The 144,179-nt window shown below is 43.5% G+C and overlaps 1 protein-coding gene across 1 annotated transcript; it reads right to left on the reverse strand.

Moving 5' to 3' along the window:
- Positions 1-6,853: 6,853 nt before the first annotated feature.
- Positions 6,854-47,678, reverse strand: ASIP (agouti signaling protein). Its single transcript, XM_074969764.1, has 4 exons — positions 47,586-47,678; positions 23,595-23,749; positions 12,136-12,197; positions 6,854-7,034 (listed from the first exon to the last, which is right to left on the reverse strand). Exons 2-4 carry the CDS (start codon positions 23,746-23,748, stop codon positions 6,858-6,860), a joined length of 393 nt encoding a protein of 130 aa, XP_074825865.1. The 5' UTR covers position 23,749; positions 47,586-47,678; the 3' UTR covers positions 6,854-6,857.
- Between the last annotated feature and the right edge of the window lie 96,501 nt (positions 47,679-144,179).

The raw sequence follows: 144,179 nt of genomic DNA on the forward strand, positions 1-144,179 counted from the left end.
AAGCTAGCTCAGGTTTCCCTACACATGCTGCACTCACACTCCTGATTGCAAAGTAGACATAATGGGGACCAGCCCAGACAGGGAATGAACATCCTCCACTGCCACGCACCTTAAGCGGTTGTTTACACCAGTGCAAAGTGAATACAGTATGGCTGACTAGTGATTTTGGGGTCCTATTCTACCTGCCTCATGAAAACTTGTCTCCTGAGGTTGGCAATATTATAGAATGTAAAGTGGATGTCAAATGCTACGAAGTCAGAAGGGTGGCACTTTGCGCACACTTTGCACTGGTTTAAATGATAACACAAAGTGGTCGGCGGTGGTGCATCGGGCACCTGGTGTCTAACTGGTTCTGTATAAACCAATCTGGCAATATATCTGCCTAGATTGATGAGAGGTGACACAAATTTGTCGCCTCCCAGTTTCCCCAGCCAAAGAATTAGCAGCAACATAGAACAGAAAAGTGGAGACTTTTTCAAAGCTGTGCAGCATGGGAGAGCGTACCAAAGGGAAGAGGAAAATGCTGGAAAGAAAAGCTCAGTCATCTCCCAAATTCATATTCTCTGGAGCAGTGGTTCTCAACCATGGGTACGCATATCCCTGAGGGTACACAGAGGTCTTCAAGGGGGCACATCAACTCATCTAGATATGTGTCTAGTTTTACAGAAGGTTACATAAAAATCACTCTCGAAGTCAGTAGAAACTAAAATTTCATACAGACAAAATGAGACAGTCAGCAATTTTTCAGTAACAGTGTGCTGTGACACGTTTTTATTTTTATGTCTGATTTTGTAAGCAAGTAGCTTTTAAGTGAGGTGAAACTTGGGGTATGCAAGACAAATCAGACTCCAGAAAGGGGTACAATAGTCTGGAAAGATTGAGAACCATTTCTCTGGAGTATACAAGCATTGTTCCTCATATTTTGCTTAGCTTCTGTATCAGCTTCAAACTTGGCTACTTTGCGCTCAATACCCTCTTCCAAATTGCATGTCTTAACAATCCACCTAAAACGGTGTCCTGGAGTAACTGCCCCCCCACCTTGAAAATATTCCATATGTGGTTCCCCACTAGTTTTCCATTGAGCCCTCTCATTGAACTCTTCCCCAATACTGGCCAAAACCCCTTTGAAAATCCATACTTCACTTCTTCTACTTGGCATGGCAGAGATCTTGAAAGACCTCCAGAAGAATTTTCAAACACAACTTCTCTGCCTGACCCCTGCGGTGGAGAAAAGATTCTCAGCAGGTGTAAATCAAAGGAGATAGGCTGATTTACAGCTCTAACTCTCTGTCAGTCCACAAACATTATAATCGACGTGTCTTTTCAAAACATCCCACTCCAGTCCCTTCATTTTACGAGTGAGGCTCCTCCACCCCAGAGAAAGTGGCATTAATTTCCCTCCTCCCTGTTTAAAAAAAAACTCTTCAGATGGAACATGGGAAGTAATTGCTAGGTATGTGTTTTATTGGTTTCCATACTCTATAAATGTTCATTCAATGTGAGCAGTTGCTGAAAGAGTAACGTAATTAAGGCTGATGACAATTTCATAGTATTGATTGTAAGTTCATTTGTGCCATTAATAAAAACAAACAAGCCACTATTTATTTTGTCTTAATGACTGTAAATACTTTGTTATAAAGTATGCATAGACACACACACACAAACAACTATGCATGAGATGAGCCTTTACCTTCCCACTAATCACAAATAAGCAGCTATAGATTACAAAGTTAGAATTCCATGTTTGGGTTTTGCTAGAGGCGGTAAAATTTTTCAACTGAAAACTTTTCCTGTTAGAAAATGTGGTTTAATTTACATTGAAAATACGAATGTAGACAAAAATGTTTGATTTTTCCAGCGTTTAAAAAAGAAAAATTTGTTTCATTCCAATTTGAAATATCATTTCAGTTTTTGGAAACTCAAAAAATTTCATTTTCTGTTTTTGGGTTTTGAATTTTTGTCTCCCTTTCCCTTTTTTTCACTCTCCCCGTCCACTGGGAAAATGGGATGAAAGGTAAAAGAGTGTGTGAAAGTAAGGGGTACCCATTTTTAATACTTATTTACTGTTTGCCAATTTTAAAAAGATAGAAAACCGTAAGTATGTGAAAATGAGTAAAGCCACTTTTTATGCTTTAACTGTTTTCTAATGTTTTTTTATAGGAAAAACTGCAGGCTTTCTGATTAGCTTTAGGTTCTGGGGAGATCATAAATCAGCAATCAGAGTTTGTAAGGTGAAACCTCAGCCTCCTTGTTGAAGCCCTGGATGTTTTACACTTTCCCTGTTTTCCATCCTTTCATACCAGTGTATTTTATATTGCACCCATCATTCTTCAGGCAATCAGCCATCATCCTTCAGCCACAGGGCCACATTGACTCCCTTCAGAGCCATTAATGTGCATCCTTAATTAGCCTGAAGGGTCACAGTGGAGAGATATAAGGCCCTCTTTCCACCTCTACTCCCATATTGCTCCACCCCCAATGTGGAATGTCCTTTGAGTACATTGTAGCTGTATATGTAGGGTTACCAGATAGCACCTGTGAAAAAATGGGACAGGGAGTGGGGGGTAATAGGCACCTGTATAAGAAAAAGTCCCCCAAAACGGGACTGTCCCTTTAAAAATGGAACTCCTGGTCACCCTATGTATATGGGTGTGGGCTGCTAGAAGTCTCTCCGACCCTTTCTTAATTTTCCAGCGCTTCTTGGTTTCGTTTTGGGACACATCCCTTTATGGCACCATTCAGCTCCTTTTTTAAAAAAGTTTTTCTTTAAACCATTTTATTTAATGTACCCTTTGGGAATCATTAAAAATAAGTGAATACATTTCATGCCATTCCTCATTTTTAGAGGAAAATATGCATTATTTTCCAGTTAGTTTCTAACCCTGGCCTTTGTGGAAATCTACATTGAAGAGTATTCAAATGTAAATTAAAGCTATAATACCTATCAAAGGGCGCATGCATGTGCATTTCTTTATCAAACTGGTGTCTATGCTGTGCTATGAAGATACAAGCTGGTACGCCGTGACATCCCATTTGCACCCTGCTGCAGTGCAATGGAAGTCCTGGAGTGTGGCTTGGCTAACTACTCCTTGAAAGCATGGTAAGCCAAGCTGCACTGCAGGACTTCCACTACACTCGAGCAGTGTCCACACAAGATGTTACTGTGTGGCAAGGTGGTGTGCTGTACATTCACATCCTGGCGTGCTGCACTGTGTAGATATGGCTTCAGTAATGGTTCTGGGTGAGGGCTCTGTCAGGTTCTCATTGTATCTGAGCACTGCACTCAAGAAAAGCATTTTCTTTGCACTCCACATTCCAAAATGTCATCTGACCATTACTGTGGTTGTAAATGGCCACTTAGGACATTTTCTTCTGGTCTCTGGGAATACCATTTAGGGACATTATAGGTCAGATTCTACCAACCTTATGCTGAGTGGATCTATGGCAGAGTAAGGTACTCCTCAACCCGAGTAAGGGTGTCAGGATTTGGCCCTAAGTGCCTGCATCTAGTTTTTTTTCTGGACTCCTTTTTTTCCATGCCCAAATTGTGTATAGACGCCTGAATCTGTACATCTGATTAAAGGAAACAACTATGAACATTTTAATAGACTCCAAACCTTGCAAGATTTATGGCAGCCAGTACGAGAAGGAATGCACATTGGGGGTTGGTCTGTCTCTGTTTAACCTAGGCTTTTCTCTCTTTTAACTTTATGGAGAGACTGATTGACAGACTAATCATCTGCTTTCTGTCAACATCTGTCCTGTGGCTTGAGCTCTGGGTTTTTAAGTTCGGGTGTGGGGAGGGAGGCAAAAATTTATGAGCAAATGTTGCCAGGATGGCTTCAGTAGATAGAGAATGAGCAGATGTAGGCATAAGACCCTCTCCATTCTGCTGTCATATGCTTGGGGAAAGCAGGCACGGCAGGTAGGCGAGGGTGAGGAATGCTGGAGGGACCTGCATACAGATATAGCAAGCCAACAGACTGCTTAGACAAGCACTTCGCGGGGGAAAGCCCTGGTAGTGTTAGTTGGGCCAGTGGTACCAGTGGTCCATTGATGACTGTCAGTGTTTGTGAGAGGAGGGAAAGAGCTGCAGAAGAGAGACAAAGATGTGGAGGACATAGAGTCTGCAGTCAGAGAAGAGAGGGGGTGGACATAGAGAGCTGGGGTGGGGTGAAGACCACCCTCAACATTAAAACCAGTTTCCAGCCCTGCTCCCACTCCCCCTACCATGACTTCCCAGGTCTATTCTTGATAATATGGGGGAGGATGATCCCCCACTGACAGCATTATGCTGCTGAGCATCACCAGAAAAGACATGAAGACTAGGAAGATCTCTAAGATCAAAAGCTAAACCGGAGTTCCCCATATACTGAACTACTGCTGGTAAGTAAGACCCCAGGAGTCTGGGCGCCCTGGAACTGGCTGTGCTGGTACTGAGTGGGAGGATAGGACCAAAACCATGTTATATCCCAGATTTACTCCAGACTCCCTGGTCTTTACTCCATGTGTGGGGAAGTGGCTAACCCTAGAGCCTGCACTTACAACATGGTATCCTGGTTCTAATATAACATGTGGTGCTCTCCCCACAGGAAACCACTTGGTGCTGTGGTAAGCAGACTGTGAAGAGCTACAAAGGGATCTCACAAAACTAGATGACTGGGCAACAAAATGGCAGATGAAATTCAATGTTGATAAATGCAAAGTAATGCACATTGGAAAACGTAATCCCAACTATACGTATAAAATGATGGGGTCTAAATTAACTGTTACCACTCAAGTGGAGTCATTGTGGATACTTCTCTGAAAACATCCACTCAGTATGCAGTGGCCATCAAAAAAGCAAACAGAATGTTGGGAATGATTAAGAAAGGGATAGATAATAAAACAGAAAATATATTGCCTCTATATAAATCCATGGTACACCCACGTCTTGAATACTAAATGCAGATGTGGACGCCCCATCTCAAAAAAGATATATTGGAATTGGAAAAGGTTCAGAAAAGGGCAACAAAAATGATTAGGGATATGGAACGTTTCCGTATGAGGAGAGATTAATAAGATTGGGATTTTTCTGCTTGGAAAAGAGATGACAGGCTGGATATGATAGAGGGCTATAAAGTCATGACTGGTGTGAAGAAAGTAAATAAGGAAGTGTTATTTACTCTTTATAACACAAAAACTAGTCACCCAATGAAATTAGTAGGCAGCAGGTTTAAAACAAACAAAAGGAAGTATTTCTTCATGGAATGCACAGTGGAACTCTTTGCCAGTGGATGTTGTGAAGGCCAAGACTATAACAGGGTTCAAAAAAGAACTAGATAAGTTCATGGGGGATAGGTCCATCAATGGCTATTAGCCAGGATGGGCAGGGATGGTGGTCCTAGCTTCTGTTTGGCAGAAGCTGGGAATGGGCGACAGGGGATAGATCACTTGATGATGACCTGTTCTGCTCATTCCCCCTGGGGCACCTGACATTGGCCACTGTCAGAAGACAGGATACTGGGCTAGATGGACCTTTGTATGGCCGTTCTTATGTTCTGAACACTAGGTCCTGTTGTGTTAACCAAACTTGTTTTAATGCGGCCAGTTTCATACTGTAGATGGACACGGACAATTTAGGGCATTCAGCCCGAGTCCTCCTCATAGAAACTTACAGCCTGTGGTGAGATGTCACATTTCTGAAATAAACAAATCTTCCTTGAACTGGAACCTGCTCCCCTTCACAGGGACTGCAGGTTTGTATAATTTTTGGTGGTGCCCAGAATGGGTCCAAGTCCTGCCCCCCCCACCTGCCTAAGGCTCTGGGAGGGAGTTTGGGTGCGGGGGGTGGGCTCTGGGCTGGGGCAGGGGGTTGGGGTGCAGGAGGGGGGGTGCAGGGGTGCAAGCTTTGGGAGGGAGTTTGGGTGCAGAAGGGCTGAGGGGTTGGGCTCTGGGAGGGAGTTTGGGTGCAGGGTCTGGGCTGGGGCAGGGAGTTGGGGTGCAGGTGGGGGTTTGAGGTGCAGGTTCTGGGAGGGAGTTTGGGTGCAGGAGGGGTGAGGGGTTGGGCTCTGAGGGGGAGTTTGGGTGCAGAGTCTGGACTGGGGCAGGGGGTTGGGGTATGGGAGAGGGTGAGGGGTGCAGCGCTTACCTTGGGTGGCTCCCGAAAGTGACCCACACACCCCTCTGGTAGCGACTCCTAGGCAGGGGCCAGAGGGGTCTCCATGCACCGCTGCCCGCAGACACCACCCCCACAGCTCCCATTGGCCGCAGTTGGCAGAGTCGGTGCATGGGGGGGTGGGGGGGCAGCATGCGGAGACACCACCCCCCCTCCTGGGGTTGCAGGGACATGTCGGCCACTTTCGGAAGTGGAGCAGGTGGGCAGGAAGCTGCCTTAGCCTCATTGCGCTGCTGGTGGTGGTGGCAGGGGCCCCGGGCCCTTTTAAATTGCCTGAGGGCAGCATGTGGGGCTGGGGGGGACACGCCATGGGAGGTGTGTGGGGGTGGCAGGCGGGGCCAGGGGAGAGACTCAGCCCCGACCTTTGGTGGAGCCGGGCCCCCGGGCCCTCATATTGGTGGAGCATGGGCACCTCGGGCCCATACAACTCACTGCCCCTACCCCTTCAGTTCTGTTTTAACTACTCTGTCAGCCCATCAGCTTCCATCCCCCCTCCCTCACACTCTCTGTAATGATTGACTTGTGGATCATAGTGTTTGCTCCATAAGGTAAGCATTCATGCAGGTCTGGGGAACACAAAGCCAGCCAGAAAGCTTCAAAGACTCTATACTTCGCTTGCAATACACACGAGAAAAACAGGTTGAAACAAACTCTGGAGCAGTTAATGACAGAGTTCCAGCACTACCTTCCTGGTGTGGGTTTAGCAGTTTGGGTTTCCTAATCGGCAGTAGCAGACAGTCTGAAAAAGCCGGCAGTGGCAGAAGGTGCAGAAGTCACAGCATGGGGGAGAGGGTGGCTTGCAGTTTTTCCAAGTAGCCACACAATTAGGTGGGTGTGTGGGCCTGGGCTTGCGGGATTTTCTTGTCTCGGTCTTTCTCTGCAAGACAGAAATGAAAACTTTTATTAACTCTACAGCAATCCCAGATCATGAATAAAGCATCAATACAGGACTTGACCAAGAGAAATGTTGGTTTGAGATCAGGAGCAAATACCTAATAATGTGGCCAATATTGGACATTAGAATAGCCTCTCAGAAGAATTAGTGGAAGCCCCAAGCTCAATATCCTGAGTCATTTAAAACAGCACTGGACAGGGCCCTGGAGAATACACTTCTATCCTGCATTGGCAAAGTGATGGACCAGATGATCTGAGGGTCGCTCATAATACTTTGCCCATCTATGTCTTTTTATGTGAAGATCTCAGAACATGTTTCAAAGCTCACAACACCTCTGCAGAGTTGATATCAGCCCTGTTTTATAAACAAGGAAACTGAGTCACAGAGAGGTGAAGTGAAACCTGGGAATGGAACTCAGGTTTCCTGGCCCCCACACCGGTGCTTTAAACACAAGTCTAACAGCCCCTTAAGAGAGTTTGTCAATTTTTAGGGCCATATTTTTAGAGCCTTCTAAAATTATTCCATAATAGCAGGGTAAAAAAACAGCCACCACCCTGCATGTAGGCATGTGCAAACTGCTAGTCAAGTATGCACCCAATTCCTGCATGGAAACCCCTATTTGCAAGAACAAATGCCAAGTTTTTAGGTGAGCAAACAAAATCTCTTGCAAATCTTCTAGCCCAGTGGTTCTCAAACTAGGGGCACCGCTTGTTCAGGGAAAGCCCCTGGCGGGCCGGGCCGATTTGTTTACCTGCCACATCTGTGGGTTCGGCTGATCGTGGCTCCCACTGGCCGCGGTTCACCGCTCCAGGCCAATGGGGGCTGCGGGAAGGGTGGCCAGCACATCCCTCAGCCCACGCCACTTCCTGCAGCCCCCATTGACCTGGAGCGGTGAACGGCGGCCAGTGGGAGCCGCGATCAGCCGAATCTGCGGATGTGGCAGGTAAACAAACTGGCCCGGCCCGGCCTGCCAGGGGCTTTTCCTGAACAAGCGGCACCCCTAGTTTGAGAACCACTGTTCTGGCCCACTTGTGGAGATATTTTGCAAATGCAGCTCCTTTTGTCTATGAGTCATTACAAGCAGAATCTTTCTGTCCCAGCATGCAAAAGGGGGTGGCACCTGGGACCCCAAAGCTCCAGGTACATAACGAGTGGGATTTCCATTATTAACCTCAATTTTTTTCAGAGGGCTAAGACTGAGGGTAAAATTTTCAAAAGTGCCTAAGTTATTTAGGAGCTTAAATCCTATTGACTCTGGGCAAGGCCGTCCCTAGGGGGATGCGGGGCCCAGGACATAAGCACCGAGTTTCTATTCTGCCAGGAGGGTGCTCCCCCCTGGCTCCACCTAGGCCCCACCTCACTCCACCCCTTCCCTCAAGGTCCAACCCCCACCCTGCTTCTTCGCACCCCTGCTCCACACCTGCCCCCACCCCGCCTCTTCTCCGCCCCTGCCCCGCCTCTTCCCCACCCAGTTCCGCCCCCTCCCCCAAGCGTGCTGCGCCCTCGCTCCTCTCCCCTCCCCCCCAGCGCCTCCTGACGCCACAAAACATCTGATCTGCGGCAGGCGGTAGGTGCTGAGAGAGATGGGGAGGCGCTGATTGGCAGGGCCCGTCCGTGGGCAGGAAGTGCTGGGGGGATAGAGGGGGAGGACTGGTAGGGGGGCTCCTCTTCGCCTTCCCCTGCCCGCCTGCCTACCGCTCGCCTCCCTGTTCACCTCCTCACCCTGCTCACCCACCCACCTCACCTCCCTGCCCACCTCCTCACGATTTTATTGAAGCACAGGGCCCCTGAAGCATGGGGCCTGGGGCGGTCTCCCCGATTCACTGTACCCAAGGGATGGCTCTGACTTTGGGAGGCAAATGGAGCTGCATACGAAAATGGAACCCCCAAAATTGTGATTTTTAGGAGGAAAAAGACTTAACTGACAGAGTTAAACCACAAGAATTCTGAGGAGAAGTTTCAATGGGGAGGGACCAGGCAGGCCACTACCCACAAAAACAGAAGGAAAAGCAAATACCCTAGTTTCATTCTGGCTGAGGGCCCCTATGCCATGAAAAGCAATCATGCTTGTTAAAGAGGCCTGTCCTTTCTCTACCCTCCTCCTGGCTTCCACTGAGATGTAGGTATCCAGCAATTTCCAACATTTAAGCCTTGACATTTACGAGCAAGGAACCTCTAGCCAAGCAGCAAGTCAATCAGCGTTAATCAGCTGCGATGAGAAAACCACGGGCTAATCTTTTCAACCACGTATGAGCTGCCTGAGGCACTGCTCCCTTGGCATTCTCGCACTTGCTTTTTTCACTCCAGGTGGTGAGTGTATGTACACGCGCATGTGCGAGAGCATGTGTGCAATGAATAAACAGAATTTATCTGAGAACGACACCTCTAGAATAGTTCCATAAATATCTAAACCAGCCCTTGGTTAAACAACCTCGCTGTCTGAAAGAGTACATCCCTATGTATTTTATGGATTAGGAGTTGTATATTGAAACCAGGCTATTTTTATCTACATTCTTGTTTGCTAGTTGAAATGAACAAGTTTTGATGTCCTAAACTTTCCTGAATGCTTTGTGAAACCTTATGTTGTGGGGCAGAGCTTAATTTCTAATCACCTGTCATTTGGGCAGGCTGCCTTAATTGGCAACAGAGCTGTAGTCTCAACATTAGCTTTAACCTGTGAGTGGTTTGAGCCAGTGCTTAATGGGCTTGCCACATCAGTTTTGAAAGTAAAAAAATTCCTTGAGCCCTAAGTGAAAGATCAATTCCCTTGAATGGTTAGCAGTATAGGGGCTATCATACACAGCTGAGCATTTCTGATTCCTTCCAGAGGAGAGCCAATGGTTCACTAGCCTGCTTATTGTTAATATCCTAAGAGCTAACATCCTCTCCCATGCCTCAAAATTTATAAAAGTGCGCATTTTTCATGAAAAATAATCCTTTGTAAGGGTCTGATCTTGAGAGATGCTGAGCACATGCCCCGGACTAAGTGGCAGTGGCTCAGCTTGTCTCAGGATATGGCTCTAATTCTGAATGTGAATTTTATACCTCGCTGAAAACCTTTGGGCACGTCAGTGCATGCACAGAACTAAGTTCACACATGCTAACTGGCTGTTGGCAGAGATAGGCCAAGGAGGAGCTATTCTGATCTGGATTAGGGTTAGGTTATGGTTCACAGTTGGTGAGTTTATCAGAGTTAGGGTTTAGTTTAGGATCTGAGGTAGGGCTGTCAATTAATCACAGTTAACTCACGTGATTAACGCAAAAAAATTAATCGCGATTTAAAAAATTAATCGCGATTAATCACACTGTTAGACAATAGAATACCAATTGAAATGTATTACATATTTTTGGATGTATTTCTACATTTTCAAATATACTGATTTCTATTACAACACAGAATACAAAGTATACAGTGCTCACTTTATATGATTTTTTATTTCAAATATTTGCACTGTAAAATGATAAACAAAAGAAATAGTATTTTTCAATTCACTCATACAAGTACTGTAGTGCACTCTCTTTATTGTGAAGGTGTAACTTACAAATGTAGATTTTTTTGGTTACATAATTGCACTCAAAAACAAAGCAATGTAAAACTTTAGAGCCTACAAGACCACTTAGTCCTACTTCTTGTTCAGCCAATTGCTAAGACAAACAAGTTTGTTTACATGTACGGGAGATACTGCTGCTTGCTTCTTATTTACAATGTCACATGAAAGTGAAAGAGGCGTTTGCATGGAACATTTGTAGCCAGCATTGGAAGGTATTTACGTGTCAGATATGCCAAACATTCGTGTGCCCATTCATGCTTTGGCCACCATTCCAGAGGACATGCTTCCATGCTGATGATGCTCGTTAAAAAAAAATGAATTAATTAAATTTGTGACTGAACTCCTTGGGGGAGACTTGTATGTCCCCTGTTTAGTTTTACCTGCATTCTGCCACATATTTCATGTTATAGCAGTCTCGGATGATGACCCAGCACATGTTCGTTTTAAGAACACGTTCACAGCTGATCTGACAAAACGCAAAGAAGGTACCAATGTGAGATTTCTAAAGATAGCTACAGTACTCCGCCCAAAGTTTAAGAATCTGAAGTACCTTCCAAAATGTGAAAGAGATGAGGTGTGGAGCATGCTATGGCAGCCGGGGGCCCCTGGGCCCTTTTAAATCACCTGGACCCCTGGGCAATTGCCCCCCTTGCCCTCGTTGTCAGGCCTGGGTGTGTCTGCCAGTTTTTAAAGACAAATGCTCAAGGAATTGTGTAGAAAAAGGAAGTTTGATTCCTGGTCCAGAAATAAAATAAATAAATAAGGCTAACTGCTAAATTTACATAGGTTTTGTAAAAGTTTTGGTTAAAAAAATCTACATGCATGCTTCTTCAGATTGGTGCTTTAACAATACCAGTATTATACAGTAATATGCTGCAATGTATAATTCCATAAAATGGGGTTAGAAAACCCTTCAGACTGGCTCAGGAAAACATAATCTAGTTTAAGATTCATATGACTCCACAAAAGGCCATATGGTTGGCTCAACCAGCGTTTGTTAAAAGCTCCCGCGAACAGGCTTTCTGCCTTTTGACTTGTGATGATTGGTCTGGTAAGCTGCTTTTTTCTTTTCTCTGCCTTTTTTCTTTTATATATATATCTATATATCTATATCTTTTTAAGCTTTCTTGGACATCTCGGAAAGGGAGCTGCAGAACAACCATGCATACATACATGCCACATACATGTAACTAACTATACGTTTACATTTTCTCTCTCTGTTAATATTTTGTAGCTTTTGTGCCATGATTTAATTTCTCTAGACTTGTGCTAACTGCACAATATTTTCCTCTAAAAACGCTGAAAAGTTATGAATTAATATATTAACACCTCTCCTTTATTCTGTGTTAAGTCTTTTTGCATTTATTTAATTTACTTAGAATTGTACTAGTGGTTTTGTACAATTATTGAATTGACTTTATTTAGTACTGGCAGAAGCCCTGGAAATCTGTCAAAAACATACAATGAGGAAAGGTATAGAGTTATTACTTCTGCCATAATAACCTTACAGTGTTAAGAGAATAGTCACGCACCTTGGATTCTTTCTTCTTCTCTGCCTCTTTCCTGCTTACTTTCCGGGATGTTTTGGTTAATTCTTCAAAGAGAAAATAAAACATAGCATGGAGTTAACTGTGTATTTACTGTGAGGCATATGTAATTGTTTAATTTAGATATACAACACTGTTTTTGTGCCGATGTCTTTACTGATAAGAAATAAAGTAGCGTCACTAACTTATCTTCTTGGAGCACAGGTTTTGTAAATTCAGGAAGTCCTTCTGAAGGAGCCATTCTTATATAAACATAGTGGGTCAGAGGCCATGTCTATACAACAAACTTTGATCGATGCAAGTTATATCAGCATACGATGCCAATTAGTATATCACATGTGTGCATGCATATCTGGCCGCTTATGTCAGCGCAGCATGTACTAACCCGGAGTGTTTGTCAATTAATAGTGCGGTGCACCATAGCTATATATCCCAGTATGCAACTCGCCATCATTTAGTGCACTGTCTTTTGGGAAATTTTTTCAGTGCATGGTGGGACAGAAACTAGGCATACAAGGCTGATTAAGAGCTAGGGGTCAAATTCCCATCATGCACTTTCTCCATCCCATAATGCCATCCATAGCCCATAATTTTTGCACCTTTTTAAAAAGCCCCACAAACCTGCATGGCATTTTTGCTGGCAACCATTTCTGACTGAAACTTGGATCCCACACAGCTCTGCACTATTGTCGTAAGCATTGCAAACACAGGATGAATGAACCTCCAGTATGTGCAGAGCCGCAAGAAGAGAACCACAGCGATGGGGAACATGACCATTATGGAGGACAGATTGCTGTGGGACATAGCACAAACCAATTCAAGGTTGTCAGTGGTGGTCATGGAGCAGCTGCAGATGGTAGAGTGCCATGCCTGGGCCTGAGAAATGAGAACTGCCTGGTGGGATCGCATTGTAGTGCAAGTTTTTGATGATGAGCAGTGGCTGCAAGAATTTTTGGATGAGAAGGATCACATTCCTGGATCTGTGTGTCAAGCTCGCCTCAGCCCTTCAGCACAAGGACACGAAGATGAGAGCTACTCTGACTGCAAAGAATGGAATGGCAACACTGGATTGCTATTGGTCAGAGGGAAATCATTTTGGAGTTAGAAAATCCACAGTGGGGGCCGTTGTCATGCATGTGTGCAGGGCCATTAATCATCTCCTGCTATGCAGGATTGTGACTCCTAGCAATGTGCAGGGGACAGAGCATGGATTGGCAGCAATGGGTTCCCAAACAGCAGCAGGGTGATAGATGCACATCCCTATTTTAGCCCCAGTCCACCTTGCCTGTCAACAGAAAGTGCTACTTTTCTATGGTTATGCGACCATTGTTGGATCACTGGGATGCTTCCCTGATATCAGCATGAGCTGGTCATGGAAGCACGTCACTTACATTTTTAAGAACACAGGACTGTTTAGAAAGGTGCAAGCCAGGACATTCCTTCCAGACTGGTGGATTACCATTGGTGATGTTGAAATGATTCTGGGGGGATCTAGCCTATCCCTTGCTCCCCAAACTCATGAAGTCATACAGGGGCCAGCTTGGCAGCACCAAGGAAACATTCAATGACAGTTGAATGTGCTTTCAGTAGCTTGAAGGGCCGCTGGTGGTGTTTACTGACAAGATTGGATCTCAGTGAGAAAAATATCCCAATGGGTATAGCTATATTGTGTGGTGCTTGGTGTACATTGATGAATATAACACTGCCTGTTAATGCAGCTATTTGTGTTGTGAAGCTTGCTGCACATTTATAATTATTACACTGTCACTGGCCCTATGAGTTCTGTTGCCCTGTACAATAACTAATAGTAGATGCTTTCAGTACCATTAGGCATTGTGCAGCATATGTGGTGTAGTAATGATGATGAATTAATTTCTAAAAAATAGAATTTTATTGAGTACCAAAACCAGTGCAAAAATATGTGCAATTTAAAAGAAAATGTAATAAAAACTTCTCAAATAAATTATTTATTTATTAATAAATAAGAACAGAACTTAACAAGGTAAAGAACATTCATGTCAATTTCAGTCCATTTATGCTACAGGCACAGCAACCGTGGCTCTCACAGGCGATGTATGTGAAATTGTGATTGTCCTTACTGTTGCCCGGAGTGCAGTAGTAGGGGTAAGGATGCAGCCATGAAGAATATTGGGGGGGTGTAGGGAGATGCGATGGCAGAGCTATTGATTGACTGCAAAAGGAGGAGAGCCTGTGCTTACAGAACTTGCAGGTCAACAGAAGTTTGTAATATCTGTGTTTGCTGCTGGAGAAGCCCCATTATGTCCTGGTGCATCTCCTTCTCCTTTTCCTGCTGGGACTCCTGGGCCTTTCTCCTCTCTGCTCTTTCCTTCTCCATAGTGTCTGAAATATTCATCCTCCAGGCCCTTTGTTCATGATCTGATGCAGCATTGGCTTGCAGGATCTCTGAGAACATATCTTGCCTGGGTCCTCTTCTTACTCCTCTGTATCATGGTCAGGCATTCCATTGGCGGGGAGGGGGGAACTCCCTGAGGCCGCAATGGCAACAGCTGCCAATAAAACACATACAGGTACCATTGTGTTTATAGTCACAACGGAAAATGAAAGTTAAGTTTCAGAACTCCCATCCCTTGCTCCCCTAAAGTTTTAAACAAGACTTGCTTATTGACCCTTCAGCCTTGGAGCACCTCTGCAAAGCCCAGCCATGGTAAGTATGGCCCAGGAGGGCCATGGGGGGAATGAGGAAGGAATTGTTTGCCTGCATGAAACCCAAGTTTCTGTGGGTACAAGTGCATGGCACTGGCACTGAGCACTGGCACCATTTCCCACAGGCAGTGATGATTTTAGCGGGTATCTCCCTTCTGGGCCCATACACCACTAGCCTGTGTTCTGCAATAGTGCCTGCTGAAATAACCATGGACTGGCATGGGAAGTGTCCTACTGCCAAGGAAGAAATAAGGCTTCCCTACTAGAAGCCTTTAGGAGAGGATTGCAGAATATCTCCTTGAAAGTTTCATTGAGGTCTCTTAGGAGGATTCAAGGGACATCCCTGTGTTCACAAACAAATTGCTCCGCGTCCCCCTCCTACCCCCCGTCTACTCCTACAGGGGAATGAAAAGCAGATATCAACTCTACTTCTGCTTGTTTTACCGCTACCTCTTCTAGTACAAGTAAATTAATGAAAAGTTGATACCTGTGTCCTGGTAAGCTGGAGTTGGGTGCCATCTGTAGATTTAAACATTGTAGCAGGAAATGCATTTGCACATTTCCCCAAGGTTCCTGCCCCTTCATTGGACATGCCCATGCTTGGCTGCCAGGACTGGCTAGTCTGTGGTGGAGCCTCAAACAGGTCCTGGCTCATGGCATAGCTGGATCCCCCATCACATGTCCGCCACCCTCCTTTCCCTCCTCACTATCCACAGCAGGGGTCTGTGTCTTGGGATTCTTGGCGGTGCTCTGTGGGGTGGTTGTGGTGTCTCCGTCAGGTGTGACATTCAGCTCATTGTAAAAGCAGCAGATCTGTGGTTTGGCACCACATCAGCTGTTGGCCTCCCTGACCTTCTGGTATGCCTGCCACCGTTCCTTCCCTTTCCTACAGCACTACTGCTGATTCCTGTCATACTCCTTTGCCTGCATCCTCCATGCATTTCTGCTCATAGGTGTCCACATTTCTACAGCTTTGCCTGCACAGCCTCTTCTCCCCACAGCTCCAGGAGACCTGATACCTCCTGTCTGCTCCAGACAGGAGCATGGCTGGAGCTTGTGACTAACATGATCAATGGGGCAGTTGCATCCTACAAAGGAGAACTGCTCTGCTAGTTGTGCTCACCAGGCTAGGACATCAGGAAAAGGCATTTCAAAAATGCGTGAGGTTTTCAAAGGGTGGATGAGCATAGGCTGGGGGTATAATAGGTCAGGGACAGCTAAGCCTCCCCTAGTGTTGTGGCGGTCGCTGGACACTGGTTGTGGGGTTTTCACAGAAGTTTTTGTTTATTATTATGCCCCATGCAGTGTCTGGGGTGGCTGAGGAGGCTGTATGTGCTACTCAGCTTCCTGGGTTCATCAGCCATTTCCCTGGACTCCAGGGCAATTGCTGATAAAACCAGGAAGCTAAGTAGCACATACTGCCTTCTCAGCCACCCTGGAACCTGCATGGCACATATCAAAAGCTCCGGTTCTTCAGGAAGAGACGAGCTTTTCCCGCGGGGTGGCTTGGGGTCTCAGGACGGAAGGTGTGGTGTGGCTCCAGCCAGCCCAGGGCTCCTTTGGCCACAGGTGGGGCTCAGAGCTCCACCTGGCTTGGGGGTCCTCCGGTCGCTGGGGGCTCGGAGCTCCAGTCATGGCGGGGAGGGGAGGTTTGGGGCTTCTCTGGGAGGAGGGGACTCTGGTCACAAGTTGGCTTCAGATGGAAGGGATGGAGCTGAGGGGGGGCTCCTCCCGCCACCCATGGGGATGGGGGTCCTGGTCTCTGTGACCCTTGGGCAGTTCACAATTGTGACCAAAGCAGTCAGTGTCAGGCATTATGGGAAAGCTGCTGGAGGACTGTTAGGTCAACATAGATCATGCAGTGTCTACACTCACACTGCATCCACCACAGTAGATTGACCCTGGTTCAACACCACTTGGGGAGGTGGTGTTACTGCATCACCATACCAGAGTGCTTGCATTGGTGGGACACAAATTTGAGTGTAGACACACATGGCGAGGTGGGCACAAGGTGACTTACATCAACCTAATTTTGCAGGTGTTGAGAGGGAGGGTGCACAGGAGAATGGGGAAAGTGGGGCAGGAGCTGGGGTGTGGAAATAGGGTAGGACCTGAAGGGTGGGGAGTGGATAGAAGAAGGGGAGTGGAGGAGGAGCTGGAGTTTGGGGATGTATAGGATCAGCCAGCAAGGGGCAGGAGCCGGGGATGGGAGATAAACAGGAGCCGAGGGAGACAGACAGGGAGAGGGCACAGGGGCAAAACAATCTATAACCATTACAGCACACTCGCCTCCAGACCCTGGAATTGAATCCAGGAGTCCTGACTCTCTACTGTCCTCTACCGCCAGGGCATAGCTGTGGAACTCACTGGCAAAGTGTGTGTCTCATCTCCCACTAATGGCATGGTCCACATAGAGGAAAACAGCTTACTACTGTTAACAGCTACTCCATTAGCTCAAGTGGTAGCTGTTTATGCTGTGGAGCTAAAGATCCACACCCTTCTGATGACCAAAGTCAAAGGTCAATATGGTTCCACACGATAGCATTTTTTTTTCAATTTTTAAAGAAATAATTAATTGATTTATTAGGAAATTACACCCCCCAAAGTATGTTAAAGTAGCAAAGTCAAGCACTCAGAAGTTAGGAATTGCCAGACTTGCCCATGCAACATTAAGTTGTCCCCCTCTGCATGTGCATTGTGATAGTTGTTAATTATGTGCTCACACACTAATTTCCCCCTGGCTGTGTTCCTTATTCAGTGCCCAGAACTGACCTGCCCTAGGAATGAATGAGAGCTCTGTAGTGAAGGAGACTGTTGTGTGCAGGACTCCTGTATCCTTTTGTTTTTCGGAAGTTGGAAGGCATGTAGTGAGTGAGGCAGACAGCTGCAGACAGAAAGGATGGTCTTGTGGTTCAGGCTGTCAAATGCTGCCCTTGAGAACTGGATTCTATCCCTGCCTCTGTGTGATGTGGGCAAGTCTTTTAACCCAACCTTTTGCCAGATGGGCACTCATTGTGAGTTCCTCATTTTCTACATGCCCATCTTGAGACAGCCAGGGCCAGATTTGCACCAGGGCTGAGCACTCCCAACTGCAATTGATGTTGACTGGAGTTGTGCTTTGAACGTAAAAAAGTACTATCAAAATGCTTGGCAATCTGAAATTCAAGCTAAGGGCCTCAAGCTGGGCACCTAAATTAGTGGGCACTTCTGACAATTTTGTCTTCAATCGCTCTGTGCCTCAATTTCCTATCAGAGGCATAATAATACCATCTTACCTCACAGGGGTGCTGTGAAGATAATTTCATCGATGTCCATGAAGCACTCAGATACTATGATAAGAACTGAAGAGACACCCAGGAGGAAATTAATCATTTTGTATTCAGGTTGGGGATTGGATTGTGTGCATTAAATAAGCTGTGAGCCCACACACTGAATGGGGATGATAAAAAAATATATTGACTAAATCGTCATTCACTGAATGAGGCCAGGGGCCTGTGGAAAAAATAGCATGTGATCATGTAAGCAAACTCTGTAATGTGCCCAAGGGGCTGGGTGGGGGTGTGTGTGTGGGAAATTAAGGTTGGATGGGCAATCTTATGTCTGGCATTTTCTAACTTATGAGTGCCTGGCTTTGCAACCTCAATGTTCTTATAATGTAGTTTTCTTAGATATAATATACAAATGTTGCCTAATACACACTTGCTGCCTTCAACCATTCCAACCTCTTAAGCTGGAGCTCTTGCTGATACTAACTTCTGCTCTGGTTATCTCTTCTGTAATTCATGTTCCCATAGCATCTCTTCAAGGAATACACAAAGGGAAGCTTGTTTGGGAGTTGACATTCATAATTCATGCATGATTTAACAGGCTTTCTGAGCTCCTTTTGAAAATGAGAGCCACCTAGGGGATACAAGCCTGAATAACAGAAAAAGCTAACGTCTAAAGTCACCCCATGCTCCAGAAGTCATACTATAAGCTACCATTGCACAGGGAGGAAAGTGAAACTGTTTTAGCATTACAATGAATTATTATTAATTATTACATCTATCACTGTAGTGCCCAAAGACCCCAATCAAGATTGTGGCTTTGTACAGATACAAAGGTTAATTAAAGTGGCTAAATTTTCAAAATAAAATACTGGTTACTTTTACAACATCATATTTAAGGGTTATGAAATATTTCTACAACAGGCAAAAGTGCATGGTTTTGCTTTCAATATGTGCTGGTGTTGCTACTGCCCTTTCTGATTTAACAGCAAATATGACAAATGTGGACATATTTGTCCGAGTGGAGGATTTTTTCCAGTGTCTGAATAAGTTTATCATGAAACACCGAACAAGTGTCATTAACATTTATTCTGAGAAAATGAACAGTTCTGATTCCGCATATGCCTGTTTGACTTTTCTCTACATTCGAATCAGTGTTCAGCTGGAATGTCTACTCCTCATAAGCTCAGAGCAAATTCTATTCAGTTTTGTAGGGTGTCTGGAACTTACATCTTGCAATTATAAGAAAATAATAATGAATGTTTTGGCTGATGAAATGAAAATCTGGGACATGTCAGGCACCCTGAAAAATAAATCATATGAAAAAACATGACGGTCCTAGTAAAGTCAGGATGTATAATGTGTATGAGAGGTAACCCTTCCACTGAAAATATAGGGGATCAAGAATGCCATCCACATATTCCAAAATCTGCATGCAAATGGTGATCACTTGTGAGCACATTGTTTCAATTTGTGTGCAGTCCCAGTAATTGCACATGCAAATAAGATGAGTAATTGCACATTCATCTTATAAGCACTAACCAAGTCCAACCCTGCTTAGCTTGAGAGACGTGATTTGATCCCGAAAGTAGAATCGTTGCAAGCCAATTATGAAAACCCGATATTGCTTGTTGATGGGGACCATCCATAATCAAATCTATTTTGTAATTTTCCTACTGTAATTGAATTTGGATTTGGGAACAGTAGGCCAGTTAAAATATTTTTCTTAATACAGTATAGCCATGGAATACTTTTAAACAATTTGCCTTGATGTTTCAACAACCTCCTATTGTGATGTCACCTGCTATCCACTGAATTTAAGTGCCTGGGGAATGTGGTTCCATATTTTCTGTGTGTCTTTAAATGTAAGGTGATACAAGCACAGAGCTAAGGACTGAAGAGTTGTGCTGTATAGAGGGGAGAGCATAAATAATAGGTAACAAATTTGTACCATTCTGCTTAGTGTGTATCCAACCAGAAGTTACATGGCTTGTATCAGGAAAGTGGGACTGAGTTAATGAAGGCAGAAGCTTCATCATAAACATTGAAATTGGGTATTAGAACCAGCTGATGATTGAGAGAAATTCCCCAAATAACAGACAATGACCCAAGCTCTCCCCAGAGAAAAACATGCAACAGTGTATTTCTCAGTCGGACTGATGATGTGGGTATTCCAACTGGGAGGGTGACTAGTACCCCAAAGACAGGAACAATGCATACATGTAGCCACCTTGCACTGGCATCTCATCACATCTCACAAGCTAATACAGCTCTGTAGCTGACTATCCTGCAAAGTGAGAGAAGCAGGTGGAGCAACTATTCATGATCACTTGATTACCTTCCCTTCAGATTTCTTTACAATTGATATTTTGTATGTAAATGCTGTGATATGGAAATATCAGCTTATGCATCTTTAGTACCTTTCATTGGGCAGCTCATTTTATAGGTGCTGCAGGCAAATGAAACTCTGGCATCCTCTGCCATTGCTTACGCATATCACAGGCAACAGCTTGATCACACACTTCTTTGCTTAAATAGGCTAGGAGGTAACTCAGGTGGGCCCCTTGTCCCCACTCTAGCCTGATCCTCCCAGACAGGCCCCTTTCCTTTGCTCTCTAGCCAGCCCCTACAGCTGGCACCCTTGTCTCCCCGACTCCAGCCATTCTCCTCCTTGCTCCCACTTTAGGATCCCTGAATTGGATCTTTCGATTCCAATTCCAGCCAGCCTCCCTGCTCAGCCAGGCCTCCATTTGTGCTTAAAAAGTTGGGATAACACAGAGCTCAGAACACATGAGCAATGAAATGTGCAGCCCTCTAAGTATCATCTTTAGGGTTCACAACATATCTCATGAGGCAGGCATTATTAGACCCATTTTCCAGACAGGGAAGTGGTGAGGTAACTTGCTCATGGTCACAGAGGGAATCAGTGGCAGAGCCAGAAGAGAATTCTGAGCTCCAGACTCCCAGCCCTTTGCTGTGTCAATCAGCACATGCTTGCTCCTCTGTATAGCACAGCAGCAACAGGATGAGCCCCCCAGATCCTTCCCTGCCAATGTGCCTCAATCCTGACTTGAGAGGACCCCACTGCCCAGCATCCTCTATAGTAATTTACACCGGTGCAAAGTGAGTGACAAGTGCTATTAAACAATAATGAGCATGAGTCACACCCCTTTTGCACTCATTTTGGTTTTATGGCTACACCAGAATAATAATTCATAGATTGCAATGCCCGAAGGGCCATTGTGACCATCTAGCCTGACCCCCTGGATCCCACATGCCAGAGAACTCCCCCCAAATATTTTCCAGAGCAGGTCTTTTAGCAAAACATCCCATCTGGATTTAAAAATGGTCAGTGATGGAGAATCCACTATAACCCTTGGTAAATTGTTCCAGGTGCAGGGCAATAGAGAATCTGACCCCTTGTCTTTGAATGGCTGTGGTTATAGAGAAGGGGCAGATATCCATGTGGCCACAGAAGACCTTTTGAGAGGCATAGCCACCTGAGAATAGCCCTTTAAGGGTCTGTTGTTAGTAGAAATGCTGGTTAATGGAGACATTTAAAGTAGATTACACATCCACATTTTCTTTGTGGGGAAAATGCTAGCAGAAAGATACCCATTTAGCTGTCTCCACAGTGCTCATTTTTGTGGACTTTGGTCTGGTCTACGCTAGAAAATTAAGTTGGTTTAACTACATCAGTCAGGGGTATGAAACTCCACCCCCCTGAGCAGTGTCGTTAAGCCGACCTAAGTCCCGGAGTAGATAGCTCTAGGTTGACAGAAGAGTTCTTCTGTTGACATGGCTACCACCTCTTGCAAGGTGTATTACCTACGCTGATTGTAGAACCCTTCCGATCGGCGCAGGTAGCGTCTACACTGAAGCACTACAAGGGTGCAGCTGTGCCACAGAACTGTTTTAAGTGTAGACAAGCCCTTTTTCTGGCAAGACTTAATGTACTTTTAAAAAAATCTTTGTTTTCTCCTGAGTGATTGGTTTTCTGCTTCTTCTATTTTCTCATTAAAAGCCCCACTTCTGTCCCAATTGCAATCACCCGAGGAAGGATCAGGGAAGAGTAGAAGGATGATCCAGTGGTTATGGTGCTAGAATAAGGAGATCTGGGTTCTGTCAGACAGCCACCTTAGGCTAACCACTTAGCCTCTCTGTGCCAGTTTCCCATGTGGAAAATAGGATAGTGGTACCTTCCAACCTCACACGAGTGTTGTGAGGATATCGATCCATGCAGGATTGTGGGGCTGTCCATTACTATGGTAATGAGCATCATATTAGTACCTGCTGTGACGGGGCAAAAACAGATGGCTATAGAAAAGTAGTGGGAGATAGATATATTAGCACCAGGCTAAACAAATCCCTGGTACCAGGATAAGTGAAATGGCAGCTGCTCCAGGTCAATTAAGACACCTGAGGCCAATTAAGAACTTTCCAGAAGGCAGGGAGAAGGCTAGGTTGATTGGGACACCTGAAGCCAATCAGGGGCTGGCTGAAACTAGTTAAAAGCCTCCCAGTCAGTCAGGTGGGTGTGCATGTCAGGAGCTGTGGGAGGAAGTTGTGCTGTTGGAGAGACTGAGTAGTGCACACCATATCAGGCACAAAGAAGGAGGCCCTGAGGTAAGGGTGAAGTGGAGCTTGAGGAAGTGAGGGCTGCTGTGGGGGAAGTAGCCCAGGGAATTGTACATGTCATGTTTCTAAAAGGTCAGCTACCATAGCTGATACTATTAGGGTCCCTGGACTGGAGCCCAGAGTAGAGGGTGGGCCTGGGCTCCACCCCACCCCGCCCTTTGCCCCCTGATTAATCACTGAGACTGGGAGACAACAGAGACTGTGCAAGGAAGGATAACTTCTCCTCACCTCCTTTGCTGGCTTATGATGAGAATGGCTCAGTAGACTGTGACCCTTGTCTCTAGAGAGAGAAGGGTTACGTGGAGGGTCACAGTGAGCCTCTGAGGCTAGGGAAATCCACCAGGAAATACGGGACCCATGGAAGCAAGGACAGAGCTTTGTCACACTATGTAGAATAGCCAAACTCCCATTGCCTTCCATGGGGCAGGATCAGGCCCTAAAAGCATGCATTCTTGTGCATCTTTATTTCAAAAAGGCTAATAAAAATAAAGAGAAAAAAATTTCCATATCAGTAGAAAGGAAGTTTGATTTAAAAAATTAAAATAATCAAAATAAAATTCCCCTGTGATAGGAAGCTGCAGTAGAAGTGCCTGTGGGATGATGGGGATGTCTGATTTATCCCATTCCTTTTGTAAGCTGAGAGACCTGCCTGTGCTGTGACATCATGGCTGGTATGTGCTGTAGCACTTTACAGCATTTCCTTATTCCCAGAAACCCTACGCGTGGAGCAATATGTCGCAACAAGATGAGAACACTACATTGCAGTCAGATGTCAACATGCACCCTCTTAATTTATAACCACACTTTGTTTTCTGCAAAGCACTTCAGCTTGCCACCAAAAGGCATTTTACTAACCTGCTATAGAGATGGGTGGGAGATCTGGGAGTTTCATTTTGATGTTGGTTGCCAGATTGGTGTCTCTGTTCTCCTCAAAGTTCATGTGTGAATAGGCAGTTGAAAGCAAAACGGAGCAGAGAAATAAAGCAAGGAAGAGGTTCTTATCTTCCATCCTGGGGAGAAAAGAAATTGTGCTTTCATGAACACCAAAATCGGTCACAAATTATGGAGGGTGCGAGGGAAGAGTGGGGAAAAGAGCTTAGAAATGGTTTACTATGGAGTGATACAGGTTCACAGACAAAACAGCCTTCAATTTCACACTATTGCTGTGTTTAATACCTTCATAGAATAAAATGTTTGGAAGTGTTAATTTAAATCATACCGTATGTTCTGCAATGAGTTTGCAATCACATAACTGCTGCCGAATTAGGCACATGTCAGAACACAAACAAAATTTCTTGCTCTAACTGTGGTGAAAGTTTTGGGATTGCAAAAGATTTTCTAGGGAAATGCAATAGAAGAATCTCAGACTTGGAAAACATGCTTATTGTTTGGTCTTTAGAATGGATTGCTTCATATATTTGTAGCATTTTGCTGCTAGCAGAGGAACACCTAGGATAGGATGCAAGTTACAAAAGAACCTCAAAGTTATGAACACCAGAGTTATGAACTGACCAGTCAACCACACCCCTCACTTGGAATCAGAAGTACGCAATCAGGCAGCAGCAGAGATCAACAACAACCAAGCAAAGTTAAATGTAAAGTACTTAAAAAAAAATAAAGGGAAAGCAGCATTTTTCTTCTGCCTAGTAAAGTTTCAAAGCGGTAGTAAGTCAGTGTTCAGTTGCAAACTTTTGAAAGAACCACCATAACGTTTTGTTCAGTTACAAACATTTCAGAGTGACAAACAACCTCCATTCCTGAGGTGTTTGAACTTCTGAAGTTCTGCTGTACATCTGCTCCAGAAGGGGTGGTTGTTAGAGCTGGTGGGAAGTGTTCATATAAAAAAAAAATGTGGCTGAAAACCACTATTTTCTAAAAATCAGTTTCCCCCCAAATGTTCACTTTTTCAAAACATTGCAGCAGAAACTTGCAAAGAAGTAGGTTAGGCTGTTGGTTTTTGTATGAATTTGGGTTTTTTTGGGCAGGGGAGGGTTTTGTTGCTGATTTTGGCTGGTTGACATTAGTCACATGGTGGGATTCATTCAAAATTAATTGCCCCCCCCCCACCTTGTTTTTGAACATTTCCTATTTTCAGACTGTTCCATATGAGGTCTAACCTGTGCCTGGTATAATGGTACTAACACTTCCGTGTGTCTGCTGGAAATACCTTGCTTGATGCATCCTAGGACTGCATTAATCTTTTTAATGGCCGCATCACATTGGTGGCTCATAGTTGCCCTGTGATCAACCCATACACCCAGGTCTTTCTCCCCCTCTGTCACTTCCAACTGATACGTCCCCAGTTTACAGCAACAATTCTTATTTTTAGTCCCTAAATGTACGACCGTAGACTTTGCACTATTACATTTCATCCCATTTCTGTTACTCCAGTTTAGAAGGTCATCCAGGTCTTCTTGTATGATATTCCGGCCCTCCTCGGTATTGGCAATACCTCCCAACTTTGTGTAATCCACAAATTTTATTAGCACACTCCAACTTTTTGTGCCAAGATCAGTAATAATAATGTTAAATAAGATTGGTCCTAAGATGGATCCCTGAGGAATTCCATTAATAACTTCCCTCCAGCCTGATAGTTCACCTTTCAGTATGATCCATTGTAGTCTCCCTTTTAACCAATTCTTTACCAACCTTTCAATTCTCATATTAATCCCCATCATCTCCAATTTAATAATTTCCCAAATAGAGTTATATCAAATGCCTGACTGAAATCCAGGTAGATTAGATTTACTGCATTCCTTTGTTTAAAAAATCACTTATCTTCTCGAAGAAGGAGATCAGGTTGGTCTGGTATGGTCTACCTTTTTGTAAAACCATGTTGTATTTTATTCCAATTACTGTTAATCTCTGTTCTTAACTGCTTCCTCTTTCAAAATTGGTTCCAAGACCTTACATACAATTGAGGTTAAAGTAACAGGCCTGTAGTTTCCTGGATCACTTTTTTCCTTTCTTAAAAAGGGAGTAGAGGCTTATGCATTAAGCTCCAGAGGTCCCGGGTTTGATCCCGGCCACCAATGACTGTGGTCTGTTGACAGTACATCTGGAAATGAGATAATATCTAACACCTGTTGGGGATTAGTCCTGCCTTCCTGCAGGGGACTGGACTAGATGACCTATCCAGGTCCCTTCTAGTCCTCCATTTCTATGGTTCTACATCGAACTTTCATCTCCAACCACTCCAACAGCCAAATGGGAATCACTTAATCCATTCCTGAAATGCTGCCACCTCTGGGGTGAAGTGATGTAGCTGCTGAACCGTTGTGGACAGGAAATGAAGAATAGTTTAGCCAATTGGAAATGCAAGGGGAAATTCATGCCATGAATGGTTATAACCCACTGGAATTTGGCCAGAACTAAGTCTAGTCTAGCACCTCGTACTATTGCAAAAAGCTCATTATGATATTAATCAACTACAAGTATTCAAGACTTCAGCTTCATGTCTTATCTGAAAGGCATACACCACCCTCCCTAACTTCACAATAGACCGGATTCATGTTTTGACATCCCACATCCCAGTAGTTCCTCCAGCAGTTCTGACATTCCTTTGTTTGGGCAGCTGGCCCGAGTGAAGTTTTACTTTTACTGTGTATTAGCTTTGAGCTGTGTCAGAGTAATTGGAGTCCCACGTTGGAGGCACTGCCAACCTGTGAATTCCTTGATGGCTGTGTCTGCCAGCACAAAATTCAAAGGAACAAAACCAGTGAGGCCAATCTTTTCTCTTGAGTTGGTTGCAGTAAGCGCAGTCGATCACATCAATGGGGGGACAAAGGGGGGACGAAAGGAGAAAAAAAGGTTTGCTCAGTATGTCAATTGTAGATAAAATTACCAAGTGTGCACTGCACTGTCATTTATCGACTCAGCTGACATAATCTACCGTGGCCTGTCTTTAAAACATTCTGTTGTGCAGTGCCAAATCATTTCGGAACAGCATTAAAAGATTTGAAAAAGGTTCATGCAACAGGTGCCTTTGTAGAGCCCTTAATTTCACTGCAAATCATTCATTATAAATCAGAATACATTTTGTCCATCAAAAACCACAAATTATAAACACATCTGTATAGAGGGCTTTGTGGTACTTGATCTCCTGGCATTGCTGTATTATTATTATTATGCTATTTATTTAGTACAGGTTGAAAATGGTATATTCTGCCTCATTATTTATTGCGCAGGCCCTGATCTAGCAAACACACACATATGCAACTTTATGCAATTGACATGGACATGTGTAAAATCAAGCAGTTCAAAGTTAGATATTGAACTCTGAAATTAGATGGTAAACTCTTTGGAGTTAAGAGACCTTGTTTTATTATGTGTTTGTTTATCAGCAAGCACAAAAGGTCCTTGAACCTCATTGGTGTTTCTGGCTTCTGCCATAGTATAAATAGTAATATTACACAAATATAATATAATAATAATAAATAATGAATTAATTACTTAGGCCAATCCTTAAAATTTTTACATATGTGATTAACTTTAAGCACGAGTAATCCCATTGAAGTTAGTGAGACTATGTGTGTGCTTAAAATTAAGCACATGTGTTAGCAGGGTCTGAGTAATACAGAGTACGATGAAGTGAGCTGTAGCTCACGAAAGCTCATGCTCAAATAAATTGGTTAGTCTCTAAGGTGCCACAAGTACTCCTTTTCTTTTTGAGAGTACAAAAGGTGTGCATAGCACTGTCCAAAACAAACTAGCTTACATTTGCAGAGGAGCGCCTCACTTTTATATCTGCAGAATTGCATATGGATACTCGTTCCTGCATTTTGCAAGTGCAAACACACGTGTGCACATTTTAAAATGTCTAAACCTTGCATGGGTACACTTTAAACAGTGTGACACCTGAGCATACTCAAGTGTTTAGAATTTTATATCAGGAAAACCCAGTACTTCCAATGGGTCTGCAGATGTAAATACTACCACTTGTGTGTTGCACAGATTTTAGACTCTGTAAAATGTACACACAAGGTGTTAGAAATTTTGCAGTATGCATGCAGCTATTTGCACTGCCAAAATGCTGGTTGCAAGTATTTGTGCATGCACCCAAGTGGGATTGTTGGATCATATTAAAGAAGTTCTGTATTAAAATCACAAATGAGTTTGATTCCCATAGTTTAAATTCCAGGGTATTACTAATTAAGAGGTCTCTTGGTTTTTAGTACTGTTTCTCTCCCTCTCTGTGTGAAACTTGCAAGCTGCTAATTGTGTTAGTACATTCTAAGACAGAGGCTGTTCTCAAAGCAATTCACAGAGAGACTCAAAGCAATACTCTAACAACAGAAACAGCACCCAGAGACTCCCCGCCCTTTTGTTGTATTAGCAATTGTGATTAAAATAGAGATAGAGGATGTATGTGGATGCATGCTTGGTGTGGATAATAACTGAATGATCAGGGAGGTGCCAGCCTAAGAATCCAGTGTCCATCGGCTGAAGAAGGCGTCAAGTGGAAATAACCAGAGGACCCCCGGAGGGCAGACTGGAATCCACCCAACAGCCTCAAGAATGGGAGAACCAAAGAACACGATAACATCTAGCAGCACGGAGCCGTCAGGAATGTGCTATCTGCTGATTGATTCAGCAACAGCATGATGAAGCAATTCCCATAGACTGGCATAGGAAGAAATTCCTATAAAAATAGACTCTAAAAAGTGAGAACTTTGGGGTCTGATTCCGCAAACCAACTTCCAGGAGCATCAGATGAGCATCTGACAAGGCCCTGCTCCCTCCTCATGTCCAGGCCACCTGGCCAGTGGCTTGGCATGAGCAACTCTAAGGCTGGTAACTATGATAACAACCTTGCAGAACCTGTGTGTGTGTGTTTCTATGAATGAATGTGTGAATAAATATGAGATTGAATGGAATGTTATAGCTATAACTAACTACTTACTATGATTCTTTCTGTATTCACAGTAAATGTGGTATTTTGCCTTTTTCCCTTTAATAAGATCCTGCTGGTTTTTATTTTATTGGTATAACAGGATGGGGGGCCTAATTGAAAAATGTACCCACTGTATAAACAGAATGCTGCTTACGGCGCTTACAATGTAAATGGGATGTGTACAGTACAAACAATGAGAGGAGGAGGCATGGCGGTGGCAGGAGGCCGTTATAGTTGATCAGAGGTAGAAGGTGAGATGAAAGAAGGATGTGATCCTGAGAGGTTCTGAGCACCCACACCACTACAACTGTGTCCTAGCCTGAAGTCCTTGCTCAGATTCTCACCTCCTTTGTAAAACTGCAAGACTTTCTATTGTTGCTTAAAGGTGCAGTCCTCATGTTCTTTTTAGATCTGATCCAAAGCCTGTTAGAAGGATTCCCATTGGCTTTAATGGGCTTTACATCGGGGCCTATATAAGCAGCTAGCTCAATAAAGCAGGGGATGTCCTAACGATGGAGAAATTTATTGCCCTAAAGAAGGGAAACATCCTTATTATTTTTCTATCTTGGTGACCATTCATTGTTTTTACTGAGGTTAATATATGCCTCTAAACCAGGAAGCTTTGATTCCTAGTAAAAATAGGTGTACTTGCACTCCAACTTTTGTTTTTGTTTGTATAGGCTCAGCCTGCCAGGTGCTAAGCACTCTAACCACAATCCAGCTGTTGACGTCAAAGGGGCAACTAAAAAATAAGCAGTTACTTAAGTGCTTTGTAGATGGGTACTGGAGTGCTCAGTGCTTTGAAGGATTTTGCCCTAAAGAAACAGCCTGTGTACGCCATTCCCTTTGTAATTCAATTTATTACATGTCAATTTCCTGTTCAATGTTTCATATGTCAAAATTTGGAATACGTGACAAGTAGTATAAAATACTTCTTTAAAAATGAGAAACTCGGCTGATTTTCATGGTATTTAATATCTAGTAAAAAACTGAAAGAGTTTTGATTTCCTCTGAAAAGGATTTGATGATGAAACATTCTTCGAAGGAGGTTATTTTCTCCGAAGACCAATTTACTCTAACTAGAATTGTCATGTGCATAGAGCAACATTGTGAAACAAATTGGCACGCTCATGGTTTATCTTGATGATGAAAATTGGAAGGAACAATTCTCAATTTGAACTGTTCAAACAGATTGACAAGGACAAAATTAACTCACTTAGGAAAAATGTGTATCACCACACCTAGCTCAATGAAAACATCTCAATGTGCAGTGGGGGGCATTGATCAACGCATTCCCCGTCAATACCTGGCCTGGGCCAGGGAAGCTAATGATCCAACCAGCGGACCAAATTCGGTGATGAATCCTGGTCACGTGCCACCTGAGGCACATTGTGCATACACTAAGAAGTATGAAATAAAAAAGACAAAGAAAATGTTACGCTTTACGAAGAAAGAGATAGAGAATAATGCTGAAAATGTTATAAATAAATGGCATGCCACGCCCTCACCTGGAGCACTGTGTCCATTTCTGGGCACCCCATCTCAAAAGGGATAGAGCAGAAATGGAGGGGGTTCAGCGAAAGGCGGCAAAAATTACTAGAAGCCTCAAAAGGCTTCCAGCTGAGGAGAGAGTGAAAAGATAAAGACTGTTAAACTTAGAGCTGAATACAAGGGATTGATGATCTGGCTCCTGAAGTTCTTTTAACATATTTTTGTACCTTAATTTCCCTCTACTCTGTCAGCAAGAACTATTAACCCTAACTGTGCAGCATTATTGAGGCTCCATTCATGGCTCCTGGCAATGGAATAAGAATAAAAAAGGAAAATGACTTCTTTGGAGCATTTGCATGGGAGGCTGGAGAAGGTCAGACTCAGGCCTGGTCTACACTAGAAAATTAGGTTAGTTTAACTACATTGGTCAGGGGTATGAAAAGTCCACAGCTCTGAGCAGTGTAGTTAAGCCGACCGACGTCCCTGTGTAGATAGCGTTAGGACAATGGAAGAATTCTTCTGTCTACCAAGCTATTGCCTCTTGGGGAACTGGATTTCCTCCCTGCTGTCCATGTAGGTGCAGCCCCTCTGTAGCATTTTAAGTGTAGACAGGCCCTCACTGACTGCTTGTTGTAGCGATGGAGTGGACTGCAAGTGAACAGCTGTCAAAGGAAGAAACGGTGGTGTTTCCCCAAACAAAGGGAAAGAGACCATGCAACAGTCTTCAAGGAAGTCAATACTATCGAAGATTACTTCATTTGTATGAAGAATGTTGGGTTAACCAAAGGAATGGTCAGCAGCAGGAGTTTGTGGGCACCACCAAGGAGAATTAGTTTCCTCAAACCCAGTTTATTTGAACGACTGATAATAAATATAGGGCAACCAACCAACTAACCGAACAGAAAACCCCTAAACACTTGCCCACTGAGCTTTGTCAAAAATTAAAACGACAAACCAAATCAAAAGCAAAGCAGCAGCTGCTCCTTCCCCCCAAGACAAAAAATAACCAATCAAAATAAAATTGACCCAATAATAAAATATTCCAATCAGCTCTAGCCATGATTACCATCAATACTCCCTTTCCTCTGCCAGTTCAGGCACTCCCTTACAATTCATGTTTCCCTCTGCTTTTGCTGACAGGCTGTGGGTTGCAAAAAGTTGCCAGGGATGATCACCTGCTATTCCAGTAAAGGAGTAAACAACAGTAGTTTCTGTGTAGTTCATAAATGCTAATTGGTTGCCTTGTGCTACAATGCATTTAAGGAAAATTTGTGACAATATTACTGTGTTCAATGCTTTCATAGAGTAAAATGTTTGGAAGTGTTACGTTAAATCATAACAGAATATTCTGCAGTAAGTTGGCAATCAAATTGCTGCAGAATTAGGCACATGTCAGAACACACACACAATTTCTTGCTCTAACTACGGTGAAAGTTTTGGGGTTGCAAAAAGAATTTCTACTGAAACGCAATAAATTCACAGAACAGTCTCAGACCTGGAAAAAATGCATATTGTTTGGACTTTAGAGTGGGACGCTTATATAGTTTTTGTTGTATAATTGTTACAGTATCTTACTACTTTACATTTCGTTTTGTCATTTGAGTTTATACTGGAACCAGTGTCTGGGCTGATGGCTTTTTGCTTCAAGAAAATGTCTGTAGAAAAAAACTGGGAAGAGTTTTCAGTTATTAGACACACGATGCTTTTCATGAGAGATACTCTGTTTGTCATATTTATGGTTGCTATGATGACGTAAAATACCACTAGAAGTGCAATAACCTGCCTCAAAAGAGAAACCTTATGCAGAGATGCTGGACTATCTTAATGTGCTGTACTGTCTTAATGCTTCCCATCTGCCTATGTGTTTTTAAGGAACAAATATATTGTAATATTTGGTGCTACCAGAATTTAACTCTACTTTTATGACTTGCTGGCAAAATTTCACAGGGAACATTCCACCTTCAGAGATAGAGCTAAGCACCTGTGTTCCTTTTACCAGCAGGTTCTCTTTCACTTTGTAAACCTATCCTTGCACTCTAGCCTGGGGACACCATCTCCTTCTAGCAGAAACCTGCACACCAACCCCAATTCATACCGGTCCTTTTGTCCTCAATATTGAGCAAAGAGAAAAGATACAAGAAAAGTTGCACTAGTTCAACTAAAGCAATTTTAAATTTAAATTTTAAATTTTAAATTGCTCTAGTTAAAACGGATCAAAACCCTAATGTAGACACACTTAATCCTTGCTAAAACTAGTTTAGTTTAATTTGGATACTAATGAAATGGATTTCAATATTGCCAGCCCCAAATATTCAAAGATATGGAGTCAGGCATCCAGAATCATCAGAATGGCTTAGAAATCATTAGATTAAAAATAGTAATACATTTTGGTTTATTTTTATTTGCCTTCAGGTTTTTGAGTGTTTAGGCCACATTGGGATCACATTTTTAAGCACTCTCTGATCATGAAGACTAGGGATTTAATTTTTTTTGTAAATGAAAGCTGAGATGCTCAGGTATTCACACACGTCCAAGACTTGGGGCTTTAAGGAAAACCCAATTATTGCAAGACTCACGATAAAATGGCAAGAGTTGGCAACATTGTGGCTAAACCAGTTTAAGTGCATCTATAGTTAGGGTTTAACCAGACTGAATTTAAAACTGGGGTGAGTTCAGAATCAGGCCAAAAGTTGCTAAGTTTAATTGAAGATAAGAGGTATCATCAAATACATCCTTAAAAATCCCATGCATAAAAAATATGGAAATCACAGGAAATGATTACATATATAAATTTGTCACCAACCTAATACTCATTCAGGTCACATACACAGGCCATTAAACAGAAAAACTTTAAATGATCAGCACCCAAACAACGTTAAATCTGCCCTTGGATTTGCTTTAGCATTTTGTGACCCAATCCAAATGCCATTGAAATAAATGGTAGCATTTCCTTTGATTTTAATGGGAGTTTGGGCTGGTCCCTTATTTATCTTTATAACATAATTGTGGATGATGGTGTATGTATGTCTACTATTTATTCTGTGCTAGCAAATTTGATAGTTTGTTATGACATGAATAGTTTCTGGTTTAGTTTAATGGTCACAATGTTATGATCCAGGTTAACAGTTATAATTACTCTGTTTATACAGTAGCTTTGTCTCTAATTATGTTTTTCCAGTTGGGGGAATTATTTAGCTCAGTAGGAAAATATTGCTAATTAGATGTGCCTATATATGTCTATGATGGGTGTTATGGAGAAATATAACAAAGAGAGAGAAACAGACAGACATTCCAGGTACTCTTGAATTGTTATCGACATTAAATTGCATTTATCAACATGCATTTATCAACATAGTAATTTTGAGTATGTAGTTATTGTGTGTGTTTTGATGCAGGGACAGAATTAAGGTTGACTGTGGCTCATTGAGAACATTTCTATTTAATGTTCTCTGCGGGTGAACTGAATGTTAAGTGTCATGTCAAAACCGGCTATGTAACCTTAGCTTGTAATCATATATTTTTTAATAAGTGAATTTTTAAAGGATATTTCAAGTGATACCCAGATAGTAATATGTTTTAATGAACTTCTTGCATTGCAATTAGCAACCTCTAATAAAATCTAGGAAAGTAGATACATTTAAGTGTTTTATGATGTTGTATTTTGAATGTGTTAAATTGTAAGTGGGAAGGGGGGTTCTTAAAAGATCCCTAGTTATTTCAAAAAGGCTAGTGAAAAATAGAGATTCTTACAGCATATCTCTGAGAAATGCGCCATCCTTCTGGCAAAGTCAGTTGTAGTGACTTTGAAAATTATTAATGTGTCTAAGTGTGACAGGGTCAGTCCAGATGGCTACAGGAGAGTAATAGAAGGCAGATATATTAGCCCCAGGTTAAGTAGGTCCCTTTTCCCTGGGTAAGGTAACAGGGAAGGTTTAAATGAAGCTTCTTAAACATTTTAAAAACCTTATTTACTTTACATACAACAATAATTTAGTTATATATTAAAGACTTATAGAAAGAGACCTTCTAAAAATGTTAAAATGTATTACTGGCACACGAAACCTTAAATTAGAGTGAATAAATGAAGACTCAGCACACCACTTCTGAAAGATTTCCGACCCCTGATATAGCCTCTTTGAGACAGTGAATTAAGTGTAGTAAGTGTAGTGCTTTTGATATGCCAAAATAATTTCCTTTGTAAAGGATCACTACAAGGTTTGGGGAAGGATAAAAGGCCTTTATTGCTGGAATTAACTGTACCACATTTAATATGCCAATATGACTTCCTCTGCAATAAATCCTTTTTAAGTTTAGGAAAGGATAAGAGGTCTTCATTGTTGGAATTAAGTATTGCCACCTTTTCCTGACGTACCTCCCAGATAATGACATTTCTTTAGTTCTAAATTTGAATTGCGTTGGAATTTTAGATAATACTCATATACCCACCTGGTCCAAGAATCCCCAGAAATCCACACAATCACTTCTGGAACTTCTTCTATCATGGAAAAGGAGTAAGTACTAATGAAGATTTACCACAGAAAGCTATGCAGTATTTTGACCATCATTTACTCATAATGGTGGCTGTATTTTGAAATCCGCAGGGTCCCACAAGGATCTGTACTAGGACCAGTGCTGTTCAACATATTCATAAATGATATGGAAAAAGGGGTGAATGGTGAGATGGCAATTACTCAAGACAGCTAAGTCCAAAACTGACTTCAAAGAGTTTCAGAAAGATCTCACAAAATTGGGTGTCTATGCAACAAAATGGCAGATTAAATTCAATGCAAGGTAATGCACAATGGAAAACATAATTCAATCCATACATACAAAATGAGGTCTAAATTAGCTGTTACCAATCAAGAAAGAGATCTTGGAGTCATTGTGGTTAGTTCTCTGAAAACATCTGCTCAATGTGCAGCAACAGTCAAAAAAAGCTAACAGAATGTTAGGGACCATTAGGAAATGGATAGATAATAAAACAGAAAATGTCATAATGACATTATATAAATCCATGGTGTACCCATATCACAGAATCATAGAACTGGAAGGGAACTCGAGAGGTCATCTAGTCCAGTCCCCTGCACTCAAGGCAGGACTAAGTATTATCTAGACCAGTAGTTCCCAAACTTGTTCCACCGCTTGTGCAGGGAAAGCCCCTGGTGGGCCAGGCCGCTTTGTTTACCTGCTGCGTTTGCAGGTTTGGCCAATCCAGTATGTCCCTCGGCCCACGCCGCTTCCAGCAGCTCCCATTGGCCTGGAGCAGCGAACCGCGGCCACTGGGAGCCACAATCGGCCGAACCTGCGGACTTGGCAGGTAAACAAACTGGCCTGGCCCACCAGGGGCTTTCCTTGCACAAGCAGCAGGATGAGTTTGGGAACCACTGATCTAGACCATCCCTGACAAGTGTTTGTCCAACCTGCTCTTAAAAATACCCAATGATGGAGATTCTACAACCTCCCTAGGCAATTTATTCCAGTGCTTAACCACTCTGACAGTTAGGAAGTTTTTCCTAATGTCCAACCTAAACCACCCTTGCTGCAATTTAAGCCCATTGCTTCTTGTCCTATCCTCAGAAGTTAAGAAGAACAAGTTTTCTCCCTCCTCCTTGTAACAACCTTTTATGTACTTGAAAACTGTTATCATGTCCCCTCTCAGTCTTCTCTTCTCCAGACTAAACAAACCCAATTTTTTCAATCTTCCCTCATAGGTCATGTTTTCTAGAACTTTAATCATTTTTGTTGCTCTTCTCTGGACTTTCTCCAATTTGTCCACATCTTTCCTGAAATGTGGCTCCCAGAACTGGACACAATACTTCAGTTGAGGCCTAATTAGCATGGAGTAGAGTGGAAGAATTGCTTCTCATGTCTTGCTTACAATACTCCTGCTAATACATCCCAGAATTATGTTTGCTTTTTTTGCAACAGCACTACACTGTTGACTCATATTTAGCTTGTGATCCACTATGACCCCCCGATCCCTTTCTGCAGTACTCCTTCCTAGACAGTCATTTCCCATTTTGTATGTGTGCAACTGATTGTTCCTTCCTAAGTGGAGTACTTTGCATTTGTCCTTATTGAATTTCATCCTATTTACTTCAGACCATTTCTCCAGTTTGTCCAGATCATTTTGAATTTTAATCCTATCCTCCAAAGCACTTGCAACCCCTCCCAGCTTGGTATCATCCACAAACTTTGTAAGTGTACTCTCTATGCCATTATCTAAATCATTGATGAAGATATTGAACAGAACCAGACCCAGAACCGATCCCTGCGGGACCCCACTTATTATGCCTTTCCAGCATGACTGTGAACCACTCATAGCTACTCTCTGGGAACTATTTTCCAACCAGTTATGAACCCACCTTATAGTAGCTCCATCTAGGTTGTATTTCCCTATTTTGTTTATGAGAAGGTCATGCAAGACAGTATCAAAAGCCTTGCTAAAGTCAAGGTATACCACATTTACCGCTTCCCCCCATCTACAAGGCTTGTTACCCTGTCAAAGAAAACTATCAGGTTGGTTTGACACGATTTGTTCTTGACAAATCCATGCTGACTGTTATTTATTACCTTATTATCTTCTGTGTGATTGCAAATTGATTGCTTAATTATTTGCTCCATTATCTTTCTGGGTACAGAAGTTAAGCTGACTGGTCTGTAATTTCCTGGGTTGTCCCTATTTCCCTTTTTATAGATGGGCACTATATTTGTCCTTTTCCAGTCTTCTGGAACGTCTCCCGCCTTCCATGACTTTTCAAAGATAATTGCTAATGGCTCAGAGCTCCTCAGTCAGCTCCTTGAGTATTCTAAGATGCATTTAATCAAGCCCTGGTGATTTGAAGACATCTAACTTGTCTAATGAAAGGTTTCAGAGTAGCAGCCGTGTTAGTCTGTATCCGCAAAAAGAAAAGGAGTACTTGTGGCACCTTAGAGACTAACAAATTTATTTGAGCATAAGCTTTTGTGAGCATCCGATGAAGTGAGCTGTAGCTCACGAAAGTTTATGCTCAAATAAATTTGTTAGTCTCTAAGGTGCCACAAGTACTCCTTAACTTGTCTAAGTAATTTTTGACCTGTTCTTTCCCTATTTTAGACTCTAATCCTACCTCATTTTCACTGGCATTCATTATGTTAGATGTCCAATCACCACCAACCTTCTTGGTGAAAACTGAAACAAAGAAGTGATTAAGCACCTCTGCCATTTCCACATTTTCTGTTATTGTCTCCCCCCCACACACATTGAGTAACGGGCCTACTCTGTCCTTGGTCTTCCTCTTCCTTCTAATGTAGTTGTAGAATGTTTTCTTGTTTCCTTTTATGTCCCTAGCTAGTTTGATCTCATTTTGTGCCTTGGCTTTTCTAATTTTGTCCCTACATACTTGTGTTATTTGTTTATAGTCATCCTTTGTAATTTGACCGAGTTTCCACTTTTTGTAGGATTATTTTTTGAGTTTTATCTTGAACACTGTGTATAGTTCTGGTCATCCCATCTTAAAAAAGATATATTAGAATTGGAAAAAGTACAGAGAAGGGCAACAAAAATGATTAGAGGGATGGAATAGCTTCCATATGAGGAGAGATTAAAAAGACTAGGACTGTTCATCTTAGAAATTAGATGACTAAGGGGCGATATGATAGAAGTCTATAAAATCATGACTGGAGTGCAGTAAGTGAATAAGGAAGTGTTATATACTGCTTCACATAACACAAGAACTAGGGGTCACCACATGAAATTATTAGGCAGCAAGTTTAAAACAAACAGAAGTACTTCTTTACGCAACACACAGCCAACCTATAGAACTCCTTGCAGAGGATGTTGTGAAGGCCAAGAATATAACAGGGTTCAAAAATGAACTAGATAAGCTCATGGATAATAGGTCCCTCGATGACTATTAGCCAAGATGGTCAGGGATGCAACCTCATGCTCTGACTGCCAGAAGGTAGGACTAGAGGGCAGGGGATGGATCACTTGATAATGGCCCTGTTCTGTTTATTCCCTCTGAAGCATCTGGCATTGGCCACTGTCAGAAGACAGGACACTGGGCTAGATGGACCATTGGTCTGACTTTTATGGCCGTTCTTATGTTCTTAATTACTTTTTGTGTGCTCTAGACCTAGTTGTTCTAAGCAGCAATTAAGCTGTTGAGCAATTGCTTCTCTAAATGTTGTCCCACGCATGTCATAGTAAGATCTAATCCAAATGCAAATGTCAGTGCAAAAATATTCCTTTCAGCTCCTCTTTGTGTCCTTGGAACAAACTCTTACTTATGCATGAACACCCTTAGCTAAACGAACACCAATGTCTGTTACAAAGGTGATGTGAATTTGCCTGAGATGATCCTTTTACCCTGCCCCATTATACATTCTGTTCCTGGTAACAGTAAAAATTTACCGGGGGGAGGAAGGCCTTAGAGTAGTGGTGGGCAACCTGTGGCCCACGGGCTGCATGCAGCTCATCAGGGTATTCTGCTGGTGGGCCGCGAGACAGTTTGTTTACATTGTCTGTTTGCAGGCACAGCCACCTGCAACTCCCAGTGGCTGAGGTTCGCCGTTCTTGTCGGCTTCAGCAGTGTTACTGAGCATGCTCAGTCTTTGTGAGCTTGGTCAGTAAAAGTCAAGCAGCAAATCTGGGGAGGGCATGTGACTCCAATGCTTCCCCCCCACCATGACTCCTGTCAGAGCTTATGCTACATAATAAGCGGAATTGGTCAAGTTTTTAAAAAAAGGTGCTTTAATTTTCCAAGGTTTTGGGCTTGTTTTGTTGTAGAAGTGGTTTTAGTTCTTGACTGGTGTCAATGTGTCAGTGACGTCATTTGAATTTCAGAATCCTCCGATCCCCACTCCCATTCAACTAAGAAAACACATCCAAATTCATGAACTTTCTGGCCCGCCGACTTGACATATCCTGTGTTCCAGTTTTTTTTCCCACACCAGGGTATGCTTCAACAGTTCAACATGGAAATGTACCACATTAAGGCAACAGAGACCATGGAGGATACAAAGAGCGAGGATGGCCTTTTAAAAATAATGTAAGGACACAGACATTTATTATTTTAATATTTTTAATGTGTAACTTAATGTTGTACACAGCAAAACTAGAACTACTAAAAATATGGAATTTGTAGACACCCCCCCAGTGCCCTCCCTCTGAAAGAGGTTGGGCTTGTTTGAGCTTGTTTTGAAGGGCAGCAAGGGGGGGTATGGAGGGTCAAGTGCCCCCTAGGGGCCTGCTGGGGATGGGGAGAAAGAGGGGCTCTGTCCTTCTCTCCCTGCACCTCCTCTCCCCCACACGTTCAGCTGCTCTCCCTGGCAGCTGGGTCAGGGGAGTGGGACGGAGCTGCTTCTGCCTGAGAGAACCTGGCTGGGAGGCAGTGGCAGTATGCTCCCTTCCCAGGCTCAGCTGCCGGGGACAGAGTCTGAGCATGCCAAGCAGGGGTGGGGGGGCTCTGACTCACTCGGCCCATGTCCCCGGCAGCAGAGCCTGAGGCGGGGGGGGGGGCCTGCTGCCACCCCAGCTGCTGGAGACAGGGGCTGAGTGAGCCAGAAGCATGCTACAGGGGAGAAGTCGGTTTCCATCCCTTTTAAGTTTAGGCTGCCAGCTGGCGTAAAGTGACCCACGTGGCTGTTATGTACCTTCCTTTGTTACAGAGGGGTCGCCGTGTTAGTCCGTATCAGCAAAAACACCTTAGAGACTAACACATTTATTTGGGCATAAACTTTTGTGGGCTAGAATCCACTTCATCAGATGCATGGAGTGGAAAATACAGGAGCAGGTATAAATACATGAAAAGATGTGAGCTGCCTTACCAAGTCTAACGAGACCATTCAATTGACAGCAGGATACCAAGGGAGTAAATTGAACTGAATTCGTAGTCTCTAAGGTGCCACAAGGACTCTTCATTGTTCTTCCTTTGTTAGGGTCCCACTGTATCTTCAGGCACAGTGCCCACCGTGGGCACTAGTGCCAAGTCCCACCACTCCAGTGGGACCTTTGTAAAGCAGGTACAATGCTTCTGCATGCTCCATGGGGTGTAGATGGAGTATTGCCACTGCATTACATCCAAGAGAGGCAGGGCTGTGTCTCTGCCCCCTGCCTACCTTCAGTTACCACTTTGGAGAGACTAGTGCCAGTATTGACACTGTCACTGAGAAGTCCTTGTGCTCCTTCCTCCTGGCTTTACAGCTAGACATAATTTTGCCCTTGATGTTTCTAAACACAGATGGAAAGTGCTAGAGTGCAAAGGATCATTATTTGCAGACAACACATTTGATTAGGATTACCCAGGCTTTTGCAGGCCCCTATTTGTGTTCTTTGCTATCTCCCATTGGCACCAAAAATTTGGATTTCGTCCTATTTCTTGGGTTTTGGAGACTCAAGCCAGACTTTTTGGCATTATTCTAACAATCTGTGTGTTTCCTAGTCTATTCTTAATATTTTTAAAAAAATGATAAAAGAAAAAAGTCTTTAATCATATGAAAGGTCATCCAACTTTTGTTTGTTTGATCACACATATAAATGTACAACAAAGGGCTATAAAAATGACACAAAGGCTGTCTGTAATTATAGGTTTCATAAATATGTGTTTTGGGGCTATCTGAAAAATGATTCTTTCACAACTTTTAAGCCCTATTCCATAAATAGTAGCGCATGGCAATTTTAATAACTTTTGAGGCCTGGTAACTGCTTCAGAGGAATTAGTCTTCTTAATGAGTATTTGGGAACTCCTAAACATCAGTGCCTTTCTAAAATAATCTGCTCGAATGCCAAACCCATAGGCAAAAAATCCTCTGGAAAATGTCACGGAAAATAAAGCCTCTATGCTCATTAAATCTCTGTCCTCAGAACATTGTCACTCCTTCCTAATGTCTTTTAAAGTCTTGGGGTAGGTATATCTGCACTTAAAATGCTAGCGCAACGCTATGCCGCTGTAGCACTTCAGTGTAGACACTACCTACTCTGATGGGAGAGGTTCCCCCGGGGCGTAGGTAATCCCCCTCCAGCCTTAAAGTGGCCAAATGGATTAGGATTTTTTTTTTGTTTAAATTGGACCCTTACCCTCCTCTTGGGAGATTCACTTTCATGACGAGACACTATGCCAGATTCCAGGATGGAGTGAATTTTTAAACCAAAATTAGAAGACTGTATTGGAAACATTTACACACTCTTAATTATTGCTGAATGGCAGAAAATGCCACACTGCAATGATGAACTGGGGGACTTGTTCCAGCAGCGTGAAAGAGGTATTGGGAATCTGTAATTTTTTTGCCTGGTTTTAATGATCAGTGGGAAGCATGTGGCACCGATCTGTAATAATTTATGAATACTGTATAGCTCCTGGTTATTGGGATAATTACTGCATGGCCTTATTGGAATGTTTACTGTGTGCATATGTTGGTTTAATTTAATGGCAGTGCAGTTCGGGCAACACAACGGCGCCAGTTAAGCAGCTTCCCAGTAAATGTCTATTAGCTGGGAAGACAGTTTTGCAGGCATCAGCAAAGTTACATGATTTCCTTTGCTGCGCCTGGGTGCCAAAAGATCATTAGGGCACTAAACAGTTAAAAAGTGACTCTACAGAGAAAGGGGGAGGCAGTTGTTGGGGGCAGTTCGATGAAGCTGCTGAAACAAAAACTGCCAGAGCCACTACTACTGGGTGGTGGGCCTTAGAGGAAGATAGACCTATAGAGAGACCTTCTGTCTTAACATTCTCTCCCCCTTAGCTTATGGTTTGTTCACTTTGTTATGTTAAACAATACTGTGTTCTGAGGAAGATGTCTGGTCACCCTTTTACTGGTCACCACCCACTGGTCACAAGCTTCTGGAGGGAAGACTTGCAAATTGATAAATGCAATGTAATGCACATTGGAAAACATAATCGCAGCGATACATACAAAATGATGGGGTCTAAATGAGCTGTTACCACTCAAGAAAGAGATCTTGAAATCATTGTGGATAGTTCTCTGAAAACATCTGCTCAATGTGCAGCAGTAATAAAAAAGTGAACAGAATATTAGTAACCATTAGGAAAGGGATAGAGAATAAGACAATAAATGTCGTAATGCCATGGTATACCTACACCTTGAATACTGCTTGCAATTCTGGTTTCCCCATCTTAAAAAAGATCCATTAGAATTGGAAAAGGTACAGAGAAGGGCAACAAAAATGATTAGGGTTATGGAACAGCTTCCATATGAGGAGAGTTTAAAAAGACGGGGACTTTTCAGCTTGAAAAAGAGACGACTAAAGGGGAATATGATAGAGGTCTATAAAATCATGAATAGTGTGAATAAGGAAGTGTTATTTATCCCTTTACATAAGACAAGAACCAGGGGCCAAGTTTAAAGCAAACGAAAGGAAAGTACTTCTTCATACAACACACAGTCAACCCGTTGAACTCATTGGCAGGGGATGTTGTGAAGTATAACTGGGTTCAAAAAAGAATTAGATTTAGATAAGTTCATGGAGGCTAGGTCCATCAATGGCTATTAGCCACGATGGTCAGGGATGCAACCCCATGCTGTGGGTGTCCCTAAACCTCTGAGTGCCAGATACTGGGACTGGATGACAGGGGATGAATCACTCAATAATTGCCTTGTTTTGTTCATTCTCTCTGAAGCATGCAGCATTGACTACTGTTGGAAGACAGGATACTGAGTTAGATAGACGGTTGGTCTCACCCAATATGGCTGTTCTTATGTTCTTAGGTAATGAACCCAGTCAGACCTCCTAAATAATCTTCATAGATGCATAGTGTACTGTAGCCAGAGCCTAATCTAAGAATGGGAGAACCATGGGGTTTCACCCCAGGAGAGGTGAAGGCCCAAGACCTAACACCTGAGTGCATTCATTAAGACCAGAACAAGGTACAGAGGAACGCTAATCCTATATCTCTGCCAGTCAGACTAAACAGTTTTGCACTTAATGCAAATTAATTTCTCTTCTTTCAACTTGTCTTTTATCTTTGGGGTAAAATGCAGAAAAGGGAAAGAGGAACTGAAGTGGTCACACGGTCTGCATTAGTGCATAAAAGAGATTGCAAACAGGCCCAGATATACCCTGCCCTATGGGAGGAGCTCTGGCATATCCCCAAAGATCCACAGGAGGTCAGGATGATCTCTCCAGAGGCCCAGTGTTGGCTCTGGCCCTGGTGGCGCCCCCTCAGGATCTCTGATAGTGCTATGCCAATGGAGCTTGTAGGTCTCGCAGCCCCTGGGGCCTGTGGAATATAATACTGCTCAGGGTTCTATCATCTTTTCTGCTCCATTGCTGCAGGGCCGTGTGTGTGTTGGGGAGGGGAGGGAACAGGATATTGGTGTGCCTCCCACGCTGGCAGCCACCATAATCTCCACCCCCATCTCCCTGTGCACCCCTCAAACCCATATGCAAGTCTCCCCAGGTTCTGGAGTAGGGAGGTTGGTGACAGTGCTGGGAACAGCTGAGCAACCCTTCCACAAAGGAGGAAGATCTGTGTGTGGTGGGTTCCATCTATGCCAGGATGGGGATGGTCGTGGTGTCCAAGCCAGGGATTGGTTGCCGGGGCATACTCTTTATCACTGCTGGGGATGCAAGTAATATTTAATTTAATTGAATAACGACCCCTATATACTGAGATGATTTTAGTAGTGGTTTTGTAGGACTGCAGAATGGTGGCAGGATAGCTCTCATAAATTCTTCCTGTAACCATACCATAGGGTGACCAGATGTCCCAATTTTATAGGGACAGTTCTGATATTTGGGGCTTTGTCTTGTAGAGGTGCGTATTACTCCCCACCCTCTGTCCTGATTTTTCACACTTGCTGTCTGGTCCCCCTACCATACCAGTGCCATTCTCTTTTTGCAAATGCGTTTTTTTCCTCTAGTCCCCAAATTTACACTCTCATCTAGCAAAATGGATCCATGCAGGCATGCCTTGCATGGGCTCTGTGCTAGAATGGCCCTGTCTACGTGTAGGGATCTGCCCACAGGATTGGGGCCCTGCTTTACAGCTTTACAAATATCTAATTCAGACTGTTCATTTGCGTAAGGCCTCTGCTTTGTACTACTGCACATGCTGACATTGTCCTCATTTCAACTGCAAAGTGTATTTGCCTTCAGATAAACTACTCCAAATTGATTCTCTGCACCAAAAGTGGGGGGGAATCTGTTTAGAAATAGTTTGAGTCTGAGAATTAAATCCGTGCCGATTCAGTGTGACTCTGCCTCGGAATGGATTCTTTGTAGCTGATGTTGTTAATTGATTACAGGAATGCATTAGACTCAGGTCAACCTGGCTAATATAATGTGAATTACTGTGTACATTTCCTCGAAGCAGGGTTTGTCACCGTTCCTGTGCAAATTATTCAGTAAATGTATTGCGGCCGTATATTTTCACAAAGAATTTGGCCAATAAAGCATGCCTGCAAACAAACACCTCAATTACTTCCCAGCCCTCCGAGCTGCTCTGAGTAGAGCCTATTGACTTCAAGCGGGGCTTTGTGTGGGAGCAGGAGTTCGCTTGCATGGAGCAGCCTGCAGGATTAGATGTCCCAATCACAGGCACCTTAGAAATACACTTCTATTTACTTCTATTTCTATTAAAAGTCTTCTTGTAAGAAAACTGAATGCTTTTTCATTGTTCTCAGATCCAAGGGTTTGGGTCTGTGGTCACCTATGCAAATTGGTGAGGATTTTTACCAAACCTTTCCCAGGAAGTGGGGTGCAAGGGTTGGGAGGATTTTGGGGGGAAAGACGTGTCCAAACTACATTTCCCAGTAAACCCAGTTAGAGTTTGGTGGTGGTAGTGGATATTTCAAGGACAAAGGATAAAATTAATTTGTACTTGGGGAAGTTTTAACCTAAGCTGGTAAAAGTAAGCTTAGGAGGTTTTCATGCAGGTCCCCACATCTGCACCCCAGAGTTCAGAGTGGGGGAGGAACCTTGACAAATGCCATTCAAGTATTTTGGACAAGAAGAGCTTTAGGGACAGGGTAAAAAAAAAAAAAGGGTAAATATTTTGCTAAACAATAAGAATGATCCTTCCTAAACTGAGAGAATTGGCTTGTCTGATTTTATAAATCATTAAATTATGCCCCATGCATTTGTGGGTGTGAAATAACCCCTGATTTTTCTTAGCACAGATATTTATTGAAACAAAATGAAAACATAAAGAAAAGGAAATGTTTCATAAGAATATGCCAGTGGCACAGAATTGTCAGAATATTTCACTTAAGTTCCTGGTAGAAAAAATTATGAGCTATTAAAAAACCTCTCCTATAAACAAAAATTAAAAGGAAAAGTGAAAATTGAAACCCAGATTTCATAAGCAAATGCAGAGATATTTTTGTTTTTGAGTTATCAACCTATGGTAGTTTTTAAAATTTCGTTTGGTATGTATTTCATTTTAGCAAAAACCCTATAGATAATAAAAGCCTTTAAATTCTATCCTAAAAGATGTTAAAACCTTCCACTTTGGCCTGATCCTGCAAAAACCCGTAGACATGAGAATAACCTTACTCGCCTGGCTTCAATAGCACCACTTCCAAGAGTCAAGTTACTCCTGTGTCTAAGTGTTGCACATGGTATGCTTAGTTAGGGCAGAATGAATGAAAAAAAGTCTTCAGGGAAGCTTTGCAAAATTCTCTTCATTCACTTTTTGGGGGGAGTAATTTCTTCCCCGTTGTCATCCATACCCAGGATAAAGCCCGGGGAAGCAGATTTTGTGTGGGGCCCAATAACTTTCTCTGCAATTTTATAAGGATGCTTACTGTGTATTTCACTAATAATTTTTTTCCTGCTGAAAAAAGTAGAGAAATGAGCAGAGAAACAGAACTTAGATTATAAGCATTAGGAACATAAAGACACCACAAATTCTTTTTCAAAAGGTGGTGGAAAAATGAATGACGATAAAGTGTTAGATTATTATTTTTATGAGCTGAAGATATGCTCAGTGCAGTACAAGACACAAAAGGAAGAGACTCTAGCACAAACTGCGATATAGAAGAGTTTAAAAAAATCCCTCAAACTATACACATAATGAAGAAATTAAACAATAACAAAATATACAGGCAAATAAGCACAAAGTTTAAAAAGGGTCACAAAATCTGCTGTAAAATTATGCCTCGAAGGGACCTTACTAGTCCATCTCACTAAATTAAAACTGCTGTTGACTTTATGGAGTATAGAATCCAGTCCCAAAGCTTAGTAGTGAAAATGCCAGTACAGAAGAAACAAAACAGTTCTTGCTGGACAATGCAGAGCATAGGTTCCTTTTATCAAATGGCCAAATGGCAAAATTGACTGAAAACAAGAGAGATGGAGTATAGTGTGAGAAATAAAGTAAAAACATTGGGGAAAGCACTGAACTAGAGCGATGATAAAGTGAATGAATAAAATCTAGTCAATATAAGTTCAAACTACATGATATGTCATTAAATCCCAATGGATAGAAGTTAAGGCAAAACTTGTAAATGGAAATGAAAATGTCTTTTTATAAGAACATTACCTATTTAATGGTAAGAGTACTGGAGTAAAGTTAAAGTTATTGTTTCACGTGTGTTAGGCTTTTATGCTAATCATTGTTCACCTAATAAAGGAATTACTCTATTCATTACCTTTTTTTTCAATTTAAAAAATAATTAAGAAAGAGAAACTAATGTACAAAAACCCAGCAGAAAATTGGACATGTTTTGACAGTTAATATAAAAATACCCTCTACTTGGTGTGCTATAATAAAGTATGCAGAAAAACACCAACATTACTTTTATTGGCACCCAGAGAATAAACAGAAACAACACCCTCAAAACCAAACAAACAAATCAAACCTAAAAACTTAAAACAATTAACCACAGTTAAAAAAAAAACAGAATGATTAAAATGGTGTTTAGAAAGCTTAATGTAAGTAAACAAATGTATTCAAAAATACTAACTAAACAAATTAAATACCTGGCCTCAATGTTAACGTTCAGGGAATAATTTCAGACATAGCAGTGCAAAATTAGTTTAGCACTTAATGTTAAAAAATATAATAAGTAGGTCATGAAATTAGGTAATAAGTAGGTAATGAAAAATGTAACACCTTTTGGTTTTTCAAAAGCAGATCTTGGGGAAATTGGAGAAATGAGAGAGCTGAATTATTAAAGAGAAAGCCTCAACAAAACTTGGAAAACCTAAAAGAGTGCCACAAAACGGGAATTAAAAAAGGCTAAATTACGGTAGATATTGAAAACACATTTAAGATCGAATGCATAAAACTGGAGCAAATAATAGGCAAAATTTTGTAAATAGAAGACATTAGAGTAAGGGAGATTTTTAATTTCATGGCTTCCCAGCCCATCCAGAGAATTCTTTGTGACTGGCTAGAAGAGAAAATCAGAGAATCATTTCCAGTGCTCAGAACTAAAATGCAAATGTTTGCTGTAAGTCCAAATGATAAGACCAAAGTTAAACACCCACTAGAAGAGACTAATTATTTGTATCCTACCTAAAGAGCAAGTGGTCGTTCAATTAATCAGATCTAATGCAAATCAAAGCAGCTCGTCTCCTTTGTCGCACTGGGCTGCAGAGAAGTATGGACAAAGCTCCTGGAATTTTTAATACTCCCCTTTGAGCAGCCTCCCTTCAAGTATCACCTCCTCACGGAAAGCCATGCAGAAACATTTACTGTGTTGTAACCGACACAATCGTTATTCCTGGTGCAGACAGTCTTTTCCTTTCGTGCTCCTTTGAATTCCTGCTGTCAGTCAGGAGGCTATTTACTGTTTTGCCCTGAATATATTTTATGGAAAGGATTCCTTCCCCCACCTACAAAGAGAAAGGATACTCTAATGGGCTGATCCTGCCCTTGAGTCTGGGAAATATCCTATTGACTTCAATGGGAACAGGTTCAGCGGCTGCCTGTACTAAGCAGGCAAAATAATGACATAGCAAGAAATAATTAAAAAGGTCTGTTGGTAAATTCTAAATCCTACAGCAGTCCAGTCCTGAAAGGCCTCAGTGCATTGACCTCCTGTTCACTCAAACCAGCATAATGAATGCAAAAAGGGTGCAAGATGGGTGTCAAGGTTCCTCCCCCACTCTGAACTCTAGGGTACAGATGTGGGGACCTGCATGAAAACCTCCTAAGCTTACTTTTACCAGCTTAGGTTAAAACTTCCCCAAGGTACAAATTAATTTTATCCTTTATCCTTGGAATATCCACTGCCATCACCAAACTCTAACTGGGTTTACTGGGAAACGTAGTTTGGACACGTCTTTCCCCCCAAAATCCTCCCAACCCTTGCACCCCACTTCCTGGGAAAGGTTTGGTAAAAATCCTCACCAATTTGCATAGGTGACCACAGACCCAAACCCTTGGATCTGAGAACAATGAAAAAGCATTCAGTTTTCTTACAAGACGACTTTTAATAGAAATAGAAGTAAATAGAAGTAAAGGAATCACCCCTGTAAAATCACGATGGTAGATATCTTACAGGGTAATTAGATTCAAAACACAGAGAATCCCTCTAGGCAAAACCTTAAGTTACAAAAAAGACACACAGACAGAAATAGTCATTCTATTCAGCACAATTCTTTTCTCAGCCATTTAAAGAAATCATAATCTAACACATACCTAGCTAGATTACTTACTCAAAGTTCTAAGACTCCATTCCTGGTCTATCCCCGGCAAAAGCAGCATATAGACAGACACAGACCCTTTGTTTCTCTCCCTCCTCCCAGCTTTTGAAAGTATGTTGTCTCCTCATTGATCATTTTGGTCAGGTGCCAGCGAGGTTACCTTTAGCTTCTTAACCCTTTACAGGTGAGAGGATTTTTCCTCTGGCCAGGAGGGATTTTAAAGGGGTTTACCCTTCCCTTTATATTTATGACAATGGGATCCCCAGTCATTACTGACTTCAGCGGGCTTGTTTTGCCTGATTAAAGATGGGCAGGCTGCAGCAAGTAATGAGCTAACCTAGCAAAAATCATGAGCCCAAGAAAAATGTTTTAAAAAGGCACTTTGGTAAATTCACAGCCATAGGCTGATTGCTCAAAAGACTGATGAGCTGCAGCTTGGGCTTACATGAGATGCAGTACCTGGGTGTCTGTTTTAAGATGATCTGTGATCAGTCTGAGCGTTCCCTGGTTAATTCCCAGATTCCCGTTGTAAATTAGGGCCATAGTGTGCCGTCAATCTTTTATACTCATCTGGCTCATCTGTGTGCATATAGCCGGATGGCAGATATGATCCTTAATGGCCACGACCCTGATGGGACTACTCATGGGTGTAAGCGTTTGCCGGATCAGGGACTGAGAGTCTGATCCTGAGTCCCTTGAAATCAATGGCAAAGCTCCAACCGACCTCAGTGGCTGAAGGATCAAGCTCTAATTTCACAGCCTAATCAGTACAATGTCCATATAACCCTCCCTGCCCCACACGAAAAAGTCTAGAAACCATTGTGTGATATTGGAATAGAATTGTGCCCAGTTTCTTTTTTTTGTGCAGATCATCAGTGATGCATACAGTTTGCCATCCAGTCTGCCCTTTAGGATCTCATAATTTGTTCACAACTACACAATATTTGGAAAAAAAATTAGGCTTAGTGATTTGTTATTTTTTTCAAAATTGGGATGGTGACAAATGGAGGGTTAGGAGCCAAAGAAAGGGACAGAAAGATTGCTTGAGCTGGGAACATGTGTTTACAAGATTTTAAGCAATTGCAACAGAGTAGGGTGTGGGGAAGGCCTAGTTTTGAGTTGGAACAAAAGACAATGAAAGCCCTAAATATTGGAAATCTTTGGAAACAGCAAAGTTTGAAAAAAATAAATTTCCTCTTTTTTCCCTAATAAATACTTTAAAAAAAGAAAATGCATATTGCAAAATGACTTTAGAAGTCTCAATATCAATGAACTACGTGAGTGTCTGCCTGTGATGTCACTTCCCATGTCAGAAATTCTCAGGAAAGGGTCTGACTTCTTTTACTTCCATATTTTTTATTTACAGATTCCATTTCATAATGGCAGTAAGGCATGCCAGCCTGTGCCTCTCTAGCAGATTCTCTAATTTCCCTTTATCATAGCCATTCAATTTGCTTTGGTTTCAAACACTGCCCTCCTGTAATCCTCCCAAATACCTGTCACTGCTGATTTACTAATACATTTATATTACCAGCAACATGGCGCTCAGGGGTAGCCAGTACTGAATTTTTGCGCCCAAGATGTGTGAATTGGGTACAAAGCAGGTGCAAAACTGGAACTGAAATTAATTTCAAAATGTCAAAATTTTCCATGAAAGGAATATTCCATTTTTCGAACAGCTCTACTTAGCAGCTCTGCTAGTGGCTTAGTGCTGCTCTCGGCTCACAATCACACCACGGAAGCACATAATCCTGTGTGGCAGGACTAGAAGCAGGCCATCATTCATCTGTGCAATGGTATTAATGATAGCACTGTTCTGCCTCTCATTCTATTTATTTACATACTTTCTTTCCCTATCCAATCTAATCTAGCGATACTGCACTCCTCAGTGTGATGGCTAAGTGCCTAAAATTGTAGCCTCTTGGAATTTTGGAGGGCTTTGGATTCTAACACCAAGATCCAAGCCCACCTCTGGTTTTGGGTACAAGTTGAATTCTAAAAGGGGAAGATTTAGTATTTCTATTATTATTATTTGTATTATAGTAGTGCTAAGAAACCCCAACTGAAACTGAAGCCCCATTGCGGTAGGTGCTGGACATACACATAACAAGAAACGTCCCCTGTCCCAAAAAGCTTATAGTCCAAATAGACAAAAGCTGAGAAAGGAGGTATTATTATCTCAGGTTTACAGGTGGGGAATGGCACAGAGAGATTAAGTGAATTGCCGAAGGTCACATATGAAGTTGGGGACACCATGGGCTCCTGAGTCCCAGTCCAGTGCCTTGACTATAAGACTTCTTGTTTCCAGATCATAGACAGCCAGAATCTCACAATATAACTGTTCTCACGAGTGCTCTACAATCCAGTCTGTCAAAACAGCTTGCAAGATTTTGTTGCCTTCCTGTTTGAACTATGAAACCTAGCTTTGATTGAAATTCAAAGACTTTAAGCCTTGTGACCGAGATCCAAACACCACCACCTTGACTCATAACTAGATACTGATCACGGTGAATTGATTGCATCCGATGAAGTGAGCTGTAGCTCATGAAAGCTTATGCTCAAAAAAAAAAAAAAAATTTGTTAGTCTCTAAGGTGCCACAAGTCCTCCTTTTCTTTTTTTTGGTGAATTGATTGTGTCGCATGCAGAGGACTTCAACTAAGAAAATGAGTGGTACAAATGTCCTCACAACAGATATTAGAATTTAAATCAATTATCAGTCTTCCTTTTCTTCATTTACTGAGGTTTCTGTGTAAATATTTTCAAACAAGTTATCTATATAAATTTACCAGAATTTGTACTTTGTTTGTGGGCCAGATTTTCAAACAGTTAAAGGTACAGTTGTACATCTGAGTTGCGCGAATGCACATAATATGCATGTGGAATCACTGCAACTGCACACAAAAATTACCAGATTGTTTTGCAAATGCAGACACTTACCCAATTTGCACAGTCTGTTTCTGTTTTTAAGAAGCACACTGATTATATGCACAAATTAGGGATGCATTTGCAACACTAAAGTGCCTGAAAAATTTAGCTCTGCATGCCACGTGGTTCACTTTCTGAAAGGGATGTAAAAAAATTATTTAAGTAGTTCTTTCAAGACCTTGATTTATTTAAACAAACTAAGGAAAATAAATACAAGAATTAAACAAAAGCAAATATGGAAAATTGCAACCTCTCATTTTCAAAAGACCCCTGCAGCAAGAAGCAAAAGGTTCCTCAGAAATGCATGAAATTGGGACTAACAATAGACAAAGAGTAAAATTTGCAAAAGCACATAGGTGCCCAAGTGACATTTCAAAAATGACTTCGGCATGAGGCTCCTAAATCACTTAGATGCTTTTGAAAATGTTACCCAAAATTCTAAAGAATTAGGCCGAAATAAGGGAATCCTTTATTATAATTAGACTATAAAGCTGATTTAGACTAACAGCTAAAATACAACCAGTTGTTCAGTTTCCCCAGTATGTTCTTGGTGTCTGATCCTGCACACATTTAAATCTTGTAAAACTCCCATTGCCTTTAGTGGGGTAAGATTGGGGCTTTGTTGTTTTATGACGGCAAAGTGGCTGAAAGCAGGCAGAATGTGCCAGTGTATCCGGCTTACAACCCAGAGCTACGAAGAAAATCGTTATATTCTTAAGTATATTAGTAATTAATATGAACGATAAAAGCCTCAGCCAGGGGAGGAATTAAACTCTGATTCCATAAACTGTATTTTTTTAGTGGTATGGAGGGAGAACCCTCCACGACTTGCTCTGAATTGCTATTGCATGAAGTCTTCATTGTTTCTAAGAGGCGCTTTGCATTTGCTGAAACCCAAGATCAAAAGCTCATAATGCCGAGAGCTCAGTTGACTCCCGGATTCTGCTAAGCCTGGTTGTGAGTCCATTCCTGTCCTGGCAGTTATTGGATATTTAGAGCAACATAGCTGTCGTAAACCACCATATGTTCAGCAATGTGTGAGCCAGGCTGAGGAAGAGAATCTCTTCTGCAGCTTATAGTAGCTGATGTGGAACTGACCTGTAACACACCATGGGCAGGGTAGGAGCAGAGTAGTGGCTGTAGGCTGCAACTGCTCTCCATAGGAGGGGCAGCAGATCCATGTAATTCACAGATCTCCTGGCCATGCCTGTAGCCCACTCCCATCACACCTTTCCCTGTGTGAAGTGCAGTGCAGCAGGCCTCAGGACCATGCTGTAGTTCACAGCAGTCCATGGATTCTCCCAGTATGTCTCTTACATCCTCCTCCCTTCAGCAGAATCACAGTGCTATCCTGACATTACAAGTCTACCAGTCAAAACGTAATACTTTATTAGGGGCCAACTCAGGCAAAACTCCTCTTTAAGTTGAAGTGAAGTTTCTGTAATATATATTTTTTCCGTACTTCATTCTCTCTCCCTTCATTCCGTTCTTTCCCCTTCTCCTCTTTTTCAGTCTTGTTCGGTGTCTTGCCTCCCCACCAGGCCTGGCTTTCGTCTCTCTTCTTTTCTCCTTTCTTTGCTCATCTGCATCAAAGCTGTTGCAGGGAGATTTAAATTACACCATGATGCTCCAGCTCAGCCCCGGGTGCTGTACCCCTCACGGGTTTTTCACCATCAACAGCACTGGTTGTTCATCGAATAAGCACATCGCTTGGCTGCTCTCGCCACATCCCCTTTCTTGCTAGGCCTACTGAATTTTAGGGCTGCACTGGTCCCCTATGGCCAGCCTGGGAGAGGGGACACTGAAGCGTGGTTTATGCTGGCAAAAATCTTCCAGCCCAAGTCCTGCAAGATTGAGTGATGCACTGCAGAACCCGGCAGTACTGCATTATGCATGAGATCCCATTCTCCTTACGCAGAAAAAGGAAGTCTCGTACCCAATGTGCATTTGAATGTCTGTCTTTCCCTCCATCATGGCCTCCAAGACTGGATCTGGAGAAGCACCAACCCTATTACCTCAGCAGAAAGACATTTGTACAGCTTCCTGCCTCAGGGTAGCTGGACAGCATTTGATACTGGGAGGAAATAAGACATAATATGATGCTGACAGCTTAAAGTAACCAACTGTTTGGGTTTTTCAGTGGGGTAAGTGGTGGGGGGTGATTTGAAGTAACAACAATGTACCATTGAAACAGTATTTTAAAGTGTGTTTGTTTAAAAAGTCAAAATGAAACGGCATGCAGGGATATGGCTGAAGGAGTGGACAGAGTGGAGGGTAACCTAAATGCAGAGGATTCATGGCCACATGGATGTCACAAGTCATAGACCTTCCCTCCTCACAAAGGTAATACAAAGGCTTGGAATCTCAGTTGGATTCCCAATGCACTGCCATACGGAGTTTTTATCTCAGAGTGATATGGAATTTCTAATCCATTCTGAAATTTCTCAGGGGGCTTTTAAAAAAAGACAGAGGCTTGCTCCTTTATGTATCTCAGAAATAAAACTCAGCAGTCCCCTTGCAAAGCAAGCTGGGATAGCCTTAGAAGAGGCAGGTTGGCTGGGCAGCATTTGCAGCACCCACCCTCGTTATTTAGCTGTGCTATGCAACGTTCAGGATGTGTGTTCCTCCTCCTCTGTTTGACCCCACGCGTGTTTTACTTTGTCGGTGTCTGGTGCATGCACTGGTGTTATTTTCCCTGTTACGTCATACGTTTAAAAACACACAATATCTCTGTGTGTGTTCTTCTTTCTCTTTCCCTTTGTTCCTCTTTGCTTTCCACTGTCTCCATATCTTGGTTTAACTTTTCCTCCCTCTTTTCTGTTCTGTCCCACAATTTTATTTTTCTGCAGTATATTTTTTTCCGTACTTCATTCTCTCCCCATACATCCTGTTATTTTCCCTTCCTCTCTTTTTCAGTCTTGTTTACTCTCTTGCCTCCCCATCAGTCCTTGCTTTTTGCTCTCTTCTCTTCTCCATCAGTCCTTCTTTCTTTTCTTCACTCATCCTCATCATTTACACTCACTCCGCCCACCCCTGCCTTATGACTCAGACTCTATTTCTTACTCCTTGATTCACACAATGCACTGTGCATTCCCCCCACATACACTGCTTTCTCCAGGTACACTTAGGGCAGGAGTTTGTTCTCCCCACAAATAAAGAGGGTGGAACATTTGGAAGCTCACACATCTGTGAGACTACAATAAATACCTGATCAAAGAAGGGATCACCTTGGATCCTTTTCTGGTTGTGTTATTCTTAGTCATTGTGTTTGCTAATTGTGCATTAGTTGTACATAATGTTAGTTGGAGATTCTACAAGCTAGAGATCCTGTTTTGTAACCACCTCTCATTACTCTAAGAATTGTTGCATCTCATGGATGCATGGGGCCAAAGTCTCCTTTCAGTTCCATCCTCATTGACTTCACTGCAATCTCATCAGGGTAAAAGAGAGGCAAATCTGGTCCATGATTAGATGGTGTAGTGGGGTGGCGTTGGTAGCTGGACTCAATGGGTAGTGAAAAAACACTTTCAGCCAGAAGTTGATTTTAAGAAAGATTTTAGTTTGGGAGTTATTTTTATTTATTGAGTGCTGGTAGTCTGTTTGGAGCTGCACAAATCACAGAACTTGTCTTCACTTGGATAAAAGGTGGTTTTTTTAACATATTAGCTAGGGCTGTCAAGTGATAAAAAAAAATTAATCACGATTAATCGTGCCATTAAAAAAATTAATCGCAATTAATCTCGTGATTCATTGCACTGTTAAACAATAGTAGACCACCATTTATTTAAATATTTTTGGATGTTTTCTACATTTTCAAATATATTAATTTCATTTACAACACAGAATACAAAACGTATAGTGCTCATTTTATATTTATTTTTATTACAAATATTTGCATTGTAAAAAACAAAAGAAATAGTATATTTTAATTCACCTAATACAAGTACTATAGTGCAAGTACTGTAGTACTCTTTGTAATGAAAGTTGAACTTACAAATGTAGAATTACGTACAAAAAATAACTGCATTCAAAAATAAAACAATATAAAACTTTGGAACCTACAGTTCCACTCAGTCCTACTTCAGCCAATTGCTCAGACAAACAAGTTTGCTATAATGTGCAGGAGATAATGCTGCCCACATCTTGTTTACAATGTCACCTGAAAGTGAGAACAGGCATTTTCATGGCACTGTTGTAGCTGGCTTTGCAAGATATTTACATGCCAGATGCGCTAAATATTCATATGTCCCTTTGTGCTTCAGCCACCATTCCAGGGGACATGCATCCATGCTGATGACGGGTTCTGCTCGATAACAATCCAAAGCAGTGCGGACCGACGCGTGTTCATTTTCATTATCTGAGTCAGATTCCACCAGCAGAAGGTTGATTTTCTTTTTTGGTAGTTCGAGTGCTGTAGTTTTTGCATGAGAGTGTTGCTCTTTTAAGACTTCTGAAAGCATGCTTCACACATTGTCCCTCTCAGATTTTCGAAAGCACTTCAGATTCTTAAACCTTGGGTTGAGTGCTATATCTATTCTTAGAAATCACACATTGTTACCTTCTTTGCGTTTTGTCAAATCTGCTGTGAAAGTGTTCTTAAAAAGAACATGTGCTGGGTCATCATCCGAGACTGCTGTAACATGAACTGTATGGCAGAATGCAGGTAAAACAGAACAGAAATTTGACCCCAAGGAGTTCAGTAACAAGTTTAATTAGCACATTATTTTTTTAAAGAGCCTCATCAGCATGGAAGCATGGCCTCTGGAATGGTGGCTGAAGCATGAAGGGGCATATGAATGTTTAGCACATCTGGCACATAAATATCCTGCAACGCAGGCTACAGAAGTGCCATGCAAATGCCTGTTCTCACTTTCAGGTGACGCTGTAAATAAGAAGCAGTCAGCAATATCTCCCATAAATGTAAACAAACTTGTTTGTCTTAGCAATTGGCTGAACTAGAAGTAGGACTGAGTGGACTTGTAGGCTCTAAAGTTTTACATTGTTTTGGTTTTGAGTGCAGTTATGTAACAAAAAAAATCTATAAGTTGCACTTTCATGATAAAGAGATTGCACTACAGTACTTGTATGAGTGAATTGAAAAATACTATTTCGTTGTTTATCATTTTTACAGTGCAAATATTTGTAATAAAAATAATAATATAAAGTGAGCCCTGTACACTTTGTATTCTGTGGTAATAGAAAGCAATATATTTGAAAAAGCGGAAAAACATCCAAACATATTTAATAAATTTCAATTAGTATTCTATTGTTTAACAGTGCGATTTGTCACGATTAATTTTTTTAATCGCAGTTAATTTTTTTGAGTTAATCGTGTGAGTTAACTGCGATTTATCAACAGCCCTAATGTTAGCTAAAACATGTTAGCTTGTTTGTTAAAATCCTAGAGTAGACAAGGCAGTTTGAGTTGTGGGCCGTTCTACACTACCGCTTACATCGATCTGACTTACATCGTTCAGGGGTGTGAAAAAGACCCTCCCCCCGAGCAATGCAAGTGACACCGAGCTAAGTGCTGCTCACACTGGTGTTTTGTCAGCAGGAGACACTCTCCCATCAGACAGAGCATCTTCACCAGGTATGCTACAGCAGTGCAGCTGAGCCAATGTAGTGCTTCTAGTGTAGACCTGCCCTTAGTTGGTTGAGATAAACCCTATGAGGGAGCCTAGGGGTGATAGCACATATTAAATGCAAATTGCCTTGTCTAGCAAAGGGTTTAACATGTGTTTTCAACATATGTTAGCTACCGCATCTTTTTCTCCTGTTGTGGACATAGCTATAAACAAAGAGAGAGAGCCCCTATGCCCAAGAATTTAAAAGCTAAATTAGACCAACAATACCTTCAGACTCAAAGTACCCTTGCATAGCTAAAAGACAGTCTAGTCTTAAAACAGAGCCCAACTCTGTCTCTGTACTTTGATGCACTATGGTCACAGTTTTGCTCCTGATGAAACCAAATACAAAACTCCCATGGATTGAGCCCTGTTGCTTTGGTGCATTAGCAGTGGTAGGCATTACAAAAGAAGTTTGTTTTAAGGAACGATTTGAATGATGAGAGGTCAATCCTTTAGCATGCACTTGAGCAGGATCAGTCCTCGCTGCTCAGTGCTGGGGGAATCAGTGCTGTTTGCTTGGTGTCTTTGCCCAAGGACTAGGCCGCAGTGTAGAGAAAGGATGGGAAAAATAGACTGGGAAAAATAAGAACCTTTTTTGCCTGAGACCTTCATCCTCTTTTAGAATCAAATCTGGCAATTCCTATGTTCCTATAGGAATGGATTTACCAGAAATCCTACAAGAACAGCTAATTACCTACCCAGCTTTGAAAACACATTTGGGCCTGATTCACCGCTACATTACTCCAGTTTTAGATTGGTGCAATTCCCTCAGTTAATATGATGGAGTTATCCTGGCAAAAAACTGGAGTAGTGCAATGCTGAATCAGGCCCAAGAAGGTAAGGTTCAGAGAAATGTGAATTCTTGGAGAGGAGGCTCATCGGAAACAAACCTTTTAATTGTTTGAAGATACATGCGTCACTAATACCAACAATGCAGAAAGCAGAAAAACAAAGAATCTCTCACAGCTTGTACCAGTTAAGCCTCAATGAACCCTAATTAAGTGTGTGTGTGTGTGTGTGTGTGTGTGTGCAAGAGCTGGCGGCTTCAGTTTGGCACGTCTGTGCATGTGCAGAAACACACGGACATGCATTTAATACAATTTCCATAGAAAAGAAACCATCTCTAAGGGCGTCTCTTCACTGCTCATTAGGGTGTAGTAGTCGTACAACTGTGCCTATTCCAATTGCATCTTAACTTGCAGTGGAGACATACCTGCACTAGCTTTAATCTAGACGTGATGGCACAGGTTTGAGCATGGGCTAGCCAGCCCTGTTCAAGCCTGCAGGGGACTCTGGGCATGTACTCAGCTTGCTAGCCTATACTGAAAGCGATGCCGCCACATCTTTACTGCTGTGGTTATTCACGCTAGCTAAATTAAAGCTAGTGTGGGTGTGCCTACCTGTGTTACAGTCATACCTTAATTTGCAGTGTAGACATACCCTAGGAGCTTGTAAGAAATTGCACAGCAAAAAATGGCCACAGGCCTTTTTAGCAGCTATGGAATTATGTTAATAGTCACAGCCATTACAACTGGCTGGAATACTCTTGCTATCTATTCACAGCGTTTTATCCCGGGGTGTTTATGGCAGAGCATTGTTGCAGGGCAGAGGGAGGCCTGGGTTATGAAATTGACTCTTGCAGAGCCAGAGTTTTGCAGCTTTGAAGATGCAGTGCACGACACAGCTATTCACTCTGGCTTTTGGTTTTGGGGTCAATGGCTGGAAAAATATTTCTCATCACACAGCAATGCCCTGCTGGTAATATTGAGGTTGATTTTGTGTGCATTTTATAGCAGTATTGTTTTGTTTGTCATTATTGTAACTGTGCTGCTCTGACAACAATGGGCAAGAGACACATTTCTAAATACTTCAGAAAACCCATCTGTGCGGGTGGTAGAAAACATTTACAATTCCCATATTTAGTGCTTCAGTTAGATTTTTACTGCAGCATCCTGCCAGTTTTGAACCCTTCAGCATTCAAAAAATCATCACAGGATCATTAATCCCCTTTCATAATTTTCCAGGTTTCTAATAAGGTCACTTCAATACCGCCTCATTTCTAAAGACAAAGAGCCCTCACTTTCATGTTTCCAAGTAGTGCACTTACTGAAAGCTAATGTCTTTGTAATCGTTTTTGTTACATCCTGTTTAGGGCAAGACTATCTCTCTGGGGCATAGTGATGTGTATAATCCACACAATTGATCTTGGTCTGATTTACAGTTTTTGATGGAAAAAATGTAAATGATGGCATTATATTTTGGTGAAGTAATACTAATTCTGTGTGGTGGCCATCTCCGTTTGTACTTACATGGCTGTAAAAGCCTGATCGTTAGTAGTTTATCATAATCAAACTTAAAAAAGAAACCAAAAACTAAAGATTTCATTAGCTGCAGCCAGTGCCTGTAAAATCCACCTGTGGCTGCGTGGCAGTTACAGATTTACATCTTTGTTCATGCAGCAAGAAGTTGCAAGAAGTTTTATGGATGTAACATTGTTCAGCTGGTCAAATGAGACTGATGCTAGAATTGTGATTATCATAGCTTTTCTCATTCCTTTTTACTACTGTGAAATGTATAAGGTGGATTGCTTTTCACCTCCTGGAACAGATCAAAATGATTGAGTTTGTCTTTCAATCACCTGACCTTATTATTTTTTACCTATTGCCCTAACTTTCAGAGTTTCCACCCATGACATATGTCCACACATGTGACATCTGTTTTTGTTTTGCAGTTTGAGCTCTTTATTCTTCTGAAAAAAAAAATACACACACACAGTGGTCATCAAATAGAATTTTCTGCTGGCAGATTAAGGAACTGAAAATAAATCCAACCCAATTTTAATGGGCCAATTTATTATAATACTTCCATTATTAATCAGTACAGTATTTCACCTGATCCTGCATTCCCTCTGTCCTCAAAACTCCCATTGGCTTCACTGGATACACAGGAATCCCAGACTGGGCACTACGGGAAAAATTCATCTCTAGCGTAACTCTACCAGTGACTAATCTTACCCATTATGTTTCATAATTAAATAAATGGGGATGAGGTTCAATTAGAGACAAACAGTAATGAGGCTATGGATATTTCAAATTTTGTATAATATGCATGCACACAGCTTGATCCTTCTCACACTTAAATCAATGACAAAACTCTTGTGTAACTCAATAGATTTTTTTAACACTAAACCTGTATGTGTGGGGTGGATAGGGAGGATAGATGGAAGACACAATTATGACTTATATTGGGACAGCAATCGCAGAACAATTACCCTGGGGCACTTGGGGGAATCTCAAAGATGGAGGAGAGGAGAGGGGATAGGTCTAAAGAATGATCATGTAACTAACAAGATGTGTACCTAACCTCACCGTTAACATTTTGTCTGTGTGTTGTTTGTTGTGTTTGTTCAGGGTCTGATCATGCAAACACTGATGCACCTGAATACCTTTACTCAGACGAGGAGTCCAGTGGAAGTGCTGTTGATTTCAGTGCGACTATTTGTGTGTAAAGTTACTCACGTGCCTGGTGTCAAGACTGGACTCTTAGGATATGTCTACACTGCAATCAGGAGGTGTGATTGCAGCATGTCTAGGCAGAAACGAGCTACCTTTGATCAAGCTAGCTCATGGGAAATAGCAGCATAACCACGGTGGCACAGGCAGTGGGACAGGCTAGTGGTCTGAATACCGTCCTGCCCCGAACCCTAGGAATGTACTCGGATGGCTAGCCCGTGCTGCCACCTCTGCCGCTGGAGCTACACGGCTATTTTTAGCAAGCTAGCTCCATCAAAGCTAGCTCCCTTATGGCTACACATGTTGCAGTTGTGCCTCCTGATTGCACTGTAGACACACCATTAGACTATAAGCTCTTCTGAGGAAAGCACCTTCTATGTTCTGTGAGGCAGCTAGCACACTTGTAGCAGCTGGCTAATTTATATATGCTGCAGGATTGTGCCCTCTTATTCCACATTTGTGCACTGCATAGATTGCATATAAATCCGCCATTTGAAACTGCTTTGGGACCACTGAGGATGAAAATGTAATATTAAATTCTCACATTAATCTGTTTTTTAATTGAAGTGAAAAGCATTAATGATACTTGTCTCCCTGTTCCATTAATAGAAAGCCAGCCGTTTAAATAAATATCCAGTTTTCTGTATGCTATCTACATGGGCGAGACTTAACGAATGTTCTTACGTTTTGAAAGATTCAGCATGGTTTGAGAGAGACTCCCTAGCCTTAAAACAGACAGTACCCCTGGAATCTTGAATCTTTAAATGAACAAGGATGTTTAAGTGAACAAATACAGATATTTTGTAATTAAACACAAGAACCCCTTAAAATATGCAATAATATTCAAATAAACCAGCTTTTTTTCCATTTACATCATACACTGGAGAGCTATTGGTATCTCCCACTATCTCTTTGAGGAGAAATCCAGCATCTTTTGGATACTTGGATGATGTCTCGTTTAACTTTTTCCTTCAATAAAATGAAAGGTTCAAAGTCACTTGAAAGGCAGACTGTTGGTCTAATCTCCTAACCTCTTGTTAATTTTCCCACATGCCAAAAAGGAGAGAGAAACAGAGGATGCCTGGTCCTTGTTAGTGAAATCAATTTGTCTAAGTTTAAGAATATTATGTACTTCATAAAAATACCTCTTGTTTAAATTTGAACTAATACCTTGTACAATATTTATAAAAGTACTGCCGGTGCTTGAAAAGAGATAAGGAGAATATTGGAAACAGCTATGAAAACTATCTAGCATATTTAAAGTTAAAGAGTCATGAATCAGAAAAGCAAAGAGTTCATTTTCCTTCACTCATGAAGAAATGTCACTTTTCCCCATCCAACTTAAGAATGCTAGCAGCTAGTAGAAGACAGAACTCACAGCTGTCTACAATTACAAAGGATGCACACAAATCACAGCTCTCTAAGTTTTCAGAAACAGGCTGGTCATTCAAAAGCGGGAAAACCAGTCGCCCATCCTATCCCAGAGGTTCTCAGAAAGGAATGTTGTCATTAAGCCAGCATTTGCCTTCTCCGTTAACCTACTCAGTTTTGACCTCATAAAACTGGGAGCAGCTGAACCACAGTTCACCTTTTAGCGGATGAACACCGTTACTTGTGAGATAGTTAGATTGAGTTGTATCCCAAGCGCCGGCCGGAGCAGCTCAAGACAACCTCTCATTTTAAGCTAGCCTTGCAAACTCTTCACAGTCCAGGCAAAGTATCCACTTGGCCTGTCAAAAACATTACTCCCCGCAGGTGAGTGGGTGAGGAACATTTTGCTTGGCTCTTTTGATTGATCAGCATCATGAAAAATTGAGTTCAGCTCCAAATTTGAGGAGCACTTCGGAAGCGCAGCGGCTTGTCTGGAAGCCCTGGAAGCCTTTTCTCATTGCAGGAGATTTCACTGTGATTTATCCTCTGACGTAACTGAAACATCACAGCAAATTTATATTTTGCGGCCCTGCTGTATATTTATCTTTTGTTAAAAAAAGAATGAAGTACAACGCTGCAGAGGGAGATATTGCTATCTTGGGGGGAGGGGGGTCTGTCTTGGTGCTGTGTGCTCCATCTGATTGCAGCCGGGGAGAGCAGTTTTTTGATATTCTGGATGAACCATTTGCTCAGCTGATTAATTAAAATGAAATCCCAAACATATTTGCTACGTACCTTTCTTTCAGAACCTTTGGTCCTATGTACTGCTGTTAATAATCCAGTTCCCCTCTCTCTGCTTGTAAGTCAACAGCTAAGGTTCAATCAGTGAATTAAAGATGTGAGTGATCTTACTTATACCCCAGACGTACTGGCAGGGGCGGTACCTTAAAAAGAGTGATTTTTCAGCCCCCTCCCTCTCAAACATTCACATCAAGAATGGAACTGCTGACTTCATCTTGTAGGGTTCTGAAGTTGCACAGATATCTACTATGTTCAGACATCTGCTTCGCATAGGTGAGATCTAGAAGACGTAGTGCAGCACCGCTCTGAAATAGGAAATGACTGGAACAATTCCCCTTTTCTTTTATCCATGGAAAATGTAACCTAGTGCTCCATTCGTCAGCTGCATTTCAGAAAGAAAAACAACAGTGGTCTTGATGGCTTCTTCTATTTAGAAGATGTTTTACCTTTACCGTTGGCAGCTAATAACAGCGGAAAGGAAAGGAATAAGAGGACTCTTGTCCTCTGGGTTATTAATAATCCACTTGAGCAGAACCGTTCACACAGAGATCTCAAGTAGCTTTGCTGACTAATTAGCGAATTAAAGTTTACATCGTCTCTGTGAGGCAGGTCAGTATCATAATCTCCCTTTTACAGTAGGGGAAACTGAGGCACAAAGCGGTGACGTAACTTGTCCCAAGTCACACTGTGTGTGGGGAACAGTTATGAACAGAACCCAGGCATATGATGCCCAATCCTTTGATTTAGCCTCTTGACACCCCTCTATCTTATTGTACATTAAAGCCAACAGGGCTGAGGCAACGGGAGTCCTGAATGCACCTTAATTTTTGGCTCTTCAAAAACTTTGGGGCTCCTCTGGGCAGACTTTCCTTGCTGCTTGTGGGATGAACTCTCCCTCACAATCTCCACAGACAGACTCTTTCTTTCCTTCCACTCTTGGCTTCTGATTCTTCTTTCCAAATGATGGAACCCATTCCGGCAACTGTCATCTGCCTGAGTCATGCCACATCATGGTGGTAACAAACACTGAACTGCTTTTTCCCCCTATTTTCCCCCTTCTTCTTAATAGGGTTATAATTCTTAATGGTTTGTGTTAAGAATATAAGGGTAATGCTCTAGTCCTTGAGACAAAGGTACAATGTAAGTGCAAAGAACTGCAAAGCACTGGCGTGTGTGTGTGTACGTGCATGCGTGCACGTGTGTGATTGTGCATACACTGTTCCATAATGCAGGGCAGCCCCTGTAGAAAGAGAGGTGCTGACCAGATCCTACAGAATCCTGCAGAGTAGCTGTGTCTTATTTGTTTAGGGCTAGGTTGTGTAATCCATATTAATGCTTGTAGTAGATACTTACATGAGAGGGTCACTTGTATAAGTATTTACTACTCAGCATGAGTAAGAGTTGCACTATCTAGCCCTTAATGAACCCTGTCCTCAGTACTTTTGTGTGAAGAACTTCCATTGACTTCATTAAAAGAAAAGGAGTACTTGTGGCACCGTAGAGACTAACCAATGTATTTGAGCATAAGCTTTCGTGAGCTACAGCTCACTTCATCGGATGCTTATGCTCAAATAAATTGGTTAGTCTCTAAGGTGCCACAAGTACTCCTTTTCTTTTTGCGAATACAGACTAACACGGCTGTTACTCTGAAAATTGACTTCATTGTGAGATCTGCATCTGCCATGACAGCAGGAGAGCCCAAAGAATTACCAACACCTTATCTAGTTTCCTGCATGCAGACTGCTCTGTGTTTTTTCACCACTCAAAAAGGTAAGTCAGTCACGTTCGGCAGCACACACATTGCAAGAGCTTGTAGTTTGTCACTGAACCCAATGACTGCAACTACACATGTACAAAATCAGCGTACTCCACGTCTCCCAGAGGGGGAAACAAGGAAGCAGAGCAATGTTAACTACCAAACCAGAGAGACCTTCAAAGGTGCTAAAAAGAACTTAGCAAATAATTGTTCAAGAGTGGCGTGGGAGGAGTGTCGTGACTCAGCAAACATAGTGTCAGAAAGGATTTCAGTGCTTTTGGTGGGAGAGATATATGGTACCCTCTAAGCTCTCTGGGCTGTGGTGAGATGAAATGTGTCTTTTGCCAGCATAATGGGCAATAACTTGAAATAAGGCTTTTAAAGATTCCAGTAGGTTATGAAAGGGTTTTGCAACAAACAACCTCTTCCTTTTGCAGTAAGCTGCCAATACAGAGAACCAGGGAGGAATATAAATAAATAAGAACAGGCACCACTGGGTTTATGATTCACTACAATTGAGTTTCAGTTTGGAAACATACCCAGGTAAAATGTTTACATTATATTTTTAAAAAGGAACCATGTCATATATCCTTTTCTATTTCCTCTTTTCTTTGCCTCTTGGTTTGAACTTTTCTGATTTGAATCAAGCTGTACCCTGCCCAGCATATGGCCAGCACATAACCCTGCCAAAACCAGCTGGTGGCTTCTCAAAGTTACCGGAGACCTCTGATGGTTGCATCTCACTGATTACACTTGCAATTTCCCTTAGGGAATGCAATCATGTATTAATCAAGTAGCTTTGTATCATGCTGAGTTTAAATTTTTGCAAGAAAATGGAAATTAACCTGAGGAGGTTAAATGTATGATTTTGATAAATTAGTTCACTAACAGCAAAACCTCCATTTGCTCTAAAACTTTTAAAGGTTGACAGAATAAGACAACCCCATCTCCAGCTCCCTCCGCCATCCTCCCGATAAGCTTCACATTTTACCTCCGTATCCTTCCCTATAACAGAATTATAGTGTTTTATTTGCCTGTTAACCTGGGCACAAACCTATGATATTTTTCTGAACACTGAGGGCTAGATCTTCAGCTGGGGTACCCTGATGTAGCTGCGATGGATCTGTGCTAATTTACACCAGTTGAGCATCTGGCCTTGAAAGTTCTAAGTGTGCTGAGGATTGAGACCTATTGTTCCTAGTGCTTAGGAAATGGCTCATCCTCGAACTCCTAAGCAGGCTCATTTGAAAGACCCTGGCATGGGTGGAGCACACAGGACTGATTTTGAGACAAGGAAAGACATATTTGGGGAGTTATTCCTTTGTGAACTAGGAATGTCAGAATGGCCCATTGGATTCAGAGGTCTTTTAAAAGGCACCAAAGCTTCCCTTTAAACAAAATTAAAGTCTCTATAGCAGTTCTCTTCCTTGAAGAGAAAGACTTTAAAAATCAAACTGATTCCTAGAGAGGTTCGTCACAGTTATTTTTTAAAAGGGCAGCAACTGTGCCCCTGGGAGATACGCCCAGTAGAGCAGTGTTTCGCCGAAGTTTCACTGAATTTTTAAAGTGATTTGTTTCACGCTTGTTCACACCCCAATTGTATTTGTTTCCACAAACCTTTGAATGACTAAGTTTTGCTACCACTAATGTCTCAGGAAAGCAAATTTCAAATCATAAGAGCAAATATTGGTGGAAACCACATTTTCCATTTGTATGTGTGAATGTTCAATCATGCATAGGAACATTGCCAGGTGACCAACCCCAGCTGATCAGCACAGCTCAGATATGGAGTAATGACAAATAGACTCATAGACTTTGAGGCCAGAAGGAACCATCATGATCATCTAGTCTGACCTTCTGCACATTGCAGGCCACAGAACCTCGCCCTCCCACTCCTGTAACCTCTGGCTAAGTTATTGAAGTCCTCAAATCTTGATTTAAAGACGTCAGTTTACAGAGAATCCACCATTTACTCTAGTTCAAACCAGCAAGTGATCCATGCCCCACACTACAGAGGAAGGGAAAAAAATCCCCAGGGTCTTTGCCAATCTGACATGGGGGAAAATTCCTTTCTGACACCATATATGCTGACCAGTTAGACCCTGAGCATGTGGGCAAGACCCACCATCCAGACACCTGGGAAAGAATTTTCTGTAGTAACTCAGAGCTAGGGCCGGCTCTAGGATTTTTGCCTCCCCAAGTGGAATGCCCCCAAAGAAAAACAAACAAACAAACAAAAAAACAGGCTGGAGTGCTGCCGAAGCAGAAAAAAAAAAGGGGGAGGGCAGAATGCCGCCCCTTGAAAATTGCCATCCAAGCACGTGCTTGTTTGCTGGTGCCTAGAACCGGCCCTGCTCAGAGCCCTCCTGAAATAGTGTCCCCTACCAACCACTGGAAATATTTGCTAACAGCAGTTACAGATGTGCCAATGGCAGACAAAGCTGGTATTGCAACAACAAAATGAATCTGTGAAACGTGTACTCAATAACTGACAAAACAAGTAAAATATTATGTGACCCTTCCATAAATATGGTCAAATAAAGGAAAAATTACTTGTTAATAATGTATTTGAAAAAATGCCAAAATTCATTGGTTAAATTCTTCACAGTGAATAATTCAAGCTTGTCTGGACATAGAACTGTTTGTGGTCAGGAGAGAGAGTACAAAAAACAGTCTCAATAAACCCCTGTTAATTATATTTGAATAATGAATTTGAGGAAATTGTTGTCTGCTCGTCATGCAAAGCAGATGAACTTGAGAGCATATTCACTTATTCTCAAGGCTGTAAGAGGAAAATCTTTTGTGCCTAAAGCATTTTGGCTTTGCCGTTTAACCAGACTGAGGGGATGCTTTTTAGACTACCTATTAAATTATAACTTCCACCTCCAACAGTATATCAGTGCAAAAATAAAGATTAGAAAACAAACAGTATCCATGCCATTCAGTATAGTATTCAGTATAGTCATCTCACCCCCCAAAACTACTTCTCACAATGCCTACTCTACTGCCATAGAATTTTCTGCTTATTCATTGAAAGACAGGTTAAACAGATGTGCTTGCACTAAAATCAGATTTGGTGGCCCTCCACCAAGAAAACCCTATTACTCATCTATTACATTCAACTAGGGGGATAGACACCTGCCTCAGGTACCACAGTGAGGAATGGTAAATGCTTGGTTAGCTAGATTAGATACGGTAGATACACAGTACATGAGAGAGGGAGCTAGCTGGCTAGCTAGATATTTTGTCTATGTGCCATAGACAAATACTATTGATGTGCTTTTCAAACGGTGGTCCGTTGACCGCTGGTGGTCCTTGGCAAACTGTCTAGTGACCTGGAGCTGACTCTCTACTTGTTTCCAGCTGTTATACTGCATTAAAATTTAGCTAAAAGTACATCAAGCATGTTCCCAATACTACTCTTCCAAGAAATGTAAACAACTGCAGTAGTTGCCTCAAGGATGGGATAGGATAGTGAACGAGAGGAGAGATGTCCATGACACCAGTCTCTCTGTTTTTATTAAGATGTGGTCTGCTCTAATAAGAAAGAGCAAGAACCTCTCACGGCGCTAGATAAGTAGTGACTGTGCCTTAATACAGTAGCTAGATAGTGTACATACCTAGATCCTGTAGATATATATTTGTTTATTTCAGTTTCTACTACTCTACGTAAAAAGAAAAGGAGTACTTGTGGCACCTTAGAGACTAACAAATTTATTTGAGCATAAGCTTTCGTGAGCTACAGCTCACTTCATCGGATGCTCATGAAAGCTTATGCTCAAATAAATTGGTTAGTCTCTAAGGTGCCACAAGTACTCCTTTTCTTTTTGCGAATACAGACTAACACGGCTGCTACTCTGAAATCTACATAAAAAGAGCATCCATCCAAGATTCTGGGCATCCCTGACAATTTTTTCTTAAAAACACACTTCATAAACAGACTCCCTCAACTGTTCCCACATTATACTCTGGCAACAATATAACAATGTAACAAAAAATGAATAACCCCTCCAAACAGAATTTCCATCTGTATTAATTCTTAAAATCCTTGCGGGCCCCCACCTTCTGTACTCGAAGTGCCAGAGTGGGGATTCAGCCTTGACACCATCAGAGTCCCTGCTTCTGCTGCTACCCAGTTTCAGCCATCAGCCATCTCCTTATGAGCCCAGAAACATTGCTGGGGATTGCAGGGTGCCATGAAAGTGAACATACTTGGGCAGTTACAAACAGGCTACCTCCGAGATAACCATCTCCCATTCTAAGTGGACTACAAGAGGTGGCACAAGAATCCAGTGCCTGGAACCAGAGAATTGGAAAGAGCAGTTCTCTTATTCCTGGGCAGATTTTATGGATCTTTCTCTAGTGTGTCCAGAGCTGACAAAAAGCTGCTGAGCCTCATTACCAAGGATTGGTGACCTCAGGTTTACATTAATGAGTCCATGAAGGGGGATTAGAAAGGGAGTGTGGCTGGTCAGGAAGCAGGAGAAAAGAGATTGGCAGTCTGGTTCAAGGCACTGGCCACCCTAGTGCACTCGAGCTTCATGTTAGCCACATTCGGTGTATGTTTGGCTGAAATGAACACAAATGTTTTCTACTGTTCTAATTTTAAAGTTCCGTTCTGTTAATTTATCTGGTAAGTTTGCATGATATTGTTTTTAATTGCACATTATTTTGTGCACAGATTTTGGTACACAATACATTTTTATACGTTATTTGATTACTTCCTGACATATCCCATGGAATGCCTATCGCCACTCAAAGCATTCCTTACTTGTGATAGAACAGGACCAAAACCACAGTGTCGTACTGATAAATGGACAGTAAACACCGCATGATTCATAGGTTCATTAAAAGACGGTGTGATATTCATAAACATACACAAAGTACTACACAATTCCTAATGGCCCCCAAAACTTTGGGGCCAGGTACTGCACTGTCCAGCACAGCACATTACTGTGGCTGACTGTTAAAGGGCTCTTTTACCACGTGCCTTAGCAGCATAGTTTTGCATTGAGCTCGTCTAATGGCCCTTGTGTTTGGCTGTTCAAAGTCAGCAGACAGCCATTCCACCTCCATCTTGGTGGCAACTCTCCATCCCGGTGGCAACTCTCCATCCCAGTGGCAACTTTGCCTTACAGATGTTATGCAGGACACAACAGGCATCTATAACCACTGGGATATTTTTCTCCTTAAAAACTAATTGAGTGAGTAAACACTGCCAGTGACCCTTCAGTCTAACCAAAGCCCATGCAACTGTCATTCTGCATCTGCTGAGCCAGTAGTTGAAGCTTTCCTTTGAGCTGTCAAGGTTGCAGTGTACAGCTTCATGAGCCAGGTGAGCAAGGGGTAGGTTGGATCCCCCAGGTTCACTACTGGCATTTCAGCATCACCAATGGTAATTCACTGGTTAGGAAAGAATGTCCTTGCTTGCAGCTTCTGTTTTCTTAAAGATGCGAGCGTTATGCACCTTCTCTAACCAGCCCACACTGATCAGTGAAGTGTGTCCAGTGATCCACCAACTCTTGCATAGCCATAGAAATGTCACCCTTTCAGTTGCTGTACTCTGTGGCAAGGCAGGCTGGGGAAAAAATAGGTATGTGCTTGTCATCTGTTGTCCCACAGCGGTACAGGAACCCCATAGCTGCAAATCCATCCATGATGTCTTGCACATTGCTTACAATCACAGTCCAGTGTAGCAGGATATGATTAATGGCCCTACACACTTGCATGATATTGGCTCCCACTTTGGGTTTTCCAAGTCCAAAATGATTCCCACTGACTGGTAGCAATCCAGTGTTGCAAGCTTCCAGAGTGTGATTGCCACTCACTTCTCAACTGTCGATGTAGCTCTCATTCAGGTGTTCCTGTACTCGGAGAGCTGCGACAAGCACGGCACGCAGATCCAGGAATCAACAGCCACTGCTTTTCATCCCAAACCTCCATTACAATGTGATCCCACTAGTCAGTGCCCATTTCTTGGGCCTGGAAGCAGCACTCCATTGTTTGCGTTGCTCCATGGATGCCATCCTGGTTGAAAAACACTGCGAGAAGGACTTTGGGGTGAGCAGTACCTTATTAGACAAGAGGGCATCTTGTTAGTTGGGATTAGGCTCAAGAATGCATGTTATGATTTTATTTTATATATAACCCTTTGTTTCCAGTATTTCTGTTTGCTAGCATATGACTCTCTGTTCTTTGTTAAATAAACTTATCTTTGCTTTCTCTATAAACACTAAGTGCCATGTATTAAGCAAGGCTGTATTCTGCTTCTTTGGGAACAGAGGATCTGCTGATTCCCAGGGTGTCCAGTGGATAAGGGTCTGGATACCACAGGCAGATGCTCAGGAGTCTTCAGCTTTCTGTGTTTGTCACCTAATATCGCTGTTCAAAATCCTACTCAGCAAACCATGTACACAACACCGTAGGTCTGCATGGTGCTTTACATTGAGACAAGCAAGAAGACAGGTCCCTGCCCTCTACTGCTTGTATTCCAAATTAACAGTATATAAAGATGTTGGGAAGGGATGGGGGGAACACAAGATACTTTAAAATTTGTTCTGAATTGCCTTTTATTGCAGGTCTTTCATTGTTTTATAACCCTTGCCTCCTTTGCAAACTAGATACCATTAACTTGGGTTTGAATAGAGACTGAGAGTGGCTGGGTCATTATACATATTGAATCTATTTCCTTAAGTTAAGTATTCTCACACCTTCTTGAAAGCTATCTAAATGGGCCATCTTGATTATCACTACAAAAGTTTTTTTTTTCTCCTGCTGATAATAGCTCATCTTAACTAATTAGCCTCTCACAGTTTGTATGGTAACTTCCGACTTATCTGTATGGATATATATATATCTTACTATATGTTCCATTCTATGCATCCGATGAAGTGGGCTGAGCCCACGAAAGCTTATGCTCTAATAAATTTGTTAGTCTCTAAGGTGCCACAAGTACTCCTGTTCTCCTTGGCTCCTTGCCATTTGAGGTTTCTTTGGATTAAAATTCATCCCTGTTAGCACAAGGTGTATGTCCCACTTAAGCCCTCAAATTGATGCCTAAATGGCAAATAATTGGTGCATAGACCTCACGTTAGGCTGGCACTGTGCACTCTGGGAGTTTCACCTGTTCTGAACATAGATTGGAATAAAATATCCTGCATGGATACATCTCTTCAAACAAGGAAATAGCCTATTGCTGGAGATCTAACATTCCTGACTGCTCAGAATCTACAGGAAGAACAAAAATGATATGGAAGTTCTATGCAGTGCATAGCGATTGACTACTTGCATGTCCCAGGGGCGTATTGCAGTGCACCAGTTCCTCTGTGTTCTTTGTTGATTTATTATTTTATTAACAGAACCATGTTTTAGTAACAGAAATCTTACCGAACTTGTTTTACAACTTAAATATAGGTAATCTTAGTATTATACACACATATACAATTATAAATTGGCCTATGGAAGTCCCTCAAGCTGTATTGATGAGACATGCTACCAGTCACTTTCTTCAACTTTGTGGTGTTGATCACATAATGTGATTGATGTTTTTCTACTCTTCTTTTTCCTCTTCTAACATGTCAGTTGGTAGCACTGGTTAAAGTCTTTCATTATCTCATTATTAGGTTCAAACTTCTGTTTTTCTTACAGTTAGATGTGTAACCTGTTTATTAATTGTCCAATCAAAATTCTATGTGACATTAAGTTTATGTCCTTTTTCCTACTGTCTGTTTTCCTTATTTTAATATCTGAAGTTTGAGTTTAATTTGGACTACTGTTAGTAATATATCAGTTTTGGTCGGCTGATGACCCTATTCCAGCAAACTCCAAAATATTCTGCCAGATTTCTAAGTAACTATCTTTTTTTCCCCTTCTCTCCTGTAGAATTTTGTTAATTTTTCTAGTACCAGAATTTCCCAAACTTTTTGAACCAGTCAGTTGTTTTAGGGGAGTCTCTTCTCTTCCCCATCTCACTCTGGTAATTCTTGAAGCAACAAGGAGGTGAATGATCAGTTCTTTATGGCTTTTATAAGACAGAATTTTCAGGACAATTTAATAAAAATACCAACAGGTTCTCTGACAGCTGACACTTATGGAGTCTCCATCAGCTTTCCAGAATGGCTTATTTTTTTTTACTTATCCAACACATATAGATAAATCCTCCCATTTCACTACATTCTTTCCAGCATTTCCTAGTCTCTGTACCATAAATTAATTTAATTTTAAGCGGCGTTACGTACCAGTGATAAAGGACTCTAATGGAATTTTTTAATTAATGTGAAAACAATGAGGAGTCCTTGTGGACCTTAGAGACTAACCAGTTTATTTGGGCATAAACTTTTGTGGGCTATAACCCACTTAATCAGATGGATGGAGTGAAAAAAGGTAGGCAGGTATAAATGTACAGCACATGAAAAGATGGGAGTTGCCTTACCAAGTGGGGGGTCAGTGCTAACGAAGCCAATTCAATCCCTCCCTCCCTCCCACGGCTACCCCTCTGAAACCTTAATTAATGTGCTTATTGAGGTGTAGGGACCATTGCTTGTTATGTTCTTCCATTCCTCAGTTTTGGAGTCTATACCTACATCAATTTTCCATCTTTTCATGAATGTGGTTATTTCATCTAAGTAATAGTTAGAAATTACTTTGTATATAGTAGAAAATAAACCTTTATGTTTCATGCAGTTTTTCCAAATCTGTCCATTTTCTGCTTAGATTTGCCTTTTTGTGAGGGTGGATTGAAAAAACGTCTCAATTGCTGGTATTGATATACTGGAATTATGGTGTCTTTTGAAAGTTGTATTTAATCAAGTGATCTACGTGTATTGTTTCTAAACAATTGGCCAAATTTTGATATACCTATAAGTTCCCAAATGTCAAAACTTCCCAGGATTTTGGATGGGTTAAATTCTATATTATCTACTATGGGCATTAGAGGTGATATGCATGGGAATAACTTTCTATATACAATATCCCAAGTTTCTATTGTTGCTTTAAAAACAGGGTAGTTATAAATTGATTTTGACCTATGAGTTGTCTTTATCCAGGAGAGCATGTGGAGTTTGGCTGCAAACTAGTAGCTTTGTTCTATCTCTACCCAATGCTTATTGGGGGGTTGATGATATCCAGTACATCGGATTTCTAATATGACTAGCTTGGTAATAGTTCTTAATGTTTGGTAAAGCCAGTTCTCCTTTTGCCATAGTCTTTGTAAAGTAGATTTCTTAACCCTGGGTTTCTGATTTCCCCAAATGAATTTGTTTATCACGGATTGCTATTGAGAGAGTTTGGAAAAGGAAATTAATTCAGGGTAAGATATTCATTTTAACTGTAGCAATTTCCCCTAACCATGAAATTTCATATTTTGACCAATTTTCCATGTCTGTTTTGATTTTCTTACTCAAAGCAATATAATTAAGATTATATAAGTCTTGCCACCTTTTAGAAATGTGCATTCCCAGATGTCTTACTGAAGTAGTTACTCATTTATATTTCTCTTATATTTTTCTACGGAACGGAGCCCACATAGACACCCAGGGGTTCTGACTTGTCCTAGTTTATTTTAAATCTTGACATTTTGCCAAATGTTAAGATTTTCTCTTGAAATTCTGGTGGGGTCTGAGCTGGATTCATAACAAATGCCATGACATTGTCTGCATATCAGGCTCATTTGTGTTTCCAGTTCTCTATTGTAATTCATTTATATTAGGATTATTTCTGGTCGATTGGGCGAATAACTGCATGACCACAGCCAAAAGAAGGGATGGTATTAGGTATCCTTGTCTATAAAAGGGGGGAATTTTCTGTTAGATATCCATTTGCTCTTATAGTAGAATGTAGATTGCAATATAAGATGGAAATCCAATTTTGAAAGTTAGGACCAAAATCTAGTGTATCTATAGTATCTTTTACCAATGGCTACTTTCCTCTGTGAACAGCTCTTTCTGCATCTAGTGAAAAAGTTTGATGGGGTTCATTGATAGAGTCTGCAAATAAGAGCAGTTCTAGAAGTCTGTGAATGTTGTCCATTAGCCCCCTATTTTATACGAACCCTCTCTGGCTTCTGTTAGTATATGTAGGTAATAATTTTTTCAGTCTGTTTGCAAGGACTGCAGCATAAATGTTTGCAGCTTGATTTAATAAGAAGATGGGCCTGTAAGAGGCTCAGTTGAATGAGTTCTCACTAGGTTTTTAGGATAATTACACTTTGTGCATCTCTCCAAGCATCAGGGATCTTTTTTTTTCTTTTGATAATTCATTGAAGACATCTGTTAGTTGTGCCCTAATATAATATGGGGTGAACATCTGCCATAGTTAAAGAAAGGCAAATGGGACCTTTGTTGCACCAAGCTCCTCACTTCTGCCTAGATGGGAGATGGAGTCTATTACCACCATGGCTTTTTATGTTATTTTGAAATGATATACTCATGGTGAGCATAAGGTGAGGTGTAATGGCTCTTGCCTGGCTTATGCTTGGAGAAGATGTTGTTAGGTTAAGAAATGCTCTTTGTTTTCCTGTTTTGACTCTTTGTGAAGGTGTCAGTGTTTTATTGCTTGATCGTGGCTCTGTTCATTTAATCATGTTGGGTTTTTTCTCATTTCCCCTTCCACTCCCTCATTAGCATTCAGGTTTGTTAGATGCTGCAGTGGTCTGTCCCGGAGTGCCTCTTTCTGTCCCTTGTGGTTTAATATTTCTTAGTGATGGGCAAACAAACTGACCTAACAAACCTTCATGTACAATTCAAATGGAACCTGGCATCATTTCTACATTTAGAATAAACTCAGCTAACTTTTGATTTTAGGAAACTGTCAGGTAGATAGCCCTGGAGACTGAAGCACACTGTTTTCCCATGAAACAGGTAGCTCATAGGCACTGGTAGTCATCCATGAGCAGCACAGAGAGGTTAGACTGCGAGTCTCCTCTCAAGGCCCACTGAATTTTTGGCAACAGGTAGGTACAAATCCTATAGACCAGGAGCCCAGGGGAAAAAGATGAAGTGCTATCTGAACAAGCAAAAGTATCAGGTTCCTTTTCTGTCAGACAAGGACAACAGTGGTGACTAGGCACAGGCTGAGTGATATGGGGCACAGTGGCACAAAGCTGCCAGTGGGAGGGAAGGATGCCCAGAGGGGCTAAGTAGGAGTGGAAAAAAGAGAATTGAACTGTCCAGGGTGTGAGGAGGAGGAGAAGGGGCTGACCAGGGTCATAGCGCTCAGCTGTCAGAGGGGATATGTCTTGAAGTCAGTCGGACAAGAAATGGTTTGGGACAGGCGATGGGCCAGGGAGAAGTGCGTTATTGAGTCTTAGCTTCCATTAATGTTCTGATCAGAGGTCAGTAATGACAGCAGGAGTTGGAAAAGAGTGAGCTTTTCAGCTATAGTCAGGCAATTCACAGGAAGTAATTTTTGCCCCAAACACCAGCCACAGTTCAGCTTTTCAGTCAAACCACAATAGGCTGCCTAGAAATTTTTAGGTTTCAGAGTAGCAGCCATGTTAAAGTCTGTATCTGCAAAAAGAAAAGGAGGACTTGTGGCACCTTAGAGACTAACCAGTTTATTTGAGCATAAGCTTTCGTGAGCTACAGCTCACTTCATCAGATGCAAGCTTATGCGCAAATAAATTGGTTAGTCTCTAACAAGTCCTCCTGTCCTTTTTTAGAAATTTTTAAAGTCTTGCAAATTTACTGCAGCTGCTGCAAGACATTTTTTGACTTTAAGAGGGAGGTTAAGTCTTGCCTGCTACAGGATGCTGCAAGTTAATTCAATGGCAGTTATTTCTGCCACAAAGGCAAATGATTAATTTGCCAAAATAGGATTAATAGCAAAATAAACCACAGTTTGATTAACTGGTCCTGCAAAACAGCTTGATTTAATTTTAGGAGAGAAATGGCTTCTATAATACTTTGCTGTAGCTTTGCAATTACAAACTTAGCTGTTTGTACCAGTCAGGTCATTGAATTAGCAAACCAATCCTTGACTTACTCAGAATGTTTAAGACAGAGTGCATATCTACACTGCGAAAACATGAGAGCTGGCTGGAAATTTTCCAGTGGGATGTTTTTTGGTTGGAAAATGCTGATTCTTCAAAAGCAAAATGCTGTGTGGAAATGTGTAGATTTCAACAAAATTTCTTATTGAAGGGAGGGATAGCTCAGTGGTTTGAGCATTGGCCTGCTAAACCTGGGGTTGTGAGTTCAATCCTTGAGGGGGCCATTGAGGGATCTGGGGCAAAAATTGGGGATTGGTCCTGCTTTAAGCAGGGGGTTGGACTAGATGATCTCCTGAGGTGCCTTCCAACCCTGGTATTCTATGATCTAGAAGAAGAAAAAAGAACAGATGTTCCAAGAAGGTTGAAACTGTCCATTTAGAACTGTACAGGATGGAACCTTTTGATTTTCTGTTTCAAAATGACTTTTGGTTTCAGTTTTTTGAAATAAAATATTTCAAAAAATTGCAATCAGAATGAACCATTTTGCTTTTATTAAAATGAAACATTTAGAGCCACCTGCAATAACTATTTTTAGGACTCTTGTTTTGCAGGAAATTTTGAATTATTTTATTTTTGCTCTGCTTTGGGATGGAAAAACCTCTCGAAATTGTGGCATGTCCTGCAAAATGGAAAATCTGTTTCTCACTTAGCTTTAGAAAATGCATCTTGTTGGAAAGCATGTGAATTAACACGATGAGAAACACAGTTTTGCCCTTAGCATGTACAAGGACAATCGTGTTTAAAGCTGTTATTTGCTGGTCATGGTTAATCCTAGGGTTGAACTGAATTTAAATGGGGAGCAGTGAGTATGGGTGTTCAGATGTATCCTAATTTTTGTTTGCTGCTTTGACTGACATTACATATAGAACAGGCCTCCATATCCTGTTAGCAACAATAACCGACTCCTTTATCAGTTGTTACCTTTAGTTTAGAACTCTGTAAGATGTAAGAGTAGTTCACATTATTCCTTCCAATGTACACTAGCTTTCTTTTGTCAACTTACTAGGATGTAGTTAAATCTTCTTTCTTTGCACTGTGTGCGAATGGCTTCATGAGCCAGGGTAAATAGTACATAGGCAGGTTCTCCTACGATCCCACTGTAAGCAGAGTCAGGATGAGCTCCACCCTGACATCTAGTGGTGAGTTGTGGCAAGTTGTGGAAAAGAACTTCAGGGGCTGGTATAATTTGCATAGGCACACCCACCCTGCCTAGTATGAACCCATAGCTGCCCAAATACTCACTTTGGCTGCTGTGGGATTCCCAGTGTCTCTGTTATTGGGGCAGGAAGAATAAATTGTTATTATCCTGATTATGTGAATCAAGGACAGTGGAACTGTACTTGGCCTTTTGTTATGATGGAGGGACTCGCCATCAACTAAGTAGCACTCGCTATGCAAGGTACATGGGTTCCAAAACTCTGTGAATTGAAAGAGGCTGGGGATAGTTATTAGTACCTGGTGCTGTAGGCCTTTTGTGAGGGCCTGAAACATCAATTGCACCTCTGTCTCTCTCCACTGTGGAATATCAGAGCTAATTTTGGGCCTATTAGGAGTCTAGCTACAGGTGCTGAGCTGAATTTGCTTTGGGCTTATGGGGCACCAGCGCTGAGGCTCCCACTACCACAAGCTGAAATCACTTAAGAGCTAAAATTACTGAGCACTGTGTTAAGTAGTGGGGAGCCTGAAGATATATTGCTGGGCAGGGAGCGGAGGGGAGCAGTTCGTGGGATGGCTGGAGTGGCCCGTGGACCAGCTGGTGGAGCAGTTCATGGGATGGCAGAAGCTGCTTGTGGGACGGCGAGCGGAGCGGAGCAGCTCGTGGGACGGTGGGAGCTGCTTGCGGGACGGCTGGTGGAGTGGGGTGGAGCGGAGCGGAGCAGAGCAGCTTGCGAGATGGCTGGCGGAGCAGATCAGAGAGAAGCCCTTTGGAGCGGCGGGGCAATCCGCTTTGGATCATGGAAGGTGCCCCTGCACGCGCACACACTCCCCAGACTGGGAATGAACTTTTGAACTCTGGGGCTGGGCTTTTGGGTTGTTGGACTTTTGGGACTTTGGGTGATCTTTGGGTTGTTGGACTCAAGAATCAGAGGGAAAGGACATGGCCCAATCTGCTGGGGTGGGTCTTTGCTCATGTTTTGGTTGATGAACCCTAGTTGTGATGTTTTCCCAGTTTAATGCTGATGTCGTTTACCTCATGTTATTAAAGATTTTCTGCTACACCGAGACTCTGTGCTTGTGAGAGGGGAAGTATTGCCTCTTTGAGGCGCCCAGGGGTGTGTGTAAGATTTTCCCAGGTCACTGGGTGGGGGCTCGAGCTGGTTTTGCATTTGCTTTGTTGAGAGGGAACCCCTGTGTACTGAACCCGGCCCTTGCTGCTATCAGCTCGGTCTGGCAGAAGGGTTACACCACTGAGGACAGACACACCATTAATGTCAACATCATTTGGTGGGAGCAGAGCTCCACTCTGTTTCCTCTGGAGTTTTAAAAATTCTTGTATCCTACACCCTTCGATGCCACCTGATATGGTCTATGAGTCTCCCACAATGATCCATTAATTCCTGTATCACCATACAATAGTACCCCTTCCTGTTGATGTACTGTCATGACTGGTGGGAACAAGGATGGGATGGGAACACAGGCTTCATGAATGGCTCTGGCACAGTTTGGGAAACCAAAATGTTTATATACATTGACAAACTCTAGAATATTCGGCCACTCTCATCACATGGCCCTGCAACAGTCTTGCAGACCCCTGCAAATCTCTACCACAGAATCACCCACTGTGGACATATTGACCCCAAACTGATTCCCCATTGACCCTGTAGCAGTTCATGGTATCCAGCTTCCACAGGGCAACTGCCACTCACTTTTCCATGATAAAAGGGCTCTCTTTCTCGTGGTATGACAACCGCAGGGTTGGTATAAGCATTGCACAGAGTTGCAGGAAAGTCTCCTTCCTCATCCTGAAATTCTGCTACTACTGCCAGTCTAAAGAACAACTGAGTTCCACCAGTCTGTGGGTTTGGAGAAGACCCAAAAGCAGTGATTAGCCCACTGTAATTCATTCAGGAGTAAAGCACAGAGCCATCGGCTCAGCTAGTGGTGGTACCCTATTACCTGGTCTGCGAGCTCTGTGAAGTGCTGGTATCAGTGTCTGATTCTCTGCAGGCACTGCTGGGACACCCTCTGCTTTCTTCCCACAACCACCTCAGATCCGTCATGATGGTTTCTCAAATGCTACAGCATAAGCCTTCTTTGACTGCTCTGCCTGACCTTCATGTTGTGGAAACAGTTTGGAAATAGCAAGAGCTCCAGTGGATTGATGGGAGTTTCCCAGGTGCTTATGGGTATTTGATCTCTCTTCCCACAGTTCCCCTGAGCAGCAGTCAGAAGACCTTTTGAAATCACTCACAAGGTACTGCTGCTGGGAGTTGTACTGGAGACTCTGGGATATGTATCCACACAGGGTTGTACGACTGAATTGGTTTAGACCAGCCCACGTGTGGACATGGAACAGAAATTCGAAGCTTCTTAAACTGAGCCAGCTTGGTCAGTGTGTGTGCATTTAACTGTTTATATCCAACTGGTTAGACTGAACAGTTCAGTTGTCTAATGCAGACCTATCCTCAGAGTCCATGGTGCGTTTGCAGTGCTGGAAGTTAGAACTCCCTCTTTTTACATGTAAACTGAGTCAATTTGATACAGAACTCATTGAGGAGCAATAAACATGGAGTGCTATCATGCCATACTTACAGAATCATTTTTCAGAGTAGACTGCACTCTAAGCCTCTCCCATTCTGTGGTGGGTGCCAAACTCAGATTCTCAAAGCGAGGAATACATCTCAGAACCTGGGATAAGCTGCATTGCTTGAGGTTTTCTATGTCTTCTTTAATGTATTCCTGAGCATAATGCTATTACTGGATGCATGAATTAGGAAGGCCAGAGAATGCGAGACTCGTTAATCAATTGATACTAAATCAGGGCTTGTTCCAATGCTCAATGAAGACAATAGGAGTCTTTCCATTGTTTCAGTGGACCTTGGATAAGGCCCTTATGTATCTCCCACAAGCCCTTTCATGTAGTTCATGGTTCCCTCAGATTACAAAATTAATCCCTGTGATGGCTGCAATAAAACTGGATTTTCTCTAGTTTGGTGGCATAAGGGAGGGTGACACAGGGCATATTCATTTTATCACAGGCTACTTTCCTGGAATGCAACATACAGAGGAGGAAGGGCTTTTATTAGGCAGGGGAATAAGGTTTCTAATTCTTCTGCCAGTATCCAGTGCAACTTTGTTAAAATGGTGAATTTAGTCAGTACAAGCATGAATTGAACCACAGCATTAGATATATAGCCCAGCACTGGGAGATCAGACCCTTTAATACTAAAAAGAAGTTTCAATCCTTTGAGGTCTTTCTGAGGTTCCATTCCCGCCCCGTCCCCCTGCCAGTCTCTATCTATTTTGCAAGGGTTTAGTTAGTCTCTTTAGTGTCTCTTTTATAACACAGCTGGAAGCATTAGTAATGAATGTAAAGCATGGGGAAATATGCTGGTTTTTTTATGAGTTGAGCATGGTCCCAGAAGAATAGCCAGAGTGAGCCATTGATTTAGGGTATGCTCCTGTATAATTTTTCCATTGGTGGTTGCATGTTTAAATAATAAATGTGATGCATGCTGGACAAAATTTGAAAGCCTGAATATGTTTCTGAGTCTTTGCCAATTGAAATGGGAAGCTCTGAAGCAAATGAGGTTTGACACATGGCTGGAGCATTATGGCTCAGTATTGCTTTCTGAATGTGCTGAGCATAGCCTCTCCTCCCCTCTCATTCCCTTTCTTCATTCTCTCTTCCCATTCAGCCACACGTTCCTTCTCCTTCTTCATTCAGTCAGGGCCCCTCACGCATTGGGAACCCTAAGCCTCTACTTTGCTGTAACTGATGAGTGTAAGTGACAGTTCCATCAGGTGGCTAGGAGCTTTGCTGACTGCAAGAACTGAAGGGCTGGGGTTTATAGTAAAGATGATGATGTCTGCACACCTGACAGTTTTCAGACTGGAATCCTAGTTAGGCTCTTTGCCTGGTGGGTGAAAAACAGGTATGTGAGCAGGCATTTGGTTGAGCTGCCAAACAAAAGAAGGGAAAGGGGACAACTCTGCTTGGTTCCTCTCTCTAGGAAATGGACAAGGTGCCTGTCACCTTGGTATCAAAGTGCACATTGTTGCAGCGTTCCTGTGCGTTGAATTCAATCAGTTCAATTTTGTATCTGTGGTGTAAATTTTGTCTCTAATTTAAACCTCTGGAAGGCACAGAAGAAAGGACTTTGGAATGCCAAGGGCGGTTTAGGTTGGACGTTAGGAAGAAACTTCCTAACTGTCAGGGTGGTTAAACACTGGAATAAATTGCCTGGGGAGATTGTGGAATATCCATCACTGGAGATTTTTAAGACCAGGTTAAGGCAAACACCTGTCAGGGATGGCCTAGATAATACTTAGCCCTGTCTCAGTGCAGGGGAATGGACTAGACGATCTCTCAAGGTCCCTTCTAATCCTATGATTTTATGATCTGCCTATTAGGCTTCTAAAAAAACATATGCATTCTTGTTTTGAGAGTTCAGCGGTCTTCATGACCCTAATGCTCTGCATACGTTCTACACCAGAGGTTCTCAAACTGTGGTCCGCGAGCTCCATTCAGGTGGTCTGCGGATAGCTCCCTCTAAGGTGCGCACCTGGGCGGCTGCACACAAGAGAATGAAGGACCACCCATGTAATCAGTGGAGCCGTGCAGGTGTGGCTCCACAAATTAGGTGCCTGGACCCTGGAGAAGACGCATATGTAAGGTGAGGTGGTGGCCTTGGGGGGAATGGGGGTAGATGGGAGGGGACAGTGGGGTGAGAAGAGGGGGTGGGGGAATTTGGGATGTGCAGGGCTGCGGCGGCCAGAGAAAGAGGCAACTTTCCCCAGCTCCAGGCAGGGCTGTCCCTAGCCATTTTGGTGCCCTATGCAGGCCCCCCGCCTCCACGGGGCGGGGGACTGGCCCCAGGCCTCCATGGGAGGCAGGAGCAGGCTTGGAGGGTAGGGGAGAAACCGCCCCCCAGCATGAGCCGACGGAGCGGAGGAAGTTGAGGCCGGGTCGCTCCACTTCCTGCCGCCCGGTGAGTGCAGGGGGGCGGTTTCTCCCCTGCCCCCCAAGCCTGAGGGCTGCAGCATGGGTCGGGCCTGCACTCACTGGTACGGCGGCGAGTAAGTACAGCGACTCGGCCCCAGCCCGCTCTGCTCCCCTGGCTCCCAGCCTTGGGACTGGGGGGCAAGGGGGACCCACCCCCCAGCACTCACTGGTATCATGGCTGGGAGCCAGCAGCGAGGAGTGGGGTGGGGCTGTGTCGCTGCACTTACCTGCTGCCGTGCCGGTGAGTGCAGGCCCAACCCCTGCTGCAGTCCTCAGGGGAGTGGGGGCAGGGCAGGGGTGGAGCAGGGGTGGGAAGAGGCAGGGCTGGGGCAGAGAGGGGGTGGGGGCTGTGTGGAAGGGGTGGAGCAGGGGTGGGAAGAGGCAGGGCTGGGGCAGAGAAGGGGCAGGGGCTTTGTGGAAGGGGTGCGTGGGGGCAGGGCAGGGGTGGAGCAGGGGTGGGAAGAGGCAGGGCTGGGGCAGAGAAGGGGTGGGGGCTGTGTGGAAGGGGTGGAGCAGGGGTGGGAAGAGGCAGGGCTGGGGCAGAGAAGGGGTGGGGGCTTTGTGGAAGGGGTGGCGTGGGGGCAGGGCAGGAGTGGGAAGAGGCAGGGCTGGGGCAGAGAAGGGGTGGGGGCTTTGTGGAAGGGGTGGCGTGGGGGCAGGGCAGGGGTGGAGCAGGGGTGGGAAGAGGCAGGGCTGGGGCAGAGAAGGGGTGGGGGCTGTGTGGAAGGGGTGGAGCAGGGGTGGAAGAGGCAGGGCTAGGGCAGAGAAGGGGCGGGGGCTTTGTGGAAGGGGTGGAGTGGGGGCAGGGCTGAGGTGGAGCAGGGGTGGGAAGAGGCAGGGCTGGGGCAGAGAAGGGGTGGGGGCTTTGTGGAAGGGGTGGTGTGGGGGCAGGGCAGGGGTGGAGCAGGGGTGGGAAGAGGCAGGGCTGGGGCAGAGAAGGGGTGGGGGCTGTGTGGAAGGGGTGGAGCAGGGGTGGGAAGAGGCAGGGCTGGGGCAGAGAAGGGGTGGGGGCTTTGTGGAAGGGGTGGAGCGGGGTCAGGGCTGGGGTGGAGCAGGGGTGGGAAGAGGTAGGGCTGGGGCAGAGCAGGGGCCATGGGGAAGAGGTGGAGCAAGGGCTGGAGCAGCATGCATCTGTGCAGGGCACCAGGAAATTTGGTATGTATTAATACCGGGGAGGAGGGAAAACAGCGGTGCATATCTCTCTGTAAGTGTTATAGAGGGCAAACAATTTATGAGTTTAGCCTGTATAAGCTTTATACAGGGTAAAATGGATTTATTTGGGGTTTGGACCCCATTGGGAGTTGGGTATCTGAGTTCTGGAGACAGGAGCATTTCTTAAACTGTTTTCAATTAAGCCTGCAGCTTGTGGGGGGTGTGGTTCAGACTTGGATCTGTGTTTGCAGAAGGCAAGTGTGTCTGGCTCAAACCAGGCATGGGACTGAAGTCCCAAGATTGCAGGGAAAACAGGCTCAGAGGTAGTCTAGGAACATCAGGTGGCAGTCCCAAAGGAGTTTCTGTGATCCAACCTGTCACATCTATCATTCTCAGTCAGTCCTCAGTGACTAGGCTATAGTGTCCAATGAAATAAAACAGATGATGTGGCTGGATGAACAGTCAGTACTTATTCAAGGGCAACCACCTCTTAATCCTTTAACTGTCTTTCATTAGAGATCATCTGTAATTCTCCTTTTGATTTGTGCAAGGTTTCAAAGACTCTAGGACATTCAGAAAAGAAAAGCAGTGTAAAGCACTGTTTATTTACACCAAGGATGATCATCTTTTAGCAAGGTGGATTAAAGTCTGACTAGTGTGAAATTTACTGAGAAATCCTGGTACATTAATATTTTCTTTCAGAGTAGAATAAAGCATTGAGCAGCCCAGTAAACTACCAGGACTGTGGCTTTACTCACATAATTATGGGATCTAATGATAATAAGACTGGAATGGTTCCCATCAGTTGAGCTGGGAACCAAAATTTGACTGGCTCTCTCAAGTTTAATGAAGTTATTTCTGGTTTCCTGAATGAGAATTTATGGGAACCATGGTTAGAAAATTATTCTGCACTTTTCCATGTCTCCAAACGCTATATCCAGATTACAAGGGCTTAAAATACTCCTTTCACCCTGAGTGCACTGTTTAGATCTTCCAACTAAACCCTGCAAGGGCTACCTGTCTTAAGTGCGTCAGTCTGGAATTCATGCCGACATAAGAATCTTTTCTGTCAGCCCCAATTCTTTAGGTTCTCCAGATTATCTGTTAATTTTTCATGTCCAGCTGTTCTCTAAATTCTGCACATCTCACTCTGTTCTAAATTTTGCTGATTTGTATTGGCTCATAGGGGCCATTTCACCAGCCAGAGATCACTAGAGCCTAGGGCAGCTCTAGCTATTCCCCATCTCTCCTCAAGAAGCCCCTGACATGCCCCAATATAACATTCCCCTTACCCTTGGGAAGGGAGTGCATGGAGGTCACCATGTTAGCTCTACACCAGCTGAGGATTTCACCACACCCGAGAGAATCTCCAGCTGCCTGGTTGGGCCCCTCATAGGTCAGTTTTAGTTGGTTCTTTTGCTTTAGAGTCATAGAGTTCAAGGCCAGAATGGTTCACCAGGTCCTCCAGTCTGACTCCTTGCACCTCACAGACCATCAACACCTCCCAGCACTCAGTGGTTAGGCTGACAAAGTTTGTCTCCATCAGCGTGTGACTGATGAGAGCCAGCCGGCAGCATTCTCTCCAGCATTCTCTCCAGGGTCTCTGAGCCCCTGCCCTCGCTATTTCTGGAGCCCACATAGTACGGGCACACTTTTCTTTTTTATTATTAGAAATGCTTCTCTGGCACATCATTAAATGGTCAGAATTCAACCCCCTGAGGAGGCAAGCAAGCACTCAGGAAGCTGCATCTTACCTGTGCCGTGGCACCATCTGACCACTTCCATAATGGCATAGTGTCCTTCCCATCACCCATCCCACCCTTCCACCTCCCTGCACAGCCTTCCCTCCCCTCTGCACTTCCTGCCTTAATGGGCCTGAACTCCACTGACACAGAAAATAGAGACACCTAGGTCTGCTCAAGGTGGGGTTTTTTCCCCTACAAAGATAACAAAGTACTTTATTCTTGCTGGACAGAAAACCTAATGAATGAGATCAACTCTGCAGTAGCAACACATTGGGTTTTAATTCCAGTGTAGTTTTACAGATGGTGCAATTGCAGCCTAGTGTACTGTGATGGAAAGCCGTGCCCTATTCCCTGTTTCCCCACTGGGTCAGAAGTAGAGTTTAAGGATGAATTATTGTAATCTTATAGCTAGCAAATGTTTATAGGCTTAATTATTTGTGTATATTTCAAATCTCTGATGGAAATGAAATCTATTGCTATGATGCATATCAGTGAACATTAAATCAATCTGCATTAGCACCTTTATTTCGCTAACTAATTAAGGCTAACTTGCGCCATGTAGGCATAGCCCTGCACAAGAGGCTAGGCCAAGCTACACCTCCCCAGAGGGAGTTCAGGGAGGGAACCCCATCGGGTGACTCTCAAAAATATTTTTCCTACAAAACCCCCCCCCAAGACGTTCTGGTTAAACTTGGATTATTGCTGTGCACATTGTAAGATGAGCTATTGCCAGCAGGAGAGTGAGTTTGTGTGTGTGGTTTTTGGAGGGGTGTGTGTGTGTGTGTGGGGGGGTGGTGGTGAGAAAACCTGGATTAGTGCTGGAAATGACCCACCTTGATTATCATGCGCATTATAAAGAGAGGTTTCAAAGAGGGATGGGCTATTACCAGCAGGAGAGTGAGTTTGTATGTGTGTCTGTGGGGGGGGGGGGGCGGGGAAGGGTGAGAAAACCTGGATTTGTGCTGGAAATGGCCCTCCTTGATGATCACTTTAGATAAGCTGTTACCAGCAGGACAGTGGGGTGGGAGGAAGTTTTGTTTCATGGTCTCTGTGTGTATATAATGTCTTCTGCAGTTTCCACGATATGCTATGCATCCGATGAAGTGAGCTGTAGCTCACGAAAGCTCATGCTCAAATAAACTGGTTAGTCTCTAAGGTGCCACAAGTACTCCTTTTCTTTTTTCTTTTTAAAAATATTAAAAAATCTCTTGGAAAGCAGCTGTGTAGCCCCACTGCAGTGTGGGATGGGACCATGGCTCTGTCTTGTTTCTGTCCCAGTTTGCACCCTTTGGGGGTACATGTAACCCATGCCGGTTTGGTGTGGCACTTAGTACAGTTAGAGTTTGATGAGCCTGCTACAGCTTTGGCTAAGACAGGAGTTCTCAACCTTTTTCTTGCTGAGGCCCCCCCCAACATGCTTTGCAAACTCCAGGGCCCAGCAGGAGCAGAGGGCGGGGGGAATTTGGAGCTCCTGGTGGGAGGAGGGGGGGAATGGAGGGAGATCCTTGGGCATAGGTATAGTATTACTTCTATTTTGGGGGGCAAGGGCTGGTGAGGCTCAAGCCAGCTCCACAGAGCAGGGTCCAGAAAGGGAATACCATCTCCACCCCCTGACTCACTTAGGAGGCCACCCAGCCTATCTTGGCTGTGGGGAGACACAACCAAAAAATATAACTCAAAGTGGGGACTCAGTTCAAAAAGTTTGAAACCTGCTCAGGGTGCAGGCAGGGGGTAACTAGGGGCTGTGTGTAGACGGGGGGCGGGGGTAGCTCAGGGTGCAGGGAGGGGGTAGCTAGGGGCTGTGTGCAGGCAGGGGGTAGCTCAGGGTGCAGGGAAGGGGTAGCTAGGGGCTGTGTGCAGGCAGGGGGTAGCTCAGGGTGCAGGGAAGGGGTAGCTAGGGGCTGTGTGCAGGCATGGGGGTAGCTCAGGGTGCATGCAATGGGTAGCTAGGGGTTGTGTAAGGGTGTGGGGGGGTGCTCCAAGTGCGGCTACCTGCTTCATTGGGAGGGTGTGTGTGTGCTGGGGCTCCCAGCTTCATTTCCCCCCCCCCCCCCGCTCCTCGCTTGGCGTGGGGGAGGTTTGCCAGCTTCAGCCCCACACCGCTCTAGCTACTGGTACATAGTTACCAGCCCCAATAAAACCCTAGATTGCAAAAGGATGGAATGAAACTCAGTTGTTTTCTTTTTATGTCTCTTCTTACCTCCTTCACCCCTCTTACCAAATCCTGCTCACTTATCAAGCATTTCTGTGGAGGGCAGTGGGACTATTCGGGTGAATGAAGGGAGCCCTCCTCTGAGTTTTTCTCTCTTTCTTTCATTCGCTCTTCATTTTTTCTGCCATGTTGGCTGAGCCCACTGCGATGAAAGCCACTTTAAACAAGATTTCCTTGGCCACAATTGGAAGTTATAATGTCAAGCACAACGCAGTGTTGGCAGCTTTCATGATTTTATAACAAGCATTGCGATTTTTGATGTTTGCCTTAGACTCCCTGCTCCTGGAGTCATGTGACATGAGCCTCTAATCTTTCATTTTTAAAAAAGAAACGTTTACTGGTTATGCTAAAAGCACAGAGGCTGAGAATGTTTTTCTTTACTTGTAATAATAGGATAGGGTGACAGAGCACATGTCAGTACTGTAGCGTATCGAGAGATCACAGGGCATTAAATCTATTCAGGCACCTCACATTGGGGAACATTTCTAACACACTTGTTTTGACTAGAGGGTATTTGTTAGAGTGGGAATAGGAGGCTTGCAAGGTTTTTAAATTACACTTGGTGGACTTTAACCAAATCCCGGGAGCAAGAAGATTGCTTTTCTGGCTGCAGAAGGCTAACAGACACAAATACCTTTATTTTAAAAGGAGAACAGCACCACCCTAAACAAGCAAAGGCAAGTCCTGCCCTCTGCACTGAACTGAGCAACAAGTTGGCTGCTGGTCTTTGCAGACTGCACAATACTTAGAGTTAAAGGCGCAATACACAGAAAACAAAGGCAGAGTGGCTGCCTGGCTAAATAAACCACAGTACATGTCTATGTCACTGTGTTTATATTACAGGACTCCTTGCTCAGATTTTACACATTAGCAGGGTAACAAGTCATATAGACGGACACTGGTGAATTGGACCTGTGCTCTCACATTAGATTAAATCCAAGCCTTCTTTGAAGTCAATGGAATGGACCAGGATTTAGCCCATTATGTTCCCGGGAAGGAAGGAGAAGAAAGCTGTTCACCATCATCCTTCTTTTCTCCCCTCCCACCAACCTCTGCCCCCTGCAAGCATCCCTGAGAAGACAGCTGGCCTGGTGGCCTCACACCACCTCAAGGCCACCTTGTTTTATTTGGGGTACAACTCTGCCCTCCTGTGGGCAAACACATTAACTCTGAGGAAGCTTTTCCCGAATATTTACTGATCGCTCTCTCAGTCAGTCTGAACTTCCCTTGACAGGTAGTGGCTGCGTCAAAAGCAAACAGGGTGTTTGCAGGAGCTCAGTCAAGAGCCCCTTTCCAAGTGGGGTTGAACAAAATGTGCTGGCTTCTCTTCCAGCATGTTGACACAGTCCCCTGAGCTTTGCCTGCCCTCATGCCCCGTTTCACCTGGACATGCACTCAGGAATGACATCACGATACAGCAAAGAGAGGAGTTTTGCGGTGGAGTTCTGCAGGTGGAGGAGGAGCAATTGTGACACCCTTGGGGTGAGTTTGTTACCTGCTTGTTTGTTTGTTTGGTGTGGGCTTTGTTTGCCTGCCGTGTGCCTGCTTGAGTGAAGTTTACAGAGTGCTCTGCTTTGGGGCTGTGTGGCAGCAAACAGAAGTACTTTTCAGGGAAGCGTGGGAGCCAGATATGCCTAACAAATGTACTTTAAACACAGGCCAATAAAAGCCCCCCCAAAACAATGCAGACAGAAGTCCGGCAGCAGAGTGGGGGCTATCCAGCTTATTCCATGAATGCAGCATGTACGATTACCTGTCCTGTGGGCAGAGGGCATATGTGTGCCTTTGGTGCAAGTCATTCATGGCCCTCAGAGACTTGAGTACGGGCTCTTGAGATCAGAGTGGCTGAACTGGACATAGGTGCCGACTCCATGGGTGCTCCAGGGCTGGGGGTAGAGCACCCCCTGGGTCTGGAGGAAGCCAGTGCCTATGGAACTGGAGGAGCTAAAGGACACGGAGAGGTACATAGAGGAGACTTTCTGGAACACAGTAGAGTGGTCCCACTCCGTGTCTGACAGGCTCTGTGCTCCTGAGGAGTATTAAAGTCTCAGGGAAGGAGAACATCAAGCTAGAGCAGAGGGAAACGATCCCATAGTTGGGACCTCCTTCCAGAAGATGTCATGGTGTCCTCTCACATAGAGGATACCTCTCCAGGGGAGGGGACTTCAGTTATTAGGAAGAGACAGGTAATAGTAATGGGGGATTCGATTATTAGAAATATAGATACTTCGGTTTGTGAAGACCGGGAGAACCACATGGTGAATTGCCTGCTGGGTGCGAAGGTTGCTGATCTCTTGAGATATCTAAACAGGCTTATGTGCAGTCCTGGGGAGAAGCCGGTGGTCATAGTACAGGTAGGTACCAATGACAAAGGGAAAGGTAGGAGAGAGGTCCTGGAGGCCAAATTTAGGCTGCTAGGTGAGAGATTAAAGTCCAGGATCTCCATGGTAACATTCTCTGAAATGCTGCTGGTTCCACATGCAGGGTCAGTTAGACAGGCAGAACTGCACGGACTCAATGTATGGATGAGATGATGGTGTTTGGAGGAGGGCTTTAGGTTCATTAGGATCTGGGGACCCTTTTGGGAAAGAAGGATCCTATGTAAGAAGGATGGGCTCCACCTAAACCAGAATGGAACCGGCAAGTAACATTAAAAAGGTCATAGAGGAGTTTTTAAACTAAGGGCTGGGGGAAAGCTGACAGGTGCGGAGAGCACACAGTTCCAACAGAGATATCCCTTAGGAGAGGATTTATTAAAGGGGATTCTCTATATCCTAGTAAAGAGGAGGGGATAGAAATTGACAAAGTACAGGTAGGAATTGAAGAGAAACAGTTGCATGAAAAAGAGTCCCATTCAGTTACATCACATGACAGCTTTAAGTCAGACAATTAAATATTGATGAATTTTGAAAGTTCTTGTATACAAATGCTAGAAGTCTAAATACTAAGATGGGTGAACTTGAGTGCCTGATATTAAGTGAGGATATTGATATAATACAGGGGAGGGCAAACTATGGCCTGCGGGCTGGATCCGGCCCATCAGGGTTTTCAATCCAGCCCACGGGATTGCCAGCCTCATGGCGCAGTGGGGCTAAGGCAAGCTCCCTGCCTGCCCTGGCCCCATGCCGCTCCCAGAAGCGGCTGGCACCAAGTCACTGCAGCCCCGTGTGCTGTCATCGCCTGCAGGCACAGCCCCCTGCAGCTCCCATTGTCCGGAAATGGGGAACTGCAGCCAATGGGAGCTTCAGGAGTGGTACCCACAGGCAAGGGCACCCCCACCCCCAGGAGCCACTGCCGGACATGCTGGCCACTTCTGGGAGTGGCAGCAGTGCGTGCCGCTGCCACCCCAGAGCCACTCGAGGTAAGCGGCGCCAGGCCGGAGCCTGCACCCTGAACCCCTCCTGCACCCCAATCCCCTGCCCTGAGCCCCCTAACCCCCTGCCTTGAGCCCCCAGCTGCACCCCTCCGGCACCCAACCCCCTGCCCTGAGCCCCCTCCCGCACGCCGCACCCCCTCCTGCACCCCAACTCCTTGCCATGAGTCCCTTCCTGCACACCACACCCCCTCCCACACCCCACACTCCCTCCCGCACTCTAACCCCCTACCTCAGCCCTGCATTCAAGGCCCTACATACAATTTCACCACCCAGATGTGGCCCTCGGGCCAAAAAGTTTGCCCACCCCGATATAATAGGTATCATGGAAACATGGTGGAATTATGATAATCAATTGGGCATGGTAATGCCAGGGTACAAAATGTATAGAAATGACAGGGAATTAATGTAATTAAATTTAATATCCTTGTAGGGAGATAATGGTATCATGGAAACGTGGTGGAATGATGATAATCAATGGGGCATGGTAATACCAGGGTACAAAATGTATAGGAATGACAGAGAATGAATGTGACGTTTAAATTTAAAAAGGGGAACTGCACAAAAATGAGGACGCTTGTAAGAAGGAAATTAAAAAGAGCTGTCCCAAGGGTTAAATGCCTGCAAGCAGAACGGGGATTAATTTAAAAACACCATAATAGAGGCTCTGATTAAATATATATCCCAACTCAGAAAAGATGGTAAGAGGACCAAAAGAATGTCATGGTGGCTAAACAGCAGAGTAATGGAGGCTGTCAGACGGCAAAAGGGCATCTTTTAAAATTTGGAAGTCAAATCCTAGTGAGGATAATAGGAAGGGGCACAGACTTTGCCAGGTTAAGTATAATAAGGCAGGCCAAGAAAGAATTTGAGAAGCAATTTGCTAAAGACACAAAAACTAATAGTAAGAAATTTGTTTAAAGTACCTCAGAAGCAGGAAGCCTGCCCAACAGGCAGTGGGGCCACTAGATGACAAAGTATGTTAAAGGAGCACTCTAGGAAGACAAAGCCATTGCAGAGAAGCGAGATGAATTTTTTGCATAGGTCTTCACTGCAGAGGATGTGAGGGAGATACCCACATCAGAGCCATTCTTTCTGGATGACAAATCTGAAGTACTGCCCGATGCTGATGTGTCAATAGAAAAGGTTTAAATTTAAACAGAAATAAGTCACCAGGACCAGACGGTATTCACCCAAGGGTTCTGAAGGAACTCACCTATAAAACAGCAGAAGTACTTGCTGTAGTATGTAACCTATCACTGAAATCCATCTCTGTACCAGATGACTGGAGGGTAGCTAATGTAATATCGATTTTTTTTTTTTAAAAAAAAGGATCCAGAGGTGATCCTGGCAATTACAGGCTGGTAAGCCTAACTTTAGTACCAGCCAAATTGGCAGAAACTATAGTAAAGAACAGAATTATCAGACACAGAGATAAATACTATTTGTCGCGGCGAAGCATCAACACGGCTTTTGTAAAGGGAAATCGTACCTCACTAATCTATTAGAATTCTTTGGGTCTGTCAAGAATCCTGTGGATAAGGGTGTTCCAGGAAATAAAGTGTTCCTGGATTTTCAGAAAGCCTTTGACAAGGTCCAACACCAAACGGGGGCGGGGAGTTATATCTCCACGTGGTGCCTTAGCACCAGCAATATTCAGAACCCGGGGCCCAACTCCACCAATATTTGAGGCCGGGTGTTGCCCCTGGTCCCACCTGCCACCCCCTGTGCCTCCCCCGAGTGTCCCCCGGCCCCCCCTTGCTGCTCCCCCCAGCCCCCGCTGCGCGCCTCCTGGGGCCCTGGAGCAGAGCATCCCTGCCATTGCCTCATCCGTGAAGATCCATGCTGCCTCCCTGCAGCAACTGCTGCCACAGGGTCCTAGTGCCCCCCCCATTTCCACTGCCAGGGCACACTGAGCCTGCCCTTCCACCTCAGACCCTGCCCTTTTCCGGCGGGACCCTCCACCAGCACAGGGGCCCCCCCACGCCCGCAGTCACCGCTCCTGCCCCATGCTGGGCAAGGAGGAAGCTCCATCCCTCACCCCCAGTGAGGCTACAGTCAGAGGCCACAGCAGGGGAGGAGATGCGGGCAGTACCCCCCGGCACCCAGCACGAGGGAGGCGAGGGAGATTCCTGGACCTGAGAGGGGCCCTAGGAGCACATGCAGTGACAGTGGTGGGGGTGAGTGTGCTGCTGGGGGGCGGGAAAGAGGGGCTCCTCCCCCAGAGCTCGCTGCTGCTGGCAGAGAAAGAGCTGGGGGGAGTCCTCCTCTCTGGCCCCTGTCCCGGAGCAGCCTGCCTGCACCCCAAACTCATCCCCAGCCCTGCCCCACCCCAGAGCCACACCCCCACAGCACCCTCTACCCTAGCCCTGAGCCTCTCCAATACCCCAAACACCTTATCCCCAGTCCCAGCCAGAACCCTCATCCCCCTGCACTCCAACCCTCTGCTCCAGCCCTGAGCCTCTCTAACTCCCCAGCCCCAGACAGAGCCCTGACCCCACACACTCCTACTCTCAGCCTGAGCCCCTCCCACACCCAAACCCCTCATTCCCAGCCCCAGACAGAGCCCTCACCCCCTACACCCCTACTCTTGTCCTGAGCCCTTCCCATACCCCAAACCCCTCATCTGGAGCCTCACCGAACAGCCCTCATCCCACAGCCCTGCACCCCCTCCCATCCCCAAATTCCCTCCCAGAACCTGCACCCTCTCCCGCCACACCCCTTCCCATCCCCAAACTCCCTCCCAGAGCCTGCACCCTGTACCCCAATCCCCTGCCCCAGCCTAGGGCCTGCACCCCAGACCTCCTCGCCCACCCAAACTCCCTCCCAGAGCCTTGGGCAGGTGGGGGGCGGAATTTGGGGGGGCAGAGTTTAGGCGGGGGCGGGTTGGTGGGGCAACAAACTTTCTACAAACCTGTCAGTCCTGACACCAAAGGGTCTTAAGCAAAGTAAGCAGACATGGGATAAGAGGGAAGATCCTCTCATGGATCAGAATCTGGTTAAAAGATAGGAAGCGAATGGTAGAAATAAATGGTCAGTTTTCACAATGGAGAGCGGTAAAGAGCAGAATCCCCCAAGGATCTGTACTGGCACCAGTGCTATTGTTATACCAATAAAATAAAAACCAGCAGGATCTTATTAAAGGGGAAAAGACATTTATTGTGAATATAGAAAGAATCATAGTAAGCAGTTAGTTATAGCTATAACATTCCATTCAATCTCATATTTACACACACACACACACACACACACACACACACACACGTACGTTCTGCAAGGTTGTTATCATAGTTACCAGCCTTAGAGTTGCTCATGCCAAGCCACTGGCCAGGTGGCCTGGACATGAGGAGGGAGCAGGGCCTTGTCAGATGCACATCTGATGCTCCTGGAAGTTGGTTTGCAGAATCAGACCCCAAAGTTCTCACTTTCTAGAGTCCATTTTTATAGGAATTTCTTCCTATGCCAGTCTATGGGAATTGCTTCATCATGCTGCTGCTGAATCAATCAGCAGATGGCACATTCCTGACGGCTCCGTGCTGCCAGATGTTATCGTGTTCTTTGGTTCTCCCATTCTTGAGGCTGTTGGGTGGATTCCAGTCTGCCCTCCGGGGGTCCTCTGGTTATTTCCACTTGATGCCTTCTTCAGCCGATGGACACTGCATTCTTAGGCTGGCACCTCCCTGATCATTCCGTTATTATCCACACCAAGCATCCATGCACATACATCCTCTATCTCTATTTTAATCACAATTGTTAACAAAGTGAGATGAATACAACAAAAGGGCGGGGAGTCTCTGGGTGCTGTTTCTGTTGTTACAGAGTATTGCTTTGAGTCTCTCTCTGTGTGAGTAGTTGTTACAAAGAATTGCTTTGAGAACAGACTCTGTCTTAGAATGTACTAACACAATTAGCAGCTTGCAATTTTCACACATAGAGGGAGAGAAACAGTACTAAAAACCAAGAGACCTCTTAATTAGTAATACCCTGGAATTTAAACTATGGGGAATCAAACTCATTTGTGATTTTAATACAGAACTTCTTTAATATGATCCAACACTATTCAACATAATCATAAATGATCTGGAAAAAGGGGTAAACAATGCAATGGCAAAGTTTGCAGATAATACAAGATTACACAAGATAGTTAACTCCAAAGCTGACAGCAAAGAGTTACAGGGTTTCTCCCAAAACTAGGTGTCTGGTCAACAAAATGGCAGATGAAATTCAATGGTGATAAATGCAAAGTAATGCACACTGGAAAAATTTTCCCAACTATACATATATAATGATGGGTTCTAATGTTACCACTCAAATAAGAGATCTTGGGAATCACCGTGGATAGTTCTCTAAAAACTTCAGCTCAGTGCACAGCAGCAATCAAAAAAGCTTATAGAATGTTAGGAACTATTAGGAAAGGGATAGAAAATAATACTGACAATATCATAATGCTACTATATAAATTCATGGGGTGCCCACACCTTGAATACTGAGTGCAGTAATTATACTAATTACACTTTTAAACTTGACTTGCCAGAGTTTATGCTCCTTTCTATTTTCCTCAGTAGGATTTGACTTCCAATTTTTAAAGGATGTCTTTTTGCCCCTAACCGCCTCTTTTACTCCATTGTTTAGCCATGGTTGCATTTTTTTGGTCCTCTCATTTAAAAAAAAATTATTTGGGCTATACATTTAGTTTGAGCCTCTGTTATGGTGATTTTAATAGTTTCCGTGCAGCTTGCAGGCATTTCACCCTTGTGACTGTTCCTATTGATTTCCATTTAAATAGCTTCCTCATTTTTGTGTAGTTCACCTTTTTGAAGTTAAATGCTACTGTGGTGAGTTTCTTTGGTATTTTCCCTCTTACATGAATGTTAAATTTAATTACATTATGGTCACTATTACTGAGCACTTCACCATATTCACCTCTGGGGCCAGATCCCATGTACCACTTAGGACTAAATCAAGAATTGCCTCTCCCTTGGGGGTTCCAGGACTAGCTGCTCCAAGAAGCAGTCATGAATGGTGTCTAGAAATTTTATCTCTGCATCCCATCCTGAGGTGACATGTACCCAGTCAACATGGGGATAGCTGAAATCCCCCATTATTATTGGGTTTTCTGTTCTTGTAGCCTCTCTAACCTCCCTTAGCATTTCACGATCACTGTCACCATCCTGGCTAGGTGGTCATTCCTACTGTTATATTCTTTTTATTCAAGCCTGGAATTTTTATCCCTAGAGATTCTATGGTACACTTTGTTTCATTTAATATTTTTACCTTATTTGACGCTATGCTTTCTTTAACATAGAATGCCACTGCCCCACCAGCATGGCCTACTCTGTCATGCCTATATATTTTATACACTGATATTACCTGTTGATTATCCCCATTTCACCAAATTTCTGTGATGCCTGTTATATCAATATCCTCATTCAATGTCAGGCCCCCCAGGATAGTTTTGTGGCCCCCTAGGGGGCAAATTTGTCTCTCTCATCCCTCCCTTGCACCCATGCATCCTTTATCCAAAATATTCATTTGGCACTGACGTTAGATAGGTGTTAACAAAATAAGACAAACCACAGAGTTTTTTGAAGTGTGATTTAAAATCCCTTCCCCTCTCCATTGCTCAATTTTCTGTCTCTTGATTCTTGTGAGGTTATCATTTCACTAGTTCTCCTGTTGTCATAGGCTTTGTCTAGATTAGCATTTGTACTCCTATTGTAATTGATTGCCAATTGCTTGTTAAGTGAGTGTAAATGCTAATCTAGACACTCTGCAAATGTTTGGTTTCAGAGTAGCAGCTGTGTTAGTCTGTATTCGCAAAAAGAAAAGGAGTACTTGTGGCACCTTAGAGACTAACCTATTTATTTGAGCATAAGCTTTCGTGAGCTACAGCTCACTTCATCGGATGCATTCAGTGGAAAATACAGTGGGGAGATTTATATACATAGAGAACCTGAAACAATGGGTGTTACCATACACACTGTAACAAGAGAGTGATCACTTAAGGTGAGCTATTACCAGCAGGAGAGCGGGGGGGGGGGACTTTTGTAGTGATAATCAAGGTGGGCCATTTCCAGCAGTTGACAAGAATGTCTGAGGAATGTGTGTGTGTGTGGGGGGAATAAACGTGGGGAAATAGTTTTATTTTGTGTAATGACCCATCCACTCCCAGTCTTTATTCAAGCCTAAGTTAATTGTATCCAGTTTGCAAATTAATTCCAATTCAGCAGTCTCTCGTTGGAGTCTGTTTTTGAAGTTTTTTTGGTTGAAGTATTGCCACTTTTAGGTCTGTAATCGAGTGACCAGAGAGATTGACGTGTTCTCCAACTGGTTTTTGAATGTTATAATTTTTGATGTCTGATTTGTGTCCATTTTTCTTTTACGTAGAGTCTGTCCAGTTTGACCAATGTACATGCAAATGTTTGTTTGTATCAGGACATGGGGGCTCAGCCTCCAGCAAACCATAAAACTTTGTGCTCCAGATCAAACATTTGTGGAGAGCCTTAGTTATCAACATAATTAGCATTTTTGAAATTAGCTCAAATTATAACAGGACTACCAACTCTAGTCTAGACAAAGACAAAGCATGAGTCCCCCAGGCTAAACAGGACCTGGATTTTTAATATAAAAAGAGGCAACATAAATGTTTCTTCCCTCCCCAAAAAACAAACAAAAACAAACATACAAACAAAAAAACACCCAGGTCCCCAAATCTTTGTGCCTCCTTTACACATCAGAAGAAAATCAAACAAAGGCACAGTCTCAGTTATTGCCCCTTTACAGATCACCTTTAAAAATGAAATTATCCTTTATATTCCTTATTCCCCCCCCCCCCCCAAATTAGGGAAACGGCCGACTTTGTGGGGCTGAAAGACTGGATCTGGGTGTGAAAATTTGTCCCTTTCCACCTTTGCATGTACAAATAGAACAGAGTGCTGGGAGCACCACAGCATAGGTTAGGGTAAGAGAAAGTTGATTGGGGAAAGAGGCCCTCAAAAAAGCATTGTCTTGAAAATAGCCACAGGGCAAGATTTTTGAGGTCATAGAATCATAGAAGACTAGGGTTGGAAGAGACTCAGACGGTCATCTAGTCGAACCCCCTGCTCAAAGTAGCATAACCCAACTAAATCATCCCAGCCAGGGCTTTGTCAAGCCAAGCCTTAAAAACCTCAAAGGATATTGATTCCACCACTTCCCGAGCTAACCCATACCAGTGCTTCACCACCCTTCGAGTGAAATAGTTTTTCCTGTTATCCAACCTAGCCCTCCCCCACTGCAACTTGAGACCATTGCTCCTTGTTCTATCATTTGCCATCGCTAAGAACAGCCTAGCTCCATCCTCTTTGGAACCCCCCTTCAGGTAGTTGAAGGCTTCTATCAAATCCCCCCTCACTCTTCTCTTCTGCAGACTAAATAAGCCCAATTCCCTCAGCCTCTCCTCATAAGTCATGTGCCCCAGGCCACTAATAATTTTTGTTGCCCTCCACTGGACTCTTTTGTGACATTCAAAGAGGCAGTAGCAATGGATTTTGGAGGGATCTTGATGATATCTAGGTATTAACTAGTTTTTGTGTGTAACTAAGTTCTGCACCTCTTTGGCTCTTACCCTTATTCTGGGTCAGTTTGCTTAAAGCTGTAGGTGTACAGTTATCAGTACTGCATGCACAAATTGGCTAATTGCACATGCAAATGATCAGAATTAACCATTTGTGCATGTAATTACCAGATCAGCATATGCAATTGTGGTCATTGCAAATCAGGCACCCAACTGTGAGCCAAACTTGTTAAAAATCTGGCCCTCACTCTTATTTAATTTTGTTGCAAAATCAGTAACATTTTTAATAACTACTGTATTAGATCTTACATGCGAATAGCTCCTGCCATTCATCTCTAAAGATTCCAAACCACTTCATAAAGCTGACAGATTTTAGATACAGAAATCACTTCACCCACCACTAAAATACGGGAATGAAATGGCATCAAAATTCACTGCTGATAACAGGAAGTGAGGATGAATCCTGACTGTATTATATTCCTCACTCGTGGGCATGCTTTGAACACAGCTATGCTCCATCCATACCCACCAGCGTAAATGTGTTCACAGAAACTATTTTTTAAACCTGGGTTTAAAAATATTTCCCCCAAACAGGTGCTATTGCATTGTAAATGGGTCCTTAACCTGCCTAAGACTCAGCATGTTGTCCCTACCTCAGTCAGGAAAGAGCTGCATCTAAGTACTTGTGTCTTCAGTGCAAAGTTAATTTGAGTTATAACTCCAGTGTGGCCCCTAACTTGAGTTCCATCTACACACAAGAACCCTTAACTTGAACTAAGGTGGTGGTACCTTTTAACTTGAGTTGGCTGGCCTGAGAGGGAGTATAAGTTAAAACTTGAGTGTGCACAACTCATCGACTGCTAGGGTGTCCAGATGTCCTGATTTTGTAGGGACAGTCCCGATTTTTGGGTCTTTTTCTTATATAGGCTCCTATTACCCCCCCCCCCGTCCCAATTTTTCACATTTGCTGTCTGATCACCCTATCAGCTGCTAACATGACTACTATAGTGTGGACATGGGGTAGCAACATTCAAGTGGCACTAGTCCTCCAGTGCCTCCCCACAATTCCCCTGTGCGCCCAGAAAGGACAGACAAGTTCTCCCATAATTCACTGAGAAAGAATTCATAGAGCAGCTCTGCTTTTTGTGGTGCAAAGAACCATGGGAGTGCCCCCCAGAAGTCTTAGCGCCACATGAGTGAATTCAGTGTCAGTATGGACACAGCAGCTTGAGTGTTGTTTTGCAATGTGGCCACTTGCTCTCAGGCTAGGCTAACTCAAGAGGAGTAACTTGAGTTAACTCTTCAGTGAAGACATCCTCCAAGGTTTCAGTCTTGAATTCTGATGTTACTATTCAGGCCCTTCAGAGATTGGCCACATTCTCCAGCTAAGCCAAGGCAGATATGTAGGATCTTTGGTATTTATAGTGGGGGAAAAATAATTTAGGAAACAGATTTGAGACCATCTTTTAAAAAAAATTACACAGACAAACAAATAAGAGGTTTCAGAGTAACAGCCGTGTTAGTCTGTATTCGTAAAAAGAAAAAAGAAAAGGAGTACTTGTGGCACCTTAGAGACTAACCAGTTTATTTGAGCATGAGCTTTCGTGAGCTACAGCTCACTTCATCGGATGCATAGCATATTGTGGAAACTGCAGAAGACATTATATACACACAGAGACCATGAAACAAAACTTCCTCCCACCCCACTGTCCTGCTCGTAACAGCTTATCTAAAGTGATCATCAAGGAGGGCCATTTCCAGCACAAATCCAGGTTTTCTCACCCTTCCCCCCCCCCCACAGACACACATACAAACTCACTCTCCTGCTGGTAATAGCCCATCCCTCTTTGAAACCTCTCTTTATAATGCGCATGATAATCAAGGTGGGTCATTTCCAGCACTAATCCAGGTTTTCTCACCACCACCCCCCCCACACACACCCCCCTCCAAAAACCACACACACAAACTCACTCTCCTGCTAGCAATAGCTCATCTTACAATGTGCACAGCAATAATCCAAGTTTAACCAGAACGTCTTGGGGGGGGGGGGGGGTTTGTAGGAAAAAAACAAGGGGAGATAGGCTACCTTGCATAAAGAGAGGTTTCAAAGAGGGATGGGCTATTACCAGCGGGAGAGTGAGTTTGTATGTGTGTCTGTGGGGGGGGGGGGGGGAAGGGTGAGAAAACCTGGATTTGTGCTGGAAATGGCCCTCCTTGATGATCACTTTAGATAAGCTGTTACCAGCAGGACAGTGGGGTGGGAGGAAGTTTTGTTTCATGGTCTCTGTGTGTATATAATGTCTTCTGCAGTTTCCACAATATGCTATGCATCCGATGAAGTGAGCTGTAGCTCACGAAAGCTCATGCTCAAATAAACAAATAAGACTTGCTCCTAGCAATACATCTATAAGAAGAGGTGACCTTTAACACATGTGCTTGTCATTCGTTTAAATTATATATTGGAGGGTGGGGGGAAGAATCCATTCAGGTATGGTCTACTCTCTTGCCTCTCTAAAAATCCTAAATGGGCTATTGATGGATCCAAAATGTTCAGCTAAATGGAGGAATTTTTGTTGGGAAAAATTAGTAAACTGAAAAGAAAATGAAAGATATTCAAGTTCACAAAGAGGCAGAAAGAAACCATTTCAATCCCCTTTCTTCTTGTAGTACAGCTCACTCTCCTCCCCAGTTGTCTGTCTTTTCCACTTAGAGCAAAATGTAGGGGGACTGAAGTCTTGATTATTTTCTTTAGTAGTATTTCTGAAGTAACAGTTATGGAATCTCAGACTGTAACCTCAGAGGATCAGTTTCACCCAGATGCAATTCCAAAATGCTCAGATCACAGAAACTCCCAATTTAAAAGTAAATACAATAGGGAAATAACTTGTGAAGGGCGGAAAGGAAGTGGTGTTGCTGATTTTTGCAATTTAATCATGAGACTCGCAGTAGCTGGCTTTTTTTCTGGAAATAACCTGAGAATCTCAGCCTTCATTAAACAAAAAATGAGGTTATAACCCTCATAGTTGCAGAAAAAGCTTGAAAATGTGACCCCCTAAAGACTCCTCAAAAAGCCAAAGGCAAAGAAAAAAAATTAAACTAAAACTAATGATTTTTAAGCCAATCTCATGATCTGGGCGGGCCTGGCTCATGATTTTTGAACAGGTGGGGTTGACAGTACTGAGAAAGAAAATCAAGGGGATTTTGGAAGGCTTCAGGACCTGATCCAAAGGTCAATGGGAATCTTTCCATTAACCTGAATGGACTTTAGATCAAGCCCTTAATCCCTACAGATGATTAGTAAAACTTGAAGAAATCTGCACAGAAGAACTCACCTTGCAATGAGGTATCTGAATGAACAGATACCCCCAATAATGCTTTACTCTTTATTTGGAATCTCTTCCACCTTGGCATGCAGCGTGTCCATAGACTTGTCTTCACTACAGTGTTAACTCAAGATATATCTCAGGTTTTGTTCCTAACTTGACTCCCGTTCAAACACAAAAATCTCTAGCTTGAGTTAAACAGTGCTTTAAACTCAAGCTAGCTGGCCCATCAGTGTGGGTAGGTGATACTTGAGAGATGCAGATGCTGGAGTTTGTAATGCAGTGGGGATGCAACATCTCATGCGTTCCAATCACATGACTGATCCAATCACTCTGTGTAGCTCAAGCGTTGTTTCACAGTTTGGTCTCTCTCACTTGAGCTAGGAGGCACTCCATGATGTGAACTAAATCTGTGTTAGTGAAGACAAGCCCCCCGGAACAGTTTTAGGTCTCAATCCTGCTAACACATGCTCAGATTTATTCACACCACTGAAGTCAGTGGGACTACTCACTTGAGTAAAGTTAAATAGTAAGTGTTTGCAGAGTCAGGCTCATGCTGGCATCTGGAGCGCTCACAGGGAAAATGCAAATTCCACCTTACATGTAGAAAATGTGTATGGGTGACAGCCACCATCCCCTGACTGACACCAGGAATTGAACCAAGGAACCCCAGAGCTAGAAAGTAAGCATCCCTACAGCTAGGTCTAAAGAGGCAGGCTCTAAGGGCTATCATCGACTCTCATCCTCTCTGGACTGGGCATGGGGGAGGGGGCATGTAACACACCATTACCAGTGGACTCCTTATGCACAAAACCAGAGCTTTTGATCAATGTAAAATGACGACAAGTTACAGTGTCTCAGCATGTGGCCTGTGTTCTGTTTATCTTAATAGAAAAAATACACAGCATGGTACTGGAAAGAAAAGAGACAGTTTAGCATTTCTTTGAACTTTTTAACATTCTAGGCCATTTTTACATAGTTACAAGCCTTTGAAAAAAACCATTAGCAGCACATATTCACCCACATGAATTTTATTCCATCAGTTATTTGCATAGCCGGTGTAAAGTAAAGTTAACAGTGTTAATGTTCCATGCATATAGTTGGCTTCCTTAAAAACATATGCTTTACACTGATTACTAATGAGACCCTGATCCTGCATTGAATTCTGAGTGGGCAAAGCTCGTGGTTGGTGTCACAAGCTACCTCTTAAATCAGTCCCTGCCGCCTCAGGGTTTGGTGTTCAACTTCAAGCAAAGAAGCTGCAATTCTCTCAGCCATGTACTTAGACTGGGTGCGTGTCGAGGGAAGGATTCTAGCCTGCCCTCCTCTCCAGATAGGTGTCTGTGAAGAGTGTCCATTCCAAGGCAAAGGCCCTGCTGGCAGACACCCCACTATTCGAGCAGGTGAAAGTCATTCACTATTGATGGCCCTTGCTTGCTTTGTCACAACCTCCCTGACATAGGGGTTGTCTACACAAACCTTTGGTTTGCGGCCAGCTGAGGTGTGAACCTATCCTGCACTAGCCTGCCGTGGACAAACTGTCCATGTGGACATTGCTGATGCATGTTAACAGTTTGTTAATGCACTTTCATCTACTCCTGTTTCAAAGACGACTGTTAAGGAGCCAGGTGGGCATGCTGGCAGGAAATTAGGCTGGACTTCATCCCCCATGGCGCACCATGGTCTCTCCCTGTGGCTGAGTTGCCACCAGTGCTTGGTATGCTGCAGGTGGTAACCTTCTTCCCCTCTGCCTGGAATGGTCTTCTTCTCAGGGCAGACTGGTCCAGAAGACTTGGGATGCTGAAAGCTTGGTTAGTAAACAGTCTACAGTTTTACCTGGCTTGTCACAAACAGGCTATTTACCAAACAGGCTTCTTATGCCAAGCGGATGCTGGGATATTTCACACATGGACCCAGCACTGATGAAGCTGATTCCTCCTCCACCCACAGAATCCAGGCCCAGCAAGGAAGCAGAACACCCTAATTTCAGTCATCAACTTTAATCTCACTTTGCATTTGTACTTTTTGGATATATTCCTTAAGAAAGATTAACTCTCATTGACTGGTATAATTTGGTATTTCCTTTGCTAACCAGAAGGATACACTATATCTGTACATATTTATTTAAGCAAGTTATATAGCTTAACATACATTTATTCAGATCCTTAATTTTTTATATTAGAAAATGATAAATGATGTATTTATTTACTGGATGATTCATTTTTTACTCATGAGTTTTGTCAAGCTGCATTTTGAGGGAAATTGTAATTTAATTCAAAATGCAGAAAAACAGCATTTAAAAATGGTTTTATTAGTTAAATAAAACTACCTTAAATGTGTTGGACACACAAGAAAAACAAGTGAGTTGCTCAAAATGTGTTTTGCATTTAAAACTAACTGACTTATTAAACAAAGGAAGTATTCTCTGTAGTTAGTGAATTAATGTGATTGTTTCTGGTCACCTGTCCTTCAAGATTTTAGAATTAGTACCTCTCATCCTTTCGCCCCCAGTTTTTATTCATAGATTAGAAAAGGAAAACAAGCTTTCCTGCTTTTTCAACTCCCAATTGATTTCTCAACTTTAACTGAACTAGTTGAATAAACTGCAATGAAGAAAATATTCTCTCTGTACCTGGGTTGGATGATGGGGATGCTCCTGACCAATGGGGGCCCTAAGCTGGACCCAGTATCACTGCTGCCCAGAGCTGTATGGGATCGTGAGTACCGGGGCTTGTGACTTTGCATTTGGAATAAGGAGGGAGGCTGTAGCTAGCTAAGTGGGGAGGTTGTTGCTCTGTATGGGTTTGCAGAGAGCTGCAGAAGAGGCCACCGAAGGGGTTTGTTGGGGAATGTTTACTGGTGCTGAAGATGACCAGGAGCACCCAAGACTCACCACCAGACTGGAACTTTGCCCAGGACTCCTGAACTCTAAGTGTAGACGCATTGCTCAGTGTCTGCCCTTGCAGACTGTGGTACTGCGGGGCCTGTGGGGCCTTGTGTTGAATGCAAACCTCTTTTACCGTTCCCCCTATTTTCCTCCTGTTGTTTTTCTCCATTCATCCCTCTGAATAAATATTTCCCTTTCCTCTATTCATTGTACTCTTCCAGTGTGTGTGTGTGTGTTCGTTCCCAGGGGTTTGGAACAGGGGCTCGTGGGGTGAAAGAGACTTTCCCTGCTGTGTTCCTGTGCATGCCTTTTCTTGGCTGGAGCTGCCTGCGGAGCAGATTCCATCTTGGCCACGGGGGCGCTAAAGTTATATGTACATTTTGTTGAAAATGATATATTTCCATGAAACATTTTTGTTTAGAGGAAAGTGTTTTTCCACAGAAAAAAGTTTAGTTGAAATTTTTTGACAAGCTCTAGCAGAGTTTCTGATCAGCATGAGCATCACAGCCCTCGCTCCACTAACAAAACTACAGGTCATTTGTTGTGGTGGCTGCCCACCATGAGTCCATTATTTAGAATTTTTTTTATGGGCAATTATGGCCCATACACGCTGGGCTAGATCTTGTAAGGAAGCGTTTAAGGCTGCGATGCAAAGCAGCCTCAAAGCCATTTTGTCCAGGTACATGGGGATTCCCCCGGCATACAGGAGTCATTGGGGGAATGGAGCCATCATAGCAGGCCTTGTGTTGAATCTTTGAGTCCATGAACTACACTGAACCAAAACCCACCGTTGCGAGGGGTGTGTGTGTAACTGGCTTTGTCCGCTTGGAAATTTACCAATGTAGCTATTTTGGAATAGTTATTTCAGTAAAAGCCCCTGTGTGGATGCTCTTCTTCCAGAATAAGAATGCCTTTTTCCAATTTAGTTTAATTCACAAAGTGGTTCCTCAATGCCTCATGCTGTTCTGTTCTGGCTGACCCACCGGTGAGCAATGTTTCACTACACCATATTGGATCAGGACTACCAAAAGCATAAATCTCAGCAGCTTGACAGGTAGTTCAGTGCTGCATGCTCTGTTATTGTTCGGAGTAATGAATAATACACTGTGGGAAATGAATCAAAAGGTTCAGAACTATTTTCTTTTGATGCAGAAAATGTTTCCTGTTTATTCCCAGCAGCACAGACTGTATGTTTAAAATCTCATCAATGGGAAAAAACACATTTTTCTATTAAAAAGAGGACACTTCAGTGGAATTTTCATCCTGTTCCCCAAACTGTTGCATCTTTCTGGTTCAGATTGCTTGCTTTCATTGCAAGATGCACAAGGATTCCCTCTTCCTTTCTCTCAATGCTTTCATTTTTACAAAGCACACATTTATCATATGATAGTTTGCAGCCATAAAACAAGTCCTCTCCTTCTTGTGATCAGCACCACTCTGACTTCAATTGAGATTAAACTGGGTCCACATTTATTAGAATTCTAGCATCCCAGACTGATTCAGGTAGGAATTTGTTCTGTGAAGTGTGCTAATGAACCATGTTGTAGATCATATTGCTACCCTAAGCAAAGTTTTCTAACCCAGCTCACCTTCAAAAAATCCTTGTCTGTGTTGATCTGGGTAACCAGGCTACAATTCTGCTAGTAGCAACTGCATTTGTTAGAGAGGGTCTGATTCTGATCTTAGTGTGGACTGATCTCTGTGGAATGTGGAACAACAAAGACTTATGCACATGTTGAACTGTACACACTTCTTGATTGAAGTCAATGGGGCTATTCAGATTGCATAAAATTAAGCATGTGTTGGAGGCTTTGCAGGATCAGGACCTTAGCTAATATCACTTGGATTTCCAGGCCCACTCCTGCAAAAGACAGATCCCTGCAGCAATGCAAAACCCCAGTGACTTCAATGGGATTTCATCCAAATGGATCCTGTTATAGGATCAGGGCCAATATACTTAGCGTTTGTATATTATCTGTCATTTATGAATTAAGCCGCACAATACCCCTGTGTGGTGGAGACAGTAAATATTTCACCCCTTTTATTGATTGATTTGCCTGAGGAAGACTCGGACAGTGAAATCTGATGTTAGCCCCTTCCCTTCCGCTTCCCTCCTTTGGATATTTCTTAATGATGGTTCTTGTGCACATGAAAGTACTAAAGGACACCAGCAGTATTCAATAAGCTCTGATCAAATTTGCCTCTCTCATCAACAGAAGTTGGGCCAATAGAAGATATTACCTTACCCATCTTGTCTCTCTAATATCCTGGGACCAACATGGCAACAACATCAGCAAATGTCAAGTTATTTATGGGCTTCAGTCTCTTACAGAAAAGGGTATTTCAGAACAGATTCTGTTTCCAAACACACTAACGTAACTTGAAGAGGCAGAGTATGACGTACAAATCACTAACTGTAATCAAAGCTGATTATAGTGACTATACCAGAGATTAATGCCATGAATTACCAGGTTGTAGCACACTCAGATGAGATTCATAACTTTTGTCTGTTTAAAAGGATGTCTTTGAATCATATGTGTTCAAGCTATATGCTTAGACAAGAAAATAAAATTTCACTTGAACTGATATTTATTTAACCGTTACATATCAAAGCTAAAATAGTTTTGTATATTAGTGTAAAAGAAACATCCTACATCTCAGAAGCTCCAAGGCAAAGAGTCTACAAACAGTTTCAAAGCATCTGGTCCTTTTAGTCCTATTAGCAGAAACAGCCTCAGAGGGAAGATAAAGTTGTTTTTAAAAGTTTGAAATATACAAAGGACACTATTAACATCATTTAGTGTCATCATAGTCAGTTCTCTCTTGTGCAAAATAGTTTATTATTCAGAGCACGCCAGGCCCAAATTTTCCATTTCTTGTGGAAAGCTTGATCAATTGTATGGGGTAGAGGCATTAAGCAATACATACGACAAGTTATTCAAGTCTATGTTGAAACATTCTTTTAACGTTGCATGATATAACATGTGTTATGTTGTAAACTGGTATAAGCAATTCTTATTTGATCATAAGGAACAAGAATTTATAGTTCATAATTATAGTTTGGAATTGTTTCCCTATTGTGCTATATCTACATTTTCAATATAGAGTTAAATCCAGAAAACGGCACGGCAACATTTGGAGTGAATATGTGAAAATGCAACTGTTGGCATTAATGTCACACAGATGTCTAAGGGAAAGAAAAATTATATATATATATATGAAAATTATATAAGAACATATATTATAATTCTTACATATAAGAATTATAGAATTATCAAAAATTTATTTGAGAACTCAAACAATTTTTTTAACTCACCCCAAATAGCAAAAATGTGTAGTTCATTGAAGTAATTACAGATTCCATTTCCTTAATATGAAGAATACTGAAATATGAAACTGCACTGGCCTGCGTATCATAAAGTAGGAACAGATATGATATCTTGTTCAGTGGATTAAATATTATGCGATTATGTCTGAATTTTATGTTACATGTTCATAGAATACAATTAGTCAAAGCTATTATGTGAAATATGAAGGAAAGAGGAGAAAAAAATATTCACCCATAGATTTAAGAAAAGATCTCTTAATAGATTGTATATGAGATGGGAAGACCCAATAAATTACATTTTAAAGTCTGTTTGAAATCTTCTATGAGATATTTTTAATTAGGTTAAATTTTAGGATTACTGTGCTTTATTAAAGGCTTTTGAAATCATAGCTGTTAGAGCTCCATTTAAATAGCTCAAGCCTGTCCTTAATTATGAAGAGTTCTTATTTACTGCCATGAAATCTTTGTGATTATGTAAAACAGAGTAAAAGAAATCTTTTAAACATAAATCAGAACTATAAATGCCTTCTAACAATTTGTTTAAGTCAGACTAAGGTCTTTAACGGGTTAATTTACCCAATGTGTATTCTCAGGCTTTGCTTAATAGGAAAAAAAGCCCATTACCAAATTAATCGTTAAGAAGATCTTAATGTTTTTTAGACTAATGTTCTGGGATATTGCCTTCAATCACAAATTAGCCTCTATATGAGACTCTATATATCTGGAACACAACATGGATAAAATAAAGATACGTAGGGCATGGATTAGACATTTAGGCATTCATAACGAAACTTCATGTAAAGTAGCACATATTTTTATTAGACACTTAAAAGGCGTGTAACTGTCAGGCAGATTTATTTTCACAATGTGAAAATAGTGCAGTCAACAATACATTATTTTATCTCTGTCTCTCTATATATGGTGTATGTGCACAAATATATGTCCCTGGAACCTGAAAGCAATTCTCCCTAAGATCCACTCCCAAAGAGCTCTGTGGATATAGATATAGATACATGTAAATAGGATTTTGCTAATCTGCACTTTTATAATCTGCACAGCCTATTGCCAATGTCCCTGTACTGCACAGTAAGTGTTTATTAGCAGAGTGCTTTAAGGAAGTCTGATTTCTAAGACGTTATTTTTTTCATACAATTGATTACCTGACATTTATTAGTCCTTTATGAAATATTATCATGAATTTGTATTAAAGCAACAATACAGGATTAGTTAAAGACAAGTTAGACATTTTTAAAATGTGTCAGCGATCCCCATTTCCTCAGGTATTTTATGCTACAGACAGCTTTAAATACGTGTGTGTTTTATTCCTATGCCTAAATGGCATATGACATTTATTAAATACAGATAGTGTTTACTTCCCGTCTCAGATAAGTTTTTTCATTCATGTCTACAGATATTTAAAAAAAAAAAAAAAAAAAAAAGGAGAATGGGGCCCATTTTGCATATGGGAAATGTTTCTGCTTCTTTGAACAACGAAGAAACACTAATAGTAATATTAATAATTGTCATACACGCACAGTATACATTGATTTTTAATTTCAAATCATTTCCCCAACATTCCCGCACAACACTGCTGTGAACAGAGTTGCCAACTGTCCCCTCTGACAAGGGACATCTCTTGTTTCTTCATCTCTGTACAACAGATCGGGAGTTGTTGAGTGCTGCAAAAGGCAGCAAGGAATACCGTGGGCGAATGTAGGTGAGTACTGCTTATTATTATTTATTATTATCATTAATAATAATAATATGAGGAGGAGGGGTGGGGTAGAGGTGCTAAGAAAACAGCCCCTTATTTTTGAAATACAATGTTGGCAAACCTGCCTGTGACTAAAGTAGTTATTGCGAAATGCCGAAACAACTGCTGAAAAGAATCACAACCAAGGCTAATTTTTTTTTCAGCCAATTTGTTTAATTAAAAATATCCCTGCACGTGCTTTCTGATTGTATTTTTAACTCTGTAAAGAGTCCTGCATGTGTTTGGTTAATTAAAAAACCAAAGAAACATAAAATAATCCCCCCTCCTCCCTACACACACACTAATCAATCTAAAGAAAAAAAGTGTAAAAGAGGCTATCCTTTAAAATCCAAAAATATGAAAAAGTCATTGAAAGAGAGCAAGCATTTAAATTAAAGTTAAAACATGCCAAACGCATTGTAATGGTCCTGCACTCTTTGTACTCCCATTTCAATCTGCTGGAGTTCTGTGTACAGTCCTGTGAGTTTACTAGTCAATCAAAGAGAGATACTTTTACATTACTGTAAGTCATGTTGTGTGCTAATTTGTTGTACAGCCCTATTTAAATATAAAAGCATCATGTGTTATTTTCAAAAACAATGTCCAGTAAAGGTATTCATTACAAAAAGATAATTTAACCTCCAGGTCACTAATTACTCTCAAAATGTATATACACTTTTGCATGTATGCAGGAACAAAATATATGCCTACCGATCTTATACTCCAAAACAACTAATGCGTTTTAAAAATAGAGTTTCTTTCACCAAATTTAAAGAAACAAAAATAATTCTTCTTCAGCAAATAGAAAACGACTGTCTTCAATATTTTAAAAATTCTGCTTAAATTTTTCACCATGAAGCCAAAGTCGTAATATGATTTCTTGAATATATAGATAGGCATTTTCCTAGCCGTATTAGTCTCGTACATTTTTGTCCTTGTTTTTTCATTCCTAAAAATCATAGCAAGCTGTAACAAAATGCATGCTATTTTTAAACCTTTTATGAATGATACATAATATCAGCAGTGACTACTCAGACAAACTATGAGCCAACCAAGCATATCCTGCTATAATCTGTACTATTCCTTTCAGTAACGCTACTTAAATTAGACTCCTATATATCTGACATATCACAACTAGCTATGTGCCATTAGAAAACCATTTTCAACTGGAAATAAGGATAAAAAGAGAAAAACAAATATACAGTCACTTGTAACATTAAGAGAGGATAACATGCTTTGTAATCTGTAATATTGCCAAGGGATCTGGAGGGAAGGATACAGAGTTATCAAAGCAGGACGGGAACAGAGAAAGGAATGCTTAATATTTTGTTACACAAGGTAAGAATATATGTGAGAAGCTCTGTTCCTACCTGAAAAGAAAGCAGCTCTATTTATCCTGTCTTGAAAAACCTCAGATTCTCACTAGGTTAGCCGGATTAGCTTTACAACTTCTTAAAGAGGAAAGTTGACAGCAAGAGCAATCTGGCACCAACTTCCAATTAAAAGAAAGAGTCAAACCTAATGTAGTAATGCAATGGCAAAAAAACCCCAAACCCTCAAACCAAAAAAAAAAACCTACCAACAACCAAAAACCACACATGGCCAATGCCTTGAATTCAGCAGATCTCTCCCCACCCCCAATCAGAAACCCAACACTCCCATCCCCAAATCCTAACTCATCTGAGAAAGAAAAATGCCAGCATAAAATCATATGAAAAGTTCTCTCTCCGCGAGATACAAGCTCCGTGTAGTCACAGAATAAAGCATAATTTAGTATCTCTTTCCTGCCTCTACTTTGCAGTGAAATTCACAGGCCCTCCTGAGTCATTTCTGGCCCCTTGGAAACCAAGGTACAGCTTTGCTTTCTGCAGAAGACCCGTGTTTCTGTTTAAAGCAGGAAGCCCATGTTTCTCCCTTCCCCAGGCTTATCTGCCCTACAGCCCAACAGCTTTTTGTTTTATAGAATTATTCCTTCTGCCTTTGGGCCTGATCCTGCCAACATTACACCTCTGAGTAACTTAAGTGTTTCCAGGATCAGGCCCTTTGGTCTAGATCAATGCCCTAAAGTCTGTGCAAAGAAGGGAACCTCAATGTCTGAAAAATGTGGGGAATCCCCCAGAGCGTAGGGCCAGCATGGAAGGAGGTAGAGAGGGAGAATGGCTGAGTTTGCTATCCTCCAGCATTCCCCAGCTGGCATATGGTTCCTTGGAGATCCTAGCCTGCTGGCACAAGTTAGAGCAGCCCCCAGGTTGCTTTAATGTGGGATGGGGTAGAGAATCAGAGAGATTATTGGTTCTTCGCTTCTCCTGAGCAGCCCTGTGTGGGAGAGGGGAGCCATCCTTCACCAGGCACTGCCCTAGGGTTAGGAGAGGTAGTCGAGCTCTTTTCCTGCTTTCCCTAGGGCTCCCATAACTCTTCAGGAAAGCAGACAATGGAGCTGTCACAACTACTCTTCCTCTCCTCCCTCCCTCGCAATTCAACATGGGAGCAGAGAAGGGACAGCGACTGCTCAGTTCAGAGCACTCCGAGCTCACACCAAAGCCATTCCTGAGGCTTCAGGGGAAGTGGTGGGAGGTAGGTAAGGAGGCGGGGGCTCTCCCATCTCCTCCCCATTGCCACAAACCTGATTCTGGCTTCTGTTTAACACTCATAGGGTGTGGTGCAGGGAGCACATTTCCCACCATAGTCAAATGCACATGTTCTTCCTAACACTGTCACCTTCAAGGGCCACAAGCTGGGGACCATTGCTCTGAAGGTACCACAGTAAATGGATTCCTACAGTTGGGTCTCAGATCCCTGGCACAGCACAGGTCAAACACACCCACACCACAAAGATTTGGGCCCTTGAGGCACAGGAAGGCCAGCGTCATCCTGGGACCAACTGCCTCGGTGTCCATTCCAGAACATTCTGTTCCAGTCTCTCTTGGCTTTCTGTCAGAACTACAGCTTTTTAGGCCAGTTACAGCTCTCCTTTGTCTCTATGGAATTTGGCTTTGGTTTGGACAGGGTTTCTGTATCCTTAGACTGATTTACCATCTTCCCCTTTACTTCCCCAGTGCTGTGGAGCAAATCCTTTCAGCACTGATGATTTGAGCCGTGGAGTGGAAGCAGCCTTGGAGTTGTCAGGGCTCCCTTTAAGCAAAACAAGTTTGGGGTCTGCTCTGTGGGTCACTGACCTTGTCATTTCCTTCTTCTATTGATGTTCCTTCAGCTCAGTGCAATGCTGCACTGTGTTGCTGATTCGGCAAGCCGTACTTCCATGCCTTCACTGCATACCCTGAACTGTTGAGTTCCTCATCTGTGGGTGCATCTACACTGGCGACTGCATATATGTCCATGCCTGTGGCTGTGCCATAACCCCCTATTATCCACACTTAAACCCCAGAAGCATGCATCTGAAGGCAAGAAGAGGGTGAGTCAGTTAGCACACCTGAGGTGGGAGTGGGTATGGGGTGTGTACCAGGATGCAAGTTTCAATCGTCCTCTAACCCCATGCCCACATTGGTAAGAGTTAGGAAGAAAATAGTTCAAACTACAAAGATCCCTGTCCCCTCATTTTCATCACTGGGAGGAGCAAGCTGCTCTGACCATATAAGAACAGTTTTCTGCTGCATGCTTTAGATCAATAGAGGGGAACATGGATCCTGCTCTGAGAGCAGCCACCTGGCCCACTGACCACACCCTGGTGCTGATGAGGGTGTGGACAGAGTATGCCATCCTCCAAGACTTCTCCCAGAGCAGCAGGAACATACACCTGTACCGGGAAATTTCACAGAGGCTGGAGCAGGCGGACAACACAACAGGGCAAACAGAACTCAAAGTGGAACAGTAAGAACATTTCAAATACAATGATTTTGGGTGTGTGTGTGGTGGGGAGGAGGATGCATCAAATTAAAGGTGAGCGTACGCCTTGCCTCTGACTTGTCTTGTCTGCCTGCCTGGGCTCTGGGATTGAGCATCTCCGCTCAGAATTCTCAGGGGCATTGCAGGGCTTAAAAAAGCCGGACATCCAGGTGCAAGTGTTCTGTGTGCCCAGAAGTTGGGTCTGAGGGGTGACTAGGAGCCACTGGAACACTGCTGCGGGGATCCAGAGGTTAGGAGTTGCTGCTGGTCCCAGTAGCCAACACTGTCCAGGGGCTGAAGGATGTGGTTGGGTCTCAAATTATGCGACTGCAGGGTCTGCTGGCCAAGCAGAAGCATGTTTTGCAGGAGGGCATTCTGACTCAGGAGAGTATCCATGAGCTGCTGCCTCTGCATCTCTCTGCCTTTTTCCCTGCTCTCCTTGGCCATGGTGCTTCTGTCCTTGGCAACTGCCACCATCTGCGGGGAGAGATTCATTTCTTTCTCCCTCTGGGTCCACCTCTCAGCCAGCCTGGTTTTCATCTGTGACTCAGCCATGAGTTCTGCAAACATGCTGTCATGAGTCTTCCTTTTTCTCCCCCTCAGGTTGGCCTCAGGGCTGGATTAACCTTTTGTGGGCCCAGCCCCAAACATATTTGTGGACGCCTATGGGTAATGAGGGTAAAAGACAGATCGACACAGCCGTTGTCTTTGACACAGCGCACGGCTGCACAGATTTTATTTACAATATTTAGAAGATTAAGTTGCAGATGGACATGGCTGCCATTAAGGTACCAGCAGTGGTAGTTCTAGGGCAAAAAGAATACACACAAGTGCACATAACATAAATTATAAAAGAAAAAATACAAAATAAAACACAGTGGGTAAAAACAGCTAACAAAAGCCAAAGCAGCCAAAACACCAGCCATGTGCTGCTCTCACTGAAAGGGAAACTTCTCACCCTTCACATTTTTCATATGAACTACTAGGGCTTCAATTACATTTTTGTATGAAATTGGGGTGGATTTAAAACTGTTAAAAACATTTAAAAAATATAAAAAACTTTAATCCATTTTATTTACAGCATCATTATTCATACTAGCCTTGCTTGTCCTTCCCTCCAGGCAGAGAGGCACAGAAACTAGGATCAAGACAAACTGTGCCCCCAAAAGACCAGGCCGACCCTCCAAATCAGACCAGACCCACATCCCTCCCCAAAAAGACCCCCTGAACTGGTCCAGACCCGCATCCCTCCCCAGACCAAACTGTACCAGACCAGCTGTTGATCCACCCCTGTTCTCCTCCAAACCGAACTGAACCGGGCTGGGCCTCACTTGGCTGCACCTTGGCCAGGTGCAGCTCCCCAATGGGCCTGGAGCACAGGTGGGCCTCTAACCTTTAAAAATTAGGCTCTTAACCTTTAAAAATTAATTAGGTTCTTAACCTTTGACCACAGCTATAAGTGAAAACAAAAATATCACTGGACTCAAAACTGCTTCTGCTGGGTGAAATTCAGCCTCATGTAGAGGGGCAGCACTTAAGCAGTGCATACACCTTGCACTGGCCCTCTGCACAGGGCTGAATTTCACCTACAGGTGACAAAAAACATCCTGTAGGCAGAAGATTTATTATACATAACATACATAAACCAATCATACAGTCTTTTATGCATTCTGGTATATCTGCCTTATTTCAGGATATACAATAAGTCAAAGAAGGCTGTTCTAATGACAAAAGGTCCAAGTCCCAGATTAGTGCCAGATCTGGCCAAAGACAGGGGAGTGGAAACAGCTTTATATGTTTAGAGCCTAATTCTGTTCTTGGGGAACTCTCAGGGGAGTTGCGCCCATGTAACTGATACAGGTGGTTGGATCGTTTTTGCCAAAGTGAAATTTGGGCGAAATATGCTCTTTCAAAGCAATGCATTGGTTTCAATAAAAAATTAATTAGGATGGTTTCTAGGTCAGCAAGAGACAAGCTGTGGTTTGCAACTGGCTTGGGATGTAGGCATGGTAGGTTCAAGTCCCTGTGGGATGAAAACCTCTGCTCTGAATTAGGCAGAACAAGAATTGAATCTCGGTGTCCCACATAGCAGGCTGGTACTATAGCCACCATGGTATAGAGTGATAGACACGTACATTTCTGCTTTCATGAAAATGTTCAAAAGGCTTCATTTTCATTCCAATGGAGAATGAAAACAAAAGTTGCCATAAAATGGAATTGCTGTCCTCTGGTCAACTCTAACCACAGAGTAGATATTGGCTTTCTGGCATTAATTTGCATCTTGCCATGAAGATTCCATTTAAGAATAATTAGAGGACGCATTCTTAAAATTTTATTCTCAGAAATAACTTCTTACATGAATAGTCTCCCAGGAGTCAATGGAATTACTTGGGTGAGTAAGTGCTACTCCAAGTGAGTAAGCAAAGCAAAATGAAACCTTATATTTTGCTGCTTGAGGGAATGAAAATGGATTTAAATAGATGGACTGTCTTCTCATTCTCTGTTGAAAAGACCAGTGGGGACTAAGATGAGTGTTTAACCCACATTCCTTTCCTTGCTTCAGTATTTACTGCCTCCAATCCCACTCTGGAAGGAAACCCAAGAACAACTGGTCTGATACTGATCGCTCCCTGAGTGTGAAATTAATATCTACTATCTTGCTGAAGTTAAAAAAAGTAGATGACACAATTTCTGGGCCATTTGTCTTGGATGAACCAGCTGATACGCAATATAACTATGACCCTGATTTAGCAAGGTACTAATTCATGTGTATAATTTTGTGCCTGAGTAGTTCTACTGACTTTAGTGACTGAACAGGGGCAAAGCTGTTTGTTAGGATAACACTGCACCTATCGTAAACTTGATGCTTCAGCTTCCGTAGTGAATTGTTTAGTAAGATCTGGATGGGGGCTGTGGCTAACACCCTTTTTAGTTGATCGAAGGCAGACTGGAATTTTGAGGACCAGATGAACTGGGCTTTTCTTCACAAGGGTGCCACCATTGGAGTGACCAGGCTAGAAAACCCCCTGATAAACCACTGGTAAAAGATAGTGAAACTGAGGAATTGCTTTACCCCAGTGGATCTTTTGGAGTGGCCCAGTCGAATATGGCTACCGCCTCATGTAGATCCATAGTTAGTCCCTTGGGTGAAGATAATATATACAAGAAATTTGACCATGTCCTGTTCAAGTTCACACATCTTGAACTTTGCATACAGGTGGTTTTGGTGGAGTTTCTCTGAGACATGGTGTGCATATTGATTGTGGAGAACTGGATCCTCAGAAATGGATGTCACGGATGTAAACAACCTCAAATTTGTCCAGCATGTCCCTACAGCTATAATTAATTAAGTGTTGGAAAGTAGCTGGAGTGTTGCACAACCTGAACAGCATAACCAAACACTTGAAGTGTCTGTACCATGTGCAGAATGCAGTCTTCCACTTGTTTCCTTTTCAAATCCAAACCAAACTATAAGCCTTGAGTACAGCCTCTGCTGTACACACATGGCTCAGGAATTGAAAATCACCACCATGGCTTGAACAAAGTTTTCAAACTGGCTCAGGAGAAGGCTAGGTTTTTCTAAGAGTGGAGCGGCCCAGGCCAAGACCTTCCCAGTCAGCATTCTGGGCGTGCAGGTTCTGCAAGATGTCCACTATTCCCGACCTGGAGACATTGACAATAGCAGGATCCATCATAGTAGAGGAACATGTTCTTTCTCCCTTTTTTGGATGAGCTATTCAAACTGTCATGAACCAGAGTGTGGGTTGTCTGGCCTCTTGTTCGATGCAGTAGTGGTCAGGCCTAGTGGTTGATGCTGGAGTCAGGAACCAGGAGTCAAGAACCAGGAAAAGGAGCAGGGTTAGAGTGAACCGGAGCAGGACAGGGGTGGGGCGGGGCGGGAACAGGGCAGCACAGGAGCAATCGCAGCTGTGGGCATAAGCATTGAGGAGCCATTGGCCTAGTCCTGCTTCTGGGTTTATGTGCAGGCCTGTGACACCTCTCAGCCAATCAGGGAGTCTGGTTGATCAGGACATTCAGCTGCAGGTCAGCTAACTGGTCCCAGGCTTAGCTTCAGGCCCTTATTCCTGACTCCTGTGGTTAGGGCACTCAGCTGGGATGAAATGAATCAGGCAGACAAGAAACTTGAATTTGGTTCTCCGACATCAGAGTCAAGTGCACTAACCCACAAGCTATTAGCTATTCTTTGGACCTGAGAAACCTTCCCAATGAAAGTTTAGTTGAAACCAATATGTTCTGGCATCAATATTTTCCAATGAAAACACATTTAGTCAAAAAATTCCTGCTAGGACAATTACAATAGGACAAGCTAGAGTTAAGGTTGCTTGTTCCAGAACCCCCATAACCCCCAATCTCTTTGTCCAGCCATTCCCAGCCCCTTCCCCAGCTCCTTGTCCCAAGTCTTCTTGCCCAGCCAGTCCCAGTTCTCCCATCCCACCTCTGATCTGTGTCTCTCTCCCCAACCTCCAGTTCTTCTCCATCCCCACTGGCTCCCAATTCAGTCTCCCTCCTTAGGCTTCTGGTCCAATCTCACTGTCACCTGTTCCTTCAGCTCCTTGTCTCAACTTTTTACCCAGTCAGCCCCAGTTTTCCCCCTTAACCCTACCTCACTAGATCTGTTCCCCTTCCTCCCACTTCCTTCTCCCTTCCTGTCTGGTTCCTAGTCCCAGTCTCCTGGCTCAGCCAGTCCTAGTCTCACCTTTGGCCCCTCATCAGATCTCAATTTCTTGCCCCATCAACTGACTCTCAATCCCTCCCGCCCCCCCCATTCTCCCTTGCTCCCAGACTTAATTTCCATCCTCTGACTTCTAGTCCCAGTTTTCCTCTCCCCTACTATGGCCAGCCTCCTGCAATGGCCGTCTGCTGGTGCTTCCCCCTCTACAGTGCCTGAGCACCAGCCATTGCAGGTGCAGCAGAGACAGCCTCTCAGCTCTCAGTTCCAGGGTATGTCTACACTGCAGCTGTCTGCATAACTCCCAGCCTGGGTAGACAGACAGGCACGACATCTGCTCAAACTAGCATGTTAAAAATAGCCTTAGGACACTGGTGGCAGCTTGGGCTAAGCTGCCAGCGCTCAGACCCAGTGGGCTGAGTGGGTTTAGACTTGGTTGGTTAGCCCAAGCCACTTGCAGCACCTCAGCATCCATACTGCTATTTTTAGTGTGCTACCTTGAGCAGAGTTAGCACACGTCTTTCTACCCGTGCTGGGAATCACACCTTTCTCTGCAGCGCAGACATACTCCCAGGGCTCAGCCCCAGCCCCTGGCCAGGAGCAGCCAGTACAAGGACAGTCCAGCTTCACCCCAGTAGCCCAGGGATGGAGGGAATATACTCAGCCGCCCTGTGGGGATGGCACATGTGCAGTCTGGTCTCACGCAGGAGCTGTGAGGGGATGGAGCATACTGCACATGTATGAACTGCATTTTTTTCAAAGGTTTATAACTTGGCCAAATTTGGGTGGCTTTGCACCGGAACAGCCAAAGGCTCATCCCTGTGACAAAGTTCACCGCCTGCCAAATTTCAAGCTCATGTGCCATAACCCGGGGGCACTACAGAGTTTCAAAGACAAAGTTGACAATGTTTTTAAACATTGTTTTGCAATGTATTCTTCACTAGCCTTGTTTATGGAAATGGCTGAACAGATTTGGCTGAATTTTTCCAGAGGTATCCAGCCTGAGGCACACACTCAGTATGTAAAATTTCAGCCCAAATAGTTACAGTTTGGCAAAGTTATAAGCAACTGATAACAGAGTCTTACAGTGGGAAGTGTCAGGCAGCCTTAATAGGAGGTCCTGATAAGGTAAGGTCTCTTGCAGTTTAATAAAAGCAAGTGATATGATGATGTAAATATCTGTTCTGAAGATAAGGTGAATGTTAGTGAGACTCACCTATAGCACTTGATCTTGAGGATTAAGTTTGCAGCAGAATATAAGAAAAAATATATTCCATGTGAATATGAGCTCTTAAAGATTCCAGCCACTTCCATTCAAAAAAAAAATCTCTCCTTCTTCTTCTGTAATAATAAAAGTGTCTTAGAAAACTGTGGTTAATTCCTTACATTTCTCCCTTTAGATACTACAGGCATGTTCCATGTTTTCAATTCTGGTAGTTCATTAAACCTCTAGCCTTTGCAATAAGAGCAGCATCTGGATCTCCGCTTGGTCTTCCTGTCTCACCTCCTGTAAGGGCTGCTTTTTTGCCCTGCCTTCACTGCTGGAGGCTTGTTAGGTTCAACTAATAGCAAGGGCCACCGCCTTGCATGATCTCCTTTCCTGATTATCCCTTTGATCCCACATTAGCTGGTGTGGTTTGTTGTTGCTGGGTTTTGCCTGTAAGAGGCTGCATTATCACAAGTTATTCCAGCTTCTCTGCTCCATGGAAAGAAATACCCAGTGGACCTGTGTATCTACCGTACGTATCTGTGTTTTTCCTAGAGTTAGCAGGAAACAGAATTTCTATCCCACAATGAGTTTTCTTGTGGGGGGCGGGGTAAGGAGTGTTTATGTGTTGTTGGATGGTTTGTACAATAATTGTCACTGACTCTTATGTAAAGGACAGAAACAATATATTTGTGGGGCTTGCATGCCACAAAAGGGTAGAGTTAAGATTTCCTGAGAAATAACGCCCCACTCAAACCCACAGAAGCCAGGAAATACAGCACAAACAGCTATATGTGTCACCTTTTCACCCACCCCCAAACATACACTGTTGCTACGTCCCAAACTGACTTTTACTAGATCTGATATATTTTCCCAAGTCCTTATCCTGCACCCCACATATGACAGTCTCCTTAGCTAAAGTCTCAGAAAGGGCCTCCAAAGAATTAAACCCACTGTCCTGCTTCACTTATAACATGGGGTCGCAGAGGTGTAACTGCGGGATCTGAGCTCTGAAGCACCTCCTGGTGGTCTGCCATTGAACTTCAGTCATCCCTCCCTCAGTTTCTCTTCGTTGTTTCAGGGATGGCACCTACATCCATCAGTCTTCATTTGTAACTCTAGTCCCCCAGCTGGGTTACTTGTGTCTCCCCGCTTTTCGGACTGAAAGGAGTCTGGCCCCGCCCAAAGTTCTACCTGCCCCTTTACTTGTCCTTCACTTAGTGGGCACAGGAGTTTGGGATTTAATCTCAGGGCCTCTCCTAACCCCTTTTCTGGGGCTGCCCCCTTTACAGATTTCTTCCCTTCTTCCTTCAATAAGGCAGGAATAAAATAAGTTAAAGCAGGCACACAAAGACAAATCCAATATTCCTGTTCTTGTTCCCATCCCCAGTTAGGGCTCTCTGCCCCTGTTCATGTGGAAGCAGGAGAGAAACCCAGCTACCCTCTCCTCTGGGTCCCAGCCCAGGGACCTTGGGTGGTGTAATTAGGGACATGTTTGGTTAAATCTCGTACTGCTTCCATGGGCTGTTTCCTATCTGGGGCCTTGCAGGTAACTCCTGCCTGGTAATCTTCTCTGGTCCCTTCTGGCAGAGAACTGGTCTTGCTAGACAGCTTCCTCCAGCCTGACCTTGGGCAGCCCCTTCACTGTGGCTTGCTGGTCGGGCAGCAGCCTTTTATCCCTGCTCTTGTTAGTCTGCCAAGAGGCTGTGGCTGCAGCTCCCTTTTGTAGCACTCTTGTGGCCACCTCTTTACAGGGTTATGGTGACCATATTTCCCTAAGCTGAAAATGGGACAGGGGGTAAAAGATAGTCAGTGCTCTAAGCCCTGCCATGAGCCTCCTGGCATCACCACTCCCCCTCTGAATGTTTCTCTGTGCCCCCCTAGGGGGGCGCGCCCCACCGTTTGAAAACTGGGCATTTGTTCAATTTGCTCTTGCCAGACGATGATCAGTTGTCAAGAGCAAACAGGACAAATGCCCAGTTTTGCCAAAAAAGTCATGCCGTCTAGGACAGAGCTTAGAAAGGGGACTGTCCCTTGCAAAACAGGACCTACAGTGTCCTATCACAGGGGGGCTCTGATGAAGAGGGGAGGGTAACACTGGAGGTGGATTGCTTTGAATTTGCCATGTCCACGGTCTCCTCATGTCATACAGAACAGCAGCAGGACAGCTAGACTAGTTAGGAGCACAGAGTAGCAAAACCTAAGCATATAAACTCCAAAGAGCACTCCAGCCTCAGCAGCACCATGCTACGCCATGCATAACTCCTTGTCTGTGATGTTTGTGGTGCCCTGCGGCAGCTTGAAGCTGTCTTGGGGATTGTTCTGAATGCTGCCGCTAGCTAGCAGCCTGCTCTACGGTATATTATAGACACATGTTAAAGACTGCTGAGGAAGGCAGATTCTTTTGGTGGCAGCGTTTTAAGGATACTGAAGGGATCATAGTTCAGAGGGGTTGGATAAAAGGATCCTGTCCCGGCTCATCTCGAATCCTAACCCAGGCAAGAGCTATGAGGGCACGACCAGACTACTGAACTGCGAGTGACCCCAGGAGACACATATAAAGTCCTAATCAGCAGAAGCAACCCCAGCCCAGCTATGGTATTGTTCCTTGACGGCAAAAGTGGGCAGGAAATAATGTAAATTGAAAACAGAAATGCTTTTCTTCTCATGCTGAGAGCTATGTGAAGCGGCCTAGAGAAAGAATTGGATGAGCCAAGAACCAGATGACAGGCTCCAGGGATTAGGAGTGGGGTTGGGAAACCTGCAAGAAGTTTAGGGGAAGCAAAACTTTTATAACAGGATTTTCCTCCCCTTGCCTTTTTCTCGAGCACTCTGTGAAAACATGTATTTCATAGTCATTAGGAGATGTCCAGAGAAAAATATTAGTGATAGAGTCAAGCCATAGAATTCAGAACCTGATCCACAATTCCAGCATGCTAACACTCAAGGGTGGATTAGGTCCAGGGTAATATTGGAGCCAATTATGAAGAGAGGACCAGTTGCAAAAAGTGGCCTAGAACCAGTCCCAGGCTTTCAGGGGTGTTCTGATGCCCAGCTTCGGTTTGGCCCATACCTCTGTCTTGCCAACTCTGTGCAGATGCATGAAATTTGTTGGAAACTACTTATGTCTGTTCCCTTCCTGGCTCTTTCTTTCTCTTTTCTCCCCACCCCACCCCCATACCTTATCTTCGCTCTTCTCCTATTTGTGTCCTCTTCAGTTTCCCTCCTCTGTACGCTTTCTGATTAAACACGTATTTCAGGCTGATTGAATAATCCACAATGAATAATCTACATGCTGAATTTTAGGGTCTAATCCTTAGCTAGTATAAATCAGCATAGCTCTGTTGACTTCAGCGGAGCTGTGCAATACACACCAGTTGGGAATCTGGCCCTGGGCCTTTTTATTCCTGCTAAGAGCTGTTTGAATGAGTGGCAGAATTCTCAGTTAGGTTCATTTTTCATGAATTGCTTCAGGAAATAGTTCAGATCAATCCATGGGCAGGCACTGCAGCTGAATATAAGATTTGCAGTTTTCACTGCAGAGTTTCTAATTACCTTACCCAAACGTTTCCCTCATTGGGGATAGCACATAACTCCCTTAGGTTCCTTTGAAAACCTCAGTCCATACATAACATTACCTCTGTAACTGTAATATATATACCTCTACTTACTGTAGGGAACAGCTAGGGTATCCAGCAAACACTGGCTAATGCTGTTTAGTTATCTAAGGCAACTGAAAAGTGTATAAAGGCCACCATCTATATAACATACATTGACATTTAAGATAGGCCAAAAGGAGCATTTAAGACTTGCCTGGGAGCGTGCATGATGCTTAGTAGTTGAACTAATTGTAAGAAGTGGAATTTTGTTGAGCAGTCCTTTTTGCCGTATTTTTAAAACTGCTGTAACAGATATTGTAGCAGGAGAAAATAAACTAAGAGAACAAGCGTGTGCCAGAAAGGAGGAAATAGATAAAGATTAAAGTGATAATCACAGTTAGTGTCAAAGAGTATCAGTACTGTAAGACATCATGAGCCAGTAAGACCATCTGCACATTGGATGTAGGGTGTCAGAGAACTTCAGGGGAGGTCTTCTGCAGCTGTGGGTAACTGGAAGCCTCTCTGGGTATGTGCTGTATTTGCTAACTCTTAAATCAATAAATCCAGTCAAACATGACTCATCTGAGGTTTGTTATTATTGAACTAATCCAGACTGGAGAAAAGCCCTCTCAAGCACAGTTTATGAATAGTTGACAAAGATTTTCTCAGTCTATTGGTTATTGACAAGTTATGAATTATCAGTTATTAATGATCAATCTATAGGGGCTGCCACACTGCATTAGGCTACTGGTTCATCTAGTCCTGCAAACTGTCAGTGTAGTCTTGGCAGCTAAACACTTTTCGACCAATCTTGTTTCCGATGTGGGGAGCGGCAAGTCCTTAATATCAAGTCAATAGCTCAAGAGAATAGTGCTGGGGCAAGAATGCCTTCCTGCCACACACCACACAATGACACCCCCTTATGCTTCTAAACCCTTACAAAACAAACCCCCAAACCTTACACAAGCACAGTTCTGACCCTGTAAAAGGAGACATGCCAGAGAGGCCATCAAGTTCGCTAGGGGCTTCACTGTTGCTATTGATTTTACCTGGAAGATGCTCAGATACCACAGGGACGGGTGGCAGGATAAAGCCCTAAGAGAGGGAGATCTTTGAAACTACTTCAATGAATTTTTTTTAACCAACTCTACCATTTATATTTGCATACACCAGAAATATCAGAAGCAAATGCGCACGTGCATATTGACCTGTGCTCATGCTGATTTCCTGGATATGTTACTAGACGCCATATTTCCCTAAGCTGAAAATGGGACAGGGGGTAAAAGATAGTCAGTGCTCTAAGCCCTGCCGTGAGCCTCCTGGCATCACCACTCCCCCTCTGAATGTTTCTCTGTGCCCCCCTAGGGGGGCACGCCCCACCGTTTGAAAACTGGGCATTTGTTCAATTTGCTCTTGCCAGACGATGATCAGTTGTCAAGAGCAAACAGGACAAATGCCCAGTTTTGCCAAAAAAGTCATGCCATCTAGGACAGAGCTTAGAAAGGGGACTGTTCCTTGCAAAACAGGACCTACAGTGTCCTATCACAGGGGGGCTCTGATGAAGAGGGGAGCGTAACACTGGAGGTGGATTGCTTTGAATTTGCCATGTCCACAGTCTCCTCATGCCATACAGGAAGCTGGGAGGGTGCTGCCTTCAGAGCTCGGCTCTGAAGGCAGCACAGAGGTGAGGGTGGCAATCTTGGGACCCCCCCCGCACAACAACTTTGCAACCCCCTCCCCCGTGATCCTGTTTTGGGTGGGGACAACCCCCACAGTTACAATGCCCTGAAATTTCAGATGTAAACATCTGAAACCATGAAATCGACCAATTAAAAAACCCTCTGGCCTGAAATTGACCAGAATGGACCCTGAATTTGGTAGGGCCCTAGTAATTTCTCTTGTAACATTCTCTTCACCAGCAAGTACTTCAGCTGTGCTTGCAGTCAATTAATCTTGCCTTTTAACTTTGAATACAAATATACACATTCCATTGGACCTGGAAGATTTTTTTAACTGGTACAAAAGAAGAAAGGCTTGCCCAGAATTCTGGTCCATTTCTATGCAAATATAAGCCTGCCCTGCAAATATAATTGAAGAGAAATGTTGGAGTCTGTTTATTACAATTTCAGAATATATTTCAATTATGCCAACCGCATTTCATTCCCAGTAACCTGGAGTAGTATGTTAAGCCTCCAATCTATCAAATGTTATGGAGGTTTATAAAAAACAGATTTGCGGCAAATGAGTTGCCTATTTCTTCCTCCAGCGCGCAGGCAAGTTTCATTCCCATCATGCTTCTGGAGGAGCATCATATGTGAGCCACAAGTTGCCACAAAAATTCCAGCCAATGGGCTTAACTTCAAGGTAGATGCAGTTGTGCTTGTTTTAGAGAGCCACAACCACAACATGTCAAAATCAAATACCACACATGTCCCTAGAAATACAGTTGAACAGAATAGAGAACCAACAGAAGCATGTGTTGACACTGCCAATATAAACATTATTATTAGAGCTGGTTGAAGATTTTCAGATGGAACAGTTTTTCAGTGGTAAATACTGATTTGACAAAACCCAATTGTTTTGCAGGAATGTAGTCAAACTTTTCAAAGGGAAATTATCTAACTGCTTTGTTTCAACGCTCTCTTTGACTATAATGTACTACATCATATACTATAATAATCAAAATTTTAAAGTTGAAAAGTTTTGACCTTGTTGAAATGAAATGTTTTGATAAGGTTGAAATGAAATATTTTGGAATATTTACATTTGTAACCCTTCTGCCAGGCCAAGTTGATAGCAGCAAGGGCCGGGTTCAGTACACAGGGGTTCCCTCTCATCAAAGCAAATACAAAACTGGCTCGAGCCCCCACCCAGTGACCTGGGAAAATCTTACACACCCCCTGGGCGCCTCGAAGAGGCAATACTTCCCCTCTCGCAAGCACGGAGTCTCGGTGTAGTAGAGAATCTTTAATAACATGAGGTAAACGACATCAGCATTAAATTGGGAAAACACCACAACTAGTGTTCATTAACCAAACCATGAGCAAAGACCCACCCCAGAAAATTGGGCCACATCCTTTCCCTCGGGTTCTTGAGTCCCAGAACCCAAATGTCTCTTGAGTCCAGCAATCCTCAAATCACCCAAAATCCAAAAAGTCCAGCCCCAGAGTTCAAAAGTTCATCTGCAGAGTGTTACTCCCCAGTCTGGCTAAAATGTGCCTGTGTGTGGGGGAAAGAGGTAAGGGGTACCTTACGTGTCCTGAAGCTGACTGCCCCACAGGGCTCTGCTCTGCTACGCTGTCTCACGAACGGCTCCGCTCCACCACGACCGGCTCCACTCTGCACAGCTCGCCGTCTCACGAACAGCTCTGCTCAGCTTGCCGTCTCACGAACGGCTCCGCTCCACCACGACCGGCTCCGCTCGGCACAGCTCGCTGTCTCACGAACAGCCCGGCTCAGCTCGCCGTCTCACGAACACACCGCTGTCTCACGAACGGCTCCGCTCCACCACGACCGGCTCCCTCTGCACAGCTCGCCGTCTCACGAACAGCTCGGCTCAGCTCGCCGTCTCACGATCACACCGCTGTCTCACGAACGGCTCCACTCTGCACAGCTCGCCGTCCCACGAACAGCTCTGCGTCTCGCGAACACACCGCTGTCCCACGAACAGCTCTGCTCAGCTAGCCGTCTCGCGAACAGCTCCGCTCTGCACAGCTCGCCGTCTCACGAACAGCACCACTGCACTCTAGATCTTCCGGCTCCCCACTACTTGACACAGTGCTCAGTGATTTCAGCTCTTAGTGATTTCAGCTCTCAGTGATTTCAGCTCATAGTAGTGGGGGCCTTAGTGCTGGTGCACCATAAGGCCAAAGTGAATGCAGCACAGTACCTGTAGCAAGACTCTTAATAGACCCAACATTAGCTCTGACATTCCACAGTGGAGAGAGACAGAGGTGCAATTGGTGCTTCAGGCCCTCACAAAGGGGCCCACACCACCAGGTACTAATACCTGTCTCAAGTCTCTCTCCCTTCACAGAGTTTTGGAACCCATGTCCCTTGCCTAGCGAGTGCTACTCAGTTGATGGTGAGTCCCTCCATCATAACAAAAGGCCAAGTACAGTTCCAAGCACAGTTCCCATAATCAGGGTAATAACAATTTACTCTTCCCGCCCCAATAACAAAGACACTGGGGATCCCACAACAGCCAAAGTGACCATTTGGGCAGTTATGGCCTCATTCTAGGCGGGGTGGGTGTGCCTATGCAAATTGAGATCAGCCCCTGAAGTTCTTTTCCACTACTTGCCACACCTCACCACCAGATGTCAGGGTGGAGCCCATCCTGACTCTGCTTACACATTCAAGACAAATTCCGAGATTTTGACAAGCCCTTAAGTAGCTCAACCAAGACATCATTCTATTTTGTCCTAAATCTAATTATGCTGAAGCGGTGTGCGTCTGGTTATTTGCAGAACAATCAGTTTCTACTCAGATAAGACATAGTCCTTCTGAAAAATCTGATGCCTTGTGCTAGTAAGAACAAAGGTCTGGAAACTTCAAAGACAGCTATCTCCAAGTGAGTCCCGCAAGTATTCTGAAAACATGCAAGAATTTCGCAAAAGACACCTCCTTCCAATCTCAAAGCATATTCTACAAGGTCTGCCGCCACCTCTCGGGCAAAAAGAATTATAGTGTCATGGAAAGAAATCTGGAGAGCAGCCACCTGGCAATCTCTTCACACCTTTACCAGATGTGGAGAAATAGCTATGGCATCCTCTTGGTCAGTCTAACGGATCTGCCTTTGTTTCCTCTTTCATTCTCTTCTCCCTCTTATTTTCTGGCTGGGTTGCTTGCTAATTCCTAACCGTCCTCCCAATGAGTGGCTTTGCTTTGTATGAGAATAGATTATTTTGTTCTTTCTCTAAGTTGCTTAATTTCATAACTGGAAAACTACTAGTCTGGAATCCTTCCTACCCTTGTAGGTATGTTTGTAGCTGTGCAGGGTAGAAGTGTTGGGAATTTCTCCTCTGGGGCTGTGATGCCATTAGATAAGGGTGAGCTATTTCAATGTCAAGAACTCTGACCAGGGGGCTTTCTGGGGCGGCAGAGGGTCCCCTCCCACCACACCCTGTGTCAAATTGTTTATAATGTCCTATAATGTTGGGGCTCAGGCTGGGATCTGGGACCCTCCACCCTTGCAGGGTCCCACAGGTCAGGCTTCAGACCAAGCCTGAATGTCTACACAGAGATTTTTCAGCACTGGAGGCTGAGCCCTGTGAGCCCGACTGAGCTGACCCAGGCCAGCAGTGGGTTTTTTATCCCTGCGTAGATGGACCCATAGTGACCACACAGGGTTGCCAACTTTCTAATCACACAGAACAAACAACCTTGCCCCATGCCTGCCACACCCCTTCCCCTGACTCCCTGCCCCTTCTCCAAGGCCCTGCCCCCTGCTTGCTCTATCCCCCCTCCCTCTGTTGCTTGCTCTCCCCCACCCTCACCCACTTTCACCAGGCTGGGGCAGGGAGTTGGGGTGCGGGAGGGGGGTGAGAGCTCCGGCCGGGGATGAGGGGGTTGGGCTGTGGGCAGGGGGTTGGGGTGAAGGGGGGTATGGGATCTGGGCTGGGGGTGTGGGCTCTGGGTGCGGCCAGATATGAGGGGTCAGTGTGTGTGAGAGGGCTCTGGGCAGGGGCAGAGGGTTGGGGTGCGGGAGGGGGGTGAGAGCTCTGCCTGGGGTTGTGGGGTCTGGGATGCGGCCGGGGATGAGGGGTTTAGGGTGCAGGAGAGGGCTCCGGGCTGGAGCAGGGGGTTGGAGTGTGGGGGGGTGGTGAGGGGTCCTGCTGGGGTTGCGGGCTTTGGGGTGGGTCTGAGGATGAGGGTTTGGGGTGCAGGAGGGGGCTCCAGGCCGGGGCAGGCGTTTGGGGTGCAGGAGCAGGTTCGGCGTCCTGGTGGTGCTTACCGTTGCTCTCAGGAAGTGGCTGCCAGGTCAATGGGAGCTGCAGAGCCAGCATTCAGGGCGGGGGCAGCATGTGAAGCCTCCGTAGCCACCCATACGCCTAGGGGTCACAGGGACCTGGAGGCTGCTTCCGGGAGCTGTGCGGAGCCAGAGCAGGCAGGGAGCCTGTCTTAGCCCCGGCGTGCCGATGCTCAGACTTTTAATGGCCTGGTCAGTGGTGCTGACCGGAGCCGCCAGGGTCCCTTTTCGACCAGGCATTCCTGTCGAAAGCTGGATGCCTGGCAATCCTACGACCACAGATTGCTCCTGGGCCTGTCTTCCAGGCTCAGGCTTTCAACTTGCTGCGTCCCTAACTGAGTTTTCTCAATTTGACTTCTTTCTAGGTGGACCCGCTAATTGACCTTCTGAACCCCCCTCCAGATGCCAGCGGGTGTTTAATTGAGCTCCTGTTACACTGCTCAACACCAGTGTGGGATTTATACCTGATCAAGGGCTGAATTAAGGTTGCATGGGCTATCTTAATTCTCTTTGGAGTCCTTTACTTTGCAATGTTATAATCCTTAACTCTGTATTTCCTGATTTTTGATGGTTTAACACTTTTTGATGAGACCAACCTTAACTACTGTTAAAAGACGTTTATTTAAAAATATACAAAATACTTATTTATCTTAAATTTACATTTAATACACATCCTTGGCAGACACACATAAAGTGGAGGAATTGTTTTGAAAATCCTGATTCCATAATGTCCATTAGTAACATGTCTCTTAATTGCTCATCGATATTAATGTTCTGATGGAATGTTCTGTCTGTGTTGTTTTTCTCTCTCAGCTATCTCATTTCCTATATGTAACACAGTAAATAATATGTTTAGGTGATGGCTTTTTCTTATGCTATTTCTGATCATACATTGTATTTGTTGTATTAGCTGTGTGTCTCTCTCATTGGTACAGTAGAACGTCAGAGTCACAAACATCAGCGTTACGAACTGACCAGTCAATCACACACCTCATTTGGAACTGGAAGTCCGTAATCAGGACACACACACACACACACACACACACACACACACACACACACAAAGCAAATACAGTAGAGTACTGTGTTAAACGTAAACTACTAAACAAATAAAAGGAAAGCAGCATTTTTCTTCTGCCTAGTAAAATTTCAGAATTGTATTACATCAATGTCCAGCTGTAAACGTAAAATTGAAAGAACAATCAAACCATTTTTTTCAGAGTTACGAACATTTCAGAGCTATGAACAATCTCCAATCCTGAGGTGTTCACAACTCTGAGGTTCCACCGTATTATTTTTTAACTTCTAACTTGCGGGTTTTTTGGAGTCAGAATACCACCAAACATGAAGATGTCTGCTTTTTAAAAAAAGTCTTTGGCCTGCCATAGCTCTGTGATTTAGTTGCTATTAGTCAGTGTAATTGTGAAAATCAGGGTCCAGACTCTGTAAGGGGAGAACAGGAGGTCTGAACCCCCAGAGAATAAGGAACTGAATTCGCTGGTTGTAATAATGTTATTTCATAAAAAAATATCAAGTAAGGTCTTTTATAAAAGCTTGTACTGTTCTGAACATGATGGTCATTATGAGATATGTATACAGATGAATTTATGCTGGATGAATTTATGTATTTGTGTAGATATAAAACCACACTCATTGCAACATTCGTCTCCACCTTACAACAGGGAGGTGGTCAGCTAGGTAGTTCAGGGCTGCCCCCCAGCCAGAGAAAACTAACCTAGCATTGTACAATCCAGGAAGAAACAAACAATGAGCCATTACAATTAATGGGAAAACATGGAAACAACTTGAAACTGAAAAAGAAAAGCCCAGTCTTAGGGCAGGACTACAGTATGGGGTTAAGTCGACCTAAGTTGTGCAACTGCAGCTATGTGAATAACTTATTGTCTACTTATTGCGATGTCTACACCGCGCTGGGTCCATGGGAGAAACATATGCTTCTCATTCCGGTCTTCACTAGACCCGTTAAATCGACTGCTGCAGCGTTAATCACGGTAAGTGGAGAGAAGCCCTTCGTTTTCCAAGAAAGGAAGGAATTTCCCTCATCACGAATCACCATAGTCTGAGAGAAAGGGGGAAAAAAAGTGCAGACCAAGTTAAAAGAAAAGGGGTTTGAAGTGAAGGCTATCCAGAATGGAGGGGCTGTCTCAAAGGCAGGGACCTGTCTGTGAAAACTGGATCCCCCCTTTGGGCTAGGAGGGCACATTGGGAAATTGAGCAAGGGCAATAGGTAATTTAAATTAGAAAAGGGATTTGATCTAATCCTGAGGCTGTGCCTTTATGTTTATTTTCTGTGTAATTTGTAGGTGTTTGCTTCCCTTTATTCCTCTTTCATCTCTGAACCTGTGGTTGTTCTATTAAATAAACCCTTTGTTTATTTTTACCTCAAGAGGGTTGCTGTTGTGCAAGCTGTGTGGCGTGTGGGTCCCCACGTGCTGTCCCCACCCTGAGCATCGGCTCCGCACTCCCATTGGTGGTACCTGAGGATGAGAGCAGTGCGTGGAGCCTCCTGATCCCCCAACCTAGGAGCTGGACCCGCTTGCCGCTTCTGGGGTGCGGTGCGGCGCCAGGACAGGAAGGCACCACTGCACTGCTGACTGGCAGCTGACCGAGATAAGCCCATGTCCTGACCCTGAACCCCAACCCCCTGCCCCAGCCCAGAGCCCCTCCCACACCCTGAACCCGTCACCCCCAGCCCTACCCCAGAGCCCGCACCCCCAGCCCAGAGCTCATACCCCCTCCTGCACCACAGCCCTCTGCCTCAACCCACAGTCCCCTCCCGCACTCCAAATCCCTCAGCTCCACCCCCCAGCCTGGAGCACCCTCCAGCACCCCAAACCCCTTATCCCCAGCCCCACCCCAGAGCCCACACCCCCATCCAGAGCCCTCATCCCCAACTCCCTGGCCCAGCCGAGAGCCCCCTCCCGTACTCTGAACCCCTCACTTCTGGCCCCACCATGGAGCCCACACCCCCAGTTAGAGCCCTCACCCCCTCCCAGACCCCAATCCTCTGCCCCAGCTCAGTGAAAGTGAGTGAGGTTGGGGGAGAGTGAGCCACCGAGGGAGGGGGAATGTAGTGAGCAGGGGTGGAGCCTCAGGAAGGAGTGGGGTCAGGGGGTCGCGGGCCTCAGGGAAGGGGTAGGGCTAGGGTGTTCGGTTTTGTGCAATTAGAAAGTTGGCAATCCTAGCGGTTGATGAACTAGAGGGAAAAGTCAGAGTATGGGGTAATTAAGAACTCACGGTGGATGAAGTTGGGGAGATGGTGTTCAAAGTTTCTAACTTAACGGCTTGTCTTATGATAACTTAATTGTCAACCTTTAAGAAAACTCAATGATCTGAAAAGATGACAACTTGGAGCAGAAAGTTTCTAAAATATTGGGGATATGTGGTCCGGCTATAAGCATTATACCTGCTATAAGCTATATACTTGCTATAAGCAAGTAATGCTCAAGAAGGTCTAAAGGTTTTGGTAAAATCAAAGTTTTGTTTAAATTTAAAATGGTACAATTGTTTGAGATACACGTTTTAGCCAATAGAATAAACTGTGTGACGAGTAGAGCTGAGTGACATTTTTTGACTGAAGCTGTTTTCAGAGGTAGTGACACCAAAACATTTCACGAACTTGTGTCATCTTTGCCAGATTGTTTTGGTTGGAAAAAAACCCCTAGAAAATAAAATTCCCCAAAATGTAAATGTTTCATGTTGATGTTTTGGAAACAAAACACTCTGATTTTTTTTTTTGATTTTTTTTTTTAGTTGAAATGACTTTCAAAATTCTTTTAGTTTTATTCCAAAAATATTTGACAAATGCTGAGAGTCAAAACAAAACAGTTTAGTTTGGGCTGAATGAATCTTCAACCCAAAGTAATTTTTAAAAAATTATTATTATTACTTTTTGAGTCACAAAACATGTTTCAAATGTGTTAATTTTAGTTTGACCCCAATCAATTTTGTATTTTTTGGAACTGACAGCAAACTGGAAAATCCATTGTTGGCCCAGCTCTGGTGAGGAGTATCAGCAGCCTCAGCTGCCCTGCTCCTCCTTCCAATGGTCTGAGGTAACTTCCAACACGTTTGGTATGTCTGGTGTCAGAGAAGCAGTGCTACAGCAGCTCCTACTGGCTCTGCAAAGGCAAAGTTCTGCTCTTGTTTGGCAGAATTTCAAGTGGCAGCTGGAGTGACAAGCGGTGGTGATTTTATGTCAAATGTATAGCAGGGCAAAGTTATCCCTCTTGGCTGGGCACAGAACCGTAACAGAAAACATCCTCTGGCTGGATTATTAGTCTCAGAAAAGTAGTAAAAGTTTATGGTGAAAAGCACAGTGTTAACAACGACATATTGAAAAAAATGTGAAAATAATTATTAAAAAGGAAACGTGCTTCAATAATTAAACAAAATGGTTTTGTTTCTAAATAACTGCAGTATGAATCTTTTTTTTACAACTTTTTAAAATTTGATTTTATATTAGCATATCTTACATTCTTTTATGGAGTCCAGAACTCATAGAGGAAGGAACCCTTGGCTGCCATCCATTGATGAAATGAAGGAAGAGACAGAATGAGCAGAGCTCATTTGCATGGGTTTCACCCACTGTGCCAGTGCAAACAGTTTTGTTTCAGTTAAAATTAATTTCAGTTTTGGGTGTAGAGTAATGAAATATTGTTATCCTTACTGACTAAACACTGTGTGAGGAGCTGCCATAACTAAAACCTCATTCTTGAACGGCTGCATCATGCAGCTGGAAACGCACCAAGGCACAGGGAGTTGGGGAAAGGGATTTGTAGGAGGAATTAATTCCTGGTGGTGTGGACTCTGCTGGAAGGATCCTGTAGAGTATGTTGAACTTCCTGCACGATGTAATGAGGGAATGCTGGATCTGGCTTCATGGCGAGAGATTATGGTAGCTCCCTGTGTAAGAAGAGAATTAACTCTACTAACTCAGAGCCTTCCCTCTCTAGGATCGCAGCTGTAGATGTTGGAGATATTTGCTACTAGTAGTCACAGATCAGCCATATGCCTCCATAAACTTGTCAAGCTCAGCCTTGAAACAAATTAGGATTCTTGGCCCACTGCTCCTGATGGAAGTGAAACAGCTCTTCCACTGTGGGGCTGGGGATGGACCTGCCTAAATTCATTCCCAGGCTCTGGGACTTCACTAATAGAGTTATTACTGTGACAAATTACAGTAGCTTTGAGGGAACATATTTGTTAAAAAGGCTTCAGAGGCGATCCTGGCAATTACAGGCCAGTGAGCCTAACTTCAGAACCAGGCAAATTGGTTGAAACTATAGCAAAGAACAGAATTATCAGACACAGAGATGAACACAGTACGTTGGGGAAGAGTCCACACAGCTTTTGTAAAGGGAAATTATGCCTCACCAATCTAAAATTCTTTGAGGGTGTCAACAAGCATGTGGATAAGGCTGATTCAGTAGATATAGTGTTCTTGGACTTTCAGAATGCCTTGGAGAAGAACTCTCACCAAAAGCTCTTAAGCAAATTAAACAGTCATGGGCTAAGAGGGAAGGTCCTCCAATCACTCAGTAAATGGTTAAAAGATAGGAAACAAAAGGGTAGAAATAAATGGTCATTTTTCTCAGTAGAAAGAGGTAAATAGCCAGGTCCCCAAGGATCTGTAGTGGGACAGGTGAAATTCAGTGTTGATAAATGCAAAGTAATGCACATTTCAAAGCATATTCCCATCTGTACATAGAAAATGATGGGGTCTAAATTAGCTGTTACCACTCAAAAAAGATCTTGGAATCATCCTGGATAGTTCTCTAAAAACACCTGTTCACTGTGCAGCAGCAGTCAAAAAAGCAAACACAATGTTAGGAACCATTGGGAAAGGTATAGATGAGATGACAGAAAATATCACAATGACACTATATAAATCCATGGTACACCCACACCTTGAATACTGGGTTCAGTTCTGGTCGCCCTGTATCAAAAGAGATACATTAGAATTGGAAAAGGGACAGACAAGGGCAACACAAATGATTAGGAGTATGGAATAGCTTCCATATGGGGAGAGATTAAAAAGACCAGGACTGTTCCACTTAGGAAAGAGACTAAGGGGGATATGACAGAGATCTTTAATATCATGCATGTTGGGGAGAAAGTGAACCAGGAAGTGTTATTTACCCCTTCACATAACACAAGAAACAGAGGTCACCTGAAGTTAATAGACAGCAGATTTAAAACAAACATATGGAAATACTTCTTCACACAATGCATAACAACCTGTGGAACTCATGGTCAGTGGATGTTGCGAAAGCCAAAAGTATAAGTGGGTTCAAAAAAGAATTAGATAAGTTCATGGAGGATAGGTCCATCAGTGGCATAGAGCCAAGATGGTCAGGGACACAACCCCATACTCTGGGTGTCCCTAAGCCTTCAACTGCCAGAAGTTGGGACTGGACAACAGGGGATGGACCACTCAATAATGCCCTGTTCTGTTCATTCCCTCTGAAGCATCTGGCACTGGCCACTGTTTGACCCAACGTGGCCATTTTTATGTTCTTATTAAATTTATGAATGGTTTATATGTCATTGTGGGCCAGGGACTGTATGCAATGCCAGGGGGAAGCGTTACCACAGATCCTCCGGGAACTAAAATTGTGGGGCGTGATTAAAGCTACTCAGTGAATCTATAAATAACTCCAGAAGGGTACCACCCCTTTTGGTGGTTTGCATATACTCATTCAAATTGGGTTTTCCAGAGACCAACAGACAGAAAAAGGGCTTCTGGTATAAAAAGGTCTGAGTTTAAACTGACCCAAAACCTTCTTTTAATTCACCAAACAGACAGGACCTTCTGTCCAAGGTGGCCCCAACGCTTGTAGAAGGGTTGGAAAGATTTTGGTTTAGGAGGACCCCACAAGACTAATGGGTGACCTTAGGTAAGATTTTAGCATGCATATAGGAACATTTATTTTGTATATATATTTCCTCTAATGTTTTTACCCTACAATTATTTTTTTTGCCCTTTTTGAAGGCTGGTTGGTAACTTGTTGTAGCCCCTGGAGAAAGGTTAACTACAGGTGTTAGATCCTGGTCAGACCTGCTGCGGAAATCGCTGTGAAGTGCAGGACTATAAACCTAAACCCCTGGCCTGGAGGGGGTGAGAAAAGGGACACAGGTCTCTCTCTACCTGAGAGGAGGCAGCTAGGAAGCTGAAACCTTTAAGTGGATGCCCTTGAGGAAGACGGGGGAGTTAAAAGTGTAGTTAACTCTGAAAATGTAACAGTTCCAATCACTGATTTTTTATTTTTTAATTTGCTGGAAGTTCTGGAAAAAACAAACACAAAGAGAAAAATCAGTTTGGGTCAAACTAAAACCAATTTTTTTTCAGAATTTTCTGTGAAGCAAACAAGGCAGAACCATTTCATGGTGGGTATTTTCAACCTCTTTGAATAGGAGCAAAAAAAATGATTCACAAAACCGGGGTGAGGTGGGGTGAAGTGGAGGTACAAATTATTCAATATTCACTCTTGCAGGGACTGGTATTTGAGTGTCTCCCCCCGTCACCACCAGGCTCTAGCATCACTCTCTCTCTCTCTGACCCAATGAGTATTTAATTTTTTATACCAAGTGAAACAGCTTCAACAAGAGATTCACCCTCCCAGAATACCCTATAAGTCAGTGGTTAGGGCCTGTACCTGGAGTGTAGAAGACTTGAGTTCAAATTCCTGCTGCAGAGCAGGGATTCAAGCCTGAGTCTTCCATAGCCAAAGAAAGTGCCCTAACTATTGGGTATAAGGTGAGCAACCATCCCCCTTGGTTTTGGGAGAAGTGTCTAAATCCCCTTGTGAATCTAGCAGGAAAAATCGAAACATTTCATTCTGATAATGCCAAAATGATTCATTTCAACATGTAATTTTTTCCTTAGTTTTAACCTAAACAATTTGCTCAAATCGACCTGAATTTGAAAAATGGTTTGGTTGACCCAAATCTGCATTTTTCAGGAATGGGAGAAAAAAATCCTGGCTGAAAATTTTTGCCCACCTCTATTTACTAACCACTAACAACTAACCATGAGTGGGGTACACCAGGGTGGAGGGGGAAGGAGCAAGGTGTCCACTGCACATTCACATCAGAAGGTGGGGAAACTGAGGTGAAGGACAACTGCCCACAACAGTTCTTGAAAGCCGCAAAAACAATCCAACAGAGAAATGACACAGATTGGCAAGCGTTCCCTGCAGGACCACACACTGTTAGCACATGTTGATCCTGCTGGGAAAGAATTAAGTATTAAGAATCTGCAAATCAGACATTTCTAGTTGCTGGTCAACGATGAAGCAAATACTGAAGAAATATTTTCACCACTGATGTCTGGTAATTTATTAAATGTCAGGATATTTCCTGAGCACAAATATGGAATTTTGTTTTGTGTCCTGATTTTAATACAATACGCATGCTAACTACATCTTGGGACTGTTAACTTTGGACTGTTAAGTAAACAGCTCCAGTGTGGTCTATGTGAAATGAATTGGTGAGTTCAGCCCAGTTTCTTGGGGACAGGCATCCACCTCACAAAATCCATCCATGCAGTTGGCACTGCCCCTTTTCCTGGCATGCTCATCCAAAAGATCAAGCACTGAATGGCATAGGGACCAGACTTCTCTCTTGTTCATATAAGTAACCCCGCCTGTTCAGAGGCAAGCCACATTTGCATAACTGTGTGTGGCATCCTGCAGCTGGTACTACATCAGTTCTGTAGCTAGGCAGAGGACCTCAGTCTCCCAGGCCCTTCCACCAACAAACACTTTTTACCACTAGAGAAGTCTGAGGCCCTGGCATTCCCAGGGCTAAACAGACCACAGTTTTGATTCAGTATAGTACTGGAAATAAATCAAAAGCCTAGCTAAGAAGATGTTTCTGATTAGTTGATCTGTCTACATCCCTTTCTGATGGGACTTCTGCTTGTTTCCCGTTAAGCTTCTGCAGATTCATCTCTTGTGCCACTCTTGTGCATTAAAGGCTACTTAACTAGCCAACATTTAGCAGCCTCCACATGGCAGACTTTCCATAGAGCAAGCTTCAGTTACTTTCCTGTGCCTGACAGTTTCTGAACTCCCCTGCTATGACCCCAATGGTCAGCTCAGTCAGTGCCAGGGTTTAGTTGTCAATATTATTAAATCTGTGTTCTCTGAAAATGGAGGCATCCAAAATGGGGGCCAAAAGCCAGCGGAGTAGTGCTTCAGAGAGCGTCCATCACCTCTAAAGTTCAGAAATATCCCTAACAGAAAGGGTTTTATTGGTTGCTGTCTGGAATTGCTGCATACTCACCAAGTGGCCAGCCAGAACTAGGCAGCCTTCACTACACCATGCGGCTCATTGTGGACATCTCCAATACATAGCTATCAGTCATGTGTGAATTCCAGGTGGTATATAAGACTATCAGTCCATTCTTCCCTTGCCTAGCACTATGCTCTGGGCACATGGCCAGGCCACAGAAATGCAGTCTGCCTCCTCTATAATGTCACACGTGCCAATTGTCAGTATCATGACATGGGCACCATAATCCAATATTTGGCCCTTTACTAATCCAGGCTGTTAAACCTCCCCGCAAATACATCTTTCAAAAGGCTGCTTATAAAAGGGTAGTTGGCACTGCTGGTTTTTAGAGCCCTAAATGCTCAGAGCCTGGTTCTGATCCTACCCTGAAGTTGATCAGACGTGACTCCTTTAGAGTGGATGGAACTCCACCAAGGTGAGATCAGGGTTAGGCCCATGGCATATAGGCTATGTGTATGCTGCAGCTGGAAGCAAGCCTCCCAGCCTGGATAGACAAATTCGTGCAAGTGGGGCTCAAGCTAGCAAGCTAAAAATAGCGGTGTGGACACTGTGGCTCAGGCTGTAGCTTGGACTCTCAAGTCTAGGGGATTGGGTGGACTTGAGCACTCAAGCTGCAATCTCCACAGTGCTATCTTTAGCATGCTAGCTGGAGTACGTCTGCCTGGGCGGGGAGGCTCTCTGCCGGATGTACAGAAGACATACCCTAAACCAACAATGCCAATGGAAGTGAATTTTCTATTTCCGGGGTGATTTGTTATGGCCAATGTCAGCTCCACATTTATTCCTTCCACATCCCTTTATGCCTCCTCTGTTTTGTGCTGGACTCCACTCTGATTGCCTTTAGCCGGGGGGATTTGAGTTATGCCCATGTTGTGTTCTAACCATGTTTCTGAATTCAGCTGGGCTTGTGCATGAATGTACATGAGGGGACTGATTTTCAAAGGTGCCCTGTTGCTTATGTGTGATGGGGTCTGTGCTGGGGTATGCCAGCCCCACACTGGTTCAGCAGGGGTTAAGCCTTCTCTTTGGGCTGAGGAGGCCCCACCCCCTCGGCTGTGTTTGGAATGGTCCAGCTGGAACCAGGGTATAAAAGGAAGCAGAGCAGATCAGTCTGGGCTGACTGTGGAGGAGGAAGGAATTGTGCTACCAGCTCCTGCAGGGGGACTGCCCACAACTCCAAAATGCAGAGGCCAGTCAGCCAGAGATGAACCATGACCCCAGACTCAGGACGCCACTGAGGGAGGGGAGACCACGGAGACCCTAAGAGGGAAAGCTGATGGAGAATCAGATAGGAAGTGACCCAGGGGAACTTTGTGGAGGACCAGTTGCAGAACCGGATGCAAGCTCGGCGTGTTGCGGTAGCATCCCTGCTGAGCTGGTGGCAGACAACCCCATCACTGCTAGGGCCCTGGGTCGGGACCCGGTGGAGAGGGAGGGCCTGAATCCCCCTACCCTTGCCGCCACCCATCCTAGGGGGGAGGGCCTTGGTAGCAAGGGCCGCGCCATTGACTCTGGCCAATAGGCCACGCTGCCCTGGTAGCAAGGGCTGTGCCACTGACTAAGACCACTAGTCCACGTGGCCCTGAGACCAGAGGTAACCCCACAGACTCAGCCGTGGGGCTATAAAGTGCCCCCCTACCCCAGAGGGTGACGGGGGTACCAGCCCTATGACAGGGTTCCCTGTATCTGAGCCTCTAAATAATAGGAAGTGTACCCCTATTAGTTTCAATTGTTCTATGTATTCAGTGAGGAGCACTAGATAAAGGAGAAAGATGGAAGAGTACAGGGCCAAGCAGGTGAGGGAATGGGCATTACTTTTCCCATCAGCCCTGTGGAGCATCCCGAGGCTGTATTAACTTTCCTGCAGAGACCCTCCACACAGAGTAATCATCCCTTTAAGGGAATGGGGGTGCAGGAGGTCTAAAGCTAGATAGTGGGAGTCTGTGACAATGCAATTCCAATGCAACCACCCTGTCATAAATATAAAGGGAAGGGTAACCACCTTTCTGTATACAGTGCTATAAAATCCCTCCTGGCCAGAGGCAACATCCTGTTACCTGTAAAGGGTTAAGAAGCTCAGCTAACCTGGCTGGCATCTGACCCAAAGAACCAATAAGGGGACAAGATACTTTCAAATCTTGGGGGGGGGGGGAAGGCTTTTGTTTTGTGCTCTTTGTTTACATAGTTGATCTCTCGGGACTGAGAGAGGCCAGAGAGAAATCCATCTTCTCCAACCCATCCTTATCCAAGTCTCCAATATTGCAACCAGTATAGGTAAGCCAAGCAAGGCGGATTAGTTTATCTTTTGTTTTATGTGAATTGTCCCTGTGTTAAGAGGGAGGTTTATTCCTGTTTTCTGTAACTTTAAAGTTTTGCCCAGAGGGGGATCCTCTGTGTTTTGAATCTGAATACCCTCTAAAGTATTTTCCATCCTGATTTTACAGAGATGATTTTTACCTTTCTTTTTTTTTTTTTTTAATAAAATCCTTCTTTTAAGAACCTGACTGATTTTTCCATTGTTCCAAGATCCAGGGGTTTGGGTCTTTGATGATTTTGTAACCAATTGGTTAGGATATTATTCTCAAGCCTCCCCAGGAAAGGGGGTGTGTAGGGCTTGGGGGAGCTATTTGGAGGGAGGCGGGGGAAGACGTCTCCAATTGGTCTCTTTCCCTGTTCTTTGTTTAAAACGCTTGGTGGTGGCAGCATACTGTTCAAGGACAAGACAAAGGTTGTACCTTGCGGAAGTTTTTAACCTACGCTGGTAAGAATAAGCTTAGGGGGTCTTTCATGCGGGTCCCCACATCTGTATCCTAGAGTTCAGAGTGGGGAAGGAACCTTGACACACACTATCATGACTGGAACTTTGGAGTAGGAACCAAAGTTTTCCATAGTGTCACATGGGGAAAATTATTCTGTAGGGAGCCTTATTAGCTTGCATTTAGAGCCAGGCAAGCACAATATTTGTTACTGAGAATTGTACAGATAAGTAAAGTGTTAACTATTACACAAAGTCTCCAGAATCAGTTCTCATGTTATAACAGCTATTTGGCAACAGCTGTTATATGATGTCAGAACAAAATTAAAGTAGAACAAAGATAAAAAAAATGGACCAAAAAAAGCCTCCAGGAAAGTTAGTGTTTGAAGGAGATGCAGCAGAAAACTGAAGAAAGTAGAAACAAGGATTTAAGCTGAACAGCATTCATTACCAGTGGCACAGCCAAGACAGATGAACAGTTGCAAACATCGTGATTTCTTCATGTGGCAGGTGAAGAAGCAAAAAAGAGATTTAATGCTTTTCAGTTTGATAATGCAGAAGGAAAACACACAAATACAGGTCTTAAAGAACACATTTGAGGCATCCCGTGGACATCAAAGAAATGTCATATGAGAGACACACATTTTTCACTAGAAGTCAGACAGAAGGGAGGCGTACAGACCAATATGTGGCTGATTAAAAACTGGCGGCACCATCTTGTGAATTTGGAGAACTGAGATTCATTCATTAAAGACCGCATCGTGTGTGGTTGTGTCAGCATGAGCTAGATTGTTGAGGGGGACTAATCTCACCCTTGAATGTGCTGTGGATATACGTTGTGCAGATGAAATGACTGCAAAACAGTTGAAAGGGCTGGGTGAACTGGGAAACGTGTGCCTCATTGCAGCTTAAGTCTGCCTTCAGTAAATACCCAGACATGATCTGGAGGGCGTCCCGCTGATAGTAACAGTCTGATCAAGAGATGTGAAAAGAGAACTTGGAAGCAACTAAAGGTTGTTATGAATTTGGACATAGCCAGCGGTGCAAGTAGAATTTAACTCTTACCGGTACAGTACCGCCCCGCTGACCCCACCCACCCCTCACAAAAAATGTTCTGTGACTAGAGCCCTGTGCGGATACAAATTTATACCTGTGGATGCGGATATCCGTGGATAGAAATTGGTATCTGCTGAACCACAGGGCTCCCCCGGGAACCACAGTGGTGAAAGGAGAAGAACGCGGGGCCGCTGCTCTCAGGAGCTGGCAGCTCCTCCAGCGTGGCTGTAATGCTGCACAGGGCTCTACAATTCATTCTTGAAAATGTCTTTCCAGTTCGGGGTACTGGCAATAAATATCTTAATGGTATGGTGTACCTGACCGTACCGGCTTATTTGCACGACTGGCCATAGCCTTGCCATAAGGAACTGCCCTGAGTATGGGCAAGAATGCAGAAGATGTGGCAAATACAATCATTTTACCAAAATGTGCAACTCTGGAAAGGAAAAGTCCCAGGGCAAACCTGTTTTACCCTCTCAAAAGCAGATGAGCACTTGCAAGATCAGTTCCTCAGTATGCTGAATCCTGGATATCCCAAGGCCAAGTGGCATGTAGATTTGCTCATTAATAGGGCTATCAATTAATTGCAGTTAACTAAGTGATTAACTCAAAACAAATTAACTTGATTTAAAAAATTAATCATGATTAATCACAGTTTTAATTCCACTATTAAACAACAATGAAATACCAATTTAAATTTAGTACAAATATTTCTGGATGTTTTTCTACATTTTCAAATATATTGATTTCAGTTACAGCACAGAATGCAAAGTGTACAGTGCTCACTTTATATTATTTTTTATTACCAATATTTGCACTGTAAAAAAATAAACAAAAGAAATAAAATTTTCCCATTCACTTCATACAAGTACTGTAGTGGAATCTCTTTATTGTGGAAAAAAAGTACTTGTGGCACCTTAGAGACTAACCAATTTATTTGAGCATAAGCTTTCGTGAGCTACAGCTCACTTCATCGGATGTAGTGATGTAGGGCTGTAGCTCACGAAAGCTCATGCTCAAATAAATTGGTTAATCTCTAAGGTGCCACAAGTCCTCCTTTTCTTTTTGCGAATACAGACTAACACGGCTGTTACTCTGAAACCTTTATTGTGAAAGTGCAACTTACAAATGTAGATTTTCTTTGTTACACTGCTCCAAGATCTTATCTGGCTGCGATAGAGGAAAGAGGTCCATAAAAGAAACAGAAAGGATGAGCACTGAAAGAATTGAGCAGGAGAAGAATTCAAGTATGGAACAAACAGAAGCCATGTCAGCATCCAACTCAGAAATACAAGCAATAGTGGACCAGTCTCCTTACTGAATGTACTGATCCTCAAGTGGTCAGTTCAAATACAGGAGGGGAAAAAAGGGACACTGAGGCTCCTGTTACTACCTCTAAAGACAGTGTGCTAAGAAAAGATGTCATGAACCAAAGTTGTATGGAGGGAATCCTTATGTAGTGAGCCTTATCAGCAGAAGCACATAACCTCACTCCAAGTGCAAGCAATCTGTACAGGTCTCAATAATAAGTCAAGTGTTTACAGGT

This window comes from Natator depressus, chromosome 13 (genome assembly GCF_965152275.1).
Source record: "Natator depressus isolate rNatDep1 chromosome 13, rNatDep2.hap1, whole genome shotgun sequence".
Classification (NCBI taxonomy): Eukaryota; Metazoa; Chordata; order Testudines; family Cheloniidae; genus Natator; species Natator depressus.

Bases quoted from the DNA above. Each gene is read 5' to 3' on its own strand.
- ASIP (XM_074969764.1), bottom strand. From the start codon at position 23,748: ATGGAAGATAAGAACCTCTTCCTTGCTTTATTTCTCTGCTCCGTTTTG. The intron at 12,198-23,594 runs GTTAGTAAAATG...TTCTCTTTGAAG, and splicing joins CCCACCCATCTCTATAGCAG to AATTAACCAAAACATCCCGG. The intron at 7,035-12,135 runs GTGCGTGACTAT...TCTGTCTTGCAG, and splicing joins AGAAGAAGAAAGAATCCAAG to AGAAAGACCGAGACAAGAAA.